Source organism: Catharus ustulatus, chromosome 22 (assembly GCF_009819885.2).
Source record: "Catharus ustulatus isolate bCatUst1 chromosome 22, bCatUst1.pri.v2, whole genome shotgun sequence".
Classification (NCBI taxonomy): Eukaryota; Metazoa; Chordata; class Aves; order Passeriformes; family Turdidae; genus Catharus; species Catharus ustulatus.
The window spans coordinates 4,215,962-4,316,981 of NC_046242.1; the positions used below are offsets into that span (position 1 = coordinate 4,215,962).

Consider the following 101,020-nt stretch of genomic DNA (forward strand, 5'->3'; position numbering starts at 1 on the left):
CACAAAGCAGCTTTGGGGAGGGGATGGAGACCAGTCCACTGCGCTGCAGGCCGGTGGCGTGGGCAAACTCGAGGCTTCTAATGACAAAATGAACCAAGGGGAATCCTCCTGCTGTGTGTTCCCACTGCGAGCAGGAGGGACAGGGTTCCTCGCTATCCCGCCGTGGGGCTGGAGTGGAGTTCCCTCCAGCCTCAGGGGTGAGAGCTTTATTTTGGTTTTGTTTCCATGCTTTAGGTGCGTTGGGTTGCAGGTACCACCTTTGGAAACGTGTTGCTTAGCCCAGAGCCTGTGTGTGAGAGAGTTGGGATTTTGAGACGGGAGAAGGACCCTGACAGCTTTCTCCTCCTGTTCCCTTCGCCATGGCAGAAATTTGTACTAACCTGACAGCTTTTTTCATACAGAACAGGGCTGCTTTTCTATCTACCATCACACGTGTACTTACACACCTTCAGCGGCTTCCCAGCCTCTGAAGGTCCTCAACTTGTTTACTGGGGGGACTGATGCCCCTCTCTCCCCCTTCCCTGAATATTTCAGTGTTAAGGGCGGTGCAAAACACAACCGCGCGCTTCGACTGCGAGCTGGGGCCGGAGAGATCCCTGCAGGCAGAGCCGGGCTGGCTCTGTCTCCTCTCCTGCCCCCCTTCCCCGTCGATAAGTTCTCATTTCCTTCCTGGTTTGTATTCAAATCGCTGCGAGGGGTTGTGCTCTGCCTGCTCAGGAGCTGAATTACCTCTGACCTGCGGAGAGGGGCAGCCCCTCTTTGGTGTCGGTGTTGTAGTGTGCGACCACACGGATCAGTAAAGGTAGTCTTTGTTTCCTTCTCCCCTCCCCGGTAATTTCTGATTAGGTTAATGCACTCTGTGTGCCCAGCTGGAAAAGCGTAGGCGTTTTCCCGGTGGTGAGAGGGTGGCTAGAGGAGTTTAGTGTAAAACCTGCTGTAGCTGTGTCTGGCGCAGCCCTTGCGCTGGTGTGGTTGATGTCACGGACTGTAAGGATAGCTAATGTCCATGAGCTGTAATGGCATGATGTATCTTTACCAATGATGTCATACTTCACACTAAGTGTATAAAAAAAAAAAAAAAGAAAAAAAAAAGAAAAAAAAAACAACCTTACCTGAAATTTTGTTTATTCTGCACCAACAGGTCTTCAAAATTTATCCAAATTTTATTATTTTATCAGGAAAAAAAAAAGAAATTTGTGTAGATCGAATACGTTAAGACAGACAATAAGTGATGTAAATTGTTGAATAAAAATTTTAAAGTTTGTGGGTGTCAGTGTGACTTTCTTTTTTGTGTTTTCAGGAAGCAGCCTGGGTTTAGATCTTGGCTGGCCTTAGAGCCCATGAGTTGTGTGTACGCAGGTGGGGTGGAATCCAGGTGTCGCTTACTTAGGGGAAGGAGAGGGCAGGGAGGGAAAAAAACCCAAGGTTTCTGTGCAGCAGTGGGGGTCTGAACCTCCCTCAGTGTGAGCCCCACCGCACTTCAGCCCAGCTTAAAATAAATAGGAAAGAGTGATCCCTGCTCCTGGGATGGGGATGTGCAACCTCAGTCCCAAACACACAGCAGCAAACAGACACCAAGCTGATTGATCTTTTTCTTTCAGTCACATTTATTGGCAATTGTGGCAGTCGGTACCGTTTTGGGAGTGTTGTTCCATAAGCAGTGGCAGTACGAGAGGGGGGTGGTTATTTCGGGAGGGGAGTATTAGCACCAAGAGGGAGCTGGTGAGCTTTGGAAACCTTGCAGAGATGTACTGGGGAGTGGGGAGCTACTGCTGGACACGCCTGATGGATTGGATCTGGGAGGTCTGGGCGTGTGAACCCCACTCTCTCCAGTGCTTGTAGTCTCCACCGTGGTGGTCAAACTCCAGGACGTACTGGTAGCCACGGTACCCGGGGTACTGGTAGCACACCCAGCTGGAAGAAAAGGACAAAGAGGTGAGCAAGGGGGGGTTACAGGGTGTCCCCCTCCCGTTGTGGTGGCAGCAGAGTGTCCCTGCTGCTCCTGCTCCTTGGCCTGTCACTTACGCGCCACACTGGATCTTCATGGAGCCCACTTCGTTGTTGGCCCAGCCCATGGCCTGCAGCGAGGGGTAGTCATCAGCAATCTCCCACTGGCGGCCGATGAAGTTGTCTTTCTCAAAAACGGTGATCTTGGATTCCTTGTGATTCTGTGGGGGAGAGCAGGGGGTGAGGGGGAGGTGGTGCTCCCTCCCCAGCGTGGGTGGGAATGGCAGGGCTGTCACTCCCTGTGCCATTACTCAGAGGATTCCTGGATAGGGAGGTGTTCAGACTGGCTTTTTGGAGTTTTCTGTGTGGCTGGAAGCTATGCCACAGTTACTGTGTCAGGCTGGCTGTCCCCTAGCTCTGGTCATGTACAACTTGCCCAGAAATTCCCTCAAAAGCTTAAAAAAACAGGAGAGAAAGCAAATCCTGCTGCGATTGCGAGGGGGAAGTATTGAGCCAGCCCCTGGCATAGCTGTGTTTTCCCTTCCTAGCCTCACTGCCTTGGCCTGGGCCGTTTTAGGGGGATCAGAGCTGCGTGGGACACTCACAGCAGAGCAGACGGGGCGGAAGGACATCAGGCGCTCGATGTGGTAGGCGTTGCTGCCGCTCCAGGCGTCCCAGCGCGGGTACTCTCCCCTCTCCAGGATGAACTGCTGCCCGCAGAAGCCGGTGTGCTCGTAACCCACCCAGCTGCAAAAACAGAGCGAGGGCTGCCAGGGCTTCCTGCAGCAGCTCGGTGCATCCTGCTGGGAGCTGGCATCAGGGGCAGGACGGAGGTGCAAGGAGGAGGTTGAGGTCTGGCCTCTGCCCACAGGTTGGGAGGAGAGGAAGCGGTGCTGGATGTGGGCAGAGAACCCAGGGAGTGTGGAACTGCATCTGGTGCTGGGGAGGCACCCACACAGCATCCCTGGCTGCAGTGGGAGATGGGCAGATGCTGGGGCCCATCCTGCACAGGGGGCTCTTCCTCCTGGCTGCTCTGTCATCATTTATGCAGACCAACATCTCCTCAGGATGCCCCAGCTGCCCTTCTCTCCCTAAGGCCTCATTTCTTACTTGTTTCCCAATTACAACCTGACACTGCTGGAAAGACCTGAATTCCTGATGTCCAAAACAGGCAGAGCCCATCTGGCTCTGAGCAGAGAGCAGAGACCTATGGCCTTTCCCCTTTCTGCTTCCCCCTCTTTGCTGAAAACAAACAAGGAGAGATGAGTGGGATGCCTCCACCTTGCAGGACACATTTTGCAAGCCCTGGTGGTGCCCACAAAGCTCCTGCCTGTCCCCAGGGTGGGGATGTCCCCTTAGGGAGACTGGGGACAGAGCCACAGGCAGAGCACGGAGACAGAGCCTGAGTTGGGGGTTGGAAGGTGGGTGGCACGGACTGTGCAGCTCATGGATCCCCTGCTGATGGAGTACAAAAGGTGCTGAGGAGGTCGAGGGTTTCCTGCCACTGACCCAAAGTGAGCCCCAATGCCATGACCTGCAGCCAGCCTGCCCTGTGCAAGGTGAACAGCCTGATTAGGAACACGTCAACTGGAGCAGGGAGCTGATTAGAGCGTGAGCACGCACGCTGCTGTAATCCCATTAGCATTACACGTCCTAAAGATAGCAGCACAAATCTATCTCGTCTGCTGCCCGCCCGGCGGGATGCGCACCGCGGGGACCGCTCCCGGCACTCGGCCTCTCGGAGCTGCTCGGGAGGTGCCAGGGAAGATTCCCGTGTTCAGGGAGAAGCCCAGCTCTGCTCCCTACCCCCCTCAGGACTGGAGAAGCTGAGGGAAGGTTCTGCAAGCTGTGCAGTGCAGGGAAAGCCCAGGGCAGAGCAGGGTTGGGCCCTGGGCAAGAGATGGTTCTCTAGGGCTGGTGCTTCATGGGTTTTCACAGGCAGGACAAGGACCAGGCCACTCACTGAGCACTGACTCTCTCTGCATCCTTGGGCAGCAACCCTGCTCCAAACCTGACTGCTTCAACACTGCAGGAGGCAGTTTTGGGTGATGCCAAAGGTGTTGCCACTGTGCCCTTCCCTCTCTCTGTGTCAGCGCTGCCTGGGGTGTGCTGCTCTACCCTGCCAGGTTGGGATCTCCCATGCCTGGCTTTCCTTGGCTGTGGTGCTTGACTCCAGCCAAGCAGAGCGGGGACGGCTGGTCCCACTCCACGCTTGGGCACCCCTGTCCCAGCCAGCCCTCCTGGGAAAGCACCCCCTCCGCTGTCAGCTGGGTACTCACGCGCCACATTCCACCTTCAGGGAGCGGATGTTGTCGAAGCCACATTCCATGATGTTTGGACAGGCCGAAGTGAACTCCATCCTCTTGCCCTGGAAGTTTTCTTGGTCGTACACGGTGATCTGGAACGGAGAGCGAGCTGCCGAGTTGGAAACTGCCCAGCTGTGGCCCCGGGCAATTCAGCGCCTCTTGGAGACGGAGGGTGGCTCCGTCAGGAGGGAGAGAGCCAGCGGAGGCTGCTCCGGGCACCCCTTGGGCTGGGACACAGCCCCGCACCGCGTCCCTGCACTGCTGGCCCCGCCACGCCCTGCCTTGGTGTCGGGGGAGCCGCAGGCTGGCCCCCGCTCCGCTCTCCTGCTCACCCCTGCGGAGATCAGTTCCCGGGGCAGCGGTGCCGTCCGGAGAGAGGAGCGGAGCCGTTCTGGGACGGGCGGGTGGCAGGGCTGTGGCTGGCGGTTCTCCCGGCCTCTGCTCCGAACGCTCTAGGGCAAAGAGGATTAACGGGGGAAAGGGCGAGGGGCACCTCCCCGGGGGGCTGCGGCTGATGCTCGCCTCTCCCGCGACAGCTCCAGGCTTCGACGGGATGCTCCTCACTCGTGCACGTGTTTCTCCTCTCCCTCTCTGTTCCCTCCTCGACAAGTGGCCCTGGGGCTATTGCCAGACCCCTTGGGGCTGCTCCCTGCCTTGCCCCACAGTGCCCACGCTCACCCTGTCTGCATGGACAGGGCAGGGCAAACAACAGCCGGTGGCTTTTGGGGACTTTGTCACTGCCTGTCACGGGATGGCTGGTAAGAGCAGGGCACAGCTGGCCTGCGGTGCTGTGAAGAGCCTTATGAAAAACACCCAGGAGGTATTTGAGCAGGCAGGAGCCACGTTCCCACAGCAGAGGACAGGGGTGCCTGTTAGCTGTGCTCGTCCCTGCCTTACTGCCCACTGTGCAGCTCTCCTGGCCCCAGAGGATGGGCTTTGCCCTTCTCCCTGTTCCCTACCTGCACACAGGGAAAGGCAAAATACAGGGGAAGTGAGGACGTACCTTCCACGGGCCCATGGGAACAGGCAGAGGGTTTGTCTGAGCCATCTTTGCTGCTGGATCAGTGTCTGGAGAAGGAAGAAAAAGGCATTTTTACTGCAGCATGTCCCTGTGCATCCCTGCTGCCCGCTCGCGAGGCTGAGGGACGGCTCTGTGCCCCCCTCCCACAGCGCCTGTTCAAGGACAGCTGCCCCACTGCTGGGGACAAGCCACACCAGTCACAGCAAGACCTACAGCCAGCCCCAGGATGGGGCAGGGGGCTGTGGGACACATCCAAAGCAGGGTGCTCCCTTCTCACCACTGCAGTGCCCCTTCCCTCCTTCCTGCCGTGGCATGGAGCCTGCACTCCCACCAGGGCACAGTGCCCAATCCCCCTTTCTCCTTCCCCAATAAACACCCCTGAGCCACATCAGGGGGCTTCAGTGGGCATGGTCTGCCCTGTGCCTGGCAGTGTCCAGCAGACCTGCCTGATCCCCTCTGCTGCCTGGTGTCCCTTGGGAGGCACAGTGGGCTCCCATGGACAGCCCTGGCTGATGGTGGGAGATGCCAACCGGCGTGCCGTGCCCGTGGGTGCCGGGAGTGGGGTGCCCTGCTGTAGAGGGGCTCTCAGCCCCACCGGCTGCCAGCAGGGACGTGTGAGCCTGTCTTATGGCATGGGAAACAGCGACGGTCCCTCTGGGTGTCTTTTGCCACCAGGCAGGAGGAAGGGTGTCTGCCCAGCCGGCTGGCAGCAGAGGGGTGAGGTGGGAGAGGTGCGCATCGGCCCAGGACTCACCTAGCTCAGGCGGTTACTGCTGCTTCGCCCATGTAATGTTTGCCTACTTCAGCGGCTCAGCTTTTATAGGGTACTGCTGGCCGGGAACCGGTGCCAGCGTTTGCAGAGCCGTCAGCACAATGCTTGCTCTGGCATTGTCCTGCTGATCCCCGGAGATTTCAGCTGCTCATCCCCATGGTCTGAGCTACATTCTTAGGGAAAAAGAAAAAAAATTTGATAATAAAAAAAAAAAATAATCGGGGCGGCTGTTTGCACAGATAATCTTGGGCACAAATGACTCAACGATTTGACCGCGCTGGCATTTTCCAGGGGCAATGCACCGCGCCGTCACGGGGTGAGCCTGGGGGCTGGCCTGGCCCTGGCGCCAGTTGGCACCGTGGGGACGGCAGGGACACCTCCCCGTGAGACCCTGCGGGTGGTGGGCTCGGCAGGGTGTCTACGGGGCACTGAACTTCGCTTCACCAGCCAAGGCGTGTTCCCTGCCACCGTGTTGGCGTGGACACCCTCCTCCCGTCACGGGCGAGGAAGGCTGGAGGTGAGAACTGGCGTGGCCCTGGCAGACATGTCCCCACAGCCACACCGAGGCCCAGCGCTCCACAGAGCACTGCCACAACCACAGCCCCACACCCAGGACACCTGCCATGACCTTGGGGAGGCCTCGGCCCTGCGCTGACCACGGCCACCAGCCCCACAGCCCCCTTCTCACGCGGGGCTCCCATGGGGCGGACACTGCAGGCCCTGGGGCACCATGGCGGGCACAGCCCGGGCCGTCGGGGGTCACGAGGAGAGCGTGGCGGCCCCGGCTGCTGCCTCAGCGCATGGCTGCCAGCACAATGCTCGCCCGCGTCTGACTGCCCCTTTTGTCTCCCCGCTGGGCAGCCGCGGCCGCACAAAACAAAGCGCCCCGTCAGCGCTGCCTGCGGCATGGCCTGGCGCCCGGCCCGGGGGACCCTGCGGGGACGCGCGGCGGGGTGGCACCCGACCAGACGGGCCTTGTGGGGCTCAGCACGGTCCTGGGGGACCCCTGCTGCGGGAAGGGCACTGCCCTGACGGGGGAAGATGGGGTTTGCGGGGGTCGTTCCCCTCCTGGCTGCTGTGGGATGGGGGTGGCGGTGGGATGGGTGTCACTGGGGGATCACTGTGACACAGAGCTGTGGGGCTGCACCCCCACAGTGCCAGCTGACATCCCAGCAGATTTGGGTCAGGGGATGGGAAGGGCAGGACCACCTGCCCTCTGCAAGGATGCCCAAATGGGGGGCTGGTGGTGGCATGCTCCTGTGAAGCCTCCACAGCACACTGCCTGTGCACCTGCCAGGGACATCCTGGCTGAGGGGGAGGTCAGCTCGGAGCTCGCACTCCAGCCCCTCAGACATGCCCTGTTCACGGCCACCCCAGAGTGCAGAGGCTTTTCCAGGAGCCTGGTGCCACTAGAGGGAGAGCTCAGCCCGAGCAGGATGGGACACCCTCGGCGCATGCGGGTGTGCGGTGGGTGTGTGACACTGCACACCCCTCTGCACCCCACACACGCACCTGCCTCCCCTTGCAACAGGAAAACTGTCTCTGTCTGGAAACCACCCCACAGCAAATCCTGGAGCCGGCAGCCACTCCAAGCTAGGGGCAAGGTGGGGGGAAAAGCCCCCCTGCACAGCCCACACTGGTCATGGCCAGGGATGGGTCACTCTCAGCAGATAACAGGACCCCAGAATGGCCCGGGCTGCTGTGGACTCCCCAGCCCCTCACCCTGCTCACAGGGCAGGTGGGGCAGGTGTCCCCCTTCAAGGACCTGAGGGCACAGCCTGGGGATGCTGGCGGGTCCACAGGTTGTCCGGAACAACTGGTTTTTCTAGATCCAAGACACTATAAAAATGCAGTGACCTATTTAGGGAACCCCGCAGTGCTGCAAAACAGATGCTTCCTCTCCCAGCCCGGCTCCAGGCCCTTGCCCTGGCCAGCCATCTGCGCCTGCCAGGGGCACGCAAAATACCACTAGCACCGGAGCTTTGTCCCATTTCTCCATAGAAAACCCTGGGCAACACAGAGAGTTTCCTTGGGTGTGGGATTTGCTGGTGCCTGGGGAACCCCCTGGGAGAGCTGCTCAGGGCAACCCAACCTGTTTCTGGCAAAGCCAGACAGGATCATGTGGACAGGAACAGCTGGTCAGCTTGCTGGAAAACACAGGGTGTTTAGCTCTGGGGATGTGGCAGAGGAGTGGCCCCAGTGGGTGGTTGCAGGGCCGTGTGGCACTGGGGACCCTGTGCTGTCCCACAGCTCGGCAGTTCCAACCGGCATCAGCCCATCGCCACCCGCCCAGTGTGATAAGGAAGCAAGAGCTGCCACAGGCTGTAACTGGCTGTTCACTGTGCCAGGGAGCAGGGCAGAGGTACAGCCACACAGTGTGTCCCCTCGCCACCGCACCTGGAAAACCCTCCTGAAAGCTCAGACAGGCTCTGCTGCCCTTCCAGATCACTCGACCCCATCCCCGCTCTCCGGATGGCTGCGGCTCCCTGCACTTGGTGCCACGTGCCTGGGACAAAGGACAGTGTGACAAAAGCAGGCGGCTGCGCTCACTGCCGCCGTCCTCCGCCCCTGCAGGGGCTGCATCTCCTCCACCACTGCATCCCTCGGGCCAGGGCCCAGCACAGGCTCCTTGCTCAGATGCCAGCTTGCTCTGCCATGCCCTGCGTGTCCCTGCTCTGCTGCTGCTGTGGGACTGTCCTGGGCACAGGCTGTGGGCTGGAAATCACAGCCAGCTTTACACTGCAAGGGAGCAGGGCTTGTGACACCCAGACAGGTGTCTACCACCAAGAGTGGCTCCCAGCCTGATAGTAGGAGGGCCAGGACCACTCGACTCAGATGGCAGCAGGGTTATGGACTGAGTCCTCTGGGGTACCTTGGGACAGGGCATTGTCCCTGTCATCTCTCTGAGCTTCCCAATCAGACACTGAGCACTGCCTGAAAAGCGCTTTTGGAAAGCGCTTGTAGATGGCTCTCTCTGGGGTCCCTGCTCCCAAAGCCCCACTCCAGCTTCCCTCAGCACTGTTGCTCCCTCGCCCGATAGGAAGGGAGATTGTCCCAGCACTGATGTGGCAGAGCTTATCCCGAAACCATCTGTCCCACGATTCTCACGGTATGTGACCAACCCCAGGGTGACGTCCCAAAGCTGGACACCAGTGGAAGGGGTGTAACAAAGATTGTGCAGCCCCCGCTGCCGGGTGTGCTGGGAGATGCTCATTGTTAACCGTGGGCTGTCTCCTGGGCAGAGCAGCCACTGTCCTCACAGTCAGTCCCTGCAGGCTGACAGCCCTTGCTGGGGACAGGTGCTGCGGGAGAAGCTGCACAATGGCTCTAAAGGCAGCTCTGCCACGGCCAGCTCTGTATTCCAGCAGGCACCGGTCACCCTGCTCCAGCCGGCAGCCTGGAGCCTTCCCTGTCTGGATCCAGTGCTGTTCCTGACGGGATTCTCCCGGAAAGGAGAACCCCAGGAGTGCGTGTGTGCATTGTGCGATGCAGGGGCTGCGTGTGCACCAGTGCGAGCTCACACCATGTGGGTGTATGTGCAGATCGGGGTGCGGCGTGTCACCGTGTCACACCGGGGGTGTGCACACCCCGCGTGTGCGGGGGGTGCGGGGTCACCCCGCTCCGTGGGTGTGCGGGGCGGTTGCGCCGATCCCGGGTGCGCACCGGGCTGCGGGCGCCGGTCCGTTCGGTGGTTACAGCCGGCGAGCGGGTTCAGCGGGGTTCCCCGGTGGGTAGGGCCGCCTCTCCGCTTCCCTCCTCTCACCCCTGCTCGGTGCCGACCGGAGCCGCGCCCGGCGCGGCGGGCGGCGCGCGCAGAGCCGGCAGTGCCCGCCCCGGTGCGGGGCCGCCCCGCCCCGCCCCGCCCCGCGCCGCCGCCGGGGCCCGGCACCGCCGCCGCCACCACCGGGCCCCGCTCCGCCGCCGCCGCTGGGTGAGTACCCGCCGCCATCCCACCGGCACCGGCCACCGGCCACCCGCACCGCGGCCGGGCCACCGGCACGCACCGCCCGGCGCGGGGCGGGCCGCGGCTGCATCGCCCCCCCGGCGGGCCGGGCCGGGCCGAGCCGAGCTCCGCCGTGCCCGTGCCCGTGTCCCCGCGGCGCTGCACAACCGCTGTAGGTGGGTGGGTGTGTGCGGACCCCCCGGTGCCGCCCCCCGGTTGCGGGGTGTGGGTGCGCGCATGGCCCGCTCTTTTCTCGCAGCGCCTGTGCAGCCCCCGGTGTCACTGGTGTGCGCGATTGCAATGTGTGTGTCACCTTGTGCGGGGTGTGCTTCTGCGTGCGGTGTCCCCGCGTGTCCCCGCGTCCCCCCTGCGGGATGCCCCGTGTCAGGTGCTCCGTGCTGGGTACCCCAGCAGGCGCTGCAGGGCTCCCCAGGGCCAGCACTGCTTCCAGGGACACCCCGCTGGCCTGGGCCTTTCCCACACCACCAGGGAATTACACCCAAAGCCATTAGCCCGGCTCACCGCTAACCACATCGCTGCTGGGGCTGGTGCCACTGGCACCTGAGGCACCTTTTGCAGTGACAGGGGTGGGCGGCACTCAGCTGTGCCGGGGGTGGAGGGGGCTCGCAGGGCTGTGGTCATCTCAGTGCCTGTTGGTTGTCCCAGAGAGGAATATGTGGAGCATCGGGCAAGGGCTGGGACGTGCATCCCTAAATCGTGTGGTTTCCAGCCAGCCTGTGAGATGCAAATTGTCTGGTCAGCGAGTGCCAGAGCTAAACTTAGGGCAATTATAGGAAAGTGTGGGCACATGGCAGTGTATTCCTACACCCCAAGGCTGGCCCTGGTGCTGCAGCACGGGGGGACCCCTGCCCACTGCCCCATCCCAGTCCCAGTTGGGCGTTCCCACATCACCTGCATCAGCCCTGGACTTTGCCCAGTGGCGAGCTGTGGCTCGGCCCTTCACCTTTGCCGTGGGCCGGGCCATGCAGGGCTTCAGGCTGTGAATTTGGGGCCATAAAAGGGTGATGAGGGAGGTGTGCACCCTGTGCTGAGGGGGCTGCAACCCACCTGACCACCTGCAGCTGGTCATGGAACCAGCTCCCACCTGGCAGCCCAGCCAAAATCGTACCCCACTACCTCTGGGTCTACCCTGTAAGACCTCCTGAGCTGTGTCATTCCCCAGCTTTGGGGTGAGGCAGGTGCTTGCACCCCATGCACCCTCCTGGCCTGGGATGACCCCTCATAACCAGTCTGGGTCCCCTTTGCTGTTGGATATGGGGTTCCTGCAGCAGGAGGGCCTGAAATCCTGCTCTGAGGAGAGCCTGGTGGCACATCCTGCCTGTGAGTCAGGTAGATCCGGGATTGTTTTCCTCTTGACACATTCCAGCATTGTCCATAAGGGAAGGCACTGCAGAGTGATTTGGAAACCCCCTAAATTTCCTTGTTCTGTGGAAAACTTGTGCAAGGAGCCATCAGGCAGATCAACCCCCATTCGCCCTGCGTAGGAGCTGGCCTGGCTGCTCGGAACAGCTGCCAGCAGCTCCTGTTCCCTGGCACGGCATTATCCCTTCCTGGCTGGGCACAGCTAGGCCATGGGGTACCCCAGCATGGTGTGCCCAAGGACCAGCTCCCTGTGCCAAAGTGGTGTGGGAGCACAGCCCTAGTGCTGGCATCAGGGAGCAGAGCAGGGAGGGCAGGCGACCGTGAAACTTGCCGTGCAGGTCCCTGCGCGGGAGCGTGTCGGACGAGATTGCGTCTCGAGGAGGGAAGGAGTGGCTGGGAGTTTCAGTGAACGCCTTCCTCCCTGCCTGGAACTCTGTGGCGCCCTGGCAGGGATGCAGGGGCTCATGGCTGTCGTGGGGGGACATGGGGGAAGGTGCATCCAGCTCCTGCTTTGGGTGGCTCAGAGAGGACTTTTGGCTTGGGGAGCGTTGAGATGCGTCTCCCTTTCTGCCGTCTGGCCCTTTCAAGGTGACGTGCTCATCTTTTGCCAGCCCAGTGTCACAGCAGCATCCTCGCGTGCGATCCCAGGGTGCAGCCTCTCTCTTCCCTGTCACAGCTCATGCACGCCGCTGCCCCAAACACGCCTGGCCGAGGGGAGTCCTGGAGCAAGCCCGGGCTGAGTCAGGGAAGGTGTGTTGGGTCTGAATCAGGAGCGAGGAGACGCTCGGCAGCTGCCTCCTGCTCACGGCATCCTGCTGCACCCATCATTGGCGGGAGGCTTCTTGGGGAAAAGGGAGCAAACCACAATGGCATTGCACATGGGCTGGGGACATCAGTGCAGGGCGGATGCCGCACTCCTTTCCCCACAGAAGTCCTGTCTCCCTGCCCCACTACTGCCTATTGTGGCCCTGAGTGGGGCACACGTGGCTGCGGCAGTGGCCGCCAGTGCTGCCTGATTAGCGATGCGGCTGGGAACGCTGTTCCCCCTTTTTGTTGAGCGTACAAAGGCTGGGAGGCAGCCCTGTGTGCCGGCAGAGAAACCACCGAGGACAAAGAGCGCGCTGGCCGCCTGTCTCCCAGCGCCGTGGCTCTAACCAGCACCTGCCTGGCGAGTGGCTCTGCTCCCAAGGGACCCCCAGGAAGGATCATAGCAGCCCCCTGTCTGCCATGGGGTGCTCTCAGAGGTGCTCTCAGGGGTGCAGCCCTTTTGTACAGCTTCAGGGATGCCCAGGCAGCTGTGGTAGCAGTGGCACATGTCACACAGTGGGGACAGGAGCAAGTGCAGGTGGTTCCCTCCCTGCCATTGTCTGTGCTGAGGCCCTGGCACAGGGGAGCAGCCCCCAGGATGGCATGGCCATGGTGCCCTTTGTGGCAGCACCTGCTGTGGGTCATGAGAGGGAGCTGTGCTGTGCCCTGGATCGGGTCAGTGATCACCCCACAGCCAGCGGTTCTGGGAGAGGAGAAAGGAAGTGGGTTGTTTTAATGTGTTTTGGGGCCCTGCCCTGCCCTGCCCTGCCCAGGTCCTGCTGTGGGTCTGGGTAAAGCCTCGGGTGCTGCAGGGAGGGCAGAGCAACCAGAGCCCCGGGGCTGGGTGGTGTGGGCACAACTGTGGCAGCCCTTCTGGCCATGGCCAAGAGCCTTGCAAGCCTGACCTTGTCCCTTGGGCTGCTTCCCCTCACTGCCTCGGAGGTATCACACGCCCAGAGCCAACACTGTGCCATGGCTTGCAGGGCTCTGTCCTCACCTGCCCTGTGGCCAGGCCTCTCCTGGGCACGTGTGCTCCTGTCCCAGCCTCGAGGGGCAGTGAGGTTCAGGGAGTTCCCTGCCATCCCTGTATGGCTTTGTCAAGGGAAAAACGGGTTTCCCTTGTCTCGCTGTGTGTTTAAGGGCAGTGCCGTTGCAGGGAGATGGTCCAGGCAGTGATGGTGATGCAGCACTGATGCTGTGCTAGAGCCAAGGTGCAGCTTGGCACAGCTCAGCACATCCATGCACCCCAGGCAGAGCCTGCACTGCCACCGTGGGCAGTGCTACCCATCCCCATGGCTGCCCAAACCTCATCCCCACACTCATCGGAGAGCTCTAAAGCAGATGCTTCAAACGTGAGGAGCTTTCCTGTTGTCCTTTGTGCTGAGGTTAAGTTCCTGTGCAGTTTCCTGCCCTGTTATATATAGCTGTCAGCCCGTCCCGCGGGCGCTGCCAGCCGCCTGCTCCACTTTGGAGTTGTTTATCCACAGCCCAAGCGCTCGATGGAGGCTGCGGGGGGGCTACCAGTTACCCCAGGGGCTGAGGAGTCCCATAGCACCCCATGCAGGCTGAGACTGCGGGTGCCCCCAGGCTCTGGGTGTCCCCAGACACTGGGTGCACACGGGGTTTTCCAGGAGGGAGCTGGGTTTTCTGCCCAGCCATGGTTTTCCCACTGGAAACTGGGTGCTCCCCCCGCTGTGCGCGGGATGCCCGAATGAAAGAGCGACTGTTCCTGGAGGTCGCCGGCAGCGTCACGAGCCTCTACGTCGCCCTGGCTAAAATTAGACACTTATCAGTGTGGGGAGGGATGTGATTTTACAGGTTCCTGTTTATTAGAGCAACCTTCGCTCCAGGCTGTGTTTCCGGCTCCTCCCTGGTGGGGACACTGCCCACGGCAGCCCCTGTGGTTTGCGGTGGCCAGAGCCAGGATGAGCAGCAGAAAGGCCTCTGTTTCCTCAACAAGGGGCTTTTGAACAGCAGGCAGGACGCTGGTGGCTGGATGGGATGGGGGTTTTACCCTGGGGAGTGTCCCTGCTGGCAGTAACTGCTGCAAAAGCCACTGGGATATTTTCTTCCCTGTCCACCCATGCTGCTCCAAAACAGCTCCTGAGCTGCTGAGGGTCTTGGCCTGCAGTCAGCCCTGGTGCCAGGCACTACCAGGCTTCTGGGCTTCTTTTGGGGCAACCCTGGGGGTACAGGGCCATCCCTGTTGCAATCCCTGGGGCTTGATGCCCAACCAGGGCGAGGACACATTGACTGGGGCAGTCTCAGCCCTGTGGTGCTGCAGTCCCCAGGGAGGGTGGGAATGCTGGAACATGGCTCAGGGGCTGGGGTTGGCAGCTGGGGTGGCCAGTGGGGTGGTTGGAGGGGTGGTGGGTGGGTGTTGGCCGTGCTGCTCTCTGATGGCACCTTTCCTGTCTGTCCTTCTGCACAGGCGGCTGTGCCGTGACCAGCGCCCCAGCCCAGTGCTCTGCCGTAGGGGCAAGAGTGCCCCAAGCCCCCATCCACCATGTTCAACCTGATGAAGAAGGACAAAGAGAAGGATGGGGCCCGGAAGGAGAAGAAGAAGGAAAAGAAGGAGCGAATGTCAGCAGCTGAACTCAAGAGCCTGGAGGAGATGAGCATGCGCCGGGGCTTCTTCAACCTCAACCGTGCCTCCAAGCGGGACTCCAAGACCCGCCTGGAGATCTCCAACCCCATCCCCATTAAAGTGGCCAGTGGCTCTGAGCTGCACCTCACAGATATTGACTCTGACAGCAACCGAGGCAGCGTCATCTTGGACTCAGGCCACCTGAGCACGGCCAGCTCCAGCGACGATCTCAAGGCGGACGATACCAACTTCAAGGGCTCGGTGCTGCAGCGGGCAGCCAAGTTTGGCTCCCTGGCCAAACAGAACTCCCAGGTGATTGTCAAACGCTTCTCCTTCTCCCAGAAAAGCCGGGATGAGAGCACCTCAGAGACCTCCACACCCTCTGAGCACTCGGCAGCCCCCTCCCCACAGGTGGAGGTGCGCATGCTGGAGACCCCCCTGGACAAGCAGGGGGCTCCCCCGGGACAGCCCTGCACCCCTCCCGCTACCTCCCTGCGTGCCAAGGTGCCAGAGCTCGTTGGCAAGAGGTTCCCGGCCGAGCTGCGGCTACCTGCCCTGGTGCCCCCCCAGCCCCCCACCCCACGGCAGCTGGAGCTGCAGAGGCGCAACACCGGCGATTTTGGCTTCTCCCTGCGCCGCACCACCATGCTGGACCGCGGCCCCGACGGGCAGGTGTACCGGCGCGTCGTGCACTTCGCCGAGCCCGGAGCCGGCACCAAAGACTTGGCCTTGGGCTTGGTGCCGGGCGACCGGCTGGTGGAGATCAACGGGCGGAACGTGGAGAGCAAATCCCGGGATGAGATCGTGGAGATGATCCGGCAGTCGGGGGAGACGGTGCAGCTGAAGGTGCAGCCCATCCTGGAGCTGAGCGAGCTGAGCCGCTGCTGGCTGCGGGGCGGCCAGGGGACACGCCGTGCTGCCTGGGATGTGAGTAACACCAGGCCTGGGTTCTGCCAGTGCCAGCGTCCTCGTGGGGGTGTTTGGGTTGGCAGGGGCTGTGGGAAACAGCGGGTGCTGGGGCTGCTCCAGCCAGGAGTGATGCACAAGGAGAGGGAGGTTGTGCCTGGGATGCAGCGGTGATGCATCAGGTCTTGCAAATCATCGCTGGTGGGTTTTACCCCCCAAGGAGCTCAGGGTGCTGTTGGTTTGGGTTTTCCTCCTGCCAGAGGGGCTGCAGGAGAGCCCAACTCTGCGTTGCCTGCGGGAAGTCTGTCCCCATCTCTTTGCTGACGGAGCACAATCCAGCTGAGAAGGGAGCTTTGCTCCTCACTGCCAAGAAATTCCAAAGGCTACTTAGCAGAAGGACACTGCCTGCTCCACTGCCCACGCTGGCGTCCCCCGCTGGGATCCTCCCCGGGGGCTGGGGCACGCACACAGTGTGCCAGAGGCCTGGAGCTGCTGCTCAGCGCTGTGTACGCGGCTGCTGCTGCTGCTGTATAAATAGAAACTTAATGGCTGGGTGACCCACATCCCTCACGCCTGCTGCCCGCACTGCTGACCCTGCCGCTGGCTAACCAGTGTCCTGACTGGACACAGAGCCCCCCAAATGCCAGCAGCCTGCAGGGCTGGACCCCCTCCATGGTGGCAGGGGGTGAAGCAAGGTGATGTTGTTTTGTGTATAACTGGACTTGGTTAGTGTATTTTTAAGCCTTCCTTGGGGGAAGAGGGTGCCTGTCCTTGCAGAGCAGGTAGCCTGCACTGGGGAGAGAGAGCCACACAGTGCATGGCAAGGCCCTGTGCCTGCTGGATGGTGGCCAGGATGGATGAGGGTGACCACAGGGCTCCATGTGCTCCTCGAGCAGATGCCGGCACTGCGGGTGGAGTCTGCGCCAAGGCAGAGCCGTGGCTTTCCCGCAGCTCCTCTCCGGAGCCCTGCAGGCATCACCGGCACTGCTGCCTGGATAACCCCTGGTGGGATAACCCTGGGCACGGCTGTGAGCGTGTGACAGCTCCTTGGTACAGAGACAGGTGTGCACTGGATGTTGGCACACACAGAGCCAGCAAGGTGCTGGTACCTTCCAGTTGGAACGGGGAGATGAGACGCCGGTGCCCTTGGGGCTGCATGGGAGAGGCTGCATCGTGCAGCCTTGTGCTGGAACATGGTGTGGTTTGACGGCATCAGCTGGTGGGAGCTGGCCAGAGGGCTGGCACTGATTGTGTGTGGGGCTGTCACTGCAGCACAGGCACCTCCCAGTACAGGATGCCTCCTCCTGCTGTCACCAGAGTGACACACTGTGGCTTTGCTGGTGCTAGGGACCCCAGACTGGGGTGCTGGGTGCAGCTGGGGGTCCCTCACACAGGGAGGCCTGGCTCTCCCCCAGGCCCCACTAAGCTGCGTGGAATGTTTCTGGTCCTAATTTAAATAAAAATGATCCTTTTTGAAACAGGAAATTATAGACATATTTTGGGCTGTTGCTCTGGAAGCCCCTCCCTGGCTGGGGCAGGATGGTGCTGGGCTCTCTGTGCACCATTGGGGGTTTAACCCCTTCACAGGGTCTGTGCTGAGTCACCCTTGTCCCCACGGACCCGGCTGGGCAGTGGCAGCACCTGCTGTGTGTTGGGGGGCTGTCAGTGCTGTGGGGTGATGGGGACAGCGTGGCTGGGCATTGGGGCTGGGGTGAAGCCCTCTCCATGTCCCAGCCTTGCTCCCAGTGTGGGGCAGCTGGGCTGGCTCGGCTCCACACTCATATTTATTTATTTACAGACGAAATTCCTCAGGCAGGGCCCAGGCGTGCGCCGGCCCAGCAGAAATATTCCAAAAACGCCTCTGACCACTCCAGTGCTTCAGCAGGGTCACAGGCGTCCGTGGCTGTGCTGGCCAACCTTGTGTGCCATTGTCCATGGGCACTCAGGTCCCTGCAGGTTGCTGTCCCCAGGGTGCAAGGCCACTGTGCCATAGCATGGCTGGGTTCCCTGTGTCACACCAGGGTGGCACTGTGGGACTCTCATCATGTCAGAGGCATTTTTGTCATTTTTCTGTGATTGAGAAGTTCTTGGTTTGGCTCTTTTTCTGCTCTCACTGAGGGGTTGGTGCTGCTGCAGTGTCTCAGTGTGGAGGGATCCTGGAAGGGGCCTTGTATCTAGTGGGCTCAGTCATGGGTCACTGTGTGACTGCTGAATTTCCTGGCTTAGGAATGAGAGAAATATGCTGGCCAGGCAGAAATGCTGCTGTCACCAAACAGGTGGGCTGGGCATCCCAGTGGAGGTGGCTTCATGCCTGTGCTACCTGGGGACACCCGTGTGTGTCACTGCAGACACTCTCTGCTGTGTTTTGCCAGCCCTGCCAAGGGTGTTTGATGTGCCTGTCCCTGGTGCAGGTGTGGGACCCCCTGCTTCCTCTGGGAATGTTTTTTTTTGCTCAGGGCACATCTGTCTCCCTTCAGCTGGTCAGGGACCTGCTCAGCTGCCAGCTGGGGTCCCAGTGTGCCATGCCTGTGTCACCACAGCTCCTCCAGCCAGCATGCCTGGCTCCCTGCCACCAACTCCTCCTAGCAGCCCCCACATGGGGAGGCCTCCGACCCCCCTGGCCCCTTGTCCACTGCCCCACTCTGTTTCCAGTGAGACCTTGGACTTCCAGAGGCAGCTTTGCCTTGAAAATGTCTTTACTGTGTGCTGCTGGGTGCTGTCTATCCCCAAGAACATTCTGGGGGGGTCTTGTGTTCACGGGAAAGCCAGAGGAGGAGCGAGAAGTGTCAGGGTTGCACCGCCTGGCACGACAGCAGTCACCCCGTGGCGTGGACTGTGCAACCCCATCCTTTGAGGCACAGAGCCCTCCCTGGCACCCCCATCTCCACAGCTGCACTTGGCTTGGGGGTTCCTTTCCCAGTGGCTCGGGGCGGACGGAGGCCGGGCAGTTCCCCCCGCGGCAGAGCCCACATCACTTCCTCTGGCAGTGACGGTGCTGCTGGTGGCGAGGCCCCACTGCCTGCCTGTCCCCCCCCAGCTCTCCCTCCGGCTGCTGCTGCGCCAGCCCAGCGGGGCCCTCGCATTCCTGGGCTATTTTTAGGGTGGCCCTATCAGCCCAGCTGTCCCTGCTGCCGGCTGCCGCCCCACTAGTGCCTCTCCCGTGCGGTGCCACGGCGGAAACTCCTCTCCTGGCTCCCTCTGGTAAGGTGGGGACCCCCGGCGCGGCCAACACGGCTTGGGGGAGCACGAGGGGGGTACGAGGGAGACAGTCCTGGTGCTGGGATCGGGGATTGCGAGGCTGAACCCGCCCCTGGGGTGCTTTGGGGTTGTTTGTTGTGGGGACCTCGTGGCCGGCGCTCTCTGGAGACCTTTGTGGCTTCTCGGAGGTGGGAGCGCTGTGGGCAGAGGATTTGGGGGTTCCGACCCGCAGTGGGTTCCTCTCCAGGCACCCATGCTCAGCATGTGCTCCAGGCACTGACGTTTCACACCATGGTGGCAGCTTGTGGGGACAGGGGACCCCTCAGGGATGTACTCCCAGGCTGCTGGGTTGTTTTGGTGGCCAGGTGCTCCCCTGTGCCATGCCTGACCCTCAGAGGGGGCTTCTCCCCAGTGGCCCCAGGCAGAACCTGGGGTTGGAGAGTGGGTGCCATCCAGGGCAGCAGGTCCCACCAGAGCTGCCTGGCCGCTGGCACGGGGTCAGGCTCAGAATAAACCCAGGCTGTCAGGGCAGGCAGGGAGCTGGGGCAGAAAATATCCCTTCCCTCACCCTGGCATTTGCTTACCACAGCGGGCTGGCCCGTTCAGGGGAGCAGGGCCACAGTCCTGCAGCCTGACTAAAGGGGTTTTTTTTACACAGTGAGTTTTGCTGGGTCTCAGACTGGTCACCTGTCTGTCCCCAGAGCCCCTGTGGGCACTGGTTGTATGCTGAGCAGGTCCAGGTGGGCTCAGACCCCCATTCCTGAGGATCGCAGGTGGGGAAGGGCACGTGCCTGTGGCCAGTGCTGTGGTTTGGCATTCTGTGTGCTGTCCCCAGTCAGTCTCACCTCTCCCTCTCTCCCCAGCCAGGGCTGCGGCTCCATGAGACATCACCATGGCGTTCTCATCCCGGTTTGCGTTCTGGGAGCAGAAGGGAAGTCTCTCTTGCATGTTTGCCTGTGCCCCACGTTTGGGTCACGCTGCTGGCCAGCTCTCCCAGTTTGCCCAGTGCTGGCACCATGTTTGGGGCAGCACTCCTGTCCTCCCTGTGCTGCCATGAGAGGGACTGTGCTGGGCAGTTGGGAGCTTGGCCAGGGCTGGGGTCACCAGCACAGCCATGCATGTGATCACTAACACCATCACTAACGGCTTTGCGAGTGTCCGGTGCAGCCCCTAACACAGTGTGAGCCACCCCAGCCCCCTGCCACCCAGGAGCTGCTGTGTGATGGCAGATCAGGGTGTGTTGCCCACAGGATGCACCACACGCTGCCACTGCGGTGTCACAGCCGAGTCCTGGCTCTCAGAGACACAGCTCAGGGCAGGGTTTGGCTGCCCACCCCCCCAGAGGCCCCTGCTTTCCCCAGGTCAGCAGGGATCTGGCATGTCCCACGTGTGGCTGCTGCAAAGATTAGCTGGTGACACTTAAAACGTGCTGTGACACCGGGAGGGTGACGTGTAGAATGACAGAACCCTGCAGGAGGGGTGGTGGGACTCTGAACCACCTCCCTCATATGATTAGAGGGCCCAGGCACGTACCTCTCCCACTTTTGGGGTTTGCCATAACTGGGGTGCATCTCCGTGCTTCACCCCAGTTTTTTTGGCTGATGGGAAGCCTGGAAGGACACATGTCCTTGTCTGCAGTGGGCTGCAAATTTGGGCTGGCATGGAGTGATGGTCCCAGGGGGTTTTCTGGCAGCAAGGCCCCACAGTGGGCTGAAACACGCTCCTCTGTTTGTCTGACCCTCAGGTCAAGGACGAGGACAAATCTTTAGCTGTGAAAAGACCCGTGAAGGACGATGGGGCTGTAAGTGTCACAGGGCACGGGCAGGGGGTGGGAACAGCCCCTGTGACAGGGCCTGGGGACACCATGCAGGGTCATGGGCTTGGTAATGCCCTCAGCACTGAGTTTTACCCCCATACTGGCAGCCTGAGGGTTGAATGGTCACTGTTTGTGGGGCAGGGAGGTCACCACTGCTCCCTGCCCTGGGATCCATTGTGGGGCTCTAGGTTGATGGGGAAAGGTGCTGTGTCCCCAGTGCTGGGGTCTGGCCAGGAGCTGTGCTCCATGGCAGGGCAGAGCCCTGGGCACCGCCATGTCCCAAACAGCAGTGGAGGCTGGACCTCCACTCACACCGCTGTCATTGTGGCTGCAGTCAGAGAGCCCGAAGGACGCAGCATCTGCACCCCCGAAAGCTGAGCCCCCGAAAGCTGAGCCCCCAAAACCTGAGCCTGTGAAGAGGCCTGAGCCTGCAAAGAGCCCTGAGCCTGCAAAGAGCCCTGAGCCACCTCCTGGGAGAGGAAAGAGCCCAGAGCCGGTGCTGAACGGGGCAGCTGTGAATGGGCTGGAGGGCCCGGCCGCCGAGGCACAGGGAGATGATGATCAGGGGCTGTCCCGCCGCAAGGTGGTCCGGGTGGTGCGCAAGGTGGTCCGGAAGGTTCTGCCAGGGGAGGACGCTGGCAGTGCCAAGGAGCCGGGCCGAGATGTCAAATCTCCTGAGCCAGTGCCACCCCCAAGGAAGGAGGAAACAAACCGTCCCGGTGTCCCAGCTCCCCCAGCCCCGCCGCCTCCCCCAGCCGTGCTGCCTTCAGCCCCTGCCAAGCCAGAACCCAAGGATGAGATCTCAGAGGGGCTCAAAACCCTCATGGCAAAGGGCAAAACCAAGGAGCACCGGCCACGGCTCCGGCCAGGGGACAGGCAGGAGAAGTCCCGTGAGCCGGCTGGTGGGGACACAAAGCTGTCCCCGTCCCCGGGCGCTGAAACCAAACCAGAGGCACCAGTGCAGCTTTCGGGAGGGAAAGTGGAGCCAGCAAAGGCATCTGCTCCGAAACCCACAGCCCTGGAGAGGCACAAGGTACTGGTGTGTGCACGGCAGGGGATGCTCTGACCCAGCAATGGGTTGTGCCCCCAGTGCAGCATGGTGTGAGCTCACCTGCATGGTTTGCAGTGGTTTTGAGATATGTGGTGTGGGTGGGAGTCACGTTTTTGGGACAGTTGTGTGTGCAGTGGCCACTCCATCATGCTGCCCCTTGTCTCCCCTCCATGTCATGTGGAGAAGAAGCTGCAGACCAGCGAGAAGCGGCCGACCCCTGTGAAAAATGCCCCAGCTGCTCCCCAGCAGGTGTGTAGGAGTGGTGACCCAGGTCCCTGGACACTGGGTACATGCTGGTACCCAGCTGTGCCTTCACCCCGGGACCCGCCCCAAGCACTGATGGGCTGAAGGGCTGGGGAAGCCTTTGCATGGCCCTGCTGCTGCCCATGTGCCAGGGCTGTGAGGGCTGTGGGGCAGCTGGCCTGGAGCTAATGGTGCTCTGCCTCCAGGCTGCCCCTGGCCCTGCTTCCCCTGGCCCCGCATCCGCGCTGACCCCATCTGAGGAGGCGCAGCTCCGGCTGGAGAGGATCTTCACCAGTTCTGTAATTCCAGAGGTTTTGGGGCTTGTGTGTCACCTTCCCAGGGATGGGGAGGTGTGGGCAGCGTGTGGCTGCCCCGAACATGCCGTGTGCTCTGCACACAGTGTCTGTACCCCTGTGTCTGGCTGCCGACCCCATGGTCCATCTCTGGAGGCACTGGCAGCAGGAAATGGATGACCAGAGCTGTTGGTGGATTTGGAGATCATTGCCCAGACTAACATGGTGGTCATGGGGAACTGCTGGCATTCCTCTAGGGGCCCAGGCACGCTGTGGTGGCTGGGATGGATGATGTCCTAGTGGTGCTGTGTGATCATGGCCTGCTGGGACCCTGTGGCTTGTCAGGGTGCTGCTTCTGCTCTCTACCTCTCACCCCTTCTCTTCTTTCTCTCCTCCTTCCTTGCTGCCGTTAGCTGGATCCCCCCGCCTCCGCCTCGGCACCCAGCCAGGTACTGTACCCCCGTCCTCAGGAGCCCTCTGCCTCCACCAGCGACCCCCCGCCATCCTCTGTGTGCCGCTGGGCTGGCATCTGCGCCCGCGCCTCGTGCTGGAGCGTAAGGCTTTCCCCATCCCACCCTGCTCCGTGGGCTGCCACGGGGCCGGCGGGTGCCAGGGCAGCCAGGGCTAAGCGCCTCTCCCCTCCCCAGCGAGGTCATGCCGGGAAGCCAGACGTCCCAGGAGGGTGCTCTCGGTAGAGGTGGCACAACTGGGGCGGGCGAGGGTGTGGAGCAGGGTGTGAAGGGGCAGAGTGCATGGCTCGTGCTGGAGCAGCTGTGGCACGTGGTGCTGGCAGAGCTCAGAGCGGGGTCAGTGCAGTGACCCCCAGCCCCAGGGCTTTGGCAGCACGGCCTCGTGGCCAGTGTCTGTCCAGCACTGCACTGGACTTGCCAGCCCGCTGTCCACAGTGGTGGCCGTGGCACGAGGAGCTCCCGCAGGGTTTGGCACAGCAGTGCTTTGCCCCCGCTCGCTCCCCCTCGCCTCTTTCCGTGCTGTGTGCGGGGCAGGGCTGAGCCCTTCTCGCCTTCACCGCCGTCTCTCGGCCTCGCCAGGGTCCAGCAGATGATGCGCCAGCAGCTCTCCTTGGCCCTGTCCCTGCTGCAGCTCAGGTTTGGCTTTGGGGCTCGTCCTGCTCTCCTTGTGCCAGGGACATCCCCGCTGTGCTGGCCACCAGCCTGGCATTTCCCACGTCAGAGTCCTGTGCCATGTCTTGTGTGCCTCCTTCATGTGCCTCAGTGTGTCCTGTGTCCCTACAGCATGTCCCTACAGCATGTCCCCATAGCATGTCTGGTGTCCCTGTATCCTGACACATGGCTGGCGTGGGTGCCTGCTCTCAGGGCTGTGTTTTGGGAGCTTGGCCCCTCCAGGCTCGCCCGAGGTGGCCATAGTGAATGTGCCTGTGGGTCACTGTGTCTTTATGTCTGCTCCAAACTGTGACAGGGCCCTTGTGCTGTTTGCAGCCCTGCGCCCACTGGGGTCACCAGCAGGCAAACTGGGGACGTTTGCTGGGAGGGTTTGTGGCTTGTGGAGGTGTCCTGTCTGTCCAGCACATGGCCCTGTAGCCAGTCAGCCCTGCTCCCTCCAGCCCCAGGGATGAGGGGAGAGGGTGAGACAGGGCTGGGGCCAGGTGAGCACAACCTTTCCACATCTGCCGTCCCACAGGCCAAGACAGAGGAGCAGATAGCAGCCGAGGAGGCCTGGTACGAGACTGAGAAGGTGTGGCTGGTGCACAGGGATGGCTTCTCCTTGGGTGAGCCAGGGGCACTGCTGGGACACAGCACCCTGTCCTTCCTGTGGCACAGCAAGCCCCCCTGACCCACTGAGGTCCCTGGGGGCTGCCAGCACAGCCCCTCTGAGTGCCCCATGCCCCTTACAGGCAGCCAGCTGCGGCCAGAGGCGGGCAGTCCCCTGCCTGAGGGCAAAGTGAAGGTGAAACTGGACCACGATGGAGCCGTCCTGGAGGTGGAGGAGGACGATGTGGAGAAGGTAGGGCTGCGGGGCGGGGGCCGGCGGGGCAGATCCCTGTTCCCCGCCTGACCCGCCCCATCTCAACCTCGCTGCCAGGCAAACCCCCCATCCTGTGACCGTGTGGAGGACCTCGCCAACCTCCTGTACCTCAACGAGTCCAGCACGCTGCACACGCTGCGCCAGCGCTACGGCGGCAACCTCCTGCACACCTACGCCGGGCCCACCATGGTCATCATCAACCCGCTGAGCTCCCCCTCCATGTACTCTGAGAAGGTGACACCGGAGGGGACGAGCAGCTGGCACCGTGCAGAGAGGGTGGCAGGGTGCTGACCCGCTTCCCCTCCCTGTCCCCGTCAGGTCATGCACATGTTCAAGGGGTGCCGCAGGGAGGACACGTCCCCACACATCTACGCAGTGGCGCAGGCCGCGTACCGCAGCATGCTGATGAGCCGCCAGGACCAGGCCATCGTCCTGCTGGGCGCCAGCGGCAGCGGCAAAACCACCAACTGCCAGCACCTGGTGCAGTACCTCGCCACCATCGCCGGCAGCACCGGCAAGGTCTTCTCTGGTGAGTCCCTTTGTGGGTGTGGAGTCCCTTTGTCCTGCCTGCACACGCCCTTTGCTTTGTGGTCACGGCCCCACGCACGCGGCAGTGGCCGGACACGCGCCAGGCGAGCTGTCACTGTGTGTCACTGTGTCACACCAGTGCCTTTGCTGAGCTCCTGGGGGCTGCTGCGGTGCGAGGGAGCAGCAGCACCTGCCTGGCCAGCTCTGGCCCCGTGCTCACCGCACAGCTCCTGCACTGCCCCGCTTCTCTTCCCGCAGTGGAGAAGTGGCAGGCTCTCTACACCATCCTGGAGGCTTTTGGCAATAGCAGCACCGGCATGAACGGTAACGCCACCCGCTTCTCCCAGATCATCTCTCTGGACTTCGACCAGGCTGGGCAGGTGGCGTCTGCCTCTGTACAGGTGAGGGGGCCAGGGTGGCCCCCCAGCATGGGAGCTGGTCCATCCTTGCCAGCGTGGCTCCCCGTGGTGTGAGAGCCAGTCCATCCTCACGGGAGTGTAGTCCAGAGAAGCTGTAACTGCCCCAACCCCCGTGCCAGTGTTCAAGGACAGGGCTTGAAGCAACCTGGGATAGGAGAAAGTGTCCTTGCTCGTCTCAGGGGTTTGGAACTTGATCTTTCAGGTCCCTTCCAATCCAAGCCATTCCATGAGTCCATGATTCTCCTGGTGTTTCCTACACTGCAAGCTCTGCTGCAGATCCCCAGCCATACTCACAGCACTCAGCAGCCTGGCATCCTGCTCTCATCCTTGTTCACACCCAGATCAGATGGGCTCCCTGTCCTTGCTGAGTTAGTCCCAAAATCAGGGGATGTATCTTCCAGACACCTCCCTGCTATGGTAACAGCAGAGCCCTTAAAATCCAGATGTACTCCATGCTCTTGTAGTAGCATTCACCGAGGAGAGATGCTCATGGGCTGCTTGGGTGATGTTTGCATTCACATGGTGCCCTGCAGTGGGAGGGAGACCCTCTCAACTCTGTGGGGACCCTGGGCAGGCAGCAAGGATGAGGCTGGGATGGGCTGGGAGGTTTCAGTGGGAATGGGACACTTGGGGACAGTTCCCAACTGTCCCACCTCTGCCAGACACTGCTGCTGGAGAAGCTGCGCGTGGCCCGGCGCCCCGCCAACGAGGCCACCTTCAATGTCTTCTACTACCTGCTGGCCTGCTCTGACAGCACCCTGCGGTGAGCTGGGGGGGAGGGCATGGCCTCCATCCTGGGGGAGTCTCTGGGACCTCTCCCATGGGGCCAACCGTGGTGTTTATCCCTGCAGGACTGAGCTTCACTTCAACCACCTGGCAGAGAACAATGTCTTCGGCATCGTGCCTCCCTCCAAGGTTGTTGCCATGGGGAGCTGTGGGGAAAATGGGGGTCTCTAGACCCCCAGGGGGAGGCAGAGCTGGGCTCCAGACCAATGGCTCCTGTTGTTTTCCACAGCCAGAGGAAAAGCAGAAGGCAACCCAGCAGTTTGGCAAGCTCCTGGCAGCCATGAAGGTGATGGGCATCTCAGGAGATGAGCAGAAAGCCTTCTGGCTCATCCTGGGGGCCATTTACCATCTGGGAGCTGCCGGGGCAACCAAAGGTAACAAGCTGGGAGCCATTAACAAGGGGAGATTTGAGACTGATGGATGGGAGGGGCTCCAGAAGCACCTTGCAAACAGCCTGCAGTGCAGCCAAGCCCTGGGGGAGAGGGTGGGAGGCTGTGTCAGCTGAGAGACAGTGGCCTGCCACCCTGAGTGCTCTGGGACACCCAGCTTTGTCCCCATAGTCAGGGTGGTCTCATTAACTGGTGGGAATTGAATATGCCCAGACCCTGGGCTGGCCCCTGCCGACTTGGGGGAGTGGGGGCCTGGGTGGGGATGAGGCAGTCGGGGGGATGTTCCCCATTCCCAGTGTAACACCTTTCCTCTATCCTCCTCGCAGAGCCTCTGCCAGATGGAGCTGGTAATGGGAGTGGGGAGGGCTCTGCTTTGGGGGGTGCCACGCAGTGCTGGTTTGGGGGCTGAAATAGGGGCTTGGGATGCTGCTGGTGTGCTGGGACCAGCTCTGACCCTGGCTGGGTCCTGGCAGCCCCAAATTTGCCTGCTGCTCTTGAGGAGTCCCAACCCAGTCCTGTCAGCACCCTTGGTGATGTGGGGCAGGGCTGCCCTGGCACACAACGCTCACCGTGGGTGTGAGTCTCCCACAGCACCAGCTTTGCTCTCCGTTCCTGGGGACGGCGGATTTGGCTTTAGGGGCTGCTCTTCTCCCCCTGTGGCTTTGTCTTTCTGCCTGTTGTGCTGGAAGCCCCTGTAGTGCTGCACGCTGGTGGGAGAGCTGGGCATGTCACCCTCAAAATGGGCACCTGGAGCTGGGGGCTGCACCCAGGGAATTTGCAGCCCTGGGGAAAAGATGATGTGAGAACAAAGAGGGAGAGACCAGAGGGGTCTGCATGGACATTGGGGTGCAGGGCTGGCCCGTGGGGTGTTCTTGGGGTGCAGTGCTGGCCCATGGGGTGCTCTCAAGGCACTAGAGGGCAGCAGGGCCCCGCTGCAGCCACCACAGCGGGATGCTCAGGCAGCTCCAGAGCCTCTCCATGGGAACCTGCTGTGGGGGGGAACCCCAGATCCTGCTGGGGAGGGGGGAGCATTGCTGCATCCTGCTCGGGGCAGGCATCCCACCCCCAGGTCTGTTCTGCTACTGCTGAAACCTCCCCTGTGCCTCGTGGACACTGGGAGTGCTCAGAGCCAGCTGAGTTGCACCAGCCCCATAATTTCCTTGGCTGGATCCAAAAGTGGTTCCCCATGCGCTGGGGCAGAGCTGAGCTTTTCCCAACGGTGCCCATGGTGCAGAGGGGCTCAAAGGGAGGGGTCCCCCACGCTGGTCACGGTTTGTCGCTGCAGTGGTGCCTGGGGAGGGGGCAGGCATGGCATGTGCGGTGGCGTGGTGGCAGGAGGGCATCCTCGAGCCATCTCGTGCCGTTGTTTCTAACCCCTGTCTCTGTTCGCATGGTGCATGCTGCCCTTTGCAATGCAGACGCCGACGAAGGTAAAGTCCCGTTCTCCGCGCGTGTCTCTGGCTTCCCCCGGCCCCGTGCCACCCCCATCCCGCTTCCATGTCCCTGTGTGTCCCCATTAACCTGCTCCCACCACCCCCAGTGCCCGTGTCTCGGTGTCTTTCTGGCTGCGTTGCGGCTGTGTCACCAAGCAGGGACAAGTCCTCGTGTGGGGTGGCTCAGAGCCTCAGAGGTCCCTGGATAGTGGTGTTGGCCTCCTTGCTCCACACCAGTGTGGCTCTAGGCTCAGCCCTGCAGCAGCACAAAGCCATTCATCCCTATCTCCTCTTAGACCCCAAACATCTCTGTCTCCTCAAACCCCAAAACATGTGCTCCCACTGTGCCCATCATCCCCAGCCTACTCTGTGGGTCCCTAAGATCATCTCAGACCTGTTTGGAAACACTCCCCATTTTTGGGGGTGCCCTGCCTGGCCCTGAACCCCCTTCTCCACCCTTCAGCTGGGAGGAAGCAGTTTGCACGGCACGAGTGGGCTCAGAAAGCTGCGTACCTGCTGGGCTGCAGCCTGGAGGAGCTCTCCTCTGCCATCTTCAAGCACCAGCCCAAGGGCACCCTGCAGCGCTCCACCTCCTTCCGCCAGGGCCCCGATGAGTCTCCCCTGGGGGACAGTGGCACAGGTAGGGTGAGCTATGAGTGGGACAGCAGATGTCCCTGGGGGATGCTGGGCTGGGGACACTCAATCTTGCTTTGGCCAGGTCCCAAGCTGACGGCGCTGGAGTGCCTGGAGGGCATGGCAGCTGGCTTGTACTCCGAGCTCTTCACACTCCTCATCTCCCTCCTCAACAGGTATGTGCTGGGGGGCCAGCAGGAGAGCGGGGGGGTGCCTGGCATCACCCACTGACCCCGCTGTGTCCCTTTGTGCTCTCCCCAGGGCACTGAAGTCGAGCCAGCACTCGGTGTGCTCCGTGACGGTGGTGGACACCCCTGGGGCACAGAACCCTGAGCTGGCGGGGCAGAGCCGCGGGGCCACCTTCGAGGAGCTCTGCCACAACTACGCCCAGGAGCGTCTGCAGCAGCTCTTCCACCAGCGCACCTTTGCCCGTGAGCTGGAGAGATACAAGGAGGTACCAGGGACACCCAGGGCTGCCATGGCCTCCTCCACTCCTTTCCCATACCCATGAGAACATCTCCTACGTGTTCCCCCCGATTTCTTACCCAGTGGTCACTGGACCAGTCCAAGCAATGCAGCTCTGACACGATGCTCAGTGCCCAGGGCTGCTGTGCTGGTTGTGAAGCACAGCACAGGAGGGCTGGGCTGGGAGGTGGTAGAGTGGCTGTGGGTGGTGATGATAGTGGTCACTGCTTCTCCATCTCAGCACTGACAGCCCATGGGGGCTCTTCCATGTGTCCTGGTCCCCACGTAGCACTCCACATCACTCTAAACCCCATCAAGACCAACACCCTGATGGGCTCACATTCCCTGTCACTGCTACTCTGCATTGTGGGCCCTCACCTACCTCTGTTCCCCCTCACCAGGAGAACATAGAGCTCGCCCTGGCTGATGCTGAGCCCAGCTCCTCTGGCTCCATAGCTGCTGTGGACCAGTCCTCACACCAGGCACTGGTAAGCACCTTCCACTCTTCCTTCCTGCCACATCATGGCAGCAGATGGGCGGCTTTTTGATGGTAGAGGGGAAGGAAAGGGACTGTCCTGAATGCTTGGCCATGAGAGCATGGGTGCAAGTGTGTGTGAAGCCCACATACCTGGTGCTTCCCCCAGCATGGTTTTCCCCTCTTGTCCTGAGAGCTGCCTGTGCTGTGGGTGGAGGACCTGGAGACTGTGTGTGATTTCTGGGGTACTCCAGTCCTCAAAGTGCTTTGGTCCTTGAGGTGCTCTGGTCCCCAGGGTGCTCAGATCCCCAGTGTCCATGGGTTCCCAAGGTTCTCCACTCCCTGGGGTCCTCCAGTCCCTACTGAAGGAGGCTGCAGAGACCAGGGGTGCTGCTGGCACCATCCCTGTGCTGGGTTTCAGCTCAGCACTGCATTTCCCACCTCAGGGAGATGTGCTGCCAGAGTGTCCCATATAGTCCCTTTCCCTTCTGGGTCTCTGCTAACCAGGAACCCTCTCATACCATGTTGCATGCTCCCTGGGTGGTCCAGGGACCCTGGTGTTCTGGGCTGGTTGCCAGCATGGTGTCCCTGCAGGTCCGGTCTCTGGCCCGCACGGACGAGGCGCGGGGGCTGCTGTGGCTTCTGGAGGAGGAGGCGCTGCAGCCGGGTGGCAACGAGGACACCTTACTGGAGCGGCTCTTATCTTACTATGGCCCACAGGAAGGGGGCAAAAAAGGTATGGAGGGGGGCCTGGAACCATGGGGATGTGTCCACTAGACCAGAAACAGCTTTTTTAGTGGAAGATGTCCCTGTCCATGAATGAGATGATTTTTAGGGTGCCTTACAACCCAAACCATTCTGGTATTCTGTGACATTCCCCAGTGACACACTGGTCCCCAGGGCTGTGTCCACTGGTGCTGTGTTTCCCTGCAGGGCACGACCCGCTGCTCCCCAGTGACAAGCCCCGACACTTCCTCCTGGGACACAGCTCGGGGACCAACTGGGTGGAGTACGATGCTACGGGATGGCTCAACTATGTCAAGCACAACCCAGCCTCCCAAAATGCTTCTATCCTGCTGCAGGAGTCCCAAAAGTGAGCAGGGTCCTGGGGTGGGAGCATGGCAGGAGGTAGAGGTGACACTGGGGGGTGACATGCCCTCCATGCCCTGCAGGAAGGTGATCAGCAGCCTGTTTGCCGGGCGTGGCGGGTCGGCGCTGGTGCTGTCGGGCTCGGTGGCGGGGCTGGAGGGCGGCTCCCAGCTGGCCCTGCGCCGCGCCACCAGCATGCGCAAGACCTTCACCACCGGCGTGGCTGCAGTCAAGAAGAAATCCCTCTGCATCCAGATCAAGCTGCAAGTGGTGAGTGAGGGGGTGCCGTGGGGGAGTCTCTGTGTCTGGCTGGGGCACCGCTGCACATCACTGCTCACCCTGCTGTGCCGCACCCACAGGACGCCCTCATCGACAGCATCAAGAAGTCCAAGCTCCACTTTGTGCACTGCTTCCTGCCCAAGGCGGGGGGTGGTGGGGACCCCCAGGCCGTGCCGTGCCGGCGGGTGAGCGGCAGCGAGCTGGAGCTGCCAGCAGAGCACTGTGAGGCCGGGCTGATGCAGCTGGACGTGCCCCTCCTGCGTGCCCAGCTCCGCGGCTCCCGCCTGCTCGACGCCCTCCGCATGTACCGCCAAGGTGAGCCCTGCCACCAGCACCAGGGCATGGACAACACGGAGGTCCTGACTGGAGAGCCAAAGACCCCCAGGAATCCCTTGCTCTGAGCTCTGGAGCCTCTCTGCAGTGCGGTCCTGTCCCTGTCCCCCTCCCCTGCTGGGCTGTTATCTGCACTGGGGACAGCATGGCCTTAATTGGGTGTCTCCCCTGGTGCCGCTGGTTCCTGGCAGCAATCCCATTGGCATCCAGCCCCTGTCCCGCTGCAACGAGAGCCGCTGGGTTGTGCTCAGCAAAGCATTTATCGATACATTCCCTGGCCAGCCACCCGGCCAAGGGTTTATTGCTTGGAGGCCGGACCCTTCCTGCCATGATTGGAAATCGATGCCACCTGCACACCTCCTGGATCGATGACCGTAGCCAGCCGGCCGTGCTGGGGTCAATGATCCCATCAATACCTCATCGTTAATTAAGACATGGAGGCTCAGTGCTGGAGCCCGATGCAGGAGTTGGCTGTGGCTCAGAGTGGAGCCAGAGCAGGACTTGCACAGGCAACACGTGTCGCTGCTCTCCCCCCAAGGAGGGATCTGGCTGCTTTCTCCTCAGATCCCAGCCAAAATTGATGGAGGACACAGCCAAGGAAAACCTCGTGGGGAGGCCGAGGGCATTCCGGCTATGCCTGACCCCATGGGGAGCTTGTGTCATGTGGGGTGACCCTGTCAGCTCTCCCAAAACATGAACCCCAGCATGCCAGGGCACGTGGGGATGTTCCTGGCCATCCCTTGGCCATCCACAGAGCCCCACTCTCCCTTGCTCTCCCAGGTTACCCTGACCACATGGTGTTTGCGGAGTTCAGGCGGCGCTTTGATGTCCTGGCCCCACACCTGACAAAAAAGCACGGGCGCAACTACATCGTGGTGGATGAGAAGCGGGTATGTGCCCCATGTCAGTCACTGCTGTGGTCCAGGGTCCCCTGCACCTCAAAGTGCCTGGCCCTCATGCCTTTTCCCTCCCTGCAGGCAGTGGAGGAGCTCCTGGAATCACTGGACCTGGAGAAGAGCAGCTACCACATGGGCTTGAGCCGGGTATGGTGCCCGACACCACCGGGCGTGGGTGTGGGCAGGGCTGTGCGTCATGGCACGGTGGGACAGCAAAAGGGCAGCACTGTTCGCTCCCACCCACGGCATTCCTCGTGCCTGGGGAATAAAACCCCACAGTGGGACAGGATCAGTGGCTGTGGAGAGGAGAGACACATCCCCAGCAGCGGGAGGGTGGCGTGGTGTGGCCGGAGGGATGCCGGCACCCATTGCTGTCCTGCTCCCCTCCCACAGGTGTTTTTCCGGGCTGGATCACTGGCCAGGCTGGAGGAGCAGCGGGACACACAGACCAGCAGGAACATCACCCTTTTCCAGGCAGCGTGCAGGGGCTTCCTGGCACGGCAGCACTTCAAGAAGAGAAAGGTTCGTCCCAGTGACTCTCCCCTCCCCGCTCTGCTGCACAATTTCGCCTAAAATGGGCAGTGCAGCCTTTCTGCGCCTCCTGGGCCAGCACCTCCTCCTCCCGCCTCCCCCGGAGCCGTGGGGGGCCAGGGGGAACCGGGGGGCCAGGGGGAACCGGCAGGGAGGCTGCTGGGCATCGCCACGGGAGGATGAAGCCACACTTCAGCTCCTACTTTTATCGTTAGGGAAGGTGTAAAATAGGCATCTCACAGTGCCTCACCTTCCCGGGATTAGCATTTAGAGGGGCTGGAGAGGATCAAACAGCAGATTTGCTGGTGCAATTACCCCAAATGAAGGGAAGCATGCTGGGGTGCTGGCAGGGGTGCTGAGCATCCACACGCCCCACTTTGCCCTGCTGGCGGCTCCGTGCTGACCCCACACCCTGTGCTGACCCCGTGCCCTGCACAGATCCAGGATTTGGCCATCCGGTGCGTGCAGAAGAACATCAAGAAGAACAAAGGGGTGAAGGACTGGCCCTGGTGGAAGCTCTTCACCACCGTGCGGCCCCTCATCGAGGTGCAGCTCACCGAGGACCAGATCCGTGGCAAAGACGTGGGTATCCATGCCGGGGGATGCTGGATGGAGCAGGGAGGGTTTGGGGGAGCGTTGGTCCTGGGCAGGGCCCCACGGTGGGGTGGGATGCAGGGTCCCATTGTGGGGTCACACTCAGAAGCTAATGTGGGGTGGCATGGAGGACTCTGCAGTGGGGTGGGAAACAAAACCCAGTGAAGGGTGGGACGCGGGATCTTGTGGTGTGTTGGGATACAGGATCCCGCAGTGGGTTGGGAAGCAGGAGCCCATGATGGGGTGAGATGCAGGACCACGTCTGCCTGAGCCCCGTCAGCGCCAGGCTCGAATTGCTCCCTAATTTGCGAATCAGCATGTCATTAGCATCCCGAGAGCCGGCTGTTGCTTGAGCCCAATTACAAGCGTGGAGAATGGAAATGAAACCGTGTGCCGAGAGGCAAATGCGGGGGCTCCACTCGCACTGGCAACCAGACACTGGTGCACCCAGCGAGCACGGAGCTGCTGCCTGGCTCAGCTTTCACCCCGACCTGCTGGGGACAGGCACCTGGCCAGGGGCACCTGGCCAGCGGCACCTGGGCCCCCTGCTGTCCCTCCAGCCTGTGCTGGGACCAGAGAAAGAGAGAAGAAGATGTTAGCAGCCAGACATGCTTCCACAGCACTGGCTGGTGGTCCCTGGGCATCCTGGTGCGCCCCCTCCCTCCCCACCTGGGCTGGGTGCACCCAAACCCTTCAGCAAGCTGCTGATGAGTGGATTTATTCCCACCTCCTCTGCCCGGGGATGTGGGTACCCCTCTGCAGCTTTTCTGGGACTGCCTGGCATTTCGACACCATTTATGGGGTTGGAGTCTGCACGACGGCGGAGCGGGTTGGGGAAAGTCCCTGCCCAGCCCTTGGCAGGGGAGAGCAGCCCCAGGGAGCCCCCACCCTGCCCATCCTGCGCTGGGGGGGTGCTGGGGAGGGGCAGAGAGCTGCCAGCCTCCTACCCGCCAGCCTCTTCCCTGCGCCTGCCCCCTCCCTCACCGCCTGCTCTGTTGCAGGAAGAGATCCAGCAGCTGAAGAGCAAACTCGAGAAGGTGGAGAAGGAGCGTAACGAGCTGCGGCTCAACAGCGACCGCCTGGAGAGCAGGGTAGGTCTTTGCTGCTGCTGGGATGGGGTACGGTGCCGTGCCAGCCTTCCCCAGCCCATGGTCCCATTCCCTCTGCCACCCCCAGATCACAGAGCTGACATCGGAGCTGACAGACGAGCGCAACACCGGCGAGTCAGCCTCCCAGCTGCTGGACGCTGAGACGGCCGAGAGGCTGCGGGCTGAGAAGGAGATGAAGGACCTGCAGGTAAATGTGCCCCTCCCTGGCCTTGCAGTGTCTCTTGTTCCCCTCCAGTGCTCACCACAGCCATGTCCCCTCCCAGGCCAAGTATGATGCCCTGAAGAAGCAGATGGAGTCCATGGAAATGGAGGTGATGGAGGCTCGGCTCATCCGGGCGGCCGAGCTCAACGGGGAGCTCGACGATGATGATTCAGGTACTGTCCTGCTTCCAGTACTGGCTGCTGGCACACCCTGCAGTGTCCCCCTCTCCCCGTGCCACCCCCACAGCCCCTTGGTGACTGCATTTCCCCACACAGGTGGCGAATGGCGGCTGAAATACGAGCGGGCAGTGCGGGAGATTGACTTCACCAAGAAGCGGCTACAGCAGGAGCTGGAGGACAAGCTGGAGGTGGAGCAGCAGGGCAAGAGGCAGCTGGAGCGCAAGGTGAGTGGGGGCTCAGCTCTGGGGAATCCCTGGTCCCCTCAGCATGGCTAGGACAGCAGGGGTGCATCCCAGAGCCCTCACTGACTGCCTGCCTCTGCCTGCAGCTGGCAGACCTGCAGGCAGACAGCGAGGAGAGCCAGCGCGCGCTGCAGCAGCTGAAGAAGAAGTGCCAGCGCCTGGCTGCCGAGCTGCAGGACACCAAGCTGCACCTTGAGGGACAGCAGGGACGCAACCATGACCTGGAGAAGAAGCAGCGGAGGTGGGGACCGTGCGCTGGCAGCGGGGGGAACATGGGGGACACGCCTCTGGCGAAGTGGCATTACCATTTTAGCAGGGATTTGGGCACCTCACCAGCTCCTATTTGGCTGAGGTGTCTCCAGTCGGGATGGGGCTGCCTGAGTTGGATGTGTGTGTTGTGGGGGGGATCCCCATGCCCTTTTTGGGGGGCCCAGAGCTGAGTGATCCCACATGGGGTCATGCCCTATGGTGGAGGCTGCTAGTGCCCTGCATCTCTGCTCAGTACTCGTTGCCATCCCGTCCCCTCTCCCAGCTCCAAAGTTTGCTAACGTTATTAAGCAGCAGGGACGCTTTCATCTCATTATGGTAATGATCGCACACACAAATACAGCGAGAGAATCCAATCTAATTAATTTCAATTTCCGCGGATTGGAGTCTGTGCTAATGCAGCTGTTTATTACCCAGCGCAAGGAAAAATGGGGATTAGCTGCCGAGGTGTTTAACGCAGGTCACAAACTCAAGCTCAGGGTTGTTTTCCAAACCCCAAAGGCAGTGATTTTGGAGCAAACCCGGCTGATCCCATCCCAGGGGCACTGGGAGAGACTTCCACAGTGCTGCCTGGCTACAGGCTATGCTGAGCACTCCTTGAACAGGGGCCTGCATCCCCTCCAGGGAAACGTGTGTCCCCTCTGGGGATGGGACTAGTGCCATGTCATGTGGAATCCCAGCACAGGGATGCAGCTGTGGGAGCTGAGATGCCCAAGAGCCCTTCTCTCCTAGGGACCCCTCAATGCCCTACTTGGTGGGTTTGGTGTCCCCTTGGAGGAGCCAAGCCCCTGCCATTGGCAGGCGCAGTTCCACGGGCACATGCTGGCCCTGGAGAACAGCTGAGGTGCTGCTGTGGTCGGTGCTGCCCTCCCCATTAGCACAGAGTGAAGGCGTTGGGAGGAGTGACTCGGTGCCACTGTGCTGGCAATTAAAGACTCATCAGCAGTGTGTTTCACACAAGCACTGAGCAGCACACCACCTTTCCCGGTGCCTGCTGCCGAGGGAAGGGGATGCTCGGTGCAGTGCCCCTGGCACAGGCAGAGGATCAGTCCCCAGGGTGCTGAGTGCTCGCTCCACTCTCCCCGTGCAGGTTTGACAGCGAGCTCTCGCAAGCGCATGAGGAGGCACAGCGGGAACGGCTGCAGCGGGAGAAGCTGAGCCGAGAGAAGGATGTGCTGGTGGCAGAGGTCTTTGGCCTCAAGCAGCTGCTGGAGGTGAGTGGCCCCCAGAGCTTCCCCAGCCTCCCAGTCACTGAGTGCCCTGGGATGACAGTGACCCTGTCTCTTGCAGGACAAGGACTCGGACATTGCCGGGCTGACACAGAAGGCGGAGGCGCTGGAGGCAGAGCTGCAGGACATCTCCTCCCAGGAGTCAAAGGATGAAGCCTCCCTGGCCAAGGTGAAGAAACAGCTGAGGGACCTGGAGGCGAAGGTCAAAGACCAGGAGGAGGAACTGGATGAGCAGGCTGGGACCATCCAGATGCTGGAGCAGGTACGGCGGGGAGGGGCGAGGTTTCTGGGTGGGGTGGTTTCATGCAGGGCTGTTATTACCTGGGCCGGGCTTGCCTGGGAAGAGGAGGCGGTCGCCCTGAGCCCGGCGTCAGGCCAGGCATTGCCGCGGCCGACACGGCTCCTGGCCCTCCGTGCCATGGCCCGGCAGGTCACCATGGGGCGGGCAGCCCAGCTGGCCTCTGACCGGGGGGTTTTCAGGGTGAGTGGTGACTGGAGAGTGGTGTGGAGGGGTCCCCACATCCCCTTTGCCCTGACCACATCCCCACCATTTGCAGGCGAAGCTGCGGCTGGAGATGGAGATGGAGCGGCTGCGGCAGACCCACGCCAAGGAGGTGGAGAGCCGTGATGAGGAGGTGGAGGAGATCCGGCAGTCATGCCAGAAGAAGGTAGGGCTCTGCTGTGGCCCCTCTGCCCAGGAGGGCCTGGGATGCATCCCCATGCCCTGGCTGGGTACTTGGAGCTGCCAGCAGGGCACCATCACGCAGCACAGGCTCCCACACAGCCGACCACAGCCCGGCTCCACCGGCCCGGCAGGTCCGACCAGTCCTTCTGCTGCCCGGGCCAGCGCACGCCGGGCTTTGTGCCTCTGGTTGCGCAAACACCCAGCTGGTGGGGTCACCCAGTGTCCCCAGGGTGTGGGGACACGTGAGGAGGGGGTCATGACCCCTCCCTGCTGCCCTGACTGGCTACCCCCTGGCTGTCCCCCAGCTGAAGCAGATGGAGGTGCAGCTGGAGGAGGAATATGAGGACAAGCAGAAGGTGCTGAGAGAGAAGCGGGAGCTGGAGAGCAAGTTATCTGCTGTCAGCGAACAGGTGGGGTGAAGGGCAGCTGGGCACCTGCCTTGCTTTGGGGACCCTGAGGTGGTCATGGTGGGGTGGTAACCCCTCTGGCATGGAATCGTGGCAAAGTTTCCCCTGCCACAGGCTAACCAGCGGGACTTTGAGACGGAAAAACGCCTGCGCCGGGACCTGAAGAGAACAAAGGCGCTGCTGGCTGATGCTCAGATCATGCTGGACCACCTGAAAAACAACGCACCCAGCAAGAGGGAGATCACCCAGCTCAAGAATCAGGTGTGCATCTAGACACTGCTCATACTGCAGGCTTTGAGGGACACAGGGTGTCCCTGTTCCCTGGCCAGGCACTGAGCTATATCCCTGCAGCTGGAAGAGTCAGAGTTCACCTGTGCAGCTGCTGTCAAGGCGCGCAAATCCATGGAGGTGGAGATCGAGGACCTCCACCTGCAGATCGATGACCTTGCCAAGGCCAAGGCAGCGGTGAGTGGGTTTGAGCGGTGATGAACCATGGTGGGGCCATGCCCCATTTGCACCCAGGGGGGCCCCACGCTGTTTGGTTTTGTGGGGTGAGTGCCCCATTCTTGGGATGCAGCGGGAGACACGTGTGTCTCCCTGCAGCTGGAGGAGCAGCTGAGCCGTCTGCAGCGGGAAAAGAACGAGGTGCAGAGCCGGCTGGAGGAGGATCAGGAGGACATGAATGAGCTGATGAAGAAGCACAAGGCAGCTGTGGCCCAGGTGAAGTAGCAGCAGCTGCACCCACCCCCACCCCTGTAGGAGCCAGCACAGTGGAATCCCCGCTGATGGCCCTGGTGTGTCCTGTAGGCATCCCGGGACATGGCACAGATGAATGACCTCCAGGCACAGCTGGAGGAGGTCAGCAAGGAGAAGCAGGAGCTGCAGGAGAAGGTGAGGATGCACCCTGAGTGCAGCTGGGGCAATGGGGTGCACCCAGAGACCCAATGCCCACACCATGTGGGACCCCCTGCACCTGGGGGATGCAGAGCAGTCTGGTGGGAAGCTCTCCACCAGGATGGGAGCATCATAGCCAGCAGCTCTCCTCCAGGACAGCGTGGCAGTGGGGGCAGGGTGATTGTGGTCGAGGCTGAGGCTGTGCCCTCTCCCGCAGCTGCAAGGTCTGCAGAGCCAGCTGGAGTTCCTGGAGCAATCCATGGTGGACAAGTCGCTGGTGAGCCGGCAGGAGGCCAAGATCCGCGAGCTGGAGACCAGGCTGGAGTTCGAGAGGACGCAAGTCAAGCGCCTGGAGGTAGCCACGGGGCTCTCCCTCTGCTCCAGCTGGGACAGGGGTGCAACAGGACCATAATGAAACTGCCTGAGGGCTTTCTGAGTGCCTCCCCTCCCCACGACCCCCCACACTGCAGCCCTCCCCTTCTGGCAGCCCATCCCTGTCTCCACAGGGAAGGCTCCCTGCAAGCACTGATAACAGTAATCCACCGCCCAGCCCGGCAAAGTGCTGCTCTTTCCCTGCATCGACTTAGGGAAATTATAGACTCCCCAGTCCCGCGAACGCAGCCTGTTTTATATTCTGCCTCCGCAGCTCTGCCGGGGAGCGCGGCAGCTTAGCTCTCCTCTTCATATTTTCCAAGCTATTATTTCCTTCCCCACTCTCTCTGCCGGGGCCATAAATATGCAGCGGCTGGCTCAGTGGCCGGGGGAGAGCGGGAGCTATTTTTTCCCTACGTTACATGTTTTAATTACTTCACACACAGTTAAATCTATTTTTTTCAATTCAACAAAGCCCTTGCTGTTGTTCTGCCCTTTCGCTGGCCCTGGAAGGGGGTGGTTTCTCCTCCATCTCCTCGTGTAAATTGATGGGAGTGGGATCCATCCACGCATCATCCCCTGATGGGTGTTGGGGTGAGGATGGACATGCAGGTTGGGAGGTCCATGGCGGGGTTTGGGGTGACCCTGCTGCTCGGCAGAGCCTGGCCACACGGCTGAAGGAGAACATGGAGAAGCTGACGGAGGAGCGGGATCAGCGCGCAGCCGCCGAGAACCGGGAGAAGGAGCAGAACAAGCGGCTGCAGCGGCAGCTCCGTGATGTCAAGGAGGAGATGGGCGAGCTGGCCAAGAAGGAGGCAGAAGCCAGCCGCAAGAAGCACGAGTTGGTGAGGCACCCGTGATAGGGCCAGGCAGGGACAAGGGGGAGTTCCCTGAGGAGCTCGGCTCATCCCACTCCCTCCCCACAGGAGATGGACCTGGAGAGCCTGGAAGCTGCCAACCAGAGCCTGCAGTCAGACCTGAAGCTGGCCTTCAAGCGCATCGGGGACCTGCAGGCGGCCATCGAGGATGAGATGGAGAGTGACAGCAATGAGGACCTCATCAACAGGTGAGAGCACCTGGGCCCGGCTCCCACGCGTCCCTGGGGGTCACCGCTTCCCCTCGCCACTTCAGAAATGCCACGGGACCCCTTGGCTCTGCCTGGCCCTGGCAGGATGCTGTCTGTGCATCCATCCATGCATCTGTCACGTGCATCCCATCCGTGCATCGGGCACCCGTGCACACAGGCATCAGTCCATGCATCTGTGCATCCGTCCCTCCGTCCACCCGCAGCCCCCATGAGCTTCAACCACTTGTGGAGGTGCCTGAAATTCATCCAGGATCCTGCCAGCTGGCTGGAAACAGCCCAGGGAGCCCCAGGAGCCAGGGCAGCACAAGCTGGCAGGAGGTTTGGGATGCTGGGATCCAGCCCAGCCCAGGATAGAATTATAGAATCATGCAATTGTTTAGGTTGGGAAAGACCTCTGAGATAATCGACTCCAGCCATTAACTCAGCACTGCCATGTTAGCACTAAATCATGTCCCCAAGTGCCACATCCACACATTTTTTTAATGTTTCCAGGGAATGACTCTACCACTTCCCTGCACAGCCTGTTAAAATGCCCAACCACCCTTCTGGTGAAGAAATTTCCCCTAATATCCAATCTAAACCTCCCATGGCACAACTTGAGGCCATGTCATCTTGCCTTACCGCTTGTTCCTTGGGAGCAAACCTCCAGCTGGCTACAACCTCCTTTCAGGAAGTTGTAGAGCATGAAAAAGTGCCCCCTGATCCTCCTTTTCTCCAGGCTGAGTCCCCCAGTCCCTCAGTTGCTCCTCATCAGATTTGTGCTCCAGATCCTTCCCCAGCTCTGTTGCCTTTCTTTGGATACGCTCCAGCACCCAACCTGGGATGCTGGGATCCAGTGCAACCCCACTACTGGGGCACAAGCCTCACCTGCCTCCCCTGACCCTTCCCCATTATTTAATTTACCCACATCTGTTTCCCCCAGACTTTCTCTTATTTTTTTTTTAATTTTCCTTTCATTTGATTTATTTTCTGTTGTGTTTCTCCCCACTCCAACCCTTTCCCCCCCCTCCAACCCCTCCCAGTTTGCAGGACATGGTGGCAAAGTATCAGAAAAGAAAGAGTAAAATGTGAGGAGTGTCTCTTTCCTTCCTCCCCTCCCCTAACCCCCACCTCACCCCCGGGGGCCGGGGTCCCGCATGCCACTGGCCCAGCTCCGCATGCCCTAACAGCACCCGTGGCACGGCACAGCACATAACCACATCCTGGCATGGGGATGGGATGAGCCCTGGGGTGGGCTGGGGGGGATGCTCTGCTGTGGCTGATGACAAATGTATCAGCATGAGGCAGCAATGGAGCCCTGCTGCCACTGATTAATACCCCCATCCATGGTCGCTCCCACGACCTGGGTCCTGCTTAACTAACGGCACGTTTGCCTGGACATAAACTGTGTTTGATGTGGTCAGAAAATGTTAGCTGCCCCCAGAGCTTGTTTTCGGGGCTTGTTGGTGGTTTTTTTTGGTGTCATTCTGTGTTTTTTTGTTGGTGTGTTTTTTTTCCCCCAAGCCCAGCGTTGCCTGGATGTATTGCAGGGGAGGGAGATGCGCAGGATGGAGAGCAGCTCGTTGCTCTGAATTTAAAAAGAGAAGGATTCATATACAGGGTCTATCCCAGCCTGTCCCTTGTGCTGTTTGCCTTCATTCCCAGACAGGGAATAAGCCCAAAACCGGGCGGATAAAAGGCCATTTAAGATCCTATGATACATCCCATCCCTTCCTCGGAGTGGCCTGGTGGGAGCAGGGTGGCAAGAGGGGACCACACTGCTTCAATTTCCGTATAGATCCCGACGGTGCTGCCGTAGCCCTAATGAAAGCAGTAAGCGGTGAGGTATTAAGAGAGATTTATTCAGGGATGCTTTTAACGTGGAGGAATGGATTTTGCAATGCAGACAGCACCTTCTTTCTAAAGGCAATCAATATGGTTACGAACGGCCGTTATAAATTAGATGGTTTAAGCCAGATAGGACTTTTTTTATGCCGGGACGTAAATCAGGGGCTCTCGGGCACGGCAGGGCTGTAAATCTGCCCGCTGTGCTCCCGCACCCGCCGTGCCGGAGTCGTTTCTGTTCCGCCTGCTAAACTCCTGTTTACCCGGGGCCATCAGCATTGCTCTTCCTCACTGTAATTCTGCACTCGACGGCAGCCTATAAAATGAACCCACTTATTTCCTTCCCAATCCCAGAGCTGGAAATCTCCTGTGTTTCTGGAGCTGTGACCCTGCCTGCTGCCCCAAAGCCAGTCCTTGCTGTCTCCAGCTCTGGAACCATTCAGTGACAGGGAGATGTTGGGCAGAGGGTGCAGGAGCCCCTTGGGCAGCCACAGGGATGGTTTGGGGGTGCTGCTGACTTTCAGGTTGAACTATGGGTGTGCAGATTGTGTCCCAGAGATGGAGCAGAACCATAAGGTGGGGTTTCACCCATGCCAGAGGCAGTGGGTACTGGAGGGGTTCAGTGTGTTCCAGTGCACTTACATCCCTCCAGCACCCAAAAACTCACTGCCCCTTGCTGACCTCTTGCTTTCTTGCACCCTGATCTGCTCCTCTGGCAGTGACGGTGACTCAGATGTGGACTCGGAGCTGGAGGAGCGCGTGGATGGGGTGAAGTCTTGGCTCTCCAAGAACAAAGGCTCCTCCAAAGCGCTCTCAGATGACGGCAGCCTGAAGGGTAGCAGGTGGGTGCAGTGCTGGGCACGGGGATGGGTGGGTACCCATGGATGTGGCATTTGGTGCTGTGTTCCCACCTGAGTGGATGGCCTGGGGAGGGTTAATGCTGGTGAGCAGCTCAGTCTTCACTGGGGACACATGTCCCCTCACCCAGAGGAACTGCCTGGTCCCCCTTCCCTCATCCCACCCTGGAGGCACATGGGGCATCCACAGCCCCCACTCCATCTGCCTCCCCAGGGCTTGCAGTTCTGGGCTTTAGCTCTGTGTAGCATTCCATTACTCCAGGATTGACTCCCATCCTGCCCTCCTCTGCAGCCCCTCCCCACACCTCTCAGAAAATGTTGGCAAAGGTGGGGGCCATGCCCAGGTGCACCCACGGCATGTGTGCCCCAGCCCCACTCCCCTTTCCCTTGGAAAACGCATGCCTGCTGAGCGCAGATTGCTTTTATCCAAACCCAATTTCCTAGCAGGGTTCCAGGAGTCCCAGGGGACTCCCTCCCTCTGCCGAGCAGGGGGGAAAGATCTGAGCTGGTTTCTGTTAATTGGTTTAATTTATTCAGCGGTGCAGATGTAAAACATTTTGTTATTGGAGATAATTCCACCTTTTCTGAAGTCGGGAATCAAATGCAGCGGCTCCAGGTAGCCGACAATGAAATAAATTGAAGGCAACACTTTAAAGGGGAATCAAAGTGCTGGGCTAGAACAATTCCCACATTTACATGACATTTTTCCACGATGCCATTTCCCGCTGACGCAAATTGCCGAGGCCGCCTCGCCGGCCCCCCCTTCGCCCGCTCATCTCCGTGTCTCTCTTGTCTCCCCGGTGCGTGCGGGGCCGCGGTGCCGCGGCGCAGGTCAGCCCCGCCGGACGGCCCCGAGCCCGACGAGCGGCCGGTGTCGGTGTTGAGCTCCCTCAGCTACAGGAAGCGCCCGGGCCTCAAGGATTCCATAGGCGGCCGCGGGGATGAGCAGACGCTGTTCAGCGCCCTGGGCGAGCGGCCGCCTTCCCCCGAGCGCCCTCCGCGCCGGGCGGCCCGCGGCGGCGAGCCCCAGGACCGGGCGGCTGTCATCGCCCGCGCCTTCGCCGACGCCAGCGGCCGGGCTCGCCAAGGGCTGGACAAGCGGTGGTCCCTCTCGGCCACTGACGTAGAGAAAGCTTCTGTCGCCTCCGCCCCAGTGAGCCGCGTCTCCTCCGCCTCCTGGCGCGGGCTGGAGGACGGCGATGATGGGGACGAGGGGTGCTCGGTGCTGAGCTTCGCCCTCTCCAGCCCCGGCAGCTTGCGGAGCCGGCGCGGGGGCCCCGAGGGCCGGCCTGAATCGCGGCTCTCCCTGGCCCGCAGCCGCCTGGATGAGGCGGAGGAAGGGTCCCGCGGGCAGCCCCTCTTGGGGCGCAGCTTCTCTGTGCCCCCGCGGCCCCGCAGCGCAGCCTCCGAGGAGGAGGAGGGTCCTGGGGACGCGCGTCCCGTGCGGCACCGCTCCTACCTCGACCCCGACCTGGAAGCCGCCATCCAAGAGGTGCTGAGCTACCGCCCGCTGCGGGCCAGGGGCTACTCCAGCCCCGACGCCGACTCGGGGGATGATGGCCGGAGTGTCCGGAGTGTCCGGAGTGTCCGGAGTGCGGCCCCCCTGGGCGCCGCTGACCGCCCCTCCGGCAGCCTACGCCGCTCCGCGTCCGCCCTCGACTTCTCCCGGCACACCTGCCGGTGCCGCAGCAGCTCGGGCTCCTCCGAGGAAGAGGAGGAGCAGAAGAAGAAGAGCTCCAAGAAGCGTGCCAAGAAAAGCAAGAAGAAATCCAAGAAGAAGAAGAAGAAGCAGCAGTCATCATCCGAGTCCAGTTCCTCCTCCGAGTCGTCCTCCGGCTCCACCAGCTCTTACCGCAGCACCTCCAGTGTCAAGAAGGGCCCGCGGGGGGCGGGGAGCGAGGAGCCCACACGTCCTGCCCGGGGCAAGAAGGAGGAGAAGCAGCGGAAAAAGCAGGTGGACAACCTGATGATGAAGTACCTGTACCGTCCCGAGAGCGACTGAGGCAGGAGGTGGGAGCGGTGTGTGCCGTGCAGCATGAACCTCCCCGTGTGCCACTAACCGCTCGCCCTAACCCTCTCCTGACTCCGGAGTTCCCTCTGTGCCTGCAGCAGCCCTGCCTTGGGGCATCCCCAGCACATCTCCATCTGTGGGGAGATCCCGGCACGGCCGCAGCGGGACCGGCAGCTGCCAGGACGCAGCGTGTTCAGGATTAGCAGCTGCGGGACACCAGGAAGTGCTAATCCCTTCCTGGCTCCCCAGCCGTCGGCCAGGACACATCTGGATTTATTCCTTCAGGAATTTTTTAAGGGTTTGATGGGCAGCACAGCCCCCCAGGAGCAGAGGGGAGTGGGATGGGTACTAACACGCACCCACTGCAGTGTGTGAGCATGGGGGCAGCCAGCATCCATTGGTGGGGAACCAGGTTGGGATGCTGGAGCCCAGGGTTGCCCTGTGTCCTGTTGAGTGCCTGTGATGGGAATTCGGGGTGTGAACGGTGTCAACCTGCAGGACTCTGGAGCTCTGCATGCTGTTTGATGCAGAGAGGGTGTGTTTGGGCTCCCTGGCAGTGATTTCAGAGCAGGCTTCATCCTTTCTGATGGCTCGAATAGGAGAATGGCTGGAGGAAGGGAAAGAAGCCTTTTGGAAATGTCTGGGCTGCCTGTCCCAGAGGAGGGGAAGGCATCATGGGGTACTGGGGAGCAACAGCCCCAGCACCCAGCCCTGGACTCGGGTACAACCGGGACCCTCAGTCAGGGTGTCTGGGAGCACTGGTGTTGGCACCCAGGGCCACAAGCCTGGGCAAAGGCTCAGCTCAGCCCCACTGCAGAGCAGGGGCTCAGCTCAGCACAGCAAGGAGTTGTTTGCAGTGAGGCATGTCCCAAATATCTCGGAAAACATAAAAAAGGAGGCAATCAAGGCTCCATCCAGCTGGCTGCCAGCATGCTGGCTCACCGCAGCTCTCTCTGCAGCCGGAGGGGAGTTGTGCTCAGCAGCCAAGCCATGCTGGGGACATGGAGCCCTTTGTCACCCCCCGTAACCCCGCTCTCTCCCACAGCCCCACGAGCTCCCGGCACACCTTCACCTACGACAGATGGGACGACGAGCAGGACGCCGGGGACAGCACACGTCGCTCCTCCCGCAGCTCCCCCAGTGCCAGCGAGGCGGAGAGCCGGGCTGCCGAGACCCCCGCCTAGACCCCCAGCACCACTTCCCACCGCCCCGGGAACACTCAGCTCCAGGGTCGCTCCGGGCTGCCGGTATTTCTTCTGCACGGGGTGGGGGGGACACACGCAGCCGCCCCCCCGGCTCCAGCCATGGGAGGAGCAGCCCGGCCGGCTCGCTGGCTGCACCCCCACCCTCCCACCTCCTGTCTGTCCTTGGCGGCAGAGTCGGCTGCTCTGGCACCCGGGATTTATTCCTCAGTGCCTGCTGGCTCCTTGTTTTATAACTTAAACTCCCCCCTCCGGCACCCTGCCGTCCTCTTACACCCCTTTTAGTTGAGCCAAAGACGTCTCTCGCTGGCCGGGCCCTGGGGAGCAGCCACCCAGCAGCCGGGAAGGGGGACGTGGGGAGAGGGTCCCAGGTGCCCACCTGGGTTTTTGTGACCCCTCCCCAGCTCCCCACCTCTGCCTGGCTGTTTTGCACTAGCCCAGCTGTGCATCTTCCCCCACCCCCTTTACTTTCAGTATGAAAATAAACGTCATTTCTGGCTGGTGATACTGGCTGCTGCTTGCTCCGTGTGCCTGGGGGAGTCCCCCCGTTTTGGGGGGGTGTTTGCATGGTGGAAGGGTCTGATGGAATGCATCCAGCCCCAGCAAGGATGCAGGGCTTCATGGAAAGGCCAAGTCTGGCCTCTTCCCTGAGCGTGCTGCACCCATGGGTGCTGGAGAGGGGAGGGAGGGGGGAAAGCCCTTGTGGGTGCCAGTGCTGAATCATTTATCAATCTTCATAAATATGCAGATGAGCAGCGGGACAGAGCCTCTGCCTGCTGGTGTTAAATAATTAACGTGGAGGAGATGATGATGTGCATTGCTGGCTGCCTGCACGGCTCAGCCTTGGCCCTGGCTGTGTGCTCTCCCGTGCCATGCACCTGGCCCCAGGGACATCCTGCACTTTGGGGACCTCCCTCACTCCTTGGCAGGTTGTTTCCCTTTCCTCACCATCTCTTGGAAGCACACAGGCCAAGCTCGATGCTCGCTGCCATAAAGCCACGCTGCGCTAATGCGCTTTCATTAAGTGGGAGCGATCTAATGATAATAAAATGGCACATTTAACATTAAAACATTTAACTTGACTCCTAAGCGAGTGTGTCTCTCTGCGCTGCTCCAGCTCCATCTTCATGAGGCTGACAAAGCTTCTTAATTTGTTCCCCAGGAGTGGGTTCTTGGTAGAGATGGCTTGGCACTTCATGGCACGGGAGATGCTGGGATGTGGGGAGGCAGGGTACCAGGATGCAGGGATGTGGGGAATAAGGATGCAGAAATGCTGGGATGGTGGAATATGGGGACATGGGGACGCAGGATATCTGGGGGTGTGGGGTTGGAGGAGTACAGCGTGTAACCGGGGTGCAGGGAGATGGAGACACGTGGGGATGGAGGTGTACTGGGTGTGAGGACGCTGGGATGCAGGGACACAGCTGCAGGCCAGTGCAATGCCATCTGGAGCCCCACACCTACAGTGCAGCCCGAAGCACTCCAGGGAAACGAGTGATGGTGAAGTGGGCCATGTTGTAGGATGGCTCCTCTCCCAGGCTCAGTTCACACAGCAACTTCCCCACCACCGGCGCCAGCTTGAACCCATGGCCTGTGGGATGGAGAGGGAAGGTGGGGACGACCATCCCTGTGACCCTGGGCAGCTCTGGAGTGCTGGGTTGGAGGGGTGGCTGCCCTTGCTTACCTGAGAAACCGGCACCGATGACAATGTTGCTGAACTTGGGATGCCGGTCCAGGATGAAATCTTCATCTGGAGTATTCTGGGGAGCCAGGTGTGAAGGTGAGGAGACAGGGTGGGGTCCACCTTGGGGTGGGAGAAGGCTCAGGACCCCGGATGTGTGGATCTGTGCCCTGGGGAGGGTCTCACCGTGTAGAGGCAGGTCTCCCTCAGTGCTGGCTGGGTCTCCAGCCCGGGTAGATAGCTGTTGATGAAGCTGCTCAGGATGGCAATGTCAGGGCCGGGGGTACTTGAGGAGGTCTGATCCCGCTTCTCTGGGTCAATGGGGCTGCCGTGGTGGTGGCTCACCTGGAGGACAGCTGGTCAGGGTGGGCTGCTTAGGGAATCCCCCGACCTTCATCTGTGCCCTGCTCACCTTCATCAGACCTGGGTACTCAATGGAGGGCAGCCCGTAGATGCCGTGGGGGGCTTGGCTCAGCCCCAGGGTCAGGAAGCAGGGACTGACACTGCCCAAGCTGGCACTCCCAGGTTGCTTCTCCCTCCAGTAGCAGACATCGATGCGCAGGGGCTGGAATCACTGCATTAGCTCTGGCTGTGGTTGTGCCACACCCCTTTGTGCCACCACCCCTTACCTGCAGCGGCAGGCGCAGACCCAGTTTTTCCACAAAGGCACCGGTCCAGGCTCCAGCCGTGATGATGAGCCGAGGGGCTTTGTACACCCCAGCAGTGGTGGTGACAGTGACCATGGGCCCAGGTTCGATGTGCAGCACCTTCTGCCCATCCCGCAGGGTGCCCCCATGGCGGCGAAAAACCTCCTGGGTGGGGAGGGTGACAGGAGGTGACTGCGAGGATAGAGCCAGGGGACCCCATCCCATCCCAAATCATCCCGTGTCATCCCAAAGCGTTCCATCCCCCCAGCAGCACCCACCTGCACTGTCCGCAGTGCCCGGTCAGCGAAGAGCACCCCGGCAGTGGTGTCCACCACGGCCACCTGGCCAGCTTGCAGCCGGAAGCCAGGGAAGCGCTGAGCCAGCGCCGCGGCGTCGAGGACCTCATCAACACCCAGGTTCCTCCTGCAGGCCTCCAGCTCCGGCTCTCCCGGCGGCCCCAGCAGCACCAGTCCCGTCTGCCTGCATCCCACCAGTCATGTCACCTCGCCCTGCTTCCCCTCCCTGCACGGACCCCCTGCTTTCCCCTGGGGGAAACTGAGGCACGGTGACACCAGTGATGCTTGGGAAGTTCACCCTGCTGTTTGGGCAATGCACAGTGGGATGGGGTGACAAGGGCAGAGTGAGATGCTTGGGGAGGGTCCGTACACTGACATCACACTGTCCCCCCTAAATACACCAAACACCATCAGCCCTGACCCTGGCACCCGAGGATCATTTAGATGCTCACTTCCTTAATGACATAGAGCCTCATAAATTTCCAGGAACTGGCAGCTGCCTGCCAAGGAAGCCGCATCCCGTGCAAAGGTCACCGCCCCAAGTCCCGCGGGGAGGGGACAGTGCCCGGTGGTGGCTGTGTCCCTGTCCCCATCACCTGTACAGGGTGGTGCCGGTCTCGGCCTCCAGCTGCCGCCAGAGGCGGAAGCTCTCGGGCATCATGCGGGAGTAGTACTCCTGGGCATAGGCGCTGCGGATGATGCGGCTCTGCCCGTGAGAGCTGCCCCGGGAGTGGGGCAGGAGGAACTGTGGGGCAGAGAGGACATGGGAGTGATCTCAGACACTGCCACCCTCAATCCCACCAGCCCCGTGTGCCCCAGCGCCGTGCGGCAGAGGGCAGAGGACACAGCCTGCCCTGTCAACCACAGCACCGGGAAACAGCAGGAAAAGGGGTTCCTAGTGCTGGGGACAGGGTGTTCTGGCACTGGGGACGGCGGTGCCAGCAGCAGCTCTGCTCCGTGCCACGGCGGAAGGCAGCCAGGTCTGCAGGAACCCGCCCCAGCCTGTCGGGAAGGGGAGCATGGCAGAATGGGGTCACCATACCTGCTCCAGCAGCAGAGTGTCCTTGTGGCGCTGGGCCAGGTGGTAGGCAGTGAAAGAGCCCTGGATGCCGGCCCCAATGACAATGACATCGTAGGTGGACTTCTGGGGCTGGCTTGGGGCAGCCATGGCTGTCCTGTCCCTGCTCCTGTCTCTGTGGCTGCTGGGAGGAGAGCCAGGGGGAGGAACGGGGCAGAGTCCAGCCAAGCCGAGCGGGTGGTGGAGCTTTGGCCACCCTCCAGCTCTGTGGGGACACAGGGGCACACAGGGGTCACATTCTTCCTGCCTCTTGGGGCTGACCATGCACAAATATTCTCTTTCCCCCAACAACACCAACACCTGGTGCCAGGAGGGCAGGCAGTTCAGCTGATCAGAGTGAACAGATCACATATATGGGAAGGAAAACTATTCCAAATAAATCCCCATTTCCACTGGTCACTGCTGGTTCCGGCAGTGGTGGACAGGGCTTCCATTTGTGTGCCAATGGGAAACCCCTCCTTGCTTCCAGGCAAACAGGGCTTTTTTTTTTCCTCCAGCACAATTTATTACAGCCATAAACCATTTTGTTGCCATCTTTTGTTGTCTTTTTTTAACAGGAGATAGGGGTGATTTAGGGCTCACCAGAGCTGCCAGGATGCAGCATGGTGGATTTTGCAAATCTATAAAATTTTGGGGTGTGGCTGGGATTTGGGGACAATGCCTCAGAGTGGCAGTTTTTGCCCACTGCTGCCACTGCCCTGTGCTGCCTGACAGCTAATTAGGGAAATTAATTTACTCTGGCTTCTGCGGTGTAAAAGGCATTATTTACCGGTTAATCGTTGTTATTACGAAATGTTAAATATCGTTATTTATTTCCCCACTTGTCTGTGGTGATGAATGAAGCACTGGGGAGCACTGGATGCTCCCACCAGGTCACAGGGACACCCCAACATTGTGCAAAGGCAGAACAGGCAGCTCACAGCGATGGGGAGGTGAGAGGAGGAGGATGGGCAGCACGGGCAGAGGCTGGGGTGCCCCCCAGACCCCTCCTCCACCCCTCTGCCCATGAGCACTGCTGCAATGAGTGCATCCCAGTCTCAGCATCACCACGATGCCCAGGGCTCTGCATCGCACACGGCCCCGTTAAATCAGCGCATCCTCCCTCGCCTTTGATGTTACAAATAATTCAGCAATTTCCCTGGGTTTCAGCTGACTTTTTTTCGCTTTGAATAGCCCCTCGACTTGCTCTTCCTTTTTTGCTGGAAAGATGAAGAATAATTAATTATCCATGAAACGTTAAATGGTAAAAATGAACTCCTCTCCCGTTAGCAGTGTGGTAATAGAATGGATGGAAAGCCTCGCTTGTGAGGTTACAGAGATGTTGAGACCTTTGCAAATCACCATCCCCAGGCTCTGTGGGACCCCTCAAGCCATTGCTTATGTTCTGCAGGTGACTCCAACCAGGGATTAACCCAGGCATCAGGGAGGTCTGCATCCCCAAAGCCCAAAAAGAAGCTGCAGGACCTCAGCTTGCCTTAATGTGAATTTTTGGGGGCTCCCCCCAGTCCTGTGCCAAGGTGTCCATCATCCTTGCCATGTCCTCTCCATCTGGGTTTATACTGAATGGAGGCAATGCTTGTGGCAGCAAGAAATCCATTTCCATAAGCAGCCGGCGTGGGTCAGGAGAGCTCAGTAAAAATGAAATTTTCCCTGCGCGGGCTGGGTGGATGGATGGGAAAACTCAGGGCTGGCAATGTCATGGGGAGGGGGAAATGGGGGCTTGGGGAACTGCCTGGCACAGGCTGTGGAATCTGCCCCAGCTCAGATCCGCGTGGCACATGGGGGAAACGGGGAACAAGGAACTTTGGCCAAGGCTGGGCAAGGATCCGATGCAATTGATGGGTGCTAGACTCTGCACCCACAACACCCTTTTCAACCCCTGTACTCTGGGACAGAAGTTTCCCAAAATCCCATCATCCATCTGTGCCAGACTCATTTTTCACCGAGCACAAACCAACACTTAAAAAAGAATTAGGGAGCAATGCTGTTCCCCAGGGAGCCAAAGCAAACACGAAATCCTTCTCTCCCAGCCATAACATGTTGGCTCCACGCACGCTCGCCCCCATTTTCCTCCCCAGACCTCTCCATTCCCATTCTTTTGATGGCACCTGCAAAGAATTGTTTGTTTTCTGTCAAAAGCAACAGCAGCTGAAGGCAGACCCTCATTAGCAGTCCAGGTACGTGCCTGGGGAAGCATCAGGCAGATTAAAATTATTTGAATATCATAATATTAGAAACTTCAATTTGGCCTCAAAATGCTCATCTTCGGCGTCCTACCAGGGCTTTGCTGCATTAAACATTGATGGTGCTACCGACGGATCAAAGTTTTGGGTTTAGAGCTGAAAGTGCTTTGCGGGAGAGCCGGCAGCACCCCCGGGATGAGAAGGATCCCGGCATTGCTCCCAGCCCCGCTCCCACCACAGCCGTGGGGCTGGTGGCACAACAGACAGTGCCGCGGCGTTGGTGGCACACAGCCCATGACGTGGGACTGGCTGCTGCTCTGTTCTTGGTCCCCATGCCAAGCCATGCCATTCTCCATGGCAGGAATGATGCATGTCGGCAAAGCAGGACCTGGGATTAAAATTAAACCCGCACCGGAGCTGGCTGCGTGGGCTGTGTGTGCAGCGGGGCTGGCCGGGCTGCGGGGAATCCGGCGGGGCGAAGCCATCTGGGCTTTTGGAAGGATGGGGAGGGAGTTATTAAACAAAGAGATTTTTTTATATATATTTTTAACACCCGCAAGAGCCGTCCATCAGCCAACATGGAGCTGCTCGGTGCCGGTGCCAACACCATCTGCCCACTGCAGGGCTGGCTGCCCTCCGGGACCCCCAGCCAAGGGGCTGGGGAGGGGCTGTTGGACCCCCCCCCATAAAGAATATCGGCCCCCCTCTGCGCTGTTCCGGGTCCAAGTGTCTCTGGTCGGGGGATGATGAGCCCAGCCCGAATTTGGGTTATTTAGGGATGGGAAAGAGGAGGCTGGGAAGGGATGTGGTGAGAGTTCTGGAGGGTGGGCGGGTAGGATACGGTGGGGTGGGCACTGAGCACCTTGCCCACAGCCCTCCGAGGCTCCCACCCCGAAGGGTTGCCGGGATTCGGGGCGGAAAGGGGGGGTTAGGCGATCCCCCTCCCCCAGCCTTCATCTCCAGCTTTAGGGGGCGCCGCACTCGAAGAGTTACGGCGTGGGGGTGGGGTAGCAGGGAGGAGCCCCCCCTCCCAGCCTGCGGGATTGGAGGGCGCCTCGCTCGGAGACTTACGGCGAGGAGTGGGTGGGGGGAGCCCCCCCCATCTTTCATCCCTGGAATTAGCGAGCGCCTCACTTGGAGCATTAAGGCGAGAGGGGCATTTGAGGGGGAGGCGGGCAGAGCCCCCCCGCCCCATCCCCACATCCCCAGCACTGGGTGTGCGCCGCGCTCGCAGCATTACGGCTGGGGGGGGCTGAGGGGGAGGCGGGGAGAGCCCCCCCCCCCGATCCTTGGATTGGTGTGCGCCGCGCTCGGAGCATTACGGGCCCCCCCCCCTCCGCCGTCCCCGGTATCGGCGGGCGCCGCTCGGGGCGCCGCCGCCGCCGCCGCCGCGCCCGCAGCGGAGCTGTCCGCGGTGCTGACCGCCGCCGGCCATGGGCCCGCCGCCCGCGCTGCTCCTGCCGCTCCTCGCCGCGCTGCTCCGCTCCCCGGCACACGGTAAGCGCCGGCCGACACCCCGGGTCATCCCCGCCGTGCACACCGATCACCCTTCGGTACCGGGTGGCCTCAACCCGCCTCCGTCGCCGTCAAACTTTGCCAACTCGTGCTCGCCCCCCGGTGCGGAGGGGACGCTCTCCGTTTTCTCCCGGTGAACCGAGAATTCCCCCCCATCCCCGTTATCCGCCCCACCGCCGCCCTCTCCGGGGACGCGCACGGCGCTTTGCAGCCGGGCTGGTGCAACGCCGCCCCCGGCAGGCTCCGGCGGCAGCCCCTCTGCCGGTGTTACCGGCGGGGGGAGCATCGCTGCGCCGGGGGCTGGGCAGGCACCGCGGGACCCGCTCCCGCGGTCACCGAGCCCTCCGAGCCGCCCCCGGGCTGGCTGTGCCGTGAGCCGGTCCCTCCGTGCGGTCCCCGCTGCTGCGTGGGGGCATTGGGTTCTTTGCCCCCTCTTCCCTGTCGGTGTGACCCTTCCAGCTCCGCGGGGGACACGGGGGACACGCAGGGGTGGCGGGTGATGGCTTGCCAAGGAGAGCGGCCAACACCCAGCTCGGCTCCTTGTCTCTGCCACCCGTGGGGCACCGGCGGTCCGAATGCCTCGTGGCTCCGCTGCCCCAAAAATAGCATTGGGGACCCTCTAAAGCTTGGGGAGACCTGTCAGGGATCGGGGTGCACTGGAGCACTGTGGCCATGCATGGGGCGATGGGCGGGTCGTGGTCCAGCGCTGCTGGCCCCGGTGGGATGCGGGATGTGGGCACCGGCTGCAGGCAGCAGCCGTGCGGGGAGTTACATAAACTCCCCATCTGGCAGCGGAGCCCAGCCGGGGAAGGGCGCCGTGGCCCTGCGCCCGCTGCTATTCCCAGCTCGTTCTGCCGCCTGGGGCTGCTGCCACAGCCTTCTTTCTTGGGAAAAAGAGTGGATGGGGACAGCAAGTGGGGCAATGCCATGGCACCCCCATCTCCTGCCCTGCCGGGGGGCAGCAGAACTGGAACGGGGGGTCCATGTCGCTGGCTTTGTCCTGGGAGCAGGGTGCTGAACAGGGCAGATTTCCCCCAAGGGAGGCTGGTGCTTACTGTGTCAGTTTAATGATTTCTAATGAGCAATTACCTCTAGTCAGTCCCCTAATTTCTGAATATCAATAAAGTTAATTAAACACCGCATGTGCATTTCCCAGAGTCTTAAAAGTAGGGATGCCCTGGGAGGTGCTGAGCTTTTCCCAGGGCTGGGACCCATGGGGTCCTGTCCACCCTGTATCCCCTCATCACGTACTGGGAGCTGCCTGTGCAGTTCAAACTCCCCATCCTCCATCAGGCAGGGCTCCCAGGCAGCACCCAGGGTTTCATGCAGCATTGCCATGCTCAGTGTCACCGTGGCCTTGACTTGGCATCGATGGGCTGGTGCATAATGGGGATGAGCCATAGGTCTGAGGGACATGGGGTCAGCGAGTCATGGACCCCTCATCCAGGCTGAGGAGCTTGGTGATGTGGTCTGAGTGGTGACAATGCAGGGTCTGATCCTCTCTCTCTCCTATGAGGAGACCACCAGCCCCTGGTGTCCACAGGGATTTGCACCTGCAGAAAGTGGGGTCTGGACCCCATGGCACTGGTGCAGCTGAGAAGGACAGTGCCAGGCACAGCTCCATCAACCCTGCCCCACTGCAGCCCCTCTCCCCAGCTCTCCAAATCCATGGCAGGCTTTGTGGAGGTCATCTTGGCCACGCTGGAGTCACCTCCTTGTAATTTGGGGTCCTGGCAGCCTGGGGCATTAGGAAGCAGCACAGGCTGTGGCAGGGGGCCTGGCCGTACCCCCATGAGCTGTGCCATGGCATCCAGCCCCAGTCAGATGCACTGTGCCTATAGGGGTGATGTATCTGGGGGACATGGGGGGATGTGGGCGCTGGCTGGGGCTCGGTGTGAGGAGGGGGCTGGGGAAGGAGGCAGGCGCCTGCTCCAGTAATTAACGGCGCGTGTGCTCGTGCCCTGCGTGCCTCGGAGGAGTTCGTCACCGCCACGCTGCCGTGCCGCCAGGCCAGGATTATCTGGATAATACTCTTAAGCCAGGGAGCGGGAGGGCAGGGCTGTCCCGCGGGGATGTGGGGCGCAGGCTGAGCCAACCACCCCCAGCATTGCCGGGAGCCTGATTGCCGCAGGGACCGTCTGTGGGTTTGCAGTGGCGGGGATGAATTCAGCGCAGGGTGCTGTGCCAGGCAGCGCTGCCAGGCAGAGTCAGAGCAGTGGGAATGTGGGGGGAAACGGGGTGCAAAAAGCTTGGGCAAGGGCATGACAAGGGCACCCCCAGGCCTGGTTTGGAGCAGGAGAGAACCCCCCACCCCGTGCTGCTGGTGGGACCCCCGGGCTGGCACGGGGATCCTGGGGCTGTCACTCCCTGGGTGCGGCCCCTGCCAGGGTGGGGCTGAGGTTGACCCTGGCTGCGGGGTCCCCTGGGAGCACCAACAGTCCCCGGGGGAGGTGGATGAAGTTGTGTCTCCAGCGGCTCTGACGGGAGAGGATAATTTCGCCTCCAATCAATTCTTTAAATGCGCACAATTGAAAGATTGCCTCTGAAAGCTGCCTATAACCAGGGAGGTAATGGATTCCCTCCAGTCACAGGCAGGAGCTTGGGAGTGGTAGCATCCCTTCCTCCTGCTGCTGGGAGAGATGAGGACAACCAGAGGACCAGCACTGCTCCCACCGTGAGCATCCCTGGGTGGTGAAGAGGACGCCTTAGGGGCAGATGGGGTTCTCTCTATCTGCCTGGCTCGCTGCCAGCCTGCCCTCTGCTGAGACCAGGCACTGCTCATCACATCCTCCGAGGTGCCAGGGGGTCCCATTGGCCAAGGCTTGGGATCTGCTCGGCCCGCAGCCTGCGGGAGAAGCAGCAGGAGCCAGCCTGCACGCTCGCTGTGCCAGTAGGAATTATTACATATATAATTTAAATGCAGTAACGAGCTGTGCTGAAGGGATCAAATATTAATCAGCTGCAAGAGCGCTGCTCTGACCCTGTGAAAATGGAGAGAGGTGCTTGAAATGCCAGATCAGCCAGTGGTGGGCGATGAGCGAGGTGATGCTTGGGCAGGGCAGGCTCTGGTGGTCCCCAGATGCCCTGGGGGGTGGCAGCAAGGAGGAATGTTGGCTGTAAGATCAGCCCTCAGTGGCTTCCAGAACTGGATGGTTCATCCTCTAGGAAAAGCAGCGCTGGGGCAGGATGTGGGGCTGGCGGAAGAGACAGATGCTGGGGGGAAGCTGAAATGCTGGCTCCGGCAGGAGCAGGCGGCGATGGGAGGGAATGGTGTCTGCAGGAAGTATGACATGGCTGAGCAGCCCAACGCGGAGCCCGACAAGCAGCTCTCGCTCGCCTCCCGCAACCGATTTCAATTACTGTCTCTGGCAGTGGGCGGAGGGAAGGGGAGACGGGAGCTGGGTGGGCAGCGTGGCCCTGCTCACCCTGCCTGACTCCTGTCCATGCTGGGCAGGCACCCCCAGTACCGAGGGGTGCCCCAAGGGCTGGGTGCCCCTCTGCCACCCAGAGGGATGAGGCGTGCTCGGGGTCCTGGGGGAGACCAGAGTTTGCACAGAGCCCCATGGGGGCCGGGCACCTACATGATGACCACTGCAGGATGGGACAGAGTGGGTGCTGCCCAGCAGTGGGGTATTCCTCACAGGAAATCTTGCTGCAGGGGCTGGAGGGGCTGATTTGGGTGCTGTCAGCCCAGGGAGTGGGGGGACATGGCACTGCACAGTGCTTGGGTCTGAAATAGCAGCAGACACACAATTCATCACCGCTGCTGCCACGCAGGGAAATTGCTGTAGAAACCCATTAGCTCCGCAGGGAGAATGAGGAAGGGGGATTACATGGGCTGTGGGTGGTGAGGAGGGGACAAGGGCACCATTGGCACCCACCAGGTGGGAAGGGAGGAAAGCCCCAGGGATGGGCACCCAGCTGCCCTCTGGGTTCTGCCCTCATGCCCAGCCAGTGTCGGTGGTGCTCGGTGTGTCAGCCGGCGCTCGGCCGCCGCGATGCTCCAGGGAACCGGGTGCGGTGATGTGACATGTGTCAGCGGGTAAATGACTGTTCAATTCAAGGAGAATTGCAAAACATACAAGGTCAAACGCTTCCCCGCCAGCGCTGCCATGAATATTAAAGCCGAGCTCCTCCGATAGCTGGCAGGGCTGGCGGCCGCACTCGCCAGCGGTGTCCCCGGGCACCAGGGCAGCCCCTTGGTCCCCTGCTCCAGCTGCTCTAACAGTCTCAGCTTGGCCGTGGGCATCTGGGGTCACTGGTGGTGCCAGGGTGGAGGTGGCCATGGGGTGAGAGGATATGGATGGCAGCACAGGTGCCAGCTCGCCGTGCTGGGTGACAGTGGTTTGTCTGTGGTGAGGAGCTGGCTGCACAGTCCTGCCCGTGCCCACCCACCCCTGCCTTCACCCTCGCACCATCTGCACGCTCCTGCCTGCGCACACCCACCCCTGCCTGCATCCCGACAATGCCTGAATTCCCACGCTGCCTGCACCTGCCCACCCACCACCTGCACCCACCTGTATTCCCCGCCTGCTCCTGCCCACGCTGCCTTCAGCACAAAGCCCTGCTTCTCCCTGGCGTCCTCAAGGCCACCAGGGCAGGGGGCAGGTAGGGATCTGGCATCCATAGGGTGTGTTCCCTCTCCTGCTCCTGTTCTGGAGGCTGGGGGTGGTTCAGGGGGCTGGAGGCCGTGGGACAGGGAGGCTGTGGCTGGGGGAGCGTGGCGTTGTCTGCCTGACAGCTCATTCATCACAGCTGCCGGCCCTGGCCATGGGGGCAAAGCCAGATTGGATTTTAAATTAGAAAATAAACCTAGAATCTTGTGAGGCCCAGCCCTTGCCCTCACGCTGTGCCAGGCACCCGCCTGCCTGCACCTCTCGCCTGCCCCCTCCAGCAGATGGGGAAACTGAGGCACGGAACACCACTGTGCCGCGGCGCTGTGATTCTCCTGGGGCCACCGAGGGCCCTGCCCTGTCCCCTCCCTGAGCTGGGCACTCTGTTATTGCTTTCTTGGCGGGTAGCATCGATCGGTGCTCCCTGGGCGGCCGCGTGCCGCCTTATTTATTTATTTGTGACAGCAGGCAGCATCGATTCCCGCCGGGGGGGGCCTCCGCCCACCACAGCCGGATTAGTCTCTGGCATCTCCCGGCTGCTGTTAATAAACTCCCACCCGACAAAGCCAATGGGAGGGATTAGGACCCCATCGCGGGTGTGACCATGGTCAGCATGCCGAGGGATGCTGGCACGTGGCTACTGGGGACTTGACAGCCCCTGTGCCCACCCCGAGTTCAGCGGGGTCACTGCTGGGTGCCAGCGCCCAGAGGGGTGTGTGCTGGGTAGCCAGTCCCACGTCAGCAGTCTCTGGTCACCTTGGGGACATGGGAGGGACATAGCTGTGGCACTGGAGATAAGCTGCTTAGAGACATCTGTGGAGGTGGAGGATCTAATACTGTGGTGTTCACGGGGCGTGGGTGGCAGCAGCTGGGCACCTGCTGCCTTCCCATGGTGTTCTGAGCTCCTCCATCTCCAGAGTGTCGGGAGTGTAGCATCCCCTGGTGCCAAGAGCATCCTGTGGTACCCAGAGCACCACACAGAGCCCAGGGCAGTGCCTGGTGCTGAGACACTGCCCAGCCCAGGGTGTTCACTATCCAGACGGGACCTGTTGTAGCATCCTTGCTGTGATCCTTAGCCAGTAGCCTCCATGGGGACTCCCCAGCACCCCGAGCAGGTGAGATGCTCATGGACAGGAGTGTCCAGGGGGCTGGGAGGGCATCTCTATCCCAGCCTTCACTGCATAGGGCAGTGATGGCAATGCAGGGCCCAGCCCTCAGCACTAATCTGCTGTTAAAGCCTAACGGAGATTTTGGCGCCCTTCAATATAAACTCATTAACTTTTATGTTCTAATAAATGGATCCTATTAAAATATAATTCTGGCCTTGCTGGGGGGCAAGCGAATCTCTCAGAGCTGGTGTGGGCAGGTGTCCCTGCTGTGCCTCTGTGCCCAGGGCATTATCATTGTCCCAGCGCGATGGCAGGGGGATGGTGGGGACAGGGGGTGGGTACCAGCGGTGTGAGGATGCCTGCCAGCACCCAGCAGCTCCCCACTACGCTGCACACCCAAGATAATGTCTCTTAATAGTCCCTTAAAAGCAGCAGTCGCAGAGTAATTAATCTTCGCGGGGCCCTGCCCTGCTACGGATAGGGATAATTACCCGGTAATTGGCAGTATCGTGTCATCAGTGCCTGTGCACGGCGGCAAGACGTGCCCACGCGCTGCCGTGGTCTCAGAGGGATGCTGGGTGTCAGCATGGCATCCCCTCTGCCGCGGCACCAAGCCGTGCCCAGCAGGAGAGGGGACGGTGCTGTGCCAGATCCGGAGTGGGAGATGCTGGGTGACTCATTAGGGCTGATTAAATTCTCTTTTATTTTTGGTCTGAAGGCCGTAAGCTGCTGGGCTGGGCATGCTGGGGATTTGTTCAGGGACTAATGCCTGGGAGGGACACGGGGCTGTGACAAGGGAATTCCTGTGGCTGTGGGTGGGAGAGGGGGGAGCATCGATGGGGTAGGGGGTTCCCTACAGACTCACGCTGCTCAGGGACAGCCTGGCTGGAAAGAAGCTGAGCTGTCCGGCAGCCTGAAGAGGGGTCCAAGTGTCCAGGCTCCTGTGACATTCCTGGCACAGTTGATCATGGCAGTCATGGTAATCACCTGAGAATATGCAGTCCCGGGAGAACCTTGGCAAGGGATAGCCCCACCTCCGTGGTGAAGGATAATCTGTGATCAGGGACACCCAATCCCAGGGTTGTCCCCATCTGGGCTGGCTCACAGGAGGAGTGGGCACCCCTACACGTGGTACAAGTTGCAGATGTGCATTAATTAGCCAGGGCTTAATTGCCAGGACTGCCCCAGTGAAAGGTATGCTGGGGAGAGGGTGTCATGGACCTGCAGCATGTGCTTGTTTGCCGTCCTGGTTTTGGGGGAATTTTGGTGTGCAGGGAAGCGTTAACCCTTGGAGTGGCACTGGCCTGCGGTGCAGGGCTGGTCCCCGGGAAGTGCTGGTCCCCAGTGCAGCACAGGTCTGTGACACTGCACCAGCATCGCTCCCCGGAGCTGCATCCACACCTGACACAGCACCAGTCCATGTCCAAGCGCTGGTCCCAGGTGCCACCTGTTGAAGCATCACTTCCAGTGCATCATCTGTTCCCTATCAGTCCCCAACACACCTTCAGTCCCCAGCATCCCACATTCTTTCCTCCCTCCAGGCTTCAACGGGCTGGCGAGGAAGACCGGGGAGAGCGCTGAGGTGGAGCCGACGGCGCTGCCCACGCCGGCGGAGCGGGAGGCAGAGGCTCGCTTTGTGAGCACGGCGCCCACGCTCAAGATCCTCAACCACCACCCTCTGCTGGAGGACCTGCTGCACGAAGCCTTCCTGAAGAAGGACTACCTGGCCCAGGCGCCATTCCTGCCTGGTGGCGCCGGTCCCCTCCTCCCTGCCGGTGTCCTCCAGCCGGCCCCCGGCCCCCCAGAACCCGAGCCCTCACCCCGCACCCCTGCCCTGCCCCGACCTGCCTTCCCCACTGACCCGCTGACCACGCCAGCAGGGCGCTCTGGGCCATGGGGGGAGGCGTGGGGGGCTGTGCCAGGTGCAGACCCCTCGTGGTCCCCCTCTGGGGTGACAGAGTCAAGCACTGCATCCCCCAGCCAGGCACCCACCACAGCCAGCACATCCCTGGCACCCCACGCCGGGGCCACTGTCGTGCCTGGGGATGAGGAGGGGACCACCACCACGTCCACCATCACCACCACCACTGTCACCACACTGCAGGGGCCAGGTGAGTGCCAGGGAGGGAGTCAGGTGGAACTGAGGTGAAGTGGGGCTGAGCTGGGGTCTCTTCTGTCACCAGCTCCCTGCAACCGGACGCTGGCGGGTCCCGAGGGCTGGCTGGTGTCCCCAGAGCCAGCTGGTGTCACCTACGATGGCAGCCTGGACTGCACCTACACCATCTCTGTCTACCCTGGCTATGGCGTGGAGCTCAAGGTGAGCTGAGGGCTCAGGGTGGGACAGGGTGGCAGGGACCTGCAGACAAGTGTGGCACGTTCCCTACTCTGCGCCACGGCTCTGTGTCTGTGCAGGGTGCAGCAAACAAACCATCTTGTCCCTGTCCTTGTCCTCATTGCTGTGTCCCTAAGCTAAGAGAGCAGCAGGCTCAGGGCATTGCCTCCCCTCAGGCCCCAGCAGAGATGAGGGTACATGAGCTGGTGGGATGCCCCAGGATCCTCTGTGCCCACCAGCTGCTGTGGCTGGCACCCACCACAAAGAAGTGCTGCGAGATTTAATTAACTGGAGAAGGTGTGAGCAGTGCCAGCAGGTGCCATGCTGTGCTGCAGGGCCAGGAGCACCCAGCACCCATCTGCCAGGAGCAAAGGCTGACTGCAAACCCTGCTGTGCTGAGGCTGTGTGCTGCTCCCATCAGCGGCACGTGGCCATGTGTCCCCATCTCTTCTGAAGCCACCACAGGGCAGTGCTGTGGCGTGTGGAAAGCCAGTGGTGAGACAGAGCCAGCATGTCACCACCAGCCCTGCTCCAGCCCACACTCACCAGTGCTGCTGCTCCTCGCCATGCAGCATGGCTTAATTAGCATCATTAATAGCAAATTGCTCCAGAGGGTGAGGCTGGCTGTCTGCAAGGCTGCTGGTGTGGGCCTGGCTGTGCTGAGGTGCTCTGGCAGAGCCACCAGCTGGGCCCTGCTGCTCCTGGCGTGGGGGATGATTTATGGCACTGATAACCATGTTTGAAAGGCGCTGCCCTGCACAGACAAGCTCCAGTGGGCTATTGACTGCAGAGAAGCCACTCAAGGACCAGCTCGATGATGCTGTGGTGGTGACACTTGTGTCCCCTGCAGGTAGAGAACATCAGCCTGGCAGAAGGGGAGACGCTGACAGTGGAAAGCACGGGAGGCCTGGAGCCCAACCTCCTGGCCAACGAGTCCTTCCTGCTGCGGGGCCAGATCATCCGCAGCCCAGCCAACCTCCTCACCCTCCGCTTCCAGAGCCCCCGGCCCCCCAGCCCTGGCTCCTACCACTTTCACTACCAAGGTATGGGGCTCAGACCCCTCTGTACCCTCTGTGAGCTTCTCTGCCAGCATGGTGCTAATTTGGGTAGTGGCAATGCACCAGGAGTTTTTCTGTGTTTTAAATGGGCACTGACTGGGTGAGGAACGCTCATGGAAAGCTAATTTGCCGTAGCAATTATGGATTCATTTAGCATAATTCTTGGCAGCCATAGGCACTGTATCACTCAAGCCCTGGCACATCTAGGCATTTCCAGGGGTCTGGGGAGGCAGTTTCTGGGTTCTGGGGGATCCATAGCTCCTCAGTCTTGGTAACAACACCACCTGCCCTCAGCCTACCTGCTGAGCTGCCCCTTCCCGGCACGGCCGGCTTTCGGGGAGGTCTCGGTCAGCAGCCTGCATCCTGGTGGGGACGCCCGTTTCCGCTGCTCCACGGGATACCAACTGCAGGGCGCCCGCCGGCTCATCTGCCGCAACGCCACGCGCCCCTTCTGGAGCGCCCGCGAGCCACTCTGCCTCGGTAAGCACCGGCACCACAGGGACACGGGACAGCTGGCACGGCTCAGCCACCCACTGATGGTCCCTCTCCTGCAGCGGCGTGTGGCGGGGTGGTCCGGAATGCCACGGTGGGACGCATTGTCTCGCCCGGCTTTCCCGGGAACTACAGCAACAACCTGACGTGCCACTGGCTGCTGGAAGCGCCGGATGGCCACCGCCTGCACCTCCACTTTGAGAAGGTGTCACTGGCAGAGGATGACGACAGGTTTGGCTCTGGAGCAAACGGGGAGGGCTAGGGATGGGGGAGCACGCTGGGGCAGATCCTTGTGGGGCCATATACAAGGATGAGTGCTCCAAGGACCCCTGATCTGTCATGGATGGATGCCGTTAGTCATGTTTATGGATGGATGCTGATCACCATGGCCAAGTGTGGCTACTTTTGGCCATTAGCCACGGTCAAGGGCAGGTGTTTGTTGGCCATAGAAAAGGAAGATAACCTCTGGCCATGTCCAAGGATGGTGCTGTTGGAAATGGCTGGGGTTGGAGGCTACCATCCATGCCCAAGCACGGCTGCTATTGGCCATGGCCAGCACTGTACCCTGCCCTTGTCGTGCCTTGCCAGGCTCATCATCCGCAACGGCAACAACGTGGAGGCACCGCCGGTGTACGACTCCTACGAGGTGGAGTACCTGCCCATCGAGGGGCTGCTCAGCACCGGGCGCCACTTCTTCGTGGAGCTCACCACCGACAGCAGCGGGGCCGCTGCGGGCATGGCGCTGCGCTATGAGGGTATGGGGCCGAGGGCGTAGCGGGTGACCCAAACATCCCTGTGCCCACCTGGCCCCTGCAGACCTTTGCCCCTGTGCCCGCAGCCTTTGAGCAGGGCCATTGCTACGAGCCCTTCGTCAAGTACGGGAACTTCACGGCCAGTGATCCTCGGTACCCCGTGGGCACCACGGTGGAGTTCAGCTGCGACCCTGGCTACACGCTGGAGCAGGGCTCCACCATCATCGAGTGTGTCGACCCCAATGACCCACAGTGGAATGAGACAGAACCAGCGTGCCGTGGTGGGTGCTGGTGCCAGAGGGGGCCGGGGATTGCTGTGGGCATGAGAGATACAGCAGCCACTGTGCTGTGTGTGATGGAGCTGAGGGACGTGGTGGGTGCTGGATGTGGTATGCTGCAGTGGGTGCTGTGGTGTGTGCCCTGTGGCAGTGCCAATCCTGGCGTGTGCCCACAGCGGTGTGCAGCGGGGAGCTGACAGACACGGCCGGAGTGGTGCTGTCGCCCAACTGGCCTGAGGCGTACGGCAAGGGCCAGGACTGCATCTGGGGGCTGCACGTGGAGGAGGACAAGCGCATCATGCTGGACGTCCGCGTGTGAGTGATGGGATGGGCCGGGATGGGGATGGTGGGTGGTGGATCTGTGCACACCCTGCCCTCACGTCCCCACTGCCCCAGGCTGAGGCTGGGCTCGGGGGACATGCTGACCTTCTATGATGGGGACGACCTGACGGCGCGCATCCTGGGCCAGTACACGGGCGCCCGTGGCCGCTTCAAGCTCTATGCATCCACTGCCGATGTCACCGTCCAGTTCCAGTCTGACCCTGGTGCCGGTGCCTTTGCCTATCGGCAGGGCTTTGTCATCCACTTCTCTGGTGAGGCCCATGGTGTGACAGTGACCCTGCTGTCTGCACTGTCCCCACTGCCCTGCTCAGCCTTCCATGCCCACAGAGGTCCCCCGTAATGACACCTGCCCTGAGCTGCCGGACATCGCCAATGGCTGGAAGACATCGTCACAGCCAGAGCTTCTCCATGGCACTGTGGTCACCTTCCATTGCTACCCCGGCTTCCAGCTGACAGGCACTGACCTCCTGATGTGTCACTGGGACCTGACGTGGAGCGGTGACCTGCCCTCCTGCGAGCGGGGTGAGTGGTGCCCACCAGTGACCCCTTGCCCTGCGGCTCATCCCCAGCCACCCTCACCACCGGTCACTCCTGCCTGCAGTGACAACCTGCCGGGACCCTGGGGATGCTGAACACAGCCGCAGGGTGGTCTCCAACCCTAAATTCCCGGTGGGAGCCACCGTGCAGTACGTCTGTGACAAGGGCTATGTCCTGGCGGGCGCTGGGACTCTCACCTGCCATGACCGCGCTGCGGGGGGACCCAAGTGGAGTGACCGCCTCCCCAAGTGCATCCGTGAGTTGGGCATCCCCTCCCCGGCCATATTCCCCAATCCGATGGCGAGAGCTGACACCACCCAACCACTGCCTCGCAGCGGAGACCTACGAGCCCTGCCACAACCCCGGCGTGCCGGCGGGCGGGCGGCAGAACCCGGAGCGGCGGCTGTACCCAGCGGGAGCCACCCTACACTTCTCCTGCACCTCCGGCCGGGCGCTGCTGGGCGAGAGCAGCCTGCGCTGCCTGCCCGGGCACCCCTCACGCTGGAGCGGCTCGCCTCCCATCTGCAAGGCTGGTGAGATGACCATTCCCCATCTCAGCATCCTGCTAGCACTGCTCAGCACCCCACTTCTCACCCCTGGTGTTGGTTTTTTTCTTCCACCTCCCCCAGCCTCCTACGATGAGTTTTACAGCAACCGTAACCTGGATGGTAAGGGCAAGGGTGTGTTGGGGTGCCAGATCGTGCAGGGGCACCCAGGGTGCCGCTGATGTGGGGTGTCCCCTGGCTGAGCCCCCAACTCTCCCGGACAGCTGTGGCCAAGGCTGTGCCCTCAGGGACAACGCTGGAGGGCACCAACGTTGCCATCGCTGTCTTCCTGCCTGTGCTGGTGGTGGCCCTGCTCATCGGGGGCATTTATCTCTATTTCTCCAAGTGAGTGGCCTGCTGGCCCCTGTCACCCCATGGGGTCCACATCCCCCCACTGCCCGCTCCAGCTGCCCTTTCCCTACAGGCTCCAGGGGAAGCCAGCCCTGCAGCTGCCCCTTGCTGGCTCCCACCCCTACGACCATATCACCGTGGAGTCGGCTTTTGACAATCCCACCTATGAGACAGGAGTAAGTACTGGCCCCCACACCCTCCATCTGGGGCTGGGCACCCTGAGGACCCTGCATCACATGGGCCACCTGTGCCAGGGACTGTGCATGGGCTGGGCCAGGAGTGGGATGGGGTCATGTGTTCTAGGAAACATGTATTAGACAGGACATCCATCCAGGAACAACGCAGGGGATGGGACATGGACACAGAGGCCACCCATGGGATGATCTATCTATCCAGAGACTGCTCACAGTGTGGAGATCCAGTTAGGGACCACACACAGGATGGATCCAGGGACAACATGTGGGGTGGGATTTCCATCTAGGCACAACACACATAATCTGAGATATCCATCCAAGCACTATGCACAGGATGTACACTGATCCAGGACGCATGCACAGGATGGGACATACATCCCTAGGTCCTTATGGGATGGGAGAAGCCCGATCCCTGTCCCAGGCACCCCATTGCACTGCCGAGTGTCCAACCCCTTGCAGTCTGTTTTCTTTGCAGGACACGAGGGAATATGAGGTGTCCATCTAGGTGTGGGCAGCGTGGAGCTGGGCGCTGCAGCCACCCCTCCCGGGCCCCCCCGTGCCCACCGGCCCCCGGCACGGGCTGGGAACACCTCTCCCAAGGAGACTCAAGCCGAGCGCTTGGCAGGACCCACCTGGGCACCGGCCACCCCCCTGCCACCCCCAATCCACCCGGACCCCCGTGGGGTCTGCCCGAGCCCCACTGTCACCCAGCCCCCCGCACTGGGCTCATGAGAGGCTGAGCCAGTGGGGGTCCCTGGACCCCATCCTGCCCCCCGGCCCCTGAGCCAGCGAGGGTCCCCGGACCCCACCCTGCCCTTCGGGGCTCCATCCTTTCCCCCAGCCCCCCGCAGGGGAAAAACAGCAGCCCCCACAGTCCCTGCCACGGAGGAGTGACACAGGCAGGGGGAGCAGCGCTGTGGGGACCCCAGGTAAGGGCAGGGCTCCCCGGGGCTGCGGCGGGGAGGGGACAAAGCCCCGGGGGGCGGGCAAGGGGGCTTGGGTGGCCATGTGGGTGCGCTCCCCCCCGCCCTCGCCCCCCACCCAGCACAGGGCTGGTCTCCCCGCACCCCTGTGTCTCCCACCGCCGCCACGCAGGGACGTGTCCCTCCCGTGCCCCCAGCATGCTGCGTGTCCCCCCGGCCCCCGCTTGCTTCGCCCTTCCCGGGGGGGTCCCTTCCGCCACCAGCGTGTCCCCCCCGCGCGTCCCGGCACCCCAGCGCGGAGTGACGGGGTGGGCAGGGGCACCGGGCATGGCTGTGCCCCTCCCCACCGCCGCGTCCCGCCCGGGCTGGTGACCCCGGCCCCCGCCACCCCCTCGATCTGGAGGGGACACCGCCCCCCTCCCCATCTTTTGGTTGTTTCATTAATAAAAACTGGTGTTTTAGAAGAAGCGATGGCGTCTTCCTCAGGGGGGCCGGGCAGCTTGGAATTGGGATACACACACACACACCGTGGACCTTGAGCCCACCTCACAGTACCCCGATGACATCCCGACCCCACGCCCTTCCCTCCCGAGCTCTCCGGGGCAGGATGAATGGGGACACTGCCGCTTTAAGAGGCGTGGCCTCTGCCGGGGTGACGTCACAAACAGAAACGGAGCCCCGGCGCGCCGCGCGCCGCGCGCCCCCTGCCGACGCGCGCGTGCCCCGCCGCCCCGCCCCGCGTCGTTACGTCACTGACGTCCCTGCTACCCCGCCCGCCCGCTGGAACGTGACGGCCGCCACGCGCCTGCGCGAGAAGAGGGCGGAGACGGTGCGGGGCCAAGCGGAGCAGGGGCGGGGCGAGGCGGAGCCGCGCGGGACGGCGCTTCGCGCACGCGCAGTGGCTCCGCTTGCGTCCCGCCGCCCCCCCGCCGCCGCCGCCGCCGCCGCGCCAGCTCCGCGCGCGGGAGGCGGCACGGAGCGCGCATGCGCGCGGGGCGGGCGGGGCGGGGGCGCGGAGTGCGCGTGCGCGCGGGGCCCGGAGCGTCGGCGCCGCCTGTGCGCGGGGCGTGCGCGGTGCGTGAGCGGCCGCGGCGGGCGCGGGGCCGCCGCCCCCTCCCTCCCTCACCCACCCACCCCCTGCGCGGCAATGGCAGCGGGCGTCGGGCTCCCCGCGGCCGCCCCCGGGCACGGCTGGAGGAGGAGGAGGACGACGCGCAAGCCGCAGCGGCCCGTGGGATAGGCCCCGCCGCCCGCCCGCCCCCGCCGCGCCGCGCCCCCCCCCCCGCCGCCTCGACGCGGAGCCGCCGCTGAGGGGCCGCCGCACGTCCCCGCCTCGCTCCCTCTCGCCGGGGGGGGCTCTCGGGGCCGCTCCTGGGCTGGATGAATGTGGGAGAAGATGGAGACCAAGACGATCGTCTACGACCTGGACACCTCCGGGGGGCTGATGGAGGTGAGGCCCGGGACGCGGCGGGGGGGGGCCGGACGGGGAGGCAGTGGGGCTGCAAGATGGCGAGGGAACCCCCCCACCCCGGAGCCCCGTGGCCTTACAAGGAAGTAAGCGGAGGGACGGAGGCAGCTCGCCCGGCCCCCGGAGAGGCCCTGCCGGACACGGGGCGGGCGGGGCGGGCTCGGCCGGGGCTCTGTCCCCCCCCCACCGCATCCCCTCCCGGAGGGCCCGGGGCTGCTGTCCCCCCGGCGGGCACGGGGAGAAGGGCGCTGGGTCAGGGTCTGTGCAGCCCCTGAGAGCCCGCTCTGTCTGTGTGTGCATGTGCAGCAAATCCAGGCCCTCCTGGCTCCCCCCAAGAGCGAAGATGGGGAGAAGAAGAGCAGGAGGCTCGAGAAGGAGCCCAGGCGAAGTGGCAGGGCCACTAACCACGATAGCTGCGATAGCTGCAAGGAAGGAGGGGATCTGCTGTGCTGCGATCACTGCCCCGCCGCTTTCCACCTCCAGTGCTGGTAAGGCTTGGCGCTCTCTCCCTCCGGATCTGCCCAGAGCACCTTCCCTCCGGCCGCTCCCGCTTCCCGTTAGGTCCCGGGGAGGGGGGGACGTGGGGCCGGCTGGAGCAGACAGGAACAAAAAGGAGGTGTAAACCCCACTGGGGTCCATCCTTCCTGAGACTAATCCATAGCGGCCGAGGTGAACCCTCCCCTTGCTGCTTTCTGGAGGGTTGGGGGTCCACCCTCCTCCTTTCTTTTTGTGCTGAGCAGCGGGCGAGAGGCCTGGAGGAGGAGCGAGGCCGCTGGCTGCGCGGCCTGGCTGCTTTGGTGCTGCCCCTGCCCGGCCTTCCGCCCCCCCCAGCGGGAAACTTCCCCTCCTCACCCCTCTCCAAGGGTGCTTGCCTTGGGGGGGACCCTCCGGAGGGCCCTGGCTGGAGAGGGGGAAGCCCTGGTGGCGTCTCTGCACCAGGCCTGACGTTCCCAGCGCTTCCGTGCTGCTGCAGCTGCTGGGAATAATGGAGGTTGCTGTCTCTGTGTCTCCCTGCCTCACTGTTTACAATATGGCGACCTTCCTTTAAATTATATTTTTATTCTCAGCGCCATTTTGGCTGCATATATGACTTCCAAACCCTCGCAGCGCTCCTCACAGTATCTCAAACGTGAAAATACCTTCCCCGTGGAAATCCAGGCCTCCAGACTTTAACGTTGGCCGGGTTTATTCCTTTCCCTCCTTTTTTCCCTTCCTCCTTGCTCTTCCGACCTGCTTGTCTCATCCATGGGGGTGTCTGCTGTGAACTGGGGGGCTGTCAGGTGCTCTTGCTGGGAGTTGTGTGGCTTTGTTGATGAAGGCAGAGCTCTCTGCATGCAAATCTGGCTGCCGGCTGGGAATCGAGGTGCGTGTGGAAGCGGTGGCAGAGCTCGAGGTGCTGGAGGCTGCAGCAGGATGGGCTCTTGCTGCCTTCCCTCACAGCTTCCCAAGCTCTCCCGGCACAAAGCAACACCAAGCCAAAAGCGCCTCAACTTTCCGCTCCAAAGTTTTTCCTTTTTCTGCACCCGGAGCCTGGATGCATCCGAGGCCGCTTTGCCGAAATCCCCCCTTTCAACAGTTGACACAGGCGGGCGGTTTGTGTTAAATTAGCACAGCCAGAGTGGATAATGGAGTGGAGGAGGGAGTGGGGCAAGTCAAACAGCTGGAGTTTGGGAGTACAGAGTATTCTTCCTTAGGGGAGATTTTTTAACCACATTCCTTTCTCTCTTTCATGCTTTGGAGCTTTGTTTGCCACCCTGTTACAGCTGTCTCCTCTGCGCTTTTTTTTTCCTCCCTCTGTTGTTTTTTTTGGTTTTGGTTTTTTTTTGCTTTTTTTCTGATTTTCATTTGCTTGCTGGCTGTTCTGCATTTCTATGCTAATTGAGGGTCTCAGAACACTTATTAAACTGGTTGCTGATAGCAGGGAAGCTGAGTGTGCGGTCACAGTTCTGTAGGGAGTGTCCCGTTAGCAGCGTGTAGCCAGGCAAACCCGACAATGCTGTAGCATGCAGCCATGACATCATCCCTCCTACCCTGAGGAAGTGCTACTGGTGGTAGTGCAGATCCTCTAATATTTACTAGGAGGGTAATAATTATAATTATTTTTCATCCAGTGTCCTTGATGAGCTTTAATTTAAGGGTGGTTTTTTCTTTCTGCCGGGCGTAGTTGCTTTCAGATGCAGCTGAACACATCCTGAGCGTCCTCTTAGCAAGGCTGGAACGATGGCTAAAACTTCACATTTTGGAAGAGCTGTGCCTAAGGCTGTAGTGTGTCCTGGTTGACTCTGAATCCTAGTTAAATCTGACCATAGATGAAACCACTCTGTGCATGCCAAATTTCATGGCTTAATTTGGTGATGTTTTTGTAGTTAGAGAGTGGGAAACAATCAGGTAAATCAGATACCTGCAAAGCTTTCGCTGTACCTGAGTCAGTTGCATTGTAATTGCATAAAAATTTAATATGAAAATATTATATAAAAATATGTGTCTTTGTCTAACTAGTCACTCTTCAGAACAGAAATGAAAGAGCAATTCTAAATACTCTTTCACTCCATTTGTTGTTCTGGGGTTTCTCAAGTGATCCCTTTGACAGTAGCCCAGACCCTGCTGTGGGAGGTGGCACAGTGTGTAAAGGCTTTGTCTGAAGTCCTCCAGCTTGGGCCTGGTTCTGCCTCCTTCCTCCTGGACCTTTGTTGGACCCTTAGCTACGGCCTTCAGGTGACCTAGGTTGTCTCAAAGGGATGCTCAGGTTTTGTTGTTGCCTCCTACATTTTGCTTAAAGTAAACTTCCGTTCTGGACATAAACTTAGGCATAAAGGCAGCACTTGCAGCTTCCTTTCTGCCTCCTTTTTTTATTTAAAGAATAGCTGTAATGCAAGGTTTGGTTTAAGTCACTTGAACAGCACTGCTGGGGCACTCTAACTGATTTGTGTCGACAGCTTACCTGTTCTCTGAATATTTATTGTGAGCTTTAGTACCAGGTTGAATTTATTATCAGTATAGCATAACAAAAATTAAGAAGTAGCTTTTAATTGGTCTAGGGTTTGTGATAAGTTGATTACAGCCGTGTGGGAGAGGCCACATTATAAAAGAAAAGGATTTTCAGGGTTATGATTGACACAAGTCATGCAGCCAGCTGGAGACAAACCCAGCTCAGCTTCCCAGGAACTCGTGTTGCTCCTTCCTGTGTGGAGAAGGTTCTTCTTTATCAAGTTGTTTAAGCCTGTAGCGAGAAAGTTGGCTTTGCTAGGTAAGTGCGTGACCCTCACACTTTGCCTTAGTTTCAGTTCAGCACTTAGACCCGTTGTCCTCTGCTGAAAACAAGGCACTTGGCCAAAATTCCCAAAACTTTCTGAGTCTGATAGTATTACACATCTGAGGTGGTAAATAACAAGTTTTGTTGGTGCACTGTGGAACGACTGCTCTCCTGAATTAACGTGGGTGGAAGTGACTTCCCAATTCATCTGTTGGGGTGTCATCTCTTCGCACAACTCCCTTTTGGAGTCACTAGCTGAGTGTAAAGCTGCTGTGGGTGCTCTGAGAGGCCATGGGTCTGGAGGATTCCAGCCTGGCTGCAGATAAACTGGCCTGGTGGGAGGGATACAGGAAAGTGTGAAATCCCTGCCAGATACTTAGTTTCAACATACTTGGATTAATATCACAGTCAGGTGACTCTCTTCAGGTTTGAATTTACAGAGAGAGTTTTTTTGGGTCCCTAGTAATTCTTGAAAACAGGACGTGGGATTTTTAGCTCTCAAGTTGGTGTTTGGTTCTGCTGTTTGCCCATAGTCTGCTGCTTTGGGTAACAGTGTGGAGTGCATTTCCATCCTGATGTTCTGCCTTAGCCCAGGCCCCCAGGGATGATGCACACTCCTTCTTTACATGATTGAAAACCAATTTTCCAGTGCTACTTCTATTCTTTCCCATTTATATCCTCCTCCTGGCAATGTGATTGTTAGAATTCCCTGTGTTTTCTTGAGCTTGTAGTGAACTTGATTCACATTGAAGCGGGTTTGCAAAGTGACTGATGTTGCAAATTCATTACGAAGGATTAGAAAGATCCCCGGGAGAGGAAAAGTTTAGTTAACAAGCTGGGGGAGGGGAGTGACAACAGGAGAGAGAACCAACAGAGAACAGTTTTGTGTTTGTTTTTTTTCTCTCTCTTTTTGTTTTTTTTAAAAGTCTCCCTGCCCGGGTTTCTGGTTGGAGGAGCCCAAAAGCACAAACCTCTCTGAATGCTGCGGTTCAAGTCCCTCTTGTAAAATCTCACGCCGCTGGCTGTGCAGCTCTGCTGGCATGGCAGAGTGACCTCAGTCCCTTAAAGCTGACCAGTTATGTAAACGACAGTACCAATTTTGTGGCACTGCCCAGCAAAAAAGGCTCCTCGTAGCTGGGCTTCCTCACTGCTGTGCTGGGAACAGTGTGTTGTGTCCTTACCAGGGCCTGCTACCTCCATCAAACTTTTTGCAACACCTCCTTGTGTTTGTATTTGCAGTGTTTGGCTCATTTCCCCTCTGATTTGGCAGTCTTCACCCAAGTGCTGGTGTTGAAGAACAGGAGTAACAGAGCTGCAAAGTGCAGGAGAGGAAGCTAAACTAGAGTTTTGGTATTTTCTATGAGTCACATTGTTTTAGTGCTTCGAACAAAGAATGGAAAAAAGTTGTGTTTGGCTGGTAGGACATCAATAACTCTTTCCCCACCTTATTCAGTCTAAAATGCTCTGCTTTATCTTTGGCATTTGTTCTAGCTTTGGGTTTTTACATGAATATGCAGTCTGTGAGGGGAGCAAAACAATGGCCAGTCTATTGTCTCAGTTAATCCTTCCCTTAATGGTCATCTTGGGCTGCCTCAGGTGGTTCAGGTGAATATTAGAATGGTCTGAGGTATCTCCTGCTGCAAGGACTAGCAGGTTGTCCGGGAAGAAGCAAAAACTTCCTACCTAATAGTGGCTAGGAACAGGGTTTCAGTACATCAAATTACATTGCAGCTTCAAAAAAGCTTGTAGTTTTAAGTGCAGGAAGTTTTTATTATGAGGCTTTCTGTTTGTTTGGGTTTTTTTTTTTTTAACAGTAAATGACTGGCAGCCCCTTACTTTAATGTTTATGTAATTGCATATTGAAGGTCAGAGTAAGCTGTTCTGTTCCCAACATTTAAATGTATCTACCTTAACCGATACTTTGTTAAAACAACACTGGTTTAAGTATGTGCTTTTAAGAAAACTCCAACTTTTGTTTTTATGTATCTCTGGTTCTGATATTTTAGGAGGCTTGGGGCCAGCCTAGGCTAGATCCTGAGGCAGGAGGAAGTGATTGCCCTGGCCGGGTTTCTGGCAGCAGAGGGTCACTGCGTGTGCGCCTGCAGATGTGGTAACTTGATCAGTCTTGGCAGCTCTGCTCAGCAAAGTTGTACCAATGAGATTTTTCACTCTCCTTATTTTGTTCTAAATCTTTCCCTGCAAAGGCAGATTAGGTCAGCCTAAATCTGTGGACTTCAGTTGAGGGCTTCAGCAAATTATTCACAGTAAGAATTTGATGAACTCGTGATTGGGTGACTTGCAAACCACTATTCTCACCTGTGTGTGTGGATGTGTTTGGTGTTAAACTGAGAGTGAGCAGATTTTGCACTGTGGGCAAGAACTGGGGATTTGGATTGAGCCGTGGGTCTCTGCTGCAGTTGCCAACATCAGTGTGGAGTGGTAGGAGCGTGGCTTTGTGATTCTAAAGTCAAGGATTTGAAGTCGAGGAGGGGGATGTTTAACTTCTTAACTTGGGCTTTGCCTTCAGACGTGGCTGCCGCATGGACTGGTGTTACATCAAACACCCGCATTGTTCCAAAGCTGTTTAAAATGGCACAGTGGGAGACTGTGAACAAGGAAAATTCTCCGTGGTTTTTGTACCTTGACTTAGGAAAGTGCCAGTTTTATGTTGACCACGACTTGTGGAACTGAGGAGTCTTTTTTTCGTGCTGCTGTGAGGTCCATTTTTGAGTTGATTTCTCAGGAGCAGGAGGCTGCAGCGGTTTGCTTCGAGGTGGGGTTCACTGCTTTGTTCCTGCTGCTCCAGAGCTGGTCTTTCCTGGTATGTCAGCCTGCAGGCATGACTCATGAGAGCCTTTCACAACATGGAAAGGTCTTCCCAGAGGAATTCCAGCTCCTCCAGGCATTTGCAAAGGAAATTCTTAATTGGATTAGATTCATAATACTAATCTGCTAATGACTGTTTGTTATGGAGATCTTGGCACTATCTTGTAAATATATTCACCTTCTTTTAGCTGCCTTATGCCTTTTTATCACATACATGCTCAGTGTTGTTAAGATTGTACTGCCGCCAGCAGATCTGATAGTTGGGAATGGGGGACTACTGTGTTTATTACACAAGATCTTATAAAGCTCATAATTCTCTCTCTCTCCATTTCACGGCGTTGTTTAGGTGGGGTATAAAAGGGAAGCTGTGGTAATTGGCATGTCTGACATCCGGCTGTACTGCTCTTACCACGGGTGTGAAGGACACCCCAGGTGGGGAGTGCCTCTGTGCAGTTGCCAGTGACAGAACTGTGTATTTTTAGTAAGAATCAGGATCAAACAGGCATTTCTCCCCCCCTTAGAAAGGGCCTTTTTTTGTGTAGTAGGTGCTGGTGTGGTGGTGTGAGGAACACCTGCAGGAAAGCAGGGCTCCTGTGTTTCCCTGTGTAAGACAGAGTCAATTTGAAATTTCAATTGTAGCATCGGCACTGAAACAGTTTTTCAACACTAACATAAATTCTTCCGTTTATTGACCCACAACAGTGCATGTTAAACTGCTTTTGTTGCTAGACTGACTCACTGGTATGTGTCAGGTTCTTGAGTTTTTCCTGTGCTCTGCAGCCTTTCTTAATCCTTGAGTCAGTAGCAAATAGCAGGAATTTGCTGTGAAGAAAGGGAGCAGTTACTTCCAGAGTAGGAAAGAGGCGTGTCTCCCTGAAAGCAAATGTGACAGTCTGAATATTTAGGAAGTGCTGTCTGTTGGAATATAAATCATGTGAGAAGGATGTACCCGTTTTGTTTTTTTTAAACCAGTCAGGAAGTTCTCTTGGACTTGTGAAAATGCAAATGTATCTGGGGATATAACATGGCTTTGTTACAGGGGTATGAAAGAAGTGAGTGTAAGCAAAAAGCATCTTGCCACGTCAGGTTACTGGCTAGACTTGTGATTTTTGTGACACAGATTGTCAGAGCTGGCTTTTCCTTCTTATAGTAATCGATTTGTGCTGTCTCCAGCTCCACTGCTCGCTAGATGTCTGCCCAGCTTCCTCGAAGGAACACTGCAGTATCCAGTAACTCTGTAAGCTGAGTAAAAATAGTGCTGTGGCTTCCCTTTAATAAAGGAGTTGACAGATACCAGTTGTAATGCAATCACATACCTTTTCAGGGTATAGAGTAAATGGTCCCTGTAGCCAAAAATGAAGGGGGGAAAGAAAAAAAAAAAAGTTGTATAAATCATTCTTCCTGTTGGTGTATCAGATCTTGAGCACAAAAGGCAAAGAGCATCTCAGCCAGCTGGGGGGAATCGAGTGCCTGAACCCAACTCTAACCCATTTCTGCTGACGTCTGCTCTGCACGATCACTGGAAGCAAACTAGATGGAGCTGGAGATTACCGACTTTGAACCCTGCAGAAAGCACTGGCCTGAGGATACAATTTAGCAGGCTGAAAACCCCATGCTGAATTTCTGGCAAGCACTAGTGATTGGTGTGAAACACCTGCCTGTACAGCCTCTGACTTTGGGCACGGCATCATGTGAACTTCCCAGTGATCTCTGTCTAGAATAGCAACAGGAGCAAGATATGAAGGTGATCTGGGAAAGGCAGAAAAGAATGTATGCCCTGCTCTAAGGGTTTGGGGGTTTTTTGTTGGGGTTTTTTTTGTGGATATTTCTGTATCTGCTCTTTTTTTCTCTCTTCCCCAGTGTTCTTGGGAAAGCCTAGTCCACATGTAGATGTCAGAATTACACTTCACTTGTGCCTGTGTGAAGACAAATTCATGATTTTGGCTTTTATGGGTCTGCCCTTCATCCTCTTCTGATGTGCTGCTTTCCTTTTTTCCACCTTATTGTGGCTGTCCTTTCACCCCTGTCTCCTTTGAACACGTTCAGTATGGCTGGGGCTGAATGTGTTCACTTCTCAGAAACCTCTCAGACCTGTGTTTTGATTATTTTTTTTCCCACCAGAGATGTCTCTTCATTTATTGTTCTTTAAAGACAGAATTGGATGAAGTGATTCTCACCAGGGCTGTGTTGTTCCTCAGCCTCCTTTCTTTTCCCTGATGCTGCCCTATGTGTCATCCTGCTTTGAGAAGATGACTTCTAATCTGTTAAGAAGATGGTGCTGTAAAGACCTGAACACTTAATAATGAACCTGGACATTGAATTCAGGCTATTGTTACTATTGTCTGCAGCACAGGCATGAGTGATGCCTGGGAAAGAAACAGGAGTCAGGACGTACAAAATGTCTGAATTTCTGTGTCTGACCCACATTTTTCAAAGTCAACAATTCTTCCTATCAATTTCCATGATTTCTGATTATAAATACAAAGCTGGATGGTTCCTAGGCAAATATGTCTCAAATATCAGAGTTCATAACCAGTCAAACTAATTAAAAATAATAATCAAAAAAACCTCGCTGCGGTTCTGGTGGTATCATACATTTTCTAATTCATATTTATTTTTATATATGTATATATTTACCTATGTGTGAAAATTTGATATCTTGAAAAACAATACTTCCTTTAGTTTTTTGTCAGGTGGACGTTAATGAAGGTAATAACTAACAGGCTGTCTAGGGAATGTTCTCTGTGGTCCAGGTTCTTTCTATAAATAGAGGTAACTAATTACATCAGGTGATCACATGTTTACATGCAGCTTATCCAGTTTATTGGACCCTCCTCCTTGTCAGGTTGGAGGCAAAAAAGTTCTACTTCATGCCTTGGAGGAACCTTCCCAGATTCTCCATGAACCTCAGGATTGCCTCTGCATGAGGGCACAGGGAAGAAGCAGGACCCCCAGTGAAGGCAGGAAGGAAGCTGAGGTAAGGTAGATAAATACCTGCTTCCATGAGGTTCTCTCTCCAGGATGGGAGTAGCAGGAGTGGTTTGATGGATTCAAGTAAATATGCTCACAAAATTTATGATACTCATGAAGTAGGACCTGGTTCTTAGGAGCACAGTGGTGCTGCTGCCAGAGGCTGGGACTGCTGGCCAAGCTCTTGAAGTGTTGAGCACTGGCAGGTCTAAATGGTAAAAACAAGCACACTGAAGGAAATTTTGGGATCTGGCATACCCAGCAATGCTGCTACTTAAACTTTTAAGAGTTCAAGTCTTCCTCCACTCTTGTAGCATCATGTAGACAGTGTAGGGTAGTTTTATTTTTCCCTTGGATACATCTTGTTCCTCACTGTCTTCCCATATAATGGTGTTTTAATCCTGTTTCTGTTTTCTGTCTGTTGCTGAACCCTTATTTCCAGCTCTGGCCATGCTGTTGGAAAGATGCATGCTAAGCAGATGCAGCGTTCCAGATGATGGGATAATTGGTGACCTGTGAAACAGTCACTTTGGTTCCCTTCCTTGCATAGTGGCAGCCAAAATAATCATGTCCTGACCGGTTTGGTGGTGTCCAGGAGTCCTTGCTGGATGTTACTAATTTAGAACTTATGTCCACGCTCAAGACTTTTCACTTCAGTGTAAACAAAGTTATGCTGCCTGCTGTCAAGCTTTTTTCACAGGTTACCTCAGGAGCTGTTGCACCACAGGTAGAAGTATAGTGAGTGATGCTCTGTAGTTAATGTGAATTGTGCTGCTGACTTAAAATAGGTATAAAAAAGGTAAGCCTGATTGAGGCCAGAAAGTTGCTGAAGCTGTTAGCTTTAATGTGATCAAGTCATGCTTAGAGGTTTATAAAGAACAAAAATTTTGCTGGGCTTATCTGAAGTTTTGTGGTCTCTTCATTGGTGTATTGGTGCTGGAGAAATCTTTAGCTTTTTCAGGAAGGCTGTTCTTGTACAGCTGGGTGTCACAATTTATCCATGTTAATGAGCAGAACTTGGAGACTTCACTGAATAATTTGAGGAATAACAGTGGAGAGGAGGGAGCTGATAGTTTTACCTCTAAGGTAATTGAAATCTGATTTCAGAAGCTTTGTGTTGATGCAAGAGTAAAAGAGGAAGATAAGGGAGTTGCAGTGGGGAGGGACTTGCCACAGGCTGCAGCTGTTGGCTTGTTTGGTGTGGTTTTATTCTGTCCAAGGTAGAGGCTCAGGGTTCCAGGTGTCCTCCTCCAGCCGGGTTTGGGAGCAGCTGTGAGCAGAAGTGTATAACTTGGGCACAGTAAAAATGTTCCAAAAAGCTGAATTTGTAAATGATGCAACTTTCCCTGTTTCTCAATGGGGCTCTTGTAGTAATGCCCTGACAGTGAGGTTGGTTTCCTGGTTTGTTTTAGCTGCCATTGAGGCCCTGCTGTAGGAAGCCAGGGAGCCTTGTTCTTTATGAAGCTGGTAGAACAGCTGTAGCTCTATCCATCATAGGGATAAATAGGAGTCCCATAGAAGAAGCAAAAGCCTTCTTCCCTTATCTGGCAAACATACCTAGCATCCTTCATTACCATCCTGTCATTGAGTCTTGGTCAGTTAATTAATTTTCCTGAGAAGGAAAAAATGTGTTTGCCTGCATTTTTTCGCAGTGTTAATATTTTTCCTCCGTGCAGAAAAAAAAATATTTAAGTCCGATTGTTGAAAACAACTGACATGAAAGACAAGTTATTGAAGAAAGCTTCACTAGGCACTGGTTTGTTTTCCTGCCACCATTATCCCAGCTGGTAGCTGGCTGTATCCTGGTGGGTCCAAAAGTAGTGTCAACGTGCCTTTGACGCAAGATGGCCAGGAATGCAGTGTGTAAATAACCTCAGGTCTGCTTATAACTGGTTCCTTTGAGAGCTACGGCCCAGTTTGTATTGGAGAAGGTGCCATTCCTTGGAGCACTTGTTTATCTATTTATTGAGGTCAGCAAAGTGAGGAGTAATTACGGGATTTAGACTTGACAACAGGCTTCTGATGTATGAGAGCCCCAGAGTGTGAAATTGAAAAGCTAAGTGGCTTCATGCTATTGTTTGCTTGATAAAAACTCCTAATATGCTCTTGAAGATTTTTTTTTTTATATTTTGTCATAGCCATTTAGGTTTTATTTAAGGGATAGAGCATTGCGTTCTGACCACAGCAGAGCAATGCGTGACAGCACACCAGACAGGAATTTCAGGAGATACTTAACTTTTTCAGAAGAAGCTATGAGACAGATATTAAATGGCAACTGACTTCATAGTCAGTGTAGTGGTTTTTGACTAGGCAGTGATAAACATCTCATTTAATTTTCAAAGGTTTTGTATGAGTTAGTCTTCCAGGTATTTTTAAGTTACCCTGTGTTTTTCAGAGCTGTCTTTGTCTTAAATGCAGAAACACGTTCTGCTAGGCAGATTTGATTTGGGTCACTCCAAACCCCCCAGGTAAACAGCAGAGACCACCACTCTTGTCTCTGATGACAGGAAGGGAAACTTTCTGAAATGAAGGGTTAGTGAAATTGTACTGAAAAGCGCAACTGACTGGTGTATAGTTGAAAGGAGATGTGTTGTAACCGAAGATAAAGTGGGAGCTGTACAATTCCAGGTCCTGTTGGCAGCAAACACTGGTGGCTGGAGCTGTGCATGCTAATGAACCCATGAAAGATAGGGAGAAAAGGGCCATGGTGCTCCTGCCAAAGTGCTAATTCTTACCTTGCTTATGAAGATCAAGTGTCTTGCTCAGATTTAAAAATCAGTTTCTTTTATGCTTACAGTAAAAGGTTGAAGAATGTGGTCATACCTAGTCAATTAAAACAGCATTCTTTAGCGCTTCCCCGGCTTTCTGCTGAGACCCAGGCAATGCTCTCTGCTTGCTGCGAGGCCAGCAGTGCAGGAGCAGCCTTCATCAGTCTTTGTTAGCATGGTGAGCTGCCTTGATGAACAGTTCATTAACCAGGAGAGGCAGAATCAGTCTTTTAATACACTTGCTATCGCAGCTAGGCCCTGACAGTGAGCAGAAAACCTCAGGAGGCTTGTCTGAGCGCTAAAACCTTTCTGCTGCTCTGAAACGAATCTTTCCCCCTCCTTCCACAGGCCTTCGGGTAGCAGCATTCATTAAAATGCTTCTTTAATAGTACAGTGTATGTAGGATTTCATGGTTCAAACCCAGCAAATGGGACAATAACATACACACTTGCAGAAGAAACCTGTTCTGACTCTTCCAGGCGTCTCTCAAGGTTCACCGTGGTATTAATTGTTTCATTGTAAAATGCGTAAGATTGAGGTAACAGTTAAAACAAATAACCAGAGGCGTCTGGCAGCTCGTGGATCCCTGGCACACCGCATGTCGGAATGGGGCAGACATGTTCCCAGCAGTTCAGGCACGCTCGTCAGAGAGCTTCAGAGGGTGAAATTTCACTAGAAACAAATCAAAGTCTGTGGTTTTTTTGCCCTGGGGTGTTGGGAGGGGAGAGGGGAATGGGCCAGATGAATCTGTACTTGCTGTAAATGCAGATCTAAGAGCTCCTTTTCTAGCAAGAGTAAAACCTGAGCTATTGCAGGATGCACCTTAGGATTCAGCATGGATTTGTGCTGCAGCAAGCACACGGGGATCATTTGTTACTCTCCTTCTTCCACCCCCCTTCCCTGCTTCTGTTAGCAAAAGATTAGTTTGGGGCAGGGAGTTACTGCTTCATCCAAGCATTTGAGGTGAAGCAGCCAGTAGTGGAGGCTTTGGTGCTCTCATCTAGAGCCTGATCTCTTGTTCATCCAAGCCCTCCAGGAAATGAGAAACATAAGCTGCAGGTATGTCAGTGCATATATGCAGAGCGCTGCGTTTCTGGAGCGCCTGGAACACGGAGGCCTCTGAAACCCTGCACTCCTCCTCAAAATGGCTGCCAGATGTGTTGGCTCTACTGAATTCCCCAGAGCCTGACACCAGAAATGCTGAGGTTATTACCAGCTTGGTTCTTGCTGTGTTCTTCCTTCAGATTTCCAGGCACAGTATTGCAAGAGGGAGCGTGACCCCGGATGGCTGCAGTACCTGCAGAGGCTGTCGCTGGCACGCGGGCGAGCTCGGGGCAAGGCTCGCCGGGACTCTGTTTAAACAAAGGAAGTGTGTTTGTTTTCACAGTCCAGGCTTGGGAGCCTGGGCTGGGATCCTGTGCCATTTCCCTGTGCTAGGAGCAGGATTCTCGAGGAAGACAGCCTCTCCCTTTGCTGCAAAGCACAGCTCTTCCTGGCCAGCAAGTATGCATCTTATCCTCCCTGACTTGTCAGGGCTGGAGTCTGGAAAGCTTAACTTGGATTTGGTTTGATATTTGTAGGAGCAATAAACAGTATAGACTCATGAGCCAGCTAGCTTCCCATGCTTGTGTGGCTTTCTTGGGCCAGTCTTACAGGCTACTGTACTTCTTGATCCCCTTGTAACCCAGTCAGTCCAAGTGGATCCTTGAAATCTGTTTCCCAGTCAGTGGGAAATGGAGCTTCCAGATCCTGTGGTAGTGCATCTGTGTGTTCAGCACAAGAGAGCAGACTTGCTAAGAGCTGCCTCTAGCAAAAGTCAGGAGAAACTTTTAAAGTATTATCTTAAGCCACACTGCATGGTAAATGGCTGGTTTTTGTCAGCAGGTACATTTTCCCTGCCACAGTCAGCAGTTTGCTCAAATAACAAATCTTAATGATAAAGAGGTGTTGGAAAGTACTTGAGTTAGTAGTAGGATCTGTAAGGAAAGTGTATCATCTAACATATGCTGCTCTGCCTTTTACTGAGGAAAAGTGTTTCTCAAAATAGTCCTCCTTACTCCTTCGTCTAATTTGCTTTGGTTTATTTCTAGCATCAAAATGAGAATGTCATTTCACTGTGATACAGCTTTTATAGTAAGTGCAGATCCATGTGAGTAGGATGTATCCTGTGCTTCATAGCCAAGGCAAGCTGTATATGATGACACTTTTAAGATTATTTGGGTTGTCTTAAGATAGAAGGTGGTTTCCACCATTAAGTAAGTGTGCCCAGGGATGGAGTACATGGGAGGTGGTGGGCAGACCTCATGGCAGCTCGTTCCGTTGGACTCACTGCAAATCCAAGGGATGGAAATGCCTGGATGTGTGACTGTGCTGCACGGGAATCTGTGTTGTGTCACATGGAGTAATCAAGTTATTTAAGGAGGTGTGGTGTTTGGGGGGAGGTATGTGTGTAGCACTCCAGTGAATCTTGCATTTATCTTTGTTGTTCAAGTCTGAGAGTGCTCTGAAACCGTGGAGCTGAGATGGGTGCCATGGAAGACTGGCTTCTTGGAGGTGTCTGGCTAAGTGGATGTATGGGAGAGCGAATCCAGGGAGCTTCACCATAAATAAAAGGAAGTGCCTGGGAGCGGAACTGCAGAGCTGCCCTGACTCTGACTGTGTACGTGAGAAGAGTTCCAGAAATGACAGTAAATAATAGTTAAGCTTTGCTTTGTGTTTCTCTTGTAGCAACCCTCCGCTCAGCGAGGAGATGCTGCCTCCGGGGGAGTGGATGTGCCACCGCTGCACCGTGCGCCGCAAGGTAAAGCCTCTCAAACAGACACAATCCCTGCCCTTCCAACTGGCCATTTGAAACCTGAATCCTGTGCTTTATACCTGCCTCTCCCTTCGTGTGTACTTAGACAACCAGAGCTGTTTCTTTGTGCTCATATTTGCAAAGGGCTTTGTTAGGAAAGGGCTTAAAGACACCTAAGGGATGTTGGAGACCCTCACGATATTTTAACCTCACTACTAGAAGGTAAAACTGAAGTGCCTGGTACCTTCTTGTCAATCTGTGCCTTTTAAACTATTTCCCTCCCCCCCATTTCTGGAAAGGAGGGAGAGCTGAGGCACAGAGGAAATGGAAATGGCTCCTGTGCTTGAGGAGGTGAGCTGTCTACAGGCAGAATGGGAGTCACGTTAATACAGCTTTGCCATCAGGGCTGTGATTCTAGTTAATATGTGTTTTTTAGAAGAGTGACTTCACAGCAGTTGTACCTCAGCAGAGGGTGAAATCACAGTGAGTTATGATTTCCTGGGCTGTTGAACAGGATGGGGAGGAGATGATTGGGCAAGATTGTAGTTTTTTTTTTGCCTTGATGCTCTTTCTCCAGGAAGCTGTCTTTCACAATGTAAACATCTTATTGCTGTGACCACATAAGGCTGCGTAGCAGAGGGTTTAGAAACTGCACCAAGCTATCTAGCAACTGTTCCCTTGAAGTGACACCCAAAACAGATTGGAAGAAAACTGTGTGCTCAGCCTTTTGTTCCTGAAGTGATTGCCTTGTTATGTTTCCAGGGTACTGTTCAGCCATCTGCCAACAATAGAAATGAAGGTCACAAATCGAAAAACAAATAATAAAGCAAAAAGAGTGAGAAAATTCGCAACTTTTCTATATTAAAAATTGCCTGAAAACACTTTTCTCCCTTTGCAGACTGTGTTAGTGATGGAGTAGATTGGTTCCTCCATATGGGTGGTGCTGTCAAGCACTGGAGCAGTGCATAGTTGCCCATCCCAGGCCATCCATGCAACATCTCCTCCTGTTGCAAAATGGATCATGTGGTGATGGCAATCTATAGTTATTTCTCTGCTGTACCTTGTTCAAGATTCCTGCCATCAGGAGATAGCAGAGTGTTGTTTGTATGTTGTGCTTGTATTCTCAAGCTGACCTTCTCAACCCCTGATGGGTTTGTCTGCAGTGCCAGGGTTAGTGAAATGCATCAGCAGTGAGCAGTCTGCTGTGGAGTTTTTCAGTGCTGGTAGCAAAGTAAACGTTGTCTGATTTTGTTGAGTGTTTAGGACTAGATGCTGTGAAACATTGTCCTGATCTGGGCTCAAGTATAGCTACCCTGAAAGGAGAGACACATGGTAATGTTCTTCCCCATGCTTGGTTCTCTTCAGCTGTTCTGTCACCTGTACCTTAGCTATCATCAGACTGTTTTGATCGAGGCTCTGATGACTACAAGGGGGAAGTTGTAGTGAGTTGCTCAAGAGTTTTCAGATGCTGTTTGTCTTCAATCACATATTTGTCAAGGTTGATGTGCTTTGTTTGTGGCCTCCATGATAAGCCTGCCTATTCATGTCGTGCAGAAGCGAGAACAGAAGAAAGAGCTGGGGCAGGTAAATGGATTGGTGGACAAATCTGGGAAAAGGACCACCTCCCCCACCAGTGACGCAGACCTGTTGGACAGGTCTAGCAGCAGCATCAGGGCTAATGCGCATGCCAGGATCTTGGAAAGGAGAGCGAGCCGGCCTGGCACTCCCACATCCAATGCCAGCACCGAGACCCCCAACTCAGAACAGAATGATGTCGATGAGGACATAATTGACGTGGATGATGACTCTGCCATTGCAGAAATGGACTGTGGGCAGCCCCAGCTGAAGCGACCCTTTGAGCTTCTTATTGCTGCTGCCATGGAAAGGAACCCAACGCAGTTCCAGCTGCCGAATGAACTGACCTGCACCACAGCACTTCCAGGTGAGCAGGGCCTTGTCTGGTGTTAGTGAAGGTGTCTGCAGTTGTATCCTGCTCCCCTCTTTGCTCTTTTCCCTCTTGACTTTGTGATAGTTGTGGCTCCAGTGATGCTCACTGGTGAAATTAGAGGGTACCTCTGGCTCTCCTCCAGCTGCACAGCAGCAGGTGCCTTTCAAATCTGAACTGTGTGGACACTTCAAATACACACCATGTCCATCAGGACTTGTGATAGATGCTTGTTGTTCTCACCTAGATCTTCAACATAAAAAAAAAAAAATCAGTTGTCAAAATACTTGATTTTAGATTTATGATGCAATAATACAGTAACAAAGTGTAACTAAATGTATAGGATGTCACTGAAATAACTAAGTATGAAATATATCTGCCTTTAAAGAGAGTCTCTGTCACTTAAGGCTAGATTTAGTGGTTGATAGAGGTTCCTTTAGCAGCAATCATTGACTTTTCTGAGATGATTATACATACCTCCCAGAAGGCAAATCTCTGCTATGTTGATAACACAAAGCTTTTTACAATTTCCTTTTCAGGTACTAGTAAGAGGAGAAGAAAGGAAGAAACCACAGGAAAGAATGTCAAGAAAGCACAACACGAGTTAGACCACAATGGTTTGGTTCCCTTGCCAGTGAAGGTCTGCTTCACATGCAACAGGTACTTCTTATTGTTCTTCCAGGGAAGTTGTTGAGTGTAGCTGCAGCCTTCAGGACCAAAGTTCTTGCTGAAAAAATTAGATTACCTGTGTCCTTTTCATTCTCCTTCATTACTTACTTACAATCCTCTAAACAAATGGGAGAATATTCATCTTTGCTAAGTAACAGGTGTTTAACCACAGCCAGTGTAGGTCCAGCTGTAAAGGGTTCTGAAATGTTGCCTGAAGATTGACAAGATTGAGGCATCTTGTCTTCAGTGTTTTTCTGCAAAGAAATATTCTGGAGTGATGGTGGTTTAGTAAATGGAGATGTTTGTTTATGGTTTGTGAAGGAAGTGTGTAAGGAGGTGACCTTTAGGAAATAGAAATCTACTGAGAGATTTATAAGCCCAAGGCAAATAGGAATATTGTGCTGAAATTGTAAATCTGAAAAACAGTATAAAATACTGATGGGTTTTGTAACGCTGCATAAAAAAATGCATAGATCAATCCCAATTCAAAATGTCAGTGAAAATGAAACCTTTATTTCAGAAACCCAGTCAGTGAATTTCTCGAAGTGGAATGGCTACTCAGGTGGGCTTTTGTGGAGAACAAGTGATGACTTTGTCATAGAGCAAAGACTATTTTAAAGCCTGGGGATTCTGAGGTAGTTGTTTTTCTAGAGTTTGAGACTTGGTGTGAGAATATCTTGTTGATGTACATGTCCCAGCATCACACATGATTCCTCTAAGGAAACTTGTAATTACCTAAATCTGAGATTTCCTTTTGATCTCTGAATTTTGCTTCAAATAAAGGCTTTTGCCTCAAGTGGGTCTTGAAGAAGATCCATACAGATCAAGTTACAAATCAGAAATCCTACTTTTTGGTGCAAACAACAGTGTAGAGGATAAACTGAAGTGGTCAGCCAAGCTTGCATTAATGTTCTGTTTATACTCTGTATGGGGAATAAGATTTGGCTCTCTCTTCTCAGGAGCTGCAGAGTGGCACCTCTAATCCAGTGTGATTATTGCCCACTCCTGTTCCACATGGATTGTCTGGAGCCACCGCTTACTGCCATGCCTCTGGGTAGATGGATGTGCCCAAATCACATAGAACACGTGGTGGTAAGCAGGACTATGATTGCAGTATGGTAACCGGATGCTGGAGTGGAACCTGGCAGGTCCATTAAAGGACAGAGCACAACAAATGTAAAACAGCTTCTGAGCTCTTATTGCTCCCTGTAACGCTTGTAAAGCTCCTGCTGCAAGCAACGCACTCTCCACAGGAATGTGATGCTGCTCTCTGCAATAAGATATAAAGATGGGGGAACTCCTTCCTGTAACTGAAGCTGACAGCTCAGATTGTGGCTCACTGACAGCTTGTCTAGATTTTGACTGGACTCTTTAAGATCTAGATGAGCTTCCAGAACTGGGATACAAAGCAGCACAGTGCTACAAATAGGGGAAGTAATTCTTTGCATGCTTAACCCAAAAAAAGTTTCATTCCAAGAGGGAGTTTTCATTTTTGGAAAAGCAGTGTACTTGAGACTTAAATACTCAGGAAACAGGGAGCTGAAACAAAGAGCTTTTTCCCAGACAAACTGCTTCTGAGAGCATTGATGCTGCTTAGTCGGCCTCTAAATGCTTTTGTATTCATCTCCAGCAATGTGCCCTTTAACAGAAATGGTTAGTGCTGCAGGAAACAAATAGTCTAAAGCTGAGCTGATGCTGTACTGCCAGTGCTACGAGGCATTATGAAAGTCTTAGGGTGCCTTTGAGTGACCTGCAGATCCCTAACTCCTGTGGCATTATCTGATCACCCAGCTGAACCAGAAGAACTTGACCCTGAGTAATCGGTGCCGAGTATTTGACCGGTTCCAGGACACCATATCTCAGCATGTTGTCAAAGTGGATTTCTTAAACCGAATCCATAAGAAACACCCTCCGAATCGCAGAGTTCTTCAGTCAGTGAAGAGGAAAGGTCTGAAGGTATGTGTGATAAGGAGTGGTGGGTGAAAACCATATGTGCACATGTTTTAGTTTGGAAGGGAAACTAGCACACTCCTTGGTGCAGGAGGAAGAAGATGGGGTCAGAATGATTGTGTTGGTGAGAGATCTGGGAGTCAGCAGTCACTACCTGTAGGATTTAAGATCTCTTTCCTTCAACTATAAGGCTCAAGTATTATAAGTAAGCACTTAAATCTAGCACAAGCATAGAAAGTACAACACAAAACTTCCTGAAGGTGGCCCTACAGTCAGATTTGGGGCTGTGTTTGTTGCCAGGATACCTGAAAACTGCCATACAGACTTCCCTTGGCTGGTTTTTCATGATTTCTCTTATGCTGTAGCCACTGTGTTGTACCAAAGTCATGCCTGACCTAAGGGAATAAAACCTATTAATTTCAGCATGGCTACATCAATTTAAAGTACTCAGTCCTTGATACTTCAAATGTATCTGCAGGGTTCCTTTGGGTGAAAAAGCAGCAAATGCAAAGTTTAGTGCTGATCAGGCACTTGGTTTAACTAGTCATTCTTGAGTAATTGTTCTCATGTGTGATCTTCTTTCTCCACAATGTAGGTTCCTGATGCTATAAAGTCCCAATACCGGCTTCCACCCCCGTTACTCGCGCCTGCAGCAATTAGAGATGGCGAGCTGATCTGTAACGGGATCCCTGAGGAACCCTTGCAGAAGCACCTTTTGAACACTGAGCACTTAGCCAGCCAGACAGAACAACAGGAGGTAAATGAAGTCAAATGCTTGGACTGTGTGTGTGTAGTTGCTTTGGTACGAAGATCTTCTTCCATTTCAGTCATGATGGAGCAGTTGTCTAGGAAACCAATCTCAAGCTCGTGTGTGAAGGTGATAGCTTGTCTTATCTCTGACACCCTTGCCCATTAAAACTTCACTTTAACTTTCCAGGTGAGATGTAAAATTCCTCATTTGACACTTCAGGGAAGTGGTGCAATAGTCCTCTGGCCTTATGAGTGGAGTCAAGGGCCTTCTGTCTAGACATCATCTTTATCTCGTGGCTGAGGGAAAATACTTTGCACTTTGGTTATGTAAGGCTGCTCTCTGACACGTTTATTTAGAAGTTAATGTCCCATTTCTGCGTCGCTTTTTATTGCAGATGGAATTGGACATGTAAATCAAGGTCAAATGAGTGTTTAAATCTTGTATGAAACTTCTGGCCAGATTCCACAGTGTAAGGGCATGCTAAGCTGCAATCAGTGGAGAAATTGAGTACAGTAAATTCACGAATACAAGCCGCACTGACTATAAGCCGCATCTCTGGGTGTTGGCAAATATTTTGGTTTTTGTCCATAGATAAGCCGCACACGAATATAAGCCGCTCTGTCGTTCGCAGCGAGGACCCGCGTGCAATTATTAACAGAACCGCGGGAGGGCGGGGTTTACTGGCTGAGCTAAGGCTGTGCAGGCTCGGCCCGCTAGGGGCCGCTGACGGGGCCAGGTGGCCCAGCCCGGTGCTGCAGCTCGGGGCCGGCCGCCGCTGCCCCTGGGCTCGGTCACCCCGGGTCGGCGCTGCCCTGCGGTGGCAGGCAGGGACGGAGCTTCCCCTGCTCCTACGGCAGCGGCGGCGGGCGGGGACGGAGTTTCCCCGCTCCTGCCGCGGCGGCGGCGGGCGGGGACAAAGCACCCCGTCGGCTCCCCGAGCCGCGGCAATGGCTGCGCGGGGCTCCCGTCGGCTCCCCGGGCCACAGCAATGGCGGCGCGCGCTTCCCCCCCCCCCTCCCCGGGCCGCAGCAATGGCGGCGCCGGCTTCCCCCCCCCCTCCCCGGGCCGCAGCAATGGCGGCGCCGGCTTCCCCCCCCTCCCCGGGCCGCGGTAGGGGCGGCCCGGGTCCCCCCTCTCCTCCCTGGGCCGCGGTAGGGGCGGCCCGGGTCCCCCCTCTCCTCCCCGGGCCGCGGTAGGGGCGGCCCGGGTCCCCCCCCCCCCTCCCCCGGCCGCGGTAGGGGCGGCCCGGGTCCCCCCTCTCCTCCCCGAGCTGCAGCAATGGCGGCGCCGGGCCCCCCCCCCGTCTCTCCCCTGGGCTGTGGCAGAGGAGGAAAGAGAGCTCTCCCGCCTCTCTCCCCGCCCCCCGTTCTGCCTACACGGAGCCAGGCTCCACCCGCGGTGCAACAAAGTAGCGATTTGTAACAATCGCAAAATGCCGACTTTGCAGCTGCTCGGCTCAGCACTCTGGCAGGCACTTCTGAGGTTGTATTAGCCGCTCCTGATTATTAGCCGCATTTCCGGTTTAGGAGCAAAATCTTAGTCAAATTGGTGCGGCTTGTATTCGTGAAATTACTGTACTTCTTTTAGTGCAGACAGGGTTCATTTATGCAGCAGGTGCACATCCACCATGGAGCTTAGAACGTAGAACTTGCTCTTCCTCTACTTTGTGTAAAAGGAAAGTGTTTTCCACCCTAGTTTTCTACTTCCTATGCCTGAGATAGAGCAGCATTTCTTATCAATATGCTGTAGAGTAAGTTGGATTATTGTGTTTGGCAAGAAGCCCAGATTAGTGAAAGGTGTGTTTGTAACCTGAGGCTGAAGAGTTGCAGCATTTAACAAGTGAAGAGGAGTTTGGAAATGAGGAAATGCTGCCTTCTCCCTCCTTTAATCTCAGCCCCTCTCTGTCCTATCTCCAGCATGGAGATAAACAGTACATAATTTTGGTTGCACTCCTCTGGACAACATTTTCTCCTACTTGTGGATGAGCTCCAGAGCAGATGCTGTAATTCCACACTGCATCTGAGCACCTCAAGCCGGGTGAATGATGGAGCACCCGTAGAGGTTTGGAGCACTGCTGCCTCCAGAGCTAATCTACGCTTTTTTCTTCCTTCCAGTGGCTCTGTAGTGTTGTTGCGCTCCAGTGCAGCATATTGAAACATTTATCTGCTAAGCAGATGACTTCGCTTTGGGACTCTGAACAAACAGAGAAGGCTGATATTAAGCCTGTTATTGTGGCAGATGGCTCACTCGCCAACCCTTACCAGGCAGCTGACAAGGCACCCACACCTTCCCTCTATTCCATGTCATCCTGCACCTCAGGGATTACCACCCAGAATTCCTTGAGCTCCTCGCAATCCCAGCAGACTTTGTCACAGGAAGATGTTAACTGCAGCTCTTGTATAGATAAATCCAAGAAGGCATCTTCTTGCGGGACTTCAAACGGGCCGACAGCCTCTGACATTAAAGTGAACGGGCCTCATTTCTACAGCGTTTCATCCGAATCCTCAGCACAGTTGACTGACTCCCAGAGGCTCGTGGGCTCTGGGAACACAATACCTGTTTTGTCTCATCGGCAAACGTGGCCTCGGCCCCTCACGCCCCCAGCGAGTTGCGGACTTCTGAATCACACCATTGGAACCATTGTCAAAACGGAGAACGTAGCAGGACCTGTTTCTTGTGCACAAAGGGGATCTGCGCCGGTCACGAGTTTGCCTACGTCCATCTCGAGCTCCTGTGGCAGCCTGGAGACCACCAGCACTTTGCAAAGGAAGAATGTGCAGACGCAGATCGGGCCGCCGCTGACGGCAGAGCTGCGGGCCGGGGGCTCCCCGCTCAGCACCACCCGGGCTCTCACCCCTCCCCAGGCTGCAGGAGATGGGATCTCAGCTGTTGGGTCCACAAACAGATTCTGTTCACCAGCACCACCTTCAGGTACGGGCTGAACCACTGACCTTGGCCCTGGGGCTGAGAAAAGCTCAGGCTAAACCTCATTCAGAAACTCAAGGCTGTAGCAGTGTGCCCTCGTTTGACTGGGAATCAGGCTTTGTGTGGAGAGCCAGCAGAAGGTTCTCAGGTCTCCTCTGTCTTAGGACCCTTTATGGGAGCCATGAGATGTATTTTTGCTGGCTGCCTATACTTGAGGGGGGTGCTCTGTCCTGACAAGCAGGATAGTAGGTCAGTTGAATTCTTGAAAGCAACAGTAGTTTTATATCACTTGGCTGCTGCCTCGCTATTTCAACAGCTGCTGCTTTAAAACCCCAGCGCTGCTGTAAAACCACTGGTTTGTTTCAAATGGCCATTTGGATTGCAAGGTAGTCAGTCCTTCTCACAAGAGCAGCTCTCTGGGATCTAATCCAGAGTAACTGTTCAGGCAGTGGTTGTGTCCCCTACTGCAGGTGTTGTTGGAGCTTTCAGCTACACAGAAATGTGGGCTTGGGAAGCTGGGAGTCTGCTTAGGATCTGTTGGTCTGACACAGGGTAGTTATGGTCTTGGATATGCCAGAGATCTTGAATTGTACCCAAAAAACTTGCTTACATAATAGCAAGGTATATAATAAAATGTATATAACCATTTTTAGTGTAGAAATGTAGAGCCAAAGATGTTGACAGATGTTGGAGTAACTGCCCACAGCTCAAATTTTGCTAGAATAAACTTTCACATATGGCATTCTCTTCTTTTTTCCTCTCCCTACACCAGCTCAAGACTCAAACCAGCAAGCCCTTTGTGTAGGTTGGGTGGGAGCAGTCACTGAAAAGCACGTGACAGAGCTCTGTGTCTCTTCTCATGCAGTTCCAACCTGCTCAGTGTCAGGCTTGTGTGGAGTGGCTCAGGTCTGGTGGTTGTAAAGCAACAGAGCAACATCTTTTTATAATCCTTTCTCAAATTCCTCAATGAGTAACTTCTAAGCTTTGCCTCGCCTTTGGAAGCAGTCCCCAGGGTAATTGGCCTCCTCCTGAATAAACTTGGTTACTCTGAGGCTGCTGATTTGACCATGCCCTGCTTAGAAATGTAGGGCTGGAAGAAGTTCTGGGAGAGGAAATGAGACTGTATTATAGAAAACTTCTTGCTTGTGGTTTGAAGAGCACTGCAAACCCTACATAATTTTGCAGTTACTTAAGATGTTAAATAATTGCCTCTGGTGCAAAGCTTGTGTTCTACGAAGTCATTACTTGCTGCAGTGTCTCTTGGGAAAGGTGTAAACATTTAAATTTTCCATCTAACACGATGGATAAATATATTTATAACAAAAATTGTGGTGTGCAAATTTTGCTGCCAAGTACAAAAATGCAAATTGCTCATTATTTTTTTTGCCATAAATTTCAGTAGTTATAAGCAAACCAGCTCAAGAAAATCTGGTATTGACAACACATTACAGGGATTTTGTTTCCTGGCATTTGCCACTGCCTCTTTTAGCTGCATGGCCACTTCCAAAGCAGGAGGGTTTTATTTTGTAAATAATAAAATCTGCTTATAACTGTCACATTCCTTGTGGACAATGATGTGCACCCCAGACTTTATAACAGTGTAGAAATAAAATCATGGCAGTTGTACTTTTTATTCATGTTAAAACCTAGACAAGCTACTTGACAAATGTCTCTTAGGTTTAATAAATTCTTCAAGCCTCCTGGTGAGCTGGTGCTCATCTTTCCAGTGTCTCCACAGGGAGCAGGAGATTAAATGTATAGGTCAAGAATTCCTCCAGCAGCTGGAGATGAGGCAGAAGCCACGTTTGGCTCTGTGTTGCAGGCACACAGAAGCCTTTCTGTGAGCAGAAGAAACCTCCTGGCCTCTAGTTCAGACCTTTTTGAAAGCGTGACTATGAGCAAAATGAGTCATTTGGAACAGCTTGGCAGCCAAGGGCAGCCTGAGGGCTGGGTGCATGTCTGGTGAACGTCACAGTGACATCTCTTCTCTCCATCACCTCTCTCTGTAGATGGTAAGGTCAGTCCCAGCACCTTATCCATAGGAAGCGCTTTAACTCTACCCTCATCACTCACTTCAAACTCTGCAGCTATGTTGGATTTCACCAGTTCCCTGAAAGCATTTATGGACGGGGGTGAGTATTTAATTCATCATCAGTCTCTGCTAGCCCTGTGTGTTTGCTTCCCTAAAGCATTCCATCTCTGCTTGAGGAAATATTCCAGAGATAAAGAAGGGTTGTAGTCAGGTGAGGGAGGGGCTGGGTGTACATTACCTTAAATATGTCACATGCTTCCCTGCTCATAGTGTTGCCAAGGCAGCAAGGCCAATGAAGTGTTTCTGCCTGAAGCTTTTCTGTGGAAGAATCACAACTGGGCTGCTTTCCAGGTGGAATTCACATGCAGAAACCTGCAGCCCTGCCATGTTGTGGTGCTAGCTGCAATCCAGAGCTGCTCCTGGCGGATGTAAAGCAGCAATAGATCTTGTTGTAGAGTAGTCACCTGAGTGGTGATGCTCCAGTGGGTCTGTTAATTTTATAATTATTTCTGCTTCTGTCAGTCTCCTAGACTGGCCTGGTTTTTATTTCCTTTTGTTGCACTTGGCAAGAGGTGGCAAATGTTAGCAGAGTGCCTTCAGGAGGAGATTGCTGAGCACAGCCAGGCTGTTGACAGAGATGAAATCTGAAGAACAGCTTTTCTGGCATTGCCAGTGTGGCCCTCTTTTCTTGGGTGAACCCCAGCTGCCCAGCCCACCCTCTGCTATTGGGAAAGGCTCTTACAGCCCTTCCTTCTCTCCTTTCCATTTTAACTGTTGTTGATGTGGAGAAAGCTCTTGGAAGAAGAGGTTATGCAGCCTCCTTACTGCAAGAAAGCAGACCTCTGTATGGCTTTACAAATATAAACACTTCAGAGTTATCAGAAGATCTGCTCTAAAGCTCATTAATAATATTGTCTGAATTGCCCTGTTTGGTTTAATTTACCCTGCTATGGACATGTGACTCCAGTGTGAGCCTGCAGGAGTTACAGTTCTCTGTGATGCAGGGCTGGACTTCCTAACCAGGTAGCAGAGCTTCAGAGGAAGGACCCACCATGCTGTCCAAAGGAGTGCAATGGCTCTCTACTGACCTGTTGATTCTGAGCCAAACCAGCAGATTTTCAGATTTTATCAACCCTAGTTCCCCCAAACTTCTGCTTGCTGCCTCAGCTGTAGCTCTCCAGCCATGGCTGGCACTGTCCTCACACTCTGCTCACAGCAGGTGATGTGAAATAATAGCTCACCTATGTGTAAGAGTCTTGATATTGATATTGATAGTCTTTGCTGTTGAAGCAAACAGCAGGTTTGATAGTTGGCAGTTAAATCCACTGCAGCTCAGATTGCACTATTTCCCTGAATAACTTACTAATTGCTTTTTGTTTATTAACAGAGATTGAGATAAATATGTTGGATGAGCAGCTGATCAAGTTTCTGGCCTTGCAGAGAATACATCAGCTCTTTCCTCCCAAAACTCAGTCTCTAGCGAGCAGTGTCAATTCCCATCAGCAATCTCCAGTGGGAAACCACATTGAAGGTAAGACCAGCCCTAGAATAGCTGGGTTATGTTGAGCCATAGATTTGCCACTCCCTTGTCTATTCCTTGAAGGAGATTTCCCTCTTCTTCTGGTATCTGATGCTGCCTTTCACTTTTCTTTCTTCTCATCCCCCTGCTCTGGATATCCACTGACCAGAAACTCCATCAGGATCCTCTACTTAATTATTTACAAATTTGAGCAATGTGAATACTTTTAGTACCTTCAGTTTTTCTGCTGGAAATGTTTAGTGAAGTTGTGTTTTATTCCTCTTAAAATTAGCAAGATATGGGAAGTTTTATCTCCGGTGCTTGGTGGCTTTTCTTTGCACTTTTACTTTTGACATGGGCAAGAGAAATGTGGGAATTCCTGCTCTCTCTTTCTGGAGGAGTTGCTTGTGACACTGTCACTGCCTGTTCAGAATGTCACTGTCAAGCTGAAACCACCACTACATACGACTAATGCCAGTAAATGGAAAACAACTTGAGTTTCTCTTGGAAATCTCCAGATTCCCCAGTTTGGCTTTGTTTATTACCATTGGTATCACCTGAAACTGCAGGGTGAACGTTGCTTCATGTTCCTCTGCATGCAGCCAGTCAGTTTAATCTGCTTTCAAGCACTAAGTGGACAGCCTTGCTGTGGAAGCAGTTCTCTGCTCCCCCTCTGCTAGGCCTGGGGGTAAATATCCCAGATAAAATCTTTGGAAGTCAGTCAGTAATCTTTTTCTGAAGCTCTGTGCTTGCCTGCTTTAGCATCTCAGCATTCCCTAAATGCTTTGTCAGTCTTCTTGTGATGGCTGCTGCAGGACACAGCAGCAGGCTGTGGTATGAGCTGCCTTCCTGGTCTGGAATTCTTCAGCAGGCTGCCTTTCTCCAGGCAGATTGATGCTGTCTTAACCCATCACCCTTTTTGGGCAGGAATGATGCATCCAACTGGCTGCTCAGCATTGCTGATGAAATGTTAGATCCAAAGCCTTTAGTGAGCCCTGCAGAACCAGACAGCTGAAAGGATTCATGCAGGGCAGTCAGGCAGAGGTGGAACCTGTGATGCCACTTGTGTGGCCGCTATTCTTGATGTAGATACCTCTGCAGTCTTTCATAATCCTCATGTTCTGTCCTTTGATTTCACCCTCTTGGTGTAACACTGTCCTGCAGATGTGGTATCAGGAGAGGCTTAAACTCACTGTATAAGGAGTTTTCCTCCAAAAGACAGTGCTGAAATCCTGGCTAGACCTGTGTAGCCCAATAGCTGTTCCACAGAAGATTTTCTTAACATGGGCATGTTAGTGTATGATTTGAACTTGGAACTGCTCTGGAGGCTCAGCCCTGGACCAGCCATTGTCAAGTGTGCCATAGAGACTAACCTGAGGAGAGTCCACTCAGTTAATCATCCTGTCTTGGGAGCTGGGTTTGTCCCTGGCAAGTCCCATTCAACCCAGGTGTTTTTCCTGCAGCTTCACTAGAAATGAAATCACGACTGTGAAGTTGGTGAATTCAACAGCACCAATTCTTTTTAGGTGGCACTTTGAGAGCAAAGACTGAGCTCTTTGATTACCCAGAGTAGAAGAGATTGAGAAAGAAGCCAGTAGTAGAAGGCTTGTGTGTTCCTCAGCGTGGCTCCATTGTGCACACTCCGTGTTAATGCTCCCCATTTGCATGGCTTGTGTGGGTTATGAGAAAGCAATTTTCTCTGACTGGCAGAAAGAGGTTTAATGCACAAACATTCCTAGAGGGTTGGGAACTGGTGCTTAGGCCAAAGCTGACTGCATCCTCCTTAGGGTCTGTGCTTTCTGAGCTGGGGACACTGGGGTCAAGCAGCTTTCCCAGCTGATAACATTGTTCAAGTTTTCTTTTTATCTTGCAGCGCAAAGAAAGGAAGTGCAAGCCCGGGCGGTGTTCTATCCTCTGATGGGCTTGGGGGGTGCAGTCAATATGTGCTATCGAACCCTCTACATTGGGACAGGTGAGTAGCTTCTTCCTGCCCTTTCAGAATCAGGATGGTTCTCCTGAACCCTCCCAAAGGTCTTTGTCAAGTGGGTGTCAAAGGAAACAGACTCACTGTGGCCACTTGTACTGGGATTCTGCACTACCAAGAAGTGTGGAAATCCCCTGTCTGCCTGAATCTGTGTGGGTGGCAGCTCTGTCACCTGGTGTCACAACTAGAACAGCTGCCTTGGAGTTGTAATGCCTGACTGATGGAGAGGAGAGTTATGTTTTGTTTCTTGTTGCTTAGATTCTTCTGGTGCTCTGGGCAGTCCCAGGAGCAGTGAAATGCTCTTCAACCTTTGTGGAGCTGCTGGCTCCCTTCCCCCACTGAAACTTTGTTGGTGGCTTATCGAAGCATTATTCATGCAGTCCTGGGAGCAGGACAAAAGCAGTTGCTCCCCTGTTGTTTTGCTAATTGAAGTTTAATTCTGTCTGTTGTTCTCTGCTGCCTGACAGTTTTTTTTCTTCCAATACGAACTGAGCCTGTTTTGTCCTCCCCCATGACAGGAGCTGATATGGATGTGTGCCTTACAAGCTATGGTCACTGTAACTATGTGTCTGGCAAACATGCCTGCATATTCTATGATGAGGTGAGTGCCTGAGTGATTTTTTTTTTTCATTATTATTATTATTTTTATTTTTTGGTGTGCATGGCAGTGGGAGCTGGAGATGCAGGCAGCAGGTTGTCTTTGTGTGGTGCTCCTTTTGTGGACTACAAAGTAAGAGCCAGGTTTTACTCCAGTGGAGGCTGCATCAGCATTTTCTGTCAAACCTTTTTCTGAAGCACAGAGCTCTGCCAGCACAATTTCTCTTACTGCCTGTGGGCAAGGACTGGCCACAAGTCAGTACTGTCACTGCTGGTGTCTAGGGAAAGAAAAGGATATAGACATGGTCTGATACTTTTTGATCTGGATATGTTGTTAGTAAAAGCTAAACTCTGTGTCAACATCAAACCTCAGCTGGAACAAACCAGGGAACTACTCTGAGTCCCTTGTTTTCTAGTGTGATGGGGGAGCAAAGCATTCATAGCATCTACAGTTTTCTGTAAATTATTTATTTAGCTAAAACTTCAGTTAAGCTCACAGCATAAACAGAAACCTACAGTTTCTGCTTAGCTACAGCCCAGAGATTAGTTTGTTCTTGAAGTAAACAGACCAGCAGGCCTGCCAGTAACAGCACTGCTGGAGATGTCTCTTAGCATGGAAACAGTCTTTGAAGCAAGATCGAGTCTTTTATATCACCATTTGTCAACCAGCTCTGGAGCAGGATCCAGGATTAACCCCCAGCCAGCTTTAGCCATTCCTTCAGTGCCCTGCAAGCCACCAAACACACTCAGTAATGGCATCCTGACTGTAAATCTGTGTGGAAGCATCTCCTCTCAGTGATCAGTCATAAATCAGGCTCCAGGCGCTGACCTTTGACCCTCTAGTGGATCTGCTGTGGCTGTGGTCACTCTGGAGAGGGAGAATTCTCCTTCCTGGATCTCTCTGCAGATGCTCCTTCTAGCAGGTTACTTCAAAACCTACTCCCATGTGCATGTGGATTTTTTTGTAACTTGATTAAAGCCTTGTAGTCCCTGAGGGATGAGATCTTGAGCTCTCAGATGATTTCTGTGAGCTAACCTGAAATTTCCTCTGCTCTGGCAACATCCTCCACAAAGCTCAGCTGAGCGTGACGCCGCTTGTGTAACACTGCGTGTCACAGTAATGTCTGCTGGCATTTCAGCGTCTGCACAAGGCCTGTGAGTCCCACACTGCCCCTGTCCTGAGGCTGCTGCAGCACGTGGCATCCCTCTTGCCATCTTCTGCCTGCTTTCCAAAGCTCATCTCTTCCTGCTAGGCACGGGTCTTGAGCCAAGTTTGCATCAGGTGTGCCTGTAAAATGCTCACTTTTGTGAGCATCAGCTTGAACATCCTGTTTCCAAAAGATGTGTTGGTTCAAGTGCAGTAGGTAAAATCCACTTCCCTTTGGCCCTCCTTCTCTGCCAGAAAACAGCTCCTGAAGTCTGGTTGTTCTGTGAGCAGGGGGATCAGGTTGGTAGTCTCTGAAGCTGGAGGATGTTTACCAACTCTTACTTGCCCATTCCTGGCAACAAGGAGAAGGGGTTATGTTTCAGTGCTCCAAAGAGGTGTGTACATGGGCAGAAGCAATTCTGAATGACAGATTGGATATTAGGAAGAAATGCTTCCCTGTTAGGTACTGAAGCCCTGGCACAGGTTGCACAGAGAAGCTGCCCCAACCAGTGCTCAAGGCCAGGTTGGATGGGGCTTGGAGAAACCTGGTCTAGTGGAAGGTGTCCCTGCCTTTGGCAGGGGGTGGAAGAAGATGGTCTTTAAGGTCCCTTCCAACCCAAACCATTCTGACTTCATGTCTTGATTCCCTCCTCTTCCTTTCTTTGCAGAATACGAAGCATTACGAGCTGTTGAACTACAGTGAGCATGGGACGACCGTGGACAATGTTCTGTATTCGTGTGACTTCTCGGAGAAGATGACACCCACTCCTCCCAGCAGTATTGTTGCCAAAGTGCAGAGTGTGATAAGTGAGTGTTGTACCACACCACAGGGAGTTCATTGAGAGGGGGCAGGAGCAGGTGGAAACCAATTCCTTGTTGATGCCCCTTGTTCTGCACAGGCTGGTGCACCCCTTGCAAAAAGGGGAGCCTTGCCACAGCCCTCAGCTGGGGTTACACAAGACATTCCTCTGCAGCCTGGGGAGTTCTGTGCTCTGACCTAAACCCTACCCCAGCCTCCAGTACAGGAGTTACCAAGCTCCAGATCCCAATAAGCAGCCAGTTTGGAGCAGGCCTGAGGCATTTCCCCATGCATGTCCTCCCTTCCCAGGCTGTGAAAAGATCTGGGCTGTGCTGCAGGCATTCTGTCCCTGCATGGCTCACTCCTGCTCTCCACCTGATCAGCTTCCTCTTTTTGGGCTGCCAAAATAGATATGTAAATGCCTCAACCTCTCCAGGGCTGTGAGGAGAGATTCCCATTTCCCTTTGATCAGCTGCTCACTGCAGACTGAAATCTCTCATGGCTGAAGGATCTTACCCATGAGACACCTCAGCAGTAACCCTGTTGATGAAAACAAGCTGTTGTTGACCTGCCCAAACCTTACAGGCTTTTTTTATTCTTTTCCAGAACGACATAAAAGCAGAAAACAGGAAGAGGAGGCGCATGAAGAAGCTGCTGTGATGAACTCACAGGCACAAGGGCAGCATCGAAAACCCTGTAACTGCAAAGCCAGCAGCTCCAGTTTGATTGGGGGCAGTGGGGCTGGCTGGGAGGGCACGGCCCTGCTCCACCACGGCAGTTACATCAAGCTGGGCTGCCTGCAGTTCGTTTTCAGCATCACCGAATTTGCGACCAAACAGCCCAAGGGGGACACTGCCTTAGTACAAGATATGGACTTGGAGGAGAAGCTTTCTCTGAAACCCCACCAGGTGCCCGTGCTGCGGTCCAACTCAGTTCCCTAGGAATTTTTAGGAAGAGAGCTTTTTGGAGTAAGGAAAACGCCCTCAGACTCTTTACAATGCAAAAATGTACAAACCGAGGTGGGATTTTTCTGTGTCGGCCCAGAGACTGTTCACACGCCGTTTGCATGAAATGAAGAACGTTTAACTTTTTTTAATTTTTCTTTTTTGCTCAAGTTTTAGGGGCATTTGCACATATATTTGTACTATACATTTCATTTTAAAAGGAAAACTGCAGTGAGAGCAGGACGTGTCAGAGCGAGGAGTGACCGCTGTCTGACTCGAGGACTCTCTCTGACAGATAGTTCCCATGCAGTTGTAAAATAATCAGAAACTTGTTCTATTTTGTGCCAGTGACAATAGTTTTATATTAAAAGAGAAATACAGTTTTCATACAGCAAATCTATACAATATCATTGTTTTATTTAATGTAAAGAAGCGCTCTTCTTCCCACAGTTATTTTTCCCATCCCTCCCTGCTATGGTTGCACTACAAGTAGCTACTGTGTATTATGGGCAGTGAGAAATGAGTTCTTTTCCTGGTGTCCATCCTATTTTTTATTTCAAATAAGGAAAAGTGTTGGATTCTGTGTAAATACATCAGTGATGGCATTTTTCAATGTTTTAAAGCTGTGTACAGTGCTACATGTGGTATGACGTTCCTCAAATTGTCTATTGTAGCAGATCCTTTGTCGTAACCTGTCTGTCTCTTTTGTTTCTCTGCCACCTCCCCGCAGCAGAACAGCTAGTTCCACTGTACATAGTAATTGTAACGTTTTAGACTTTACAGAAACTTTCCTGTATTCTGTATATAAAAAAAAAATACTTCACATTCTGTTTTCTCGATTGTCTGTCTTCACTCGTGTCACCACAACCTGGAGCTTCCCCAGAGTGTCTGACTGCAGAGGAGCCTGAGCTGGGAGTCAAGGCTGGGGTGGGATGGAAGGACCCTGGTGTCCTGCCTGGGACGTGGGAGGATGCTGGTGGGAAGAGGATGAGGACTGGAAGGTGATTGAATCATGGAATTGGTTGAGGTAGAGGGACTCTTGAAGGTCATCAACTCCAA

The 101,020-nt window shown here is 56.7% G+C and overlaps 6 protein-coding genes across 16 annotated transcripts; 4 read left to right on the top strand and 2 right to left on the bottom strand.

Moving 5' to 3' along the window:
• Positions 1 to 1,583: 1,583 nt before the first annotated feature.
• Positions 1,584 to 6,060, bottom strand: CRYBA1 (crystallin beta A1). The gene is given in 8 exon segments (XM_042779902.1): positions 1,584 to 1,914; positions 2,026 to 2,168; positions 2,553 to 2,694; positions 4,227 to 4,345; positions 4,586 to 4,705; positions 5,257 to 5,321; positions 6,029 to 6,041; positions 6,043 to 6,060. Coding segments are annotated over 8 exon segments (768 nt in total). The 3' UTR covers positions 1,584 to 1,766.
• Positions 6,061 to 9,936: 3,876 nt separating this feature from the next.
• Positions 9,937 to 46,199, top strand: MYO18A (myosin XVIIIA). 10 transcript variants are annotated; one of them, XM_033078381.1, is made up of 44 exons: positions 9,937 to 9,977; positions 14,611 to 15,693; positions 22,687 to 22,722; positions 23,323 to 23,379; positions 23,933 to 24,020; positions 24,147 to 24,256; positions 24,335 to 24,511; positions 24,596 to 24,806; positions 25,064 to 25,206; positions 25,887 to 25,987; positions 26,076 to 26,139; positions 26,240 to 26,384; positions 26,726 to 26,746; positions 27,818 to 27,829; positions 28,296 to 28,472; positions 28,551 to 28,641; positions 28,727 to 28,919; positions 29,332 to 29,418; positions 30,000 to 30,141; positions 30,339 to 30,498; positions 30,578 to 30,764; positions 30,854 to 31,088; positions 31,887 to 31,996; positions 32,084 to 32,149; positions 32,396 to 32,524; positions 32,972 to 33,115; positions 34,129 to 34,218; positions 34,304 to 34,423; positions 34,500 to 34,611; positions 34,714 to 34,841; positions 34,946 to 35,100; positions 36,217 to 36,340; positions 36,417 to 36,617; positions 36,913 to 37,023; positions 37,346 to 37,450; positions 37,562 to 37,708; positions 37,799 to 37,912; positions 38,051 to 38,167; positions 38,255 to 38,338; positions 38,559 to 38,696; positions 39,373 to 39,558; positions 39,640 to 39,779; positions 42,344 to 42,466; positions 45,538 to 46,199. In XM_033078381.1, the coding sequence occupies exons 2-44, from the start codon at positions 14,686 to 14,688 to the stop codon at positions 45,674 to 45,676; spliced, it is 6,228 nt and encodes a 2,075-aa protein (XP_032934272.1). In that variant the 5' UTR covers positions 9,937 to 9,977; positions 14,611 to 14,685; the 3' UTR covers positions 45,677 to 46,199. The 10 variants fall into 10 exon arrangements, with proteins under 10 accessions (XP_032934272.1, XP_032934273.1, XP_032934274.1 ...); XM_033078387.2 differs by lacking the exons at positions 9,937 to 9,977; positions 14,611 to 15,693; positions 26,726 to 26,746; positions 42,344 to 42,466; positions 45,538 to 46,199 and adding exons at positions 19,728 to 19,801; positions 20,615 to 20,671; positions 21,021 to 21,719; ... (1 more) ...; positions 22,187 to 22,279; positions 40,823 to 42,332 and having other exon boundaries at positions 22,687 to 22,827; positions 28,296 to 28,641; XM_033078389.2 differs by lacking the exons at positions 9,937 to 9,977; positions 14,611 to 15,693; positions 23,323 to 23,379 and adding exons at positions 21,130 to 21,719; positions 21,924 to 21,986; positions 22,187 to 22,279.
• Positions 42,473 to 45,531, top strand: LOC117006099 (serine/arginine repetitive matrix protein 1-like). Its single transcript, XM_033078393.1, has one exon. The coding sequence runs from the start codon at positions 43,194 to 43,196 to the stop codon at positions 44,481 to 44,483; it is 1,290 nt and encodes a 429-aa protein (XP_032934284.1). The 5' UTR covers positions 42,473 to 43,193; the 3' UTR covers positions 44,484 to 45,531.
• Positions 46,200 to 46,676: 477 nt separating the features above from the next.
• On the bottom strand, positions 46,677 to 52,158 carry PIPOX (pipecolic acid and sarcosine oxidase). The gene is made up of 8 exons (XM_033078392.2): positions 49,361 to 52,158; positions 48,915 to 49,063; positions 48,301 to 48,502; positions 48,005 to 48,187; positions 47,788 to 47,940; positions 47,562 to 47,720; positions 47,379 to 47,454; positions 46,677 to 47,285 (listed from the first exon to the last, which is right to left on the bottom strand). Exons 1-8 carry the CDS (start codon positions 49,658 to 49,660, stop codon positions 47,155 to 47,157), a joined length of 1,353 nt encoding a protein of 450 aa, XP_032934283.1. The 5' UTR covers positions 49,661 to 52,158; the 3' UTR covers positions 46,677 to 47,154.
• Positions 52,159 to 52,980: 822 nt separating this feature from the next.
• SEZ6 (seizure related 6 homolog) lies at positions 52,981 to 67,087 on the top strand. 2 transcript variants are annotated; one of them, XM_033078394.1, is made up of 17 exons: positions 52,981 to 53,076; positions 60,358 to 60,927; positions 61,000 to 61,133; positions 61,999 to 62,191; positions 62,501 to 62,686; positions 62,761 to 62,929; positions 63,287 to 63,453; positions 63,537 to 63,731; positions 63,905 to 64,043; positions 64,125 to 64,321; positions 64,398 to 64,592; positions 64,672 to 64,863; positions 64,943 to 65,140; positions 65,237 to 65,275; positions 65,377 to 65,497; positions 65,577 to 65,679; positions 66,157 to 67,087. In XM_033078394.1, the coding sequence occupies exons 1-17, from the start codon at positions 53,013 to 53,015 to the stop codon at positions 66,187 to 66,189; spliced, it is 2,895 nt and encodes a 964-aa protein (XP_032934285.1). In that variant the 5' UTR covers positions 52,981 to 53,012; the 3' UTR covers positions 66,190 to 67,087. The 2 variants fall into 2 exon arrangements, with proteins under 2 accessions (XP_032934285.1, XP_032934286.1); XM_033078395.1 differs by having other exon boundaries at positions 66,173 to 67,087.
• Positions 67,088 to 67,912: 825 nt separating this feature from the next.
• Positions 67,913 to 100,784, top strand: PHF12 (PHD finger protein 12). Its single transcript, XM_033078102.2, has 15 exons — positions 67,913 to 68,070; positions 68,395 to 68,576; positions 82,633 to 82,705; positions 84,254 to 84,641; positions 85,184 to 85,304; positions 86,273 to 86,405; positions 87,105 to 87,269; positions 87,859 to 88,020; positions 90,129 to 90,945; positions 92,949 to 93,071; positions 94,359 to 94,502; positions 96,364 to 96,462; positions 96,993 to 97,075; positions 98,887 to 99,025; positions 99,624 to 100,784. The coding sequence occupies exons 1-15, from the start codon at positions 68,005 to 68,007 to the stop codon at positions 99,956 to 99,958; spliced, it is 3,030 nt and encodes a 1,009-aa protein (XP_032933993.1). The 5' UTR covers positions 67,913 to 68,004; the 3' UTR covers positions 99,959 to 100,784.
• Positions 100,785 to 101,020: the final 236 nt, after the last annotated feature.

Coding starts and splice junctions, on each gene's coding strand:
- MYO18A (XM_033078381.1), top strand. CDS start 14,686: ATGTTCAACCTGATGAAGAAGGACAAAGAGAAGGATGGGGCCCGGAAG. Junction 28,642..28,726: donor CTCATCTCCCTCCTCAACAG/GTATGTGCTGGG, acceptor TGCTCTCCCCAG/GGCACTGAAGTCGAGCCAGC. Junction 38,168..38,254: donor ACAAGGCAGCTGTGGCCCAG/GTGAAGTAGCAG, acceptor TGTGTCCTGTAG/GCATCCCGGGACATGGCACA.
- LOC117006099 (XM_033078393.1), top strand. CDS start 43,194: ATGCCATTTCCCGCTGACGCAAATTGCCGAGGCCGCCTCGCCGGCCCC.
- PIPOX (XM_033078392.2), bottom strand. CDS start 49,660: ATGGTCAGCCCCAAGAGGCAGGAAGAATGTGACCCCTGTGTGCCCCTG. Junction 48,188..48,300: donor GGGCACTGCGGACAGTGCAG/GTGGGTGCTGCT, acceptor CTCCCCACCCAG/GAGGTTTTTCGCCGCCATGG. Junction 47,455..47,561: donor GGGAGACCTGCCTCTACACG/GTGAGACCCTCC, acceptor CTGGCTCCCCAG/AATACTCCAGATGAAGATTT.
- SEZ6 (XM_033078394.1), top strand. CDS start 53,013: ATGGGCCCGCCGCCCGCGCTGCTCCTGCCGCTCCTCGCCGCGCTGCTC. Junction 62,192..62,500: donor CTACCACTTTCACTACCAAG/GTATGGGGCTCA, acceptor ACCTGCCCTCAG/CCTACCTGCTGAGCTGCCCC. Junction 63,732..63,904: donor GACAGAACCAGCGTGCCGTG/GTGGGTGCTGGT, acceptor GTGTGCCCACAG/CGGTGTGCAGCGGGGAGCTG.
- PHF12 (XM_033078102.2), top strand. CDS start 68,005: ATGTGGGAGAAGATGGAGACCAAGACGATCGTCTACGACCTGGACACC. Junction 84,642..85,183: donor CTGCACCACAGCACTTCCAG/GTGAGCAGGGCC, acceptor TTTCCTTTTCAG/GTACTAGTAAGAGGAGAAGA. Junction 87,270..87,858: donor TGAAGAGGAAAGGTCTGAAG/GTATGTGTGATA, acceptor TCCACAATGTAG/GTTCCTGATGCTATAAAGTC.